The 144,179-nt window shown below is 43.0% G+C and overlaps 1 protein-coding gene across 1 annotated transcript; it reads left to right on the top strand.

The window, feature by feature from the left end:
- Positions 1–40,583: 40,583 nt before the first annotated feature.
- TMEM196 (transmembrane protein 196) lies at positions 40,584–98,072 on the top strand. Its single transcript, XM_066585228.1, has 4 exons — positions 40,584–40,754; positions 73,907–73,963; positions 78,986–79,228; positions 97,925–98,072. The coding sequence occupies exons 1-4, from the start codon at positions 40,584–40,586 to the stop codon at positions 97,982–97,984; spliced, it is 531 nt and encodes a 176-aa protein (XP_066441325.1). The 3' UTR covers positions 97,985–98,072.
- Positions 98,073–144,179: the final 46,107 nt, after the last annotated feature.

The raw sequence follows: 144,179 nt of genomic DNA, 5'->3' as shown, positions 1-144,179 counted from the left end.
TGAATCCACCCTTAACCCTTTCCAATCCACTGTCTGACATCCAAAGACATTATAATTTAAGGCTGTACAGCTCTGATGTTGGAAGACGTCCGTCGGGGTTCTCTTACTGTATATTGCAAGCCTCTAGGCTGTCAGAGCCTATCCAATGTGTCACCTCATGCAATACTGGCTTTAACCAGCATATAGCGCCATTGTATAACAGCAGAAAAAGAGTAAGCCCCCTAGGAAAACCAGGATACAAATTGGATTGGAAAGGGTTAAAGGAACACTCCAGGCAAAATTACAAAATTACAAATTTTGTGTTATGCCTAGTGCACGGCCTAAGGAGAAGGTGCATGACATTGGGATTCTCCTTTTGTAGTCCTCAGGCTCTCTAATAGATATGACAAAATGTGAAAGTTCTGATTGGGGTGTTACTTTAAGTTCCTACAGTTGTTGTATTTTGTATTTCAGTATTTTGCATGTGATTGAGCTGATCCATTGCTTTTCTGAGGTCAAGCATTACAGAATGTAAACCAACCACATGTTTGTGCTTTATATAAGCTCATGGAGCCTCTCTGATTTTTTAATATCCTAAGTAACTGGGAGGATTGACAGTTTTTATGTGATCCTGGCAGTTGCTCTGGATCTTTCCATAGGGCAACTTTATAAAGCTCTCACAGAACTTTCATTTGAAGCCCACAAATCGTCTATAAAATTTACAAGAAATATAAAATATTATTGATGCCTGCTGCATCATGCTGTCACTGCCCGAAAAAGGGCTTTAGGAACAGAAAGAGAAGTTGAGAGATCTGTGAGGAGTTCTGCAGAAGAGAATCCTGATGTTTGCCGAGTACGGTGGACAATCCTGGCCACCAGCCCTCACTTGTAGTGTTCCAGAACAAGCATCAAGATTGTGTCACAGGGAAGGAGTTGATCATTGATGTAGCAACTCTGAAGTCAGTGGAGATGACTGCAATAGAAACAGTGACTTAAGAGAAGGGGTGGCCTTGTCCAGGAAGATCAGAAACAGATCACAGTTAATGTGACTTCAGTAAATCAAGGGTATCTGGTGTAAGGAACAATTAGCAGAGGAAAGCATAAAGACTGATATGAAGGGTGCTGTTGAGCTGACCAGCCACATATTGCTAGAGACTTCAAATTCAAACTGTGTTAATATTAAAACGGCTGACTATTTACCATCTCTGTTATAGCTCAACTGTTTTAAAATAATAAAAAAGCGGCATTTGCTTGACCTCTTCCACTGAGAATCAGTGCTGTTGCCCCGCCATTCTCGTGATGTCACCTGATCCAAGGCCAGCTCTAGGTTTATGTGAGCCATTGGGCGATAGAGTCTCAGTGGGCCCACTTTTTTTTTACATCACTTACCACACAATTAAAACAATGTGTTAGCTTTATATACTGTACCTGGCTACTTGATATAACCAGGGCCGGTTTTAGGGGAAGGCAAACTGGACAATTACCCAGGGCACCCATTTCCAAGCTGGTTCCCAAGCAATCTGAGACACTGACTGGTTTTGTCAATGGGCTAGTGTACAGGCAGGTTGCGGCACCCTCCCTGAGCAGTGGTGTAGCAATAGGGGTTGCCATTGCTGGGCCCATAACCTAGGAGGGCTAAGGGTAACCCTCACCACCAATATGAACTTAAAAATGATAGACAGTATGCTGCCTTCTTTTGGTCACTGTGGAAGGCCCTAAACTGTCATCTGTTGAAAATCCCTCAGTGGTCTCACTGTGTAACGTTCCCAGGGCCACACTTTCTCTAAACCAACCGGGACTATAACAAAGAATTATTGGCAACCCATCATGTTCTATATAAGGTCTTACCATGTGAATCTACAACTTCCAGAATGACCTGAACAATGGTATGGATATGTCCAAAATTACAATGCTTGTCAACAGCACTCAGCACACCAAGATATGCAGAACGAATGGTGCATGCCTCAAAAGGGACTGGATCCCAAATCCCATGCAATCCAGGAAAAAGAAAATAGTGAAGGCAGCACTCCGCAGAGCGATTTATAGTAGGTATATAACCTTTATTGAGCCCATGGTCTTGAGCGTCAGCTTACATTTTAACTTTTAACCCAAACTGGGTCTTTTTCAAGCTTGAAAAAGACCCAGTTTGGGTTGAAACGTAAGCTGACGCTCAAGACTATGGGCTCAATAATGGTTTGGATGTGTATATTTGCGCTGGCCAATTTACTTCTATGACTTATTTCAGTGGGTAATATGCACAAAAATAGGACATGCTGTGTGCTTTTTCACGCAACCGATAATCTTGTGAAAAATATGCAGATGTGAATGAATGTGGATGAGCCCTAACTTTATACCATCCATTGGTTGTCTTAGTTTATGCCAAAATACTACACCAATATCTTGATGCAATTTGGTGCACAGTGCACATTTAAGTTGCACCCTTTCCTGCTAAGTCATGCCCATTCTTGCTTAGCTACACCCCCTTACCAAGAGAGGTGCAGTGGATTATTCCTTTTGGTGCATTTGCTTCACAAATACAGTAAGGCCCCCTTCACAAGAGCGAATGCGTATTTGCGGAATAAACTATCCTTTTTTGGCTAACGTATCGCCATACTTTACTGTACCTTTTGCATGTTGAAATGGCTAATTAGACTTAATGAGTTGCAGATGTTTTTTTCCCAGTGCAATTAAGCAGTGTTTCCCACATCTCCTTGCATATTGCATGCGCATTTGCGCACCCCCCACTGACTTCAATGGGGAGCTTTGGTGCACAAATACGCCGAAAAATAGAGTATGCTGTATTTTTTTCACATGACTGAAATTTGCGCACAAAATAGGGAAATGTGAAGGAACCCATTGAAATCAATGAGTTCTATCCTTTGCATATTGTGCACGAAAATACGCCCGTGTGAAAGGGCCCTAAGTCTAAAACTTGATGTGACTTGACATGAACTTTATGACAAGGTCCAGGCACAACCACATTTAGTAAATGCGCTAGCAGCTCCGAAACATGTCGTAGAATATTAATCACAAATGGAAATGTACGGCAGGAAAGACTCGATTTATCAAGTGCTTTTTTTCTACAGGTTCCTAAAAAAATGTGTTATAATATTTATTAGTCCGGCACGCAACGCTTCTAGAATGAAAACAACTAAACTCTTGTGCATATTATTAACTCGAATTCATAAATGAAGCCATGAAGGCGCTATGAGCTTTTATTCATGCATACATATGGAATCCATGAGAAAACTAATATATGGTTTAGGAAGGGTGTTGTTTACCCTTAAGAAGAGCACTTAGATGGTGAGTGAGGAGACTTATAAGGCCATCCATTCTCCTCTGGGAAATATGCAAATACAGAAGATGGAACATTACCTCTGCAGCGCCACCTAATGTAAGCTAGCTTTCCTATAAACCAGTGTCAGACTCTTTATACAAGCCTTATAACAATGACTGGGAATTGAAAACCAAGCCAGAACACCCTACACAGGCAGCTGTTTCGGGGTTTTGCCCCTCATCAGTGTGCAGTAGGTTTCTGACTAGGCTAGTGAGGCCTATGATGTGAGTCAGGAAGGATATTGTTCCTCCGTAAGGAGAGCACCTAGAAGGTGAGTGAGGAGACTTATAAGGTCATTTATGCTCCTCTGGAAACTTTGCAAATAAGGAAGATGGAACAATACCTCTACAGCGCAACCTATTGGAAGGCAGCATTCCTGCATTGACTTACAGAAATGCTGGCTTCCAATAGGTGGCGCTACAGAGGTATTGCTCCATCTTCCTTATTTAAAACAAATATATGGCGTGCACCAATGCAGCAAAAATATTTAATGCAATAGTAGAAATACTTCTAGGGGAGGATATAGAGGCTGATATAAGAATCATCCAGTAGAATATGGAGAGTCTTTGAGTCTTGTTATGTGAAAAATCACTGTAGGGCTATTAATTACAAAAATCAAAGTGCAATTATTAGTGGAGTTCTCAGTTGCTTGCTAAAACGGCGCTGCAGTTGAGCAGCTGACTCTGCTTCAGTAAGTTTAGAAGTAAGCGATTTGGACTTTGTGCAGCCCCAGGCTTCTTTCCTTCCATGAGAGATTTATATAGATCAGCCACGTAAGGATTTGACCGTTCTCTTGTTTAGAAGCAGATGGTAAATTTTGCACTCTAAGCAAATATATGTCCTTTGAACTGAATTGCCATTGATTGTTCCGGGCGGGCTCAAAATATAGTAACAGTACATGTCCCAATGGTCAGAGATGTAATCCAGATAAATGCAAACTACTAGGATATCTACAGTACCTTGTAAGACGTTTGCTCTTGTATGGCACTCTATCACAGGGCTATTTTGCCCTAGAAGCAATGCCACCCTTTTTTACCAGATTCCTAGGAAATGCTACTTTATGAAATCGGAGACATAAGGAGGTATAGTAGGTTCCCCCAGAAGTCTATGGGTGTTGTACTACACTTCCAATATAGTCTGTCAGATTACATAATATGTTACAAATTTAAGTATATGTGTAGCTAAATAATTCCTTGAATATAGTTAAACATCTGACAAAGGGATGGTGGAGGAGATCACTAGAAGGAAGGGGATCAGCGTCCTGATGAGTTGCGTTCCCCTTTGGTGCTAGGAAAGCTCAGCACTGACTATATAGTAGATAGTATATTGCTTGCACACAGCTCTCTGGGATTACTCAGCACCCGAATCCCCAGCAATCACACAGAATTTCTAAATGACAGGGACCACTTACGTAAATAGTTTTTTAATGTTTTTATGCTACTGTATGAGTGTTTTTTAAGGGTATTCTCATCTCAGACTTTCATGGCATTGTAATGGGGTCCTACCTACTCCTCATTCCAGTTTGGTAGTAAGAAGATATATTACTACTGTATTATTCTGTTGCCCAATAGAACTGAAGGTTTTATTGCAGCTTTACTGTTTATTTTGGATACTGTGTCTTTAAGGGACGCTGCGGCAGGCGGAAGTAGGAGAAAACTGGAGCCCTAAGACTCTGGAAGTTGGGGAGGGATATAAATCTCTGAGGAGGGAACTAGTATTATAGCAAAAAATTGGTGTGCAGATAGTGTGCTTAGGTGACGGCTCATGAGACCGGTCTCTTCAGACGCTATGCTTTGTTCCAGAGTGGAAAGCCACAGAACCTCTGCTGTGCCAGCTAAATTGGACAGGAGGGCACCAGAACTACACCGATGGGAGAATACTGAAATAACAGTCCTCTGCTATAAAAGCCTGACACTTGGTCCAATCACTTGCTTACTGACAAATGCTGTATGAGCACTGTGATGAAGCTGTAATAAAGTTGAGTTGTAAGCAGGAGAGGGTCATGTTAAGATGTGGTCGCAACCATTGCAGACTTCATTGTACCACCCCCACATTCTAAACCCCTTCTCCAGAGACTTTCACTCTGAGGACTCTATGATCTACCACCATCCGGAGGTAAGGCGATTCCTCTGTTCTCAGACCTCCTGTGTCCATCCTATCTCTGGTTTTTATTTTAGTATATCTACAGGGCATGCCATAAAGGTCAGATAGGTTGCAATTTTGGGATCCGCGTCTATCTTCTGTTCAGGCCCTCACCGCCACTAGCCTGGCTGTATGAGGTGGTCGCAAACGTTGAATGAGTTTTGCTATGCTGTTTCTGCAACTCCCATAGAAGTCAATGGAAGTTATGCAAATAGCTTGGCATAGCTCATCATGCTGCGCTATTTGCATAACTTCAATTGAATTCTTTGGGAGGGAGGCTGAAGAGAAGGATATTGCAATAGTTGAGATGGGATATGATGAGGGCATGCACTAATAATTTTGTTGACTGCCCTATAGTGTTTTTACATCCTGCAGCTGCGACCTCCCTCCATGCATCGCGGGTGTCAGCTGTTTATTACAGCTGACACCCACGGGCAACACCCCTGACAAGCCACGCCGCTGTTAACCCTTTAAATGCCGCTGCCAATTCTGACAGCAATGAGACTGCAGGGAGCCGTGTGGGTGTCATTGCAGCTGGGGGCCTTCTGGAAGACCCAGGGCTGTCTTGGCAGTATGCTTATCAAGCCATCTCCGTGGGGTGCCTTGATAGGCTGCCTATCATACTGCAGAAGCGATCAAAGAATTGCAAGTTGTGGTCCCTAGGAGGGCTAAAAAAAATGTAAAAAATAAGAACAATAAAGTTTTACTAATTAATATAAAAAAAGTAATAAAAGTTCAGACCCCCCCACCCGTTTGCCATATTTACAATAAAAGAATCTAACTAATAAAACAAAAATACATATTTGGTATCGCTGTGTCCATAAAAGTCCGATCTATCAATAAAATGCATTATTTACCCCGCACTGTGAGCATCATCCAAAAAAAATATGAAGTACACCACAATTTTTTTGCTCACCTTGTCTCCAAGAAAAATGTAATAAAAAGTGATCAAAAAGTCATATGCATTCAAAAATGGCATCAATGGAAACTACAGGACGTCTCGCAAACAAAAAGAGCCTCCTCACAACTATGTGAATTTAAAAGTAAAAAAGTTATTGTGCGCAGAAGATGGAGATAAAAAACAATTAAAAAAAATAAATATCTTAAAAAAATAAAATACAAGGAGTATAGTAAAAAAAAACCTATATGAGTTTGGTCTCGTAGTAATCGTACTGACCCATAGAATAAAGTTATCATGTCAGTTTTGTTGCAGTTTGTGTGCCGTAGAAACAAGATTCACTGAAAGATGGCGGAATGTCGTTATTTTTCCATTTCTCTCCATTTAGAATTTTTAAAAAGTTTTTCAGTACATTACATGGTACATTAAATAATACTACTGAAAAATACAACTTGTCCCGCAAAAAACAAGCCCTCATACAGCTAGATCAATGGATAAGTAGAGTTACAATTTTTTAAAAGTGGGAGGAAAAAACCAAAATAGAAAAAAACAGAAAAGCTTTGTCACTAAGGGGTTAAGGAAAGATCATATCAAAGATGTGCTTTTAAGTTGGAAGTAGAGTGGGCTTGCATGTGTGGTTTGAATGACAGGAAGGAGTCAAAAGTTACACCGAAACAGTGGACTTGTAGGACTGGTGGAAGCATGGCGGCATTGATTGTAAAAGGCAATCCTATTTGAAGCTGATTTTGGAGCCAATCACTTGCCGCTAAGATCTATTTCTTGTGAGCTGACTCACAAATAACTGATTAGACTTTATTATTCATATGTCTTGTGTGTACAACAACAAAGGTTTTGGTGAAATTAGAAGTAGACATGTAATGTACATGTTCTATAGAGATGAAGGGTGGACCCTCAAAATCGTCTTCCCTAGTGGGTCATACCGTAGGAATCCCAGTTCAACCTATGCAGTGATTAGGTTAGCTATAGATATACGATAGCACAGATCCAAGTGTTTGGCAGTCTAATTGGGGAAGGGGTATCGCCAAGTAATTGTTTGTATGCTTAAGGATTTTCACATAAGGATCCATGAGCGCAGTCACTTTTTTAATGTAAGTACTTATAACAATATTAAACGGGTTTTGTCAGGCTTGAAAAGTATCCCTTATCCACCGGATAGGGAATCACTTCCGGATCAGTGAGAGTACGACCTTTTCATTCATTTAAGTGTGAAGAATGAAAATAGCCGAGTTCAACACTTAGGCTGGGTTCACACAGGGTGGATTTGCAGCGGAAATTCCACATGCGGCCGCTAATCTCGGGATAAGCCATCCATGTGGACGAGATTTCTGAGAAATCTCATCCACACGGGAAGGCAAATCCGCGCCACAGCGGCTGCTTCTGCCGGCTCCTCTATGGGAGCGACGGCCGCAGCAGAAGAGCGAGTGGCCGGGCTGCTTCAAAGCCGCCACGGGTTTTGCAGCGGCGGTTCTCTAGGCAGAAAACTTGCGGTTTTTCGCTGCGGCCAAACCATGAGATTTCCGCCAAGAATCCACCCTGTGAGAACCCAGCCCTACTGTAGCTATCGCAAGCAGTCCACCTGAAATGAATAGAGCGGCGATGCATCTGCTTGACCTTCGGAACCCCTGTTCTCTGGACCAGTGGGGGTCCCAGTAGTTGAAGCCCCACTGATCTGAAAGCTATCTCCTATCCTGTGGATACTGGATTACTTTCAATCTTGGCCCAAACCCTTTAATTGAGATTCGTTACGTTAAAGAGAATGTATCGCTTTTTTGTTTTGTTAATTAGAACCAGAAGCTGAAAAGTCTTTCAGATGAATGGTATTATATCAGTGTCAACTTTCATTCGAATCCTGCCAGTGATGATTATAAGATGACCAGTGAAAAGTGAACTTTACAGAACGGGAAAAAATGAAAGTTTTAGACTATTGATAGATTCAGTGGCCAGTATGAAAACTCAAAAATGAGAAAAAAAATCACCAACATTAAAAGAAATATATGTTTAAAATAAAAACTAACTTCATTACTTCCAGAGGTAAGCCCATGAGTGTCAGATTCCTTTGTTCTTAGACCTCCTGTGTCCAGCTTATCTCCAGACTTTGTTTTATTGTATCCATAGGGTATGCCATAAAGTTCGTATACATGTGGGTTCCAACTTCTGTTCTGGCCCTCACCACCCCTAGCTTGGCTGTATGAGGGGGGTTGTATACATCAAATGAGTTTTGCTACATTGTTTCTGCAACTCCTGTAGAAGTCAATGGAACTCACCATGCCGTGCTATTTGCATAACTTCAATTGAAACCATTTAGCTCAGCTGTGCTTGGTTGTTTCTGTAATCCTGACCATCCAGCCACCTCATATAGAAATGGCTTGAAAAAGACTTAGATTAAGTCGAAACGTCGCCATTTTATGGAGCAATAAAACCTTTTTCTACAATTTCTACACCGTTGATGCTGCCGCCTCCTTGGACACCATTGCATTTATTTGGGGTTGGGTTCATGACCCCACAGGTGGCTTGGCATACACAGATTGGAACCTCTGCACTTAAGTGCATGTGTTAGGTGTGCTGCGGGACTTTCCTATTTCTACTACCTCATATAGAAAGGTACAATATGGGAACACCCCTTTAATGATATAGTCTTAAGTGAAAGTATGCAAACTTGAAAATTAGAAAATATATATATATATATTTAACATAAAAAAGTAACTTAATTTAGAGAATACATTAAGTCATTACCTGGCGATACATTCCCTATAACGCCCACCGTTTATAATGCACTATAATAAACCGATGACGTGTGATTATTCATATTTATCGGCATATTTGATTCCCCATGTAATATACTTTACCTGCATTTTGCTATTAATTGCAGCTTTCCATATTCATGGCACTCGGTGAGAGTACAGTATTTGTGCGAAACATTATTTCAGTGCAATTTCATAGCTTTTGTTTAATTGATAAAACAGGTGATTATTTTTTAACATTCGGTTAATGTATTTCATTTCTGCAATCCGTGGATTGTACTGAGCTATGTAAATGTGAGCGCACCGCTCTGCTTACTGAAACTCCATTATTACACCATCAGCACTTTTATTTTAGTCTTGCTCTTAAAACCGGATCATGTTTTGTCCTTCAGCGGCCGCCAGTAGTAATAAACACCGTGATTGCTAAACTGTAGACTGTAAGCCTGAGGAGTTCGGGGCACGTACCAAAATATAATATGAGAAAGATGGAGCGCAGCTCTGGAGCTCAGTCTAAATACATCCAAGACCTTTATAACAGAAAAGAGGTGAAATCACATATTTGCACTATGAACAAGGTAGATTTGCGCACATATTTGCAAACTTTACTGTACTTTTTATGCTCTCACGCCATGTTCACATGGGCGAGGGACACACCCCTGTTGTGATTTTAAAGGCTATTTAACCTAAAGAGGTCCAGATGTGTTCTTTTTCTCAGTAAATTGCGCAGCATATTGCGTATTTGCGCACCTCCCATAGACGTCTAAGGCGGCCTTTGGTGAGCAAATGTGCACAAAAGTAGAGCATGCTGCGGTTTTTTTCCACGCGTGCAAAAAAGGAAGTTCAGAACAAACCCATTCTATTCTCTGCAAGAACCCTAAGATCACAATGCTAAAAAATCCTGATGTGAACAAGAATTTCAAATAGCCTTAGGACTTTTTTAGAAGTCTGTATTTGTGTGAATTTTTGCGCACGTTCAAATATACGAGCGCAATGTGCATGAGCCCTTCTCTGAAATCAATTGACGGCTGCCGAGGCTTAGCGACAACTATTGCCACTGTCCCCGGCTCAGTAGCGCTGCTGATCTATCAGCATGCAGGGATTTAAAATTCCCGACTGCTGGTAGTTCTGATTGTGATTGGCTGAAGTGCTCAGCCAATCACAATCAGAGCTACTAGCAAGCAGGGATTTTAAATCCCCAGCTGCTGATAGCTCAGAACTACAGAGTCGGGGACAGTGCCAGAAGTCGCAGCTGAGCCCCGGCAGCTGAAGGAAGGTGAGTATGCTTTTTTAAAATTTTTTTACACTACTTTTATTGGATTTTCAGGGAAGAGCTTATGTTTAAAGTCCTTCCCTGAAATCCAATGACGGGTGCCGGCAGCAGAATCCTCTACTGCAGCTGTTATGTGTGACAGCTGCGGTAGGGAATAGAAGAATTCCTCTGCTGCATCTGTCACAGATGTGGCAGATGTAGCAGCAGGGAATTATTTTTATTAGCGGGGATGAAGGAAACATTTGCCGCATGCGGCAGATGTGTTCTGCACCGCGGCGGGGGAAATGGCAGCGGCGGAGGGTAAGTTTATTTTTTATTTATTTATTTTTTTTACACTAAATTTCTTGTTTTTCAGGGAAGGGTTTATATGTAAAGCCCTTCCAAGAAAAACAATGCAGGGGTGTCGGCAGACCTTTTTCTTCAATGGAGCCGCCAGCAGTAGTCGCGGCTCCATTGAAAACAATGCGTGCATTCCCTATGGTGCATGCATGTCCTATCTTTGCAGCTGTAAAGCACTGACATGTGAACACACCATAGGGAATGCATTGTGGCTTATAGATGCGTGTTTTTGTGTGTGTGTATGCACGCACAAAAACACGCTCGTGTGAAGCCACCCTTATAGTAAGCTTATGCACTGATCAGCCGTAACAATAAAACCAAGGACAAGTGAAGGCCAAACTGTGATATCTAGGCAATTGGGTCAAAGCAGCCAAAATGTCAGGTCTTGTGGGGCAGCTGTTAAACCGGCAAATGATGTAAATGGAGAGCAAAGACTAGCATGCCTGGTCTCATCCAACAATAGAGCTACTGTAGCATAAATAGCTGAAAAACTTAATGCTGCCTTAATAAAATGGTGCTAAAAGGGTATCAGGGCATAGAGAGCATCGTAGCTTGCTAAATAACTGACTATGTAGCTGTAGAGCGGTCAAGGCACCCATGCTTCTGTCCTTCAGTGAACATATTTACAATGGGCATGTGAGCGTTAGAACTGGAATGTGAAGCAATAAACAAAGGCGGCCTAGTCTGGTGAATCCCATTTTCTTTTACATCATGTAGGTGGCCATCTGTGTGTACATTGCTTATCTGAAGAAGTGAGTTTGCATTGGGGCCCGGAAGCTTCAAGTTACGCCTCTGCCTAAGCGGACAACATCTTTAACACTTCAGGCTTTGGGTTTTAGAACTTTAGTGAGCAGATGATTATTTATTTACTTGTATAAGGTAATGCTAAAAAATAGCAATTTATACAAAAAAGTTATGAAAAATGAAGCAATAATTGCCGCCTACCAATTTTTAGTTAAAAAAACTGAGTAAATAAAATTGTCAACGTAAGAAATTAACTTTGTATTGCGCTTAAGTTGAAGCTGTAATTACGTAGATGATATTTAAATTTTTCATGAATCTTGGCCCTTAATTTCCACTTCCAAAGTAAAATATTTATGACTAGAATATTCAGCAAAGAAACTGCATTATCTAGAGAATTGTTAAGAAGGCTACAATAGCTTTAAGAAGACATCTTAACATGAGAGCTGGTCTATTTATCTCTGCTTGGCTTGAGCAGAACAATAACGTGGGACTACAAAACCAACATATGTTCAGTATTGTAGACTGTACTAAAGCTTTTTGTTGTTTAATCCCATAATGAACCTGATTTTATTATCTCGTTATCGCTTATTAAAATCTGTTTAGCAGTCCTGTACATTATTACTAACTTCATGGAAAGTAATACACAATAATTTATGATACGATTAGCAAAAATGTATTTCAGGAGGATCTGTCAACTCCTCGAACAAATCTGTTTGAGTAAATGCTTGCATCCTAGAGGCGGCCAATAGTCAGAGTGATATGCAGGCACAAGTTATTGGAAAGGAAGCTGGGTTTGCACATAAACGACTTCAGGTGCAACAATTAACCTTTACTTTGGGCAACTAGCTTGGCAGTTAAAGTATTTACAGTGCAACAAATCTTTTGCTCATGTAACAGTCTCTCAAGAGAGGGTATACGCTTGGCAGTTGCAGTACACAAGTGGCAGCTAGTGGTGGTCACTCACCGTAACTAGTTGTAACAACACCTGACAGTTATCTTGACTGTTCTTGCTGTTGACCACTTTAGGTCACACTGGTTCTTCGCCCAAACAGCCCAGAACTCGGTTTGCACAAGCCACTTGACCTATTCCACCTTGCAAGTGTTTCTCTTTAACAGAACTCACCCCAGAATCTCAGCAAAGGGAAGTTAAATGGCCGGACTTGCTCTCCTCCAACCAGGCGATAACTAACCTCGACCAGGAGAGAACTTCCTTCCACTGTGAATGGATCCTCTCACTCAGAGCACTGTGGCTGGCAATTGTCCCTGGCTACATTTTCCACTACCAACATCAATCGTAAACTGTCGGGAAACGGATTCTATACATCCTTATTAGAGATGAGCGAGCATACTCGATAAGACAAACTACTCGAGCGAGTAGTGCCTTATTCGAGTACCTGCCCGCTCGTCTCTAAAGATTCGGCTGCCGGCGCGGGTGACAGGTGAGTTGCGGCGGTGAGCAGGGGGGGAGCGGGGGGGAGAGAGAGATCTCCCCTCCGTTCCTCCCCGCTCTTCCCTGCTGCTCCCCGGCCCCTGCTGGCACCTGAATCTTTAGAGACGAGCGGGCAGGTACTCGAATAAGGCACTACTCACTCGAGTAGTTTGCCTTATCGAGTATGCTTGCTTATCTCTAATCCTTATCTAAACTTTTTTCGCTCACAGTGATGCGAGGTCTTCATCCGGCACTGGCTTCAATGCTTTAACTGTATCAACTTCCCATAAGCAATATGGTACACCAAGAAGTTACTCTCCTCCACCACTAACTATATATTATTTCTGGGCTACAAAGGTTATCAGCTGCGTCGAAGAGGAAAACTATCTTCATATGTACATCACCTGCAGTACTGAGTCTACATTACCAAGAAGTAATAAATAAAACATGCCAATTGTGAATTTTCAGTATCTTATAAGTCAACATAAAAGATAGTTCTAGGATCCTTTTGCATGATATATAAGGCGGTATATTTGCATCTTTTTAGGTTTTTTTCTTGTTTGTGTGATTATCAAGAAATGGACAAGATAAGCAAAAAAGGGTTTTACTTTAATATTAGAATTATTAGAAAAAAACAAAAACAATGTTTAAAAATAAACAATGTTTAAAAAATCACAGGCAGCGATCGGCCATTTATTGAATTCATTGAATGGCCGAGCGCTGCCTGTGATTGGCTGAGTACTGTGACCAATCACAGGCAGCACTCAGGTGTCATTCAATGAATGGTTGAGCGCTGCCTTTGATTGGCTGAGCGCTCAGCCAATCAGATGGATCTCTTTAAGCAGGTGGGGATTTTAAATCCCCGCCTGCTGAAAGAACTTCATTACAGTGACAGGACCCAAGCAGCTAGACGCACCTGAGCCCCGACAGCGGCGGAGAGGTAAGTATAGATTTTTTAACATTTTTTAATACAAGTAGGTTTGATTTTCAGGAAAGGGCTTATATTTAAAGCCATTCCCCGAAAATCACAGCGGGAGTGCCAGCAGCAGCGGCCCTATTGAAATCAATCGTAGAGCTTTGCAATTCTCTGCCACAGGTGTCACAGCTGTGGCAGGGGATTCTTTAATCCCTGTGGGGAGTCCCCTTGTCACTGAACACTGTGACAGTGCTGTCACAGTGTTTAGTGACAAGGGGACTCCCCGCGGGGAATGTTGACACGCAGCACAGACCTATGCAGTGCACGCATGTCCAATCCTTTACTGGTGCACGCATTTGCACGCCTGTAAAACACGGACATGTGAACACACCATAGGGAACCAATGGTTCTAATAGACGCGTGGTTATGTGCACATGTATGTACGCACATAAACACACTCGTCTGAATGCACCCTAAAATGTAGGTATATGGATAATGGTGAATGTGTCTTTTTTGCCTAATGACGTAAGTTTTATATTTTATGATTTTGTTGCTATTTACAATTTTATTTCTTGATCAGCGCTGTCAATTAAAAATGTGTAAAATTGATTGTGGACTCTTTTTAAGATCTTTTACTGCTGAAACTTGTAGCAAATCCTTTGCTTTGAAAAGGTTAATGATGATGTTTACAAATAGCAGACACAATGCCTTATTACTACTCCGGTGAAAAAAACATATTGATGATGGAATTAGGGACCAGGAAGCATATTGTTAAATGCATACAGCATCTCATTGTCACCAGGTATTATGTCAGTGACTGCTCACTACAAAAGAGCTGTAATTGCTGTCTGTCATAGTTCTCAGCCGATGCTACGTAATGCAAACATTTGACAAAACAATGCCGGCTACTCCATTCTTTAAACACAGAAAACATGTAAAGCAATAATGTGTACACGAGGAATTATTTTAATTAAAAATGTATTAGGAGAATGATGAGTCAATCTATAGTGACAGTTTGGGATTTCATTCAAAATTGTTGATTTGCAAGACGCTAATGCAAATGTTGTGCTGAATAATGTTGCTCATCTTGATCTTGATGATAAAATAGTTCTAATTTTCGCAAAATCAAATTGAGTTAGTCCAAACCAATTTTTTGCAAAAATTGTGTGAAAATCAAACTTCCCATAATGCATTCTGCAGACATTAGTGAGCAGCCAATCAGCAGCCAGAGCATCTTGCTAATGTGACCAAACGTATCCTCTATCCTCCATATGGGCAGCAGTTTCATTGGATATCTGCATCACATGACCTAGCCATATATAACAGGAACAATATAACCAGCAGCCATTGTACTGTTGAGCCCTGGACAGCGAAGCTGCATCACATCTATATGCCTATATAACACGTTTCTACAGAGGATATATTGCTGCTGGTGTGAAAGCTTATATACCAGCAGAGAAGTTAAACAGGGTTCTATGGGAGGCAGCAGAGAAAGCACCATGAGCACCTCAGCCAATCACAGGCAGCTCTCACTGAATGAATGACAGGGAAGAGCTGCCTGTGATTGGCTGAGCGCCATTACCTGTCCGCCGCTGCCGTGATTTAAAATCCCCGCCTGTTGAAAGAGCTGCTTCTGATTGGCTGAGGCGCTCAGCCAATCACAGGCAGCTCTCGGCTGTCAGTCATTTAGCGAGAGCTGCCTGTGATTGGCTGGGGTGCTGCCTTCTTTTTATAGCAGTTTAACCCCTTATTGTCCACCCTATTGCCTTTTTAAATCCTGCTTTGCTGGGTTTTAATCCCCAGGGATGTAAAAACATGCTCCCTCTGGGGATTAAAACCCTGCAGGCTCTGGACATGACAGCTTCATGCTGTTGGTTACCGGAGGTAGTCGAAATGCTGGAGTTGCCATGGGGGGCCGAAGGAAGCCTCCCCCCCCAGTCACGCGATCGCATAAAGTCAACTGAAAGTAAAAAAAGTTAAAGTTTCAACTCCTCTTATGGATTGGATGCATAAGGGGAGCTGAGAATACTCACCCTCATCCTCCGGAATGTCCCACTACGTTCTGGTCCTGCAGGACCTGATGCTGGTGTCTGTGCATGCATGCCAGATGTCGTTACATCACGCACATGCGCAGAGGGCCAGGAGGCCCAGGAAATTTAAAAACTCCCTACTCCCTGTTCCCAGTCACATGATCACTGTTATCCAATGGATAACAGCGATCATATAAAAGTTTTAAAAAGTGTAAAAAAAAAAAAAGATTGTTTCATCTCCCCTCATGGATCATATCCATGAGGGTAGATGAAATTACCTAAGGCCCCCAGATTTATCTGCGGACCTCACCACAGCGTCTGCGCACGTGTCCATCATCAGGATGGTGGACGCGTGTGCAAAAGCCGCAGATTGCTGGGGTAATTAAAAATCTCCCGGCTCCTGGCTACTAAATGTAGCTGAGAGCCTGGAGATCTCACAGGGGGCTGCAGTATGCGTTTCTTGGTGCAATGGATATTGGCGATCAAGTAAAAGTAAAAAAAAGCTGAAGTTTTACTCTCAGTCATGGATCCGAACCATGGGGGGAGGTGAAATTACTTACCAAAGGCCTGCAGCGATGTCCCCCGACAGGATCCTTATCTGCGTACCTTTCCCCAGCTTCGGCGCATGTGCCCCTCGCCAAAATGGTGAACACAAGTGCACAAGCTGGGGAGGGCCTGGGAAATTTAAAACCTCCTTGCTCCTGGCTACTAAAGGTAGCCGAGAGCTTGAAGCAGTAAGCAAGGGCTGATCACATAAAAGTTAAGACAGTTAAAGTTTGATGCTCTGTTTGGTTTGGGCCCAGCTGTGCATCCAGACAGAATATTAGGGCCACAATGGGTATGTTTCTGAATACAGGACAAACAGGGGTATCCATTTTGGGGTGAAAGTCTTCATTCATATGTGTGTTGTACAAAAAAAACCCTATTTTTAAAATGACACAACTGCCAAAAAAACAAAAATCATAATTTTTCTTCTGCTTTGCTTTGATTCATTCAAAAACTGTGGGGTCAAAATACACAGTACCCCTCATAGATGTATTTGTTAAGGGGTCTAGTTTTCAAAATGGGTCATTTGTGGGGGGTTCTCTATCATTTTGGCAACTCAAAGGCTCTATAAGTGTGTGATGGGTCCTAAATCACCTTCAAGTAAAAGGCCTGTTTTGACAGCCTTCGGCATCTCCTTTTGGTTTGGGCCCCGTTGTGCATAGAGACAGAACATTGGGGCCACAATGGGTATGTTTCTGAACATAGGACAGAGGTATCTATTTTAGGGTGAAAATCCTCATTTTCATGTGCACTATAGAAAAAAATCCTGTCTTTAAAATGACATATTTGCAAAAATATGCAATTTTATTCTTTCCCCTCTAAATTGCATTAATTCGTAAAAAGAAACTGTGGGGTCAAAATACTCGTGACCCCCCTCAGTGAATATATTAAGATGTGTATTTTTTAAAATGGGGTCATTTGTGGGGGTATCTATCATTCTGACACCTATGAGCCTTTGCAATCTTAGCTTGGTGTAGAAAATGTTCCTCAAAATGTTAAAAACTAATGTTAAATTTGTATGTCTCCTAAATAGTTTTAAAAAACTAAGTTTTTCCAATGTGCATTCAGAATAAAGTAAACAGCAGGAAACATATATTTGATCAAAAAATTCTATATTATGTTTGCACATATTTGAGATATTGCAATTGAAAATGTGAAAAAGGCCAATTTTTTCAAACTTTTCCCAGTTTTAGCGCTTTTAATAAATATACGCAAATTCTATCAGTCTATTTTTACCACCTAAATGAAGTACAATATGTGGCGAAAAAACAATGTCAGAATCATTTCGATATGCAAAACCTTTACAGAGTTATTCCATGTTAAAGTGACACGTCAGATTTCCAAAATTTGGCCTGGTCATCAAGGCGCAAACAAGCTTGGTCACTAAGGGGTTAAACACTTTCTTTTTGTTGTTTATTGTCCCCTTTTCATCTTTATTCAGCCACATTGGTTTTCTGCTATTCCTAACCCTTTTATTCCTGTAAGGTATGAACCATTCACAGTAAGTATTTACAATATTTTTAAGCATTTCCCATTTATTTCCTGTACTCTTATATTTGAGGACATTGTCCCAGTCATTAAGGTTAAGGGCATCTCTAAGGGTGGTTTAACACCTGCATCAAGAGTTCCACTTTCCTGCTCCATTGTGGGAGCAAGAAAGAGTAATCACCATGGGCAAACAACTCCATCTTAGGATGGAAACGAACAGTGCCAAACGGACCACATTGACAAAAATGGGATCTGTTCGCTTTCTATTCAGCTGCCTGGCTTTAGTCAGGAAGAAAAAGCGCTGCTTGCAGTGATCAAAATAGTTGGTCTTCATGCCTGCAGGAACACATGCTTCAGGGCCTCAGGAACAATGACATGTTGTTGCCACAGGAGGAGGAAGAAGGGATACCAGTCTCATAACTGTCTGGCCAGTCCGCCATTATTCAACACCGGAGGGAAGGTGACTTTAGGCAAGAAAAGGGGACATCTTCTCCAACATTTTTCTCGATTTATTGAAAAAGTGTAGAGGAGGAAAAATAAGAGGAAGGGGTGGGGGATAAGATAGAACCACAGACAAAGGAGGGGGCTACACAATGTTCCTTCTATCCTTCACTAACCCCAGCTACTTGGATGGCAGGACCAGCTGGACGACACTCTTATATTTGATCCCGAAGAATGAGGGTCTTCCCCCTTAGGTTCTTTGATGCACATGAGTACTGTTACGCCATCACTGTCATGTCCATGCTACTCACAAGCACCACACTCAGCATGGACTCAGGGTGATAACCACCACTATAGTAGCTGAAAGACTATTGCACTGAAGAACAGTGCGCAACATAACTGAAGTGCGTATCCCAGCTGTAAGGCCAGCGTGACACCAGAGTACAACACTCTGCACGGCGACAGGGAACATACACACCGTAGAAAACAACCGCACACCACGATATGTGGGACGGTAGCACCACTCCAGGAGAGACGATGCCTGGCCCTAAACTAGTAGGGAGGTGACGGGTCCCTGCCTAAAGCAGGGCCATCGCCTCGATAAAGGCAGACCCATGGTCTTCTTTCTGGGCCCTGATATTCCCTATAGGAACCCCTGGAGAGATGAACCGACACCACAAAGTAACAATAATGATGGAAACTAAAATACAACTGATAGCAAGCAAACAGTAGGCACCGGCCTTTCCTCTAGAGAACTGAATGAGCAGCACTGAACCCCGGGAGGGGTGAGACTATATAGCCACACTGCACCTGAAAACTGGCAGAGTGAATAGAAAACCACACCTCCACCCTGCTCATAGGCATGACTAATCCAGCATGCATCCATGCAGCAAAGGCAGACAGCACCAGCAGACTCTGCACATGGTGCATTAACCCTTGACCTGCTTAACAAGACAACAGGTATTTGTCTGTGTTGAAACCACCATGCCATGACATTGTCGCAACCAATAAGCCACGATAATCGCATAGCCCACAACAAAGGATCAGATCATTACTGGGTGGCCATCCTCCTTGATCCTAACTACAAGGCCAAAATGACAAATCTGCTGGTGGTGATAGTACTGCTGCTGCTCTCCTTCTCCTGCCACCGCTATGTTTTTTCTGCCTACTTCTTTCCAAATGAAAAATTTGTCAGCATGGAAATATGGAGTTAGAGCTCTCATGTTTCCATGAGGAGCACTTTCTGCCCTCAAGGTTCTGTTGCTGCTGGCGGTTGTGGAATGCCGCTAGGAGACCCTATATGAGCCTTTTTTGTTTTCAGTGACACCCCTGTGCTACAATTGACCCCTACACCCCAGTACACTATTTTGATAAATTTTTTCGGAGGATCACAGTGTTCACCAGATGTGTGGCTGTATTCTCATGCAATTTGGAGGCTTTGGCCGCACGGTGGACTTTCTCATGTAAATTAGTGAACCTGATTTTTGTTCCCATTGATTTTAGTGGGAGTCGTAATCTATTTTCCCGATTTACAATGATTTTCATAAAGTTGGCCCGATGCCGACATTAACCAATTATTCTAGCCTATCAGGTGTTTTGATGGGGTTTCCGTGTTTCTGGGGTTGCAGGTAATTTTTCCTGTTCAGCTTGGACAGCTTTATTACCTTGCCTTGCTGTGGCCATCTCTAGTGTGCTATTTTGGACCTTTAGTTTGGGTTTGAACCCATGTGCTTGTCCTCGTCATTGCATCTACTTTTGCGATTACTCCTGCTTTTTGTCTGTTCTGTTTGTGTTTCTCACATTTCTCTTTCTCCCTCTGTTTTGCCTAGCCCCTATATCAGTCTTGTCTTCCCTGTCCTCTGTCTCTTATTGTCCAGTTTCAACGTAAGGGCATCTACGGAATCTAGTAAGGTTCCAGCCATTTTTCAGGGCTGCAGCAGGATCAGTCATGGGCATAGTAGGGTGAGTTTCCTCCTCCTTCGTTTTGTGTTCATTCCATCTGCTTTGTCTGATCGTCACCTTTCTCCTGTACCTCCTATGCTTCATTCCATCCTTTTGTTTGAGGGACTGTGAGTCGGTAGTTCTCCTAAGACATAATATTATCGGATATATATTTTTACACATGGGTGTTGGATAATTTGAGTTAATAAATTAATAATTCATATTTGGGAAAAGTATGTTTTTTTTTTTTTTACAAAGATTTCCCTTGTTTATATTACATATTGTTTAAAGATACAAAAGTATCCAATATTCCGAATATTAAACACTATCAGGTTCTGGAATGGGGTAAATACTGTTTAACATTATCGCGACAAAAATATACCTACAGTATATGTGCAAATGCTCCACAGAAATGATGAACATTCTTGAATCCAAAACGGCGCTTGTGATAACTGACTAGTGTATAAGGGAGAAAGGTGAGCAGAAATGCAAATAGGATGTCAACCTACATGATTCTTATTCTCCGATCGTTCCTAATTACTTCTGGAAACTGTGCCAAGTTCCTCACCATGCCAGGCTACATTTCATTTTTTTGAGCCATTTCACATAGGAAATGTCATAGTTTAATGAATAGGCCCCTTAGTATGCTACAGAAGGAAATGTTCAACTGGGATTTTGTTTGTTGTATAACCAGTTTACAACCCACTTCTACATTCCCTAACAGCTGTCAGATCAACTGATCTCCAGCTGGGAAACCACTTTTACAGCAGTTTTCTTCCTCTTACTTTCTGACAGCTTATTATGACTCAAGTGGAAATGCTATATATAAAGGAATCTGCTTATGGAAACATTGTTGGTTTCACAAAGTCTCTCGATTTCAACGCATCAATATAAAAGGAGCGTGGACACAAGGAATAGTGCAGCACAAGCTGGAACAGTCTTCTACCTTAAAAATTAATGTTCGTCCATTAAGCTGTTGTTACTTTGTTATGAATCAATAGACATAGCCATTAAATGCTGAGACAATGCTGGGTGAGACAGGTATTGTTTGTGCCTGGCTCTGACAGGTTTCAGTCGCCATCAGTCCAGCTTCTCTCTGGAAATCGATTTAAGTCCGTTTCTATTTTTCAGGGACGTTGCAAGACTTCTGTCTCCAGTTTACAGCTCAAGAATAGAACATCCATATCTAAACATAGAGAATTAGTTCTTTATCTCAACCCTACTGACCAACTGCATAGTCAGTTCAGATGTATTGATTGCTGGTGTTGGCTTAAGGCCCATTTAGACACAAAGATGATCGCTCAAAAGATGGCTTTTGAGTGATCATTTTGCTATAATCTACTAGTTGGTACTAATGTCTATTAGAACCAATTAGTAGCAAGTGAGCCCCCTGGATCTGAATTTATTCAGAGGACCATCCACTGTTCTCTGAGTAAATTCTATTTGTTCTGCTGGTGGGGCTGACAGCTGAGACGATGTAATCAGCTGTTATCAGCGGTCCTCTGTCAGAGCACAGCATGCGGTCCAGCTTATCAGCTGTTCTGCTGAAGGATGGATTTCAAGCCGAACTGAACATCGAACATCGTTCGGCAGAAAACTGATAAATGGGTACATTTACAAGCAAAGATTATTGCTCAAAAGATGGCTTTTAAGTGAATTCTGAGCAATAATAGTTGTGTCTAAATGGGGCTTTAGACAATGAGGAAATTATTACCAAAAAGCCTCAGCTTTAGGGTTCTTGGTGATTTGGTAATTGGATTTTGTCTACTTTATCCAGTTTACATACACCAATGTAAAGGTCATTTTACACGGAGTGATCATCAGGCCCAAGTGTTTCTATGAACGCTTGCTAGACTGACTATTGGGCCATGTAAAGGGACGAACGATGAGCCCACAAATGAGCAAATACTTGTCCATCAGATGATGTGTCGTTTAGGTGAACATAAAAATCCTGACTGGTTAGCTGCACATCTTCTTCGTGTAAATAGGGAGATGTGCAGCTAGTCAATGACAGCCGTATGGGGACGAATTATTGTCTTAACGACTGGAAGATCTCCAAGAAGTGGAAAGAAATGGGAAAGAATAAGTTGGAATAATTGACGGCATCAATCTGGGATATATATATATATGTATGTATATTGTGTTGTATAACTTTTATTACATTTCTTGGCATTCACCATTCAGTGAAACTAACATGACTTTCTTATCTGGATCAGTATAAGTACTGCAACACCAAGTTTATATAGATTTTTTTTTATACTTTACTACTTTTGCACAATAAAAACACACTTTTAAAGAAAAGCAATTGAGTCCGCATCCCAATATTGTAAGATAAACATTTTTATTTTTTCAGCAACGGATTTATATGAGATCTTGTTTTATGCAAGAAGAGTTGTAGTTATAATTCGTACCAGTTTGTATTACATGTGACTGTTGAATTGCTTTTTATTGCATTTTTTTGGGAGGCAAATAAAAGAAAAATAACAATTCTGGTGTTAGTTTTCAAAAATATTTTTATGGCATTCACCCCAAAGGGCTCATTCAGAGGAGTGATTTTTTTTTGTTCACCTATGTGCACAAAAAAAAATGCGCTGCACGGATGTACAAAATGCTTCTGATTGAAGCTCCGTGCCCATTGCTTTCAATGGGGCCGGCGCCAGTAGCGTCGACCCCATTGAAAACATATGAAAAAGATCGCGATCCCCTGCCACAGCTGTAACAGCTATGGCAGGGGATGCCTTCATCCCCGCGGGGACCCACATGGTGCATGTAAGGGGTTAAACTGCCAGGATCTGAGGTTTCTCTGCATCTGGTGGTTAGAGTAGTCAGCTAAACCACTGCCTTAAAAAGATGTATGTGCAAATTAAAAGCCCATTGGTGAGGTCAATAAAAAGGCATATTGGCCCTCATTAAGGCGTTAAAGGGCTATAGAGGAAGGATCCAACATATAAACTCTCACCTGAGGTGGTTATGCCCCTTAGAACTATTAATCGAGCCAGGAATATGCATATAAGGAGGATAGAACAATTCCTCTGCAGCAACACCTATTGGATAGCAGTATTTCTGCAAATCAATGTCCAACCCTTTATACAGGTCTTAACATTGATTGGGAATTGAAAACCAAGCCAGAATCCATACACAGAGAGTTGTTTCGGGGTGTTTGCCCGCCCCCCCCCCCCCCCCCTCATCAGTGTGCAGTAGGATTCTGGCTTGGCTACTGAGAGGCCTATGACGTGAGTCGGGAGGGATATTGTCTCTCCTTGCTAGAGGGAGGTGGTCATTTATCTTTCTCCTCATTCCCTCTCAGAACCCTGGTGTTTAGAGTCATGTATGTGTTGCTTGGTGTTGCTGCATGCATGAGGTTCTGGGTGGGATTACCTTGTCTGTTGGTGTAAACTGTGTCCTGCTCAACTTGTGTGCCATTTACAATCTATTGCAAGCCATGCCCTAGGTTCCAGTGTGGGTCTGTCCCTATTTAGACGATTGCTGCACTTGCAGGCAGGACTTCCTGGGGTTTAAATTGTCTTGTCAGAGTATGGACTCACAAGACAATGCGGGCCCTTGTCATGGGCTCGTGAGCTTAAGTATTTTGGGCAAAATATGAACTAATACCACATACTTATTAGTTATTCCATCTGTCGATGTGTTGTAAGTGTTTGATGATTGTCAGTTATGGTGGATGTCTGCTCATATGTCCCATTTACTCTTCAGTCTTCATCAGATGGTTTTTGGAGTCAGAGCTGGATCTTGGTCTCCTGTCTTTCCTTGCTCATCTTAAACTAACTTCTGTGGTTCTTGGTGTAAGTTGTATGCTTACTTAGTTCTTTACTTCTGTCCCAGATAGGGACAGTGAGTCACCAAGGAACATGGGCAGGTGCATTCTTATCAGGATAGAACATCCACTATAGGCAGGCATGGTCTCTCATTTTGAGTCAAATAGGGAAAGTTTCTCTCTCCATCTGTTATACTACACGTTTCCTGTGGTGGCTTATGTTCTTTGTTGCACTGTATGAACAAAGCCTAGGAACTGTTCGGGGGACCAGTTTCAGCACATCCTGATCAGACATAACATAATGACCTATTTGCATTTGTCCTGTGTGTGGTGTGTCTTACACTCAGGTAGAATGTGACAAACATATTTGGTATTGCTGCATCCATAAATTCCAAACTATCAAAGTAACACATTATCTGTCCCGCACGGTGATAGTCGTCAGAAAAAAAAATATATATACACAACACCAGAATTGCACTGTTTTGGCCATCCCATCTCCAAGAAAAAAATGGTACAAATAGAAACTACAGGATGTCCTGCAAAAAATAAGCCCTGGCACAACTATGTCGACAGAAAAAAAAAGTTATGGCTGTCAGAAGATGGCGGCAGAAAATAATTTTACCTTTTTCAAAGATATTAATTTTTTAAAAAAAAATAGTACAGCAGTAAAAATATATATAAATTTGGTATCAGCGCAATCATACTGACCCAGAGAATAAAGTTATCACGTAATTCTTGCCTCAGTATGCACACCGTAAAAACAAGACTCCACCAAAGATGGCGGAATTTCTGTGTCTTTCTCCATTTCACTCCACTCAAAATTTTTAAAAAGTTTTTCAGTACATTATATGGAACATTAAATAGTGCTATTGAAAAATACAACTCGTACCACAAAAAAACAAGCCCTCATACAGCTGCGTTGTTGGATAGATGAAAGAGTTATAATTTTTTGGGGAGGAAAAACAGAAAATGGAAAAAAAAAAGGCTAGTCCTTAAGGGGGTTAACTGTTTATCATGTTTTTGAACCAGTGAATGGTCATTGGTTGGTTTTCAGATTAACCTCACCCCTATTTGTGCTCAATTGGTGTAGCTGACAGAGTACTTTGTGCGTGAGAAGACCGCAGTGGGGTTTGAAACGCGTTGTACTGTATGCTCTATATATTGCTGGATGATTCAATAAATACATTTGATTATTTCTACGGGTATCAGAAGCCTCCTGCATATGTCTCCACCAAGCAGCTCCATTGTTGATGGTCTCTTTCTGACTCTGTTAAACCATTTTAACAATTAGTCATTCTCAAACAGCAGATAGTCTGCCTATGTACGCAGAGAGAAGAGCATTAACCAACATGCTCATTGTGGGTCCGTGGTCATTAGCATGGGCAAATTATCTGTCCGTGTAAAAACACCTTTAACCCTTTCCAACCCAATTTGTAACCTGGTTTTCCTAGGGGGCTTACTCTTTTTCTGCCGCTATACAACGGCGCAATATGCTGGCTAAAGCGAGTACTGCATGAGGTGACACGTTGGATAGACTCTGACAGCAGAGAGGCTGGCAATATACAGTAAGAGAACCCTGAAGGATGCCTTCCAGCATCGGAGCTGTACAGCCTTGAATCATAATGTCTTCAGGTGTCAGACAGTGGATTGGAAACGGTTAAGGTATTGTTCACACAACCATTGTGACTTCCATTTATAATAGAAGCCACAATGTTTTGCTGGATCCATAATTCAATGGACATAAGCAATGCCCAATGCACCTCACTGACTCATAATGAGGTCTGTCAGGTTCTGTCTTGGTTTTCTTCATTTTGCACACAGCACTATTCTTCTTTTCAAATCTGCTCCTGATGGTAGTGTGAACAGAGCTAAAATAATTGACTCTTTACCTACCCCACTTTCCCGAAAATAAGACCCACCCTGAAAATAAACCAATCATAGCCATTGTATTGGTTCAACCAGCGCTGCATTGATTGGCTGAGCAGCAATCGAAGAACCAATCACAGTCATCGTTTCCTAGAGGCGGGATTTATGAATCCCGTAACCAGGAAGTGATGTTTTATGAGTGGCCAAGGACTACAGAAAGCATGTCAGAGCTGTGGAAAGCAGAGGGAGGGATCTAGATTGAGCCTGCTAGGTAAATATAATAAGACCTTCCCAAAAAATAACACCTAGTGCCTGTTTTGGGACAAAAATTAATATAAGACAGCTTCCTATTTCTGGGAAAACACGGTAACAACCTGCTGATGAAGAATATGCAGTAAATTAAATTAAATAGATTAGAACATAATGTTCACATTAAATAAACCTCTCACAGGAAGCTGAAATTACCAACCTTGACATGATGTCCATTCCCTTGTGGGGTGGATAATTATGGGAATGTGGTTTAATGTTGTCCATAGCATCATTACTATTTAATGCTTTCTGCCTGAAGAGTAGTAATTATATTAACAATGCTGGAATGATTGTCTGCTGGGAATATTATAGCCTTTGTAACTCCTGTAGCCGGTCTGTTCTCCTCTGCTCCTTCTGCAAGAGTAGAAGAACCTATAAACTGCCAAATGTTCACATTCACAATGCTAATAAAAAGTTACATTATATTTGCTATATTTCAGTGGTAAAAATGACGTTTAACTTTAATTTAGAGTAATTTAAAAAAATAATTTTAAATCACACAATGAAGAATAGATTGAGGTTACTTGGGCCCATCAGATGGAACCATCCTAATGTCTATACACTTTCACTTTTAATTGCATCATAAACCTTGTTGCTATCGAAGATGCAGGGCATATAATCAATAAGGTCAAATAGGTTATTTGTCAATGGACTCATAAGAAATAGACCCTAGTTATAGATGACTGGCCCCAAAGCTATCTACAAGTATGCTTGACTTTTGGTGAACCTTTATGCTCCATTACTTGATTAGACCAAGGGCTCACTAGATGATCAATTAACATTCGTCAGCAAATCCACCTCCGGACTTAAGTTTTTGCAGACAATTTCTATTAAGGACCTATCAACAGGATCCCCAGTGATCAACTGATCATCCAGCCCACTGTCAGTGCAGCATGGCTGGACATAGTCATTGGGGTCAGAGACGGAAGCATCATAGAGGGCTTCACTCCCATTTACATCAATAGGAGCTGAATTCTCCTTTTACACTTTCGGCATTTACACCTCCCACATTGAGTTGGACATGGAAGTGTAATAGAAAGCAGCACTCCTATTGATTTCAATGGTAGTGAAGCCCTGAAGCTGTCTATGATCCTTTTGTTTCCAACACCGATGATGTCACTGACATTAGGGCAGACAATCAATCAGCTGATCGGTGGGGATCCCGAGAGGTGGGTCCCAACCGATTAAGTATTGAAGACCTATTTGAGGATTGGTCATCAATAGAATTTGCCCAGAAAGCCCCTTTAACACAGCATAGTCCCTTTCTTTCCATCTCCATCACTTAAAGGGTATTCTTATCTCAGCAAATTACCTCATTCTGCCTTTCCATGTCCTGATGGCTACCACATCCAGAGTGGAGGGGGTACTCAGGTTTACAGAAACAACCAAACACCCTGGGATAAATTGTTTCCCCAACTCTCATAGAAGTGATTGGGAGTTTTATAAGCAGTGTAGTATAGAGAGCTAGACTATTACTACATCCCACAAGTTAAGGAAACAATGTAGCTGACTGTTTTATGCTGTTTATGCAACTACAGTTCATGTCTATGGGAGTTATGGAAGCAATGTAGCTCACTATGCTATGGGGTTTATGGAACTACAGTTCATGTCTATGGGAGTTATGGAAACAATGTAGCTCACTATGCTATGGGGTTTATGGAACTACAGTTCATGTCTATGGGAGTTATGGAAACAATGTAGCTCAGAGAGCACATCTGTTTCCATTAATCCACCAACCTATTGCCCCCTGAATGCAGCAGCCAGCGGGATATGGTGAGGCAGGAGAGGTTCATTCTCTGAAACAAGAATAGCGCTTTAAGCAGAAGGACCCTCCCATTCAACACAAAAGCAAACTTAGATAATTAGGGAAAAAGTACTAAACCAGAAAACGTATATAAACAATAAGTGACATAACAATAAGTAATAAAGTTCCTCAGATAGTGGGGAAGATTCAATAATAATTGGACACTGTGCTCCTGTCTTTCCCCAATGTAGCAGGCACCGCCCACTTGTCTGTCACATTCTGTCATGATGAACAAAGTGGTTAAAGAGGTATTCTGGTAACATTAAGTTATCCCCTATCAATGGGATTGGGGATAACTAGTTGTTAGGCGGGGATCTAAATACTTGGCAATCTCCAGCGCTGCTGTCATTGAAATGCATGGAATAGCAATGTGCAAGTGCGATCTCTCCTGCATTGATTCGGGGACTGACGTTGGCGTGTGCGATATTGGGGCAGATTTCGCACTCGTTGAGTAAAATTAGCCTAAGGCTAACTTCACACAGGTGAGCGCGATATTGTGCCATGAATCCCACCCCCACATTGCCATCCATGTAAAATCCCCAAGGATGCGAGGCGTTTTGATGTGAAAACAGCCTTGCATCACTTTGGGGATGCAGGGATAGTCAGGCGCGGCGGGGGATCATGGAGTTTCTCCCATTGTTTTCAATGGGAGACCTCACATCGCGTGCACCTCGCATGTGGTACGAAGCTGACGTTGGTCCCATTGAAAACAATGGGCACTGCGATGATGGAACATGTCATGATTTGCTTCCAGCATATCTTCGCATAGCGGTGCAATGCAGGGAAAAATTGAACATGTGTATGACCCCATTCAAAACCCCATGGGGTTCATATTTTTGCGAGATTTGTGCGTCTTGCAACGCACAAATCTTGCTCGATTTTTGCACTCGTGTGAAGCCGGCACTAGAGTGTTAGTCTGAGTCAACCTGCAAAAACACGAGCGGTATTGTTACAGCTTTCTATGCGGTTTCTTGTATGCAGTGTTTGATGAGTTTCATCTGCACCTCAACCGCCTTGTGTGAATGCAGCCTTAACATATTGCATATACTGTATATTGCACCTTAACCCTTTCCAATCCACTGTCTGACGTCTGAAGAGATTCTGATTGAAGGCTGTACAGCTCCGATGTCGGAAGACATCCGGCAGGGTATTCTATCTGTATATTACTAGCCACTGTGTTGTTGTGGGCCTGTCCAGCATGTCCCATACTGCAGTACTGGCTTTAGCCAGCAGATGGTGGCATTGTAAAATGGCAGAAAGAGAAAGCCCCCTAGGAAACCCTGAATCCAAAATTGGATTGCAAAGGGTTAATATTTATCCACATTAATCTGGCCTTCACCTTGTAATAACGGATCAAATTAGAAGTTATTACACCTTGCAGTGATAGCTTTTATACCACTTGATGGCATTTAATCAAAATATAATCCTGATCTTTCACTTTCATTTCTTGTAGACTTTCATCAGCTCTTACTCATGGCAAAAGATATTGATGCGGATAGAAAAGAATGGAGCCGTTTTCTTTTCAATAAAGCTTTATTGGAAAAATGACATGAAAGGGATGTTTATTTCTAATTGAGAAATTGCGAATTTCCTACCACATTATATCACACATTACTTTTATAAGTATTTTGCCAGCGCCCCCCAGAAATCATCATGAATGTACCATTCCAAACACCTACAGGCACTTTTTCTTTTTAATTAGAATTTCTGTTCAAGGACATAAGACACTTCAAGAAAGGTTCCTAAGGTTTCCATCAAATCTGGAGTAAGAAATCATGTTATATGGAGCAGTGAACAAAGTATAGCACTACCAAGCCATTGTGCACCTACTAAGGTCACTGCTGAGGCTCTTACTGCCTGCCCCAATATTTCTTTCATTAATGGACATATAACAAAAAGTTTGAAGACTGACACAAATTCTGTTTTTCACAAACTTTTCTGCTTCAGTGTCTTCAGATCTTTTAGTCAGATGTTTCTATGGTATACTGAAGTTATAAACATTTGAAAAGTTTTTAAACTTTTGACAAATACATCAAGTTTAGGCAAAGGGCTCATTCACACGAGCGTACCGTATATACGCTGCGTATTACACATGGTCATCGATAGAAAAAAAAATAAAGAGTCTTGAAATACCCCTTTTGTCACTTGGTGAATATATATGGGAGATTTGTAATATGTAGCACAAGACCTTCTTATTGGCTGTTCCGTATTATGCTTCACATACAGTGAATCACAATTTGATTGGGATTCTATAAATGCACAGTATGCATAGACCCCAAATTGAAGTAGGCGAAAGAAGTGCTCACATGTAACCCTTTGCAATCCAATTTTGGATTCAGGGTTTCCCAGGGGGCTTTCTCTTTCTGGCATTATACAATGGCACCATCTGCTGGCTAGAGCCAGTACTGCGGTATGGGACATACTGGAGAGGCCCCCAACAACAGAGCGGCCAGTAATATACAGTAAGAATACCCTGCCGGACGTCTTCCGACATCAAAGCTGTACAGCCGTCAATCAGAATGTCTTCAAACATCAGTGGATTGGAAAGGTTAAATAACACATGGCAATAAAATAACTATATAGGACAATGAAATCGAGCTATGCATTAGACACACTTATATCACTTTACTCTAAGTTCATTCAAATCCTCCCACACTGCAATTTCTTCACATGAGAGATAATTGTAAAATGGATTTTCATCAGTTTTGGGGGCATTTTTGACACTATAAGGAAATAAAGTTTGATTATAAAAAATAGCTTAAGTCAGATTTTCACGCTTTTGACCTTTCAAGGTGAACTTTCGATGAGTAATCAATAGATCTGGGACCTCTAAGAAATGACAGATTCAGTATACAATAAGATTTAGCTGACCTATGAATCGGGGCACAATTTTTTTCACGCAGTAACAGCCATCGAATACCTTAAGTAGAGAACAAGAGACAAATCTTTGGGTTTTGATCAGATACTTCTGTCTCAGCAGTTTGAGCGTCTAGCCAAATTACAGCGAAATATTGACTGTGTGATCTGCTACTTGCACAGTCTATTCTGCTAAAGGATTTTCTGCATGAGCAATGATACATAACTCCAGTATGAACTAAAGATTTGTTTTGGAGTTCCGTTACTTGAGAAAATCCATATAAGAGCATTTTACACTAAAGATATAGCTATAGACATAACTAGAACTCAGCACAGGACCACAAGCATAGAAATCAGTGAATAGCCATTTATTTCAATGGACATCCTGGATTTACTGTAGCCCTGCCCCTGAACCCCATGTGATCAGTTACAACATGATAAAGCGTTGTGAAAACTGCCAAAAATGCTACCATTGTATCAAAATTAAAGGAGCTCTGCAGTGGGCTAAACATTTACCGGAAGGATAGTTTTCCTCCAGATGGAAGAAAACTTTGAGGCGCAGTACACGCATTAACCCAAACTCTACACTGACGAGGAGCAAACAGTCATGCTTCAAGGCTTCTAGGTACGAAGGATCAGATATTGACTTACAGAGTAGCCACCTATAGGAGGCATTGGAGAGACAGTTTTTTCCTAGCGCATGTCCCTCTCTCCAAGGAAAATCTGCAAATTCCAGTTAGGGGACGTAATTTCAAGTTTTCACTCATTTACTATATAAGTGAAAACTGATAGATCGGTGGGGGTCCAACCACTGGGATTCCCACAGGTCCTGAGAATGGGCGGAGGGGGTCTCATTAGTCCTATCCTCCTCACTTTCTGGTTTCTTCTCCCATGTCACTCAATGGAGGAAGGTTGTATAAGTGCTCTGCTGCTCAATTCAGTGCCAATTGGACTGCTAGAGATAGCGCTCGGCTACATCTGGCAGTCACATTGTCATTGAATGAAATGGCAGTGCGTTTGCACATCCTGCCCTCCATTGAGTGACATGGGAGAAGAAACCAGAAAGAGAGGAGGATGGGGGAAATAGGACTCCCCAGTCTTAGGATCGATGGGGGTCCTAGCAGTCGGACCCCCATCGATCTATCAATTTTCACCCATCCATTGTATGGGTGAAAACGTGGAAATTTCATTCACTAGCCAGAATACCGCTTTAAGGAAGAGCTGTCAAATCCTCTGATCAGTAGAGCAGACTGCACACCTTTACAGCCACGTCCCTGCTAACTCTATCACTGGTTCTCCTTTGATTTCTACAGCATCTGTTCACCTTCACCAGCTTCCGTTAGATACAGGGTCCAGTAGTAGTATTCTGTCAGGTGGGTGGTCTTTACCATTCAGTGTCAATAGATGATGTCAGGTCTGATTGACACTGAGCAGTAGAAACCACCCACATGACTAAATAGAAGTGTATCTATCAGGATCCAGTGCAAGTAGTGAATGGGAGATGTAGAAAAAAAAAAAGACAAATGAGGATAGTCAGTGGGAACGGAGCTATAAAGAGAGGCAGCCTACCCCGCTGATCACAGGATGTCATGGGTGCTTTTTAAAAGGATTGCCTGAGAGTTGAGAAAAAAGCAGCAAATGTACTAATATGAAAAAAAAAAGGCTACTTATCTCTTCAAGTAAGTATGGGTCCCCCATTTTTGCTTGAAGGGGTTATTCAGAGAAAGCTTTCTTCAAAATGAGTTCATCATGCTGTACCAACATAAAAGAAGTCATACTCACTTCTTCTGCTCCCCCACCACTCCCGTTCTATCATTGCTCAGTCCACCATTGGTCTTCACTGGCGGCTGCAGAGCAATGATGTCCCAACACAGGGACGGGTGACCACTGCAGCTAATTACTGGCTGAAGTGAGCCAGTGTTTGGCTCCAGTGATGATTGAGCCCTGATGTCCATTGATCACTGGCTTCCTGAACCTGGAAATTAGACCAGTGCAGGATTGAGCAGCAGCAGAATGGGAGCGGTGAGGGAGCAGGGTAGGTGAGCATGGCTTCTGTTACTTTGGTACAGCATGGTAAGCAACTGTTGAAAAAGAAAAATTGTCTCCAAATGACCCCTTTAAAAGCTGCCAGGGATGATTTGCCATACGTATGGTATCTAAGTGCTAAAGCCAGAGATTGGCTGCGTTGGTCACAGGCTGGTATGACATATAAGCACCGGCAGCCTGTGAACAAAGTTCGGTAAGGAACCTCTGGAGAATCTGTGCTGAATCAATGGGGGGTTGAAGAGATGAGTACCGGTTGTTTTTTCTGGTAGATTTACAGTTTTGTTTCCAAACTTTCAGACAACCCCGGTGAAGTAGAATCCGACTTGTTTGGTTGCAATTCTTATCACTAAAGGAGATGCGACTCATTATTAAATGTAAGGAGGATAATATGGGGGTTTAATGTTAATCCAAATGAATTCTATCTTTCACAGTTCAAATGTACGAAAATGTTTATTAACCCATTACTACAAGTACTTTATTGCATCTGTACTGATTTTAGGTGATGAGGCTATTGAGGCAGCCCCATTTTGCACATAGGCCAATGATCATGTCCTATTCTTGTGTTTTTATATATGAGAGTAGGTCATGCAGTGTATGGGACGTTGGATCATTGTGCAGTACATGGATGGTGACCAGCTGCAGTGTGAGGTTTTTTTGCACCCCTTTTGTATGGGGCAAATCACACATGGCCATATGGCTGCAGTCACAATTCTGTGCCAACACATACCAAGGGCAGAGTTATACGGCTGTGTTTGTGCAGGTATTTGCACACGCAACCCCTGTGCGCACTAAACACAGAGAATAGATCCCACTGATTTTATTAAGTTTGTTCTCATTAGTGCATTTTGTGTGCGTGCAGAAAAAGAAAAAAAATAGGACCTGCTCTATTTTCCTGCCTTTTGAGAGTCGAATGTGCAATAGAAGTCTATGGGAGGTGCGGAAATACACAAGAGTGAAGGGTGAAGCACTGCGCAAAATAAATAGCCATCAAATTCCATGGAAAGGGTGCGTTATGCGAGTATGACCTGGCCCTGTGTGCACGAAAATTACAGTAATATGCAACACACTAATTATGTTTCTCCTCAAACTTCGTTCATGTCAAATACGCTGCACTGTGGCGAGCGTATTTGCATATATGCTAGTGTGATGCCACCATAACACACAGTTGTACCATTCATATCTTTTATTGAGCACATTGAGTAAATACAGGAATAGTGCAGGAATAAAAAGTAAATGAACCCTTGAATTTAATAATCTGTTCACCTCCTTTTTCGGACTGTTTCTTTCTGCAAATCTATTTCAGTAAAATCATGTATTAATATGTCAACTTCACATGTTATGTAGATGGTGAAAAACTGCAAATTGTCCTTCCAGGGCCGTTTCCTTACAAAAAACTGCAGTAATATAAATATATATATTGCTTCTTTCATTGTTGTCAGTGTTCTTTACTCTTCAGTGTTCTAGAAAGTCACTTTCTCATGGCTGCCTCCAGTGATCCTCCTAAATGTAGAGTTTGTTCTCATGATTTAGGGGACATGGCTAAGCTTGTCCTTGGGTTTAGGATGACTTATTACAAAGGACATGTTATAACATTATGTAGGGGAACATCCATCTATAGGAGTTCAAGTCCAGTATCCAAGTCAAAGGTGATAAAGAGGGTGAGGATCGAGTTGGTTTAGTAAATAGTGTTATCTTCCCACTAAGCTAGCAGTAATGTCCAACATCATTTAGACAGAGACGTCTCGGAAACTAATGTTCTACAAGGCTTAGTACATTTATCCCCGAAGACCTTAGTGCGTGCAGGGACTTTCCAACAGATCTGTAAATCCCGCTGCCACGGTGCCCCTCGCAGCTGCCCAGCATGTAAACCATGGGCACAGTCCAGCAATGGCAATTTCAACATGAGGGCAGGTTCAGATGAGCGTGAATTTGTCCCATTTTACGACCGCAGGACGTACGAAATAAAACCATTGATTTCGATGGCTTTGTTTTCACTAGTGGGATTAATACTACTTACGGGAAAGGATACGACTTGCCCTTTCTTTTTCGCATGTAGTTTTCCTAGGGCAGGACTTATTTTCCCGCTTTTTTTTTCAAACTCATGAGCAATAGCATGGAGTTCGGATAGTAAAAAAAAGCACTGGTTCATGCGCTAATATACTCCGTAGCGGCGAGTGTATTAGCACATGCGTCCTTCTGTGTTAAGGCCTCATGTCCACGGGGAAAATCAGATCCGCTGCAGATTCTCCATGGAGAATCTGCAGCGGGTCCCTCCTGCCCCGCGGACATGAGCGCTGAAAATAGGAATTTAAAAGAATTTACCCATCCGTAGCGGGCGGGGAAAGTCTTCTCTTCCTCACGGCCGGATCTTCTTTTTCGGCCGGCGGATGAACTCGTCACGGCTGCGGCACATCCGCCGAGCCAAAGCAAGAAAGATGCGGCCGTGAGGAAGAGAAGACCTTCCCCGCCCGCTCCGGATGGGTAAATTCTTTTAAATTCCTATTTTAGGTCTCCCGCCGATCCGGACGGCTTCCATAGGCTTCAATAGAAGCCCGCGGGAGCCGTCCCCGTGGGAGACCCGCATGAAAATGGAGATCTCTCTCACTCTCCCTCCCGCTGACCCTCGCTACCCCCCTGAGCCTGCTTGGACGAGAATGCAGTTACTCAAGAAGAGCGATGCTCGCTCGAGTAGCTGCCTTATCCGAGCATGCTCGCTCATCTCTAGTGGTTGCGTCTCATGTGCAAAAAAAACATGCCCCGTGAGCACAAAAATATGCTAATACTCATGAAAAAAAAATTATGTCGTGCATGCAAAAATGCATACGCCCATGTAAAGCCACCCTTAGGGCAAAAAACCATGGGTGCATGTGCAACTACATAATTGCAGATGAATTGAGTTTTATTCTGGCCATTTAAAATCCGTAGTATTAACTATGTGCGAGAAGGATAGGGCAAGTCATCTCTTTTCTTGCCCGTACGATTAACAGGCGAGAATACCTCCCATCATAACATGGGGTGGCCACATATACAGTAAACATCTTCAGACAGAGTATCTCAACATAATGTATTTTCTTCAAAGCTCACACCTTTCATCTTGGGATATCTCAAATGCAGAGGAAAGGTAAAGAAGGACACATCCGTACTACCCTTTTTCGTAATAGTCAGGCTACGATCTTATGTTAAAGGGGTTTTCCCATTAACATAAATGCCTTTAATAAAACTGCAATGTACAAACTAAACAACTCTGTAATGTACACCTTATAAAAATAGTGCACCGTTCTTGAGCTATGAAATGACCTTCACCCCCATGCGTCAAAAGCAGGAAATAGAAATAGAATTAAGTTTTCGTCCCTCTGCAGTCCTGTTTAAAGGTCGAGATTGTGCATTGGAACTCTCCTTCCCCGGTCTAAACTGTGCACTGCTTCAGCTTGGCGCATGCTCAGATCTCAGCTCTGTGTGTTGCAATTTTGAGTGTTTCCTCATAAAACACTAGAAACGCATCCTCTTACTGCGCATACTTGGCCGTGTTATATAAAACAAAAAGCCGAGCAGGCACAGCAGAACTGTCTGCTGCACTGTGCACTTACTGCGCATGCTCATTGGGCTCCATTGAAATCAACAGAGCTCATAGAAGTGTATAGACCCGGCCAAGCATGTGCTTTAAGTGGAAACACTCAGAATTCCAAGTCACAACCCCTACCTCTCCATAAATAAATGTGATTCCCACATAAAATCCGGTCAAAAACCATTGTCAAGTTCCACATCAAATGTTGCATCATTTGGTGCAGATTTTCACACGGACCCACAGCACACTTCAATTGAACGGATGAATACTGCTGTGGAGTATTGGTGCAAATCTATACTAAGATTATCTATCTATCTATATTGTAGCAATGCAGGGGGAAACACACCAGGCCACGACCAAATGCTGAGCGTCTTGTCTTTATTCAGACTTGATGAACAAAACAAAAAGTACTGGCATTCTCCAGATAACATAAAATCCAAGGAAAGTCCTTTTAAATAAGCAGTTCAGCAACAGTAACACAAAAGTCTTTGTAAACTCCAATAGGGCAAAGTAAAGCAAACCTTCCCAGCAGCGTGGTGCAGTGTCTCCAGCTCAGCACTCCCTGTGAGCCTCTACTGCTCACACAGGACACACCTCCTTCACACTGCAACCTGCACCCTTTTATGCACCTCACCTGTCTGGGCCAGGTGGAACTGAGTACTGGAGTGAGAGACGGACCGGGTTTAACAGATGTTAGTAGTCTCTGCGATATGTACCGTCCGTCCCACACTTTACCTCTCACTCTACTACAATATATATATATATATATACATATATACATTCATTCATATATAGGTGTGTACTAGTTATTAGTTTTATTTATAGCATTTATTTATAGTATAGTATTGTTTCTGGTGGTGCAATGCGCCACCTATAATATCATGGATGACATCATCACATGTAACTCACTGAAGGACCTGTGATGACGGTTGGAGTTGGCCAAAATATTGAAGGACCTGTGATGAAGTCACCATCATCCAATCAGGGTCAGAGCTCAGAGCTCCGCTGATTCAGCTGCACGCTAAGATGAAATCGTGACTGGGATGAACGACCTGTTATGACGTCAGCTTCATGTGATCTGGGGTAGAGCATGTAACTCACTCACTCAGTCACTCATGGACAAGTGGTTGTTAATACTTTGATATGTATTAGGGTGTGTTCACACGTAGCTGATTTGGTGCAGATTTCTTCTATGGGAGGACCAGGGTGAAAAGTAAAAAAGTGCAAGGTGGAGAGGAAGGTGCACTGTGGAAGGGCTTTAAATATAAGCCCTTCCCTGAAATACAAGGCAAAGTAGTGTTAAAAATAATAAAAACCACAAAGTCACCTTCCTTCAGCTGAATGAATGGCAGGCGAGAGCTGCCTGTGATTGGCTGAGTGCCTCAGCCAATCACAAGCAGCACTTTCAGCAGGTGGGGATTGAAAGAACTGCATTGCAGAGTCGGGGACAGCACAGAGAAGACGCGGCTGAGCCCCGGCAGCTGAAGGAAGGTGAATATGTGTTTTTTTATTATTTTTAACACTACTTTGCCTTGTTTTTCAGGGAAGGGCTTATATTTAAAGCCCTTCCCTAAAAAGCAATTACGGGGTGCCAGCAGCTGGATCCCCTACCACAGCTATCATCTGTGACAGCTGCGGTAGGGAATTCTTTATTCCCCGCAGGGATGAAGAATTCCTTTACCACATCTATCACAGATGTGACAGGTGCAGCAGGGAATTCTTTATTCACACATGTGGCAGATGTGTTCTTCATCCCCGCGGGAGACACGGCAGCGGCGGACAGGTACGTATATTTTTTTTTTTTTCACACTAAAATGGTTGTTTTTAAAGCTCTTCCCTGAAAAGCAATTTAGGGGTGATGGCAGACCAATGCCATCAATGGAGCCGCCGGCAATGTGTGCATTACCTATGGTGCACGCATGTCCTATTTTTACAGGCACACGCCTGTAAAGCACGGACATGTGAACACACCACAGGGAATGCATTCGATGTAATAGACACGTGTATTTGTGCGTGCATATGCATGCAAAAAAACACGCTTGTGTGAAGCCACCCTAAGTGTGGTTGCACTACTAATTTAGCATTTTGTGTAATGGATAACCCCCTTAAAGCACACCCTGTACTTTCCTGATAGTCCAACTATCAGCATATTGAGGAATAATTATAGTTTAGGAAAATATAAAGTTTGGATAACTGAAGAACATAACAAAAAAATATACAAAAACGCATGTATTCAAAACAAACGGTAGTTGTACTATTACAAAAAGGGGTAGCATATAGAGGGAAAGAAGATTCATGTACATGATGTACAGAGGAATATTGTATATTAGATAATTGCATACATTGCATTTCCATACTCTATCAGAATTGTAAAACAGCAGGCGTGGACTGACTTTTCTTTGGGCAACTCCCAAGAGCTGCTTAAGGGAGTCTCCTGGTTTTTTAATATTTACCCCTTTTTGATGGATCAGGTCTTTGTTGCAGGGAAATCCCACATCATTTCCACAGGAGCAGTCTTGGTTCAGTGACAAATGACCTGGATGGAAACGGTGCCTTAAATAACCCAGGAAGAGCCAGAATAGGCTGGGGACAGAAAAATTGGATGCGTGCACTGGCTCTTTAAGAGGAAGGCTGAGTACATACATGCACCCTATAGGCAGAAGCAGCATGTCTGCTGCAGAGAAGATGCAGGGCAAGAGGCTTCTGGGAGCCGCAACCAGCCAAAGTAGAGTATGAAAGAAGCCATAATGTTACTATGAGATACACTTAGTTTTACCACATGCTGGATAGGGTTTTTTGGGTAAGTTTTCTTAAATTCCTAATAGTTGCCATGCAGACCTATCAAGAATAAAAACAGCAAATTAACCTATATCCTAGACCTAGAATGCAATCTACTAAGCAATTGGCAACAGTGGGAACAAAAAATTCCAGGCAGTTACGTAGATTATCATATCACTTCAACAATAGTAAACACTAAAATGTATCTCACTGCATTGTACCAGAAGCCTAGGCGAAATATGAGTAATATTAGGAAGTTGCTATTTGTGCTATTCCCTATCATACAGTGTTGTCTAATATATTTTTTATGACATTTCCAACCATTACTTTACTTAATACTCCATGCTATGGTGCCAGGCTATTCTGCACTATGATTCTGTAAACCTCCCTGTATTTCAGCTTTCTGTGCTGTGTCATCAACTACCGTCCATGTGCTCTTCTGATCAATATACTCAGGAAGCAAATCCATGCAGAATCCATCATATGTCTGCGTGTTCCCAGGAACATACATTATAGTCAGTTTGCTATCAGATCCCATCTACTAAGCTAGCACTTATACAGCCGCTCAGAAGCCGCACACTTTCTCTTTCCACAGCGAATGTCTATGATAAAGGCAGAGGTGATAAATCTCCTGCCCCCTGCTGCTGCTAAACAGAGGCTCTGCAATTCCAAGAGGAACAGCTCTTTAAATTGCCTGTGTCTCCTCATACTGCTGGAGACACCCACCTCTTTATGCTGCCTTAGGCAGTGCCTAATCTTACCTAATGGAATAGCCCTCCCTGCCTGCTACATAAAACCTCAGTCTGCAATAGTGACACGAGAGACAAACTGGGAATGACTCCAATGTAGGTTATATGTGATAGATGTAGTCCACAGGAGATTTAACGAAGGTAACTCTACAAGAGCTTCTAATGTGAAGGATAAGCTACTCAGGGAAGTGGATGTTTCAGCACTCTGGACAGCAGCTCAACGTGGAAGGAAAGCAATAGCATGAATTAGAAGGTTCAGCACTCTGGACAGCAACTATATCGGAAGGGAAAGCTGTAGAGTGAACTGGAGGCTTCGGCACTCTGAACAGTGGCTACTCATACAACGAAGACTCTAGCGCTGCTATGATGATTGCCCAATTACTTAGAATATCACACTGAAGTTTAAAGGAGTTTTTCTTTCGTTCTAACAAGGAGTGTGATTCATCATTTATCAATAATGCCTCGTAGGAAAAGTTTGCATAAGAACAGAAAAATCCAAGAAGAAGCTCCTCTGAAGGTCGATGGTTGATATTTGGCTTTCTTGCTTGATCTGAAAGGAATGATGACTGGAGAAGCATGTGCACCAGTAGCCAAATCATTGGAAGCCTCTTGGTGCTCTCTGTGTTGGAGATAGGACTAGGCTTATCCAGTGTGGCTGTGGGAGCCGTCACTTTTGCCAGAGTCAGGACTAGGACGGATCCACCACCACAGCTGGGAGACTCTTCTCCGGTATGGAGCGGGGCGTGTGTACGTTAGTCATTTCACTATCTTTTCACTATTATTAATGACAGTTTTGCTTCATATTTGTAATTAACTCTTACCACAGTGTAGTTTTTTTTATTGCCTATGAGTACAAAGACAAGCAATACTTGGATCAACATTATTTATGATGATTACTTTTATTACTAAATGCCATAATTAGTACCTTTTAATGAAACCTTTGCATCTTGTGTAGTAACTGTTGCTGTAAGAGTTAGGCATGTATTGTGGCATGCGAGTGCATTTACTGTTTATTGTATCATATAGTGTACAGAATGTCTGACTGTAGTAGCGCTGCTCGATAGATGCATTAAATATTCTATTATTCTTCCATTTTTGGGTCAGTTGATGCAGAGGGATTCCCATGTATATGATTGCCAACTATATATAGATATTCTAATAGATCCATAGATATTTTTAGTTCACCTATTTGCTATTTAAATGCAGTTTGTTTGAGAGTACTGAATGTCAGGAGTGGTTTGCTGGGTGAGATAAGACAAGTGAGGGAATGAATGAGGAGGCAATATGTTAGAGTTTATATGTAGCAAACCATCTGTTTATGAGTCTGGTTACATATGTCATACAACATTTTGGGACTGTTCTTTATTATAGAGTCAAGACATAAAGTAGAGAGCTTAATTAAGTATACTAACATAGATGAAGAGTTCTTGATTAGACTTGAGGTTCCATGTTGAGTCACATGATTATGAACTGCATAATTATAAGTAGGAGGACCCAAGGAAAAGATGCCATGAGTGCATGTATGAATGTGGGTTATACAGATTAATATTCAGTATTCCAAAAGCATTACTGAATATCTAGATTGGTGTTTCCCAACTCCAGTCCTCGAGGCACCCCAACAGGTCATGTAGTCTGGATTTCCTCAGTATTGCACAGCTGATATAATTATTGTTGGTGTCTCAGACATTGCCACAGGTGTTCCTACTATAGGATATCCTAAAAACATGACCTGTTGGGGTGCCTTGAGGACTAGAGTTGGGAAATATTGATCTAGGTAGATACTTTGTCTTAAAGTGAGTCATTTTATGCTTCAGTGGGTTTGAGTAAATGTGAACAATGAGATCTGTACTTTTTATAAAAGAGGTTGGAATGCATTGAAGCCCATTTAAGCAACAGGCTGTTTTGTACCTTAAGGACTAGAGATGAGTGAGTATACTCGCTAAGGCACATTACTCGAGTGAGTAGTGCCTTGGCCGAGTATCTCCCCACTCATCTCTAAAGACTCGGGGGCCGGTGGGGAGCAGCGGGGGAGAGCGGGGAGGAACGGAGGGGAGATCTCTCCCTCTCTACCCCCCACTCCCCACCGCAACTCACCTGTCACCCGCGCCGGCCCCCGAATCTTTAGAGACGAGCGGGGAGATACTCGGCTAAGGCACTACTCGCTCGAGCAATGTACCTTAGTGAGTATAGTCGCTCATCTCTATTAAGGACCAGACACTTTTTAGAGATTTTACCCATGTGGTGATTTAACTGCCCTATAATTTTTCCTTCAGCTGCCAAAATTATTTTTTCTGCGCTTTTTCCCCCCTGACATATATGACTATATTTTTAGTATCTTTTTCACTGACTTTTTTCCCGTTTTTAGTTTTATTGGGGGTAACAATTTTAAAAAATGATTTTTTTAAACATTTATAGTTATTTTCTTTTAATTAGCATATTTATGGTAAAATAAAGTATGGGAACGGGTTCCTCATTTTGTTTCGGACGCTTTGATATATAATATGTATGGTTTTGGATTACAGGGCACATACGGTGACAGTTTTGGTTGGTGTCGGCTTTGGGTTATTTTCTTTTTTATGCATATATTTTTATTTTATTCTGTAATTTTGTTTTAGTTATTTATGTAATTATTTTTTTTACCATTTATGTCCCTTATGACGTCATACTAGACCTCTGGGGGACATTCACATGTTTTTTGTATTTGACACTTTCCCGCTGTAGCTCTATGGGAGCCTCAGTTACAGAGAGAAACATCCCCTGTAGTGACAGTAGTCACTGGAAGAGCTGATCAGGGTCTGCTATGACCCTGTAGCTTTGTCTGAAAGTGCATGTCAGATCTTTCTTAGACATTGTTAACGAAACTTCTAGCGCAGGTGTGAACATAGCCTTAGTATCATGGGTAGGTACAAAAGCACATTCCAATAGTATGGCTATACAGAGAAGAAAACACGTATTCTCCTTTAGGTGTATTTGCTTTTGCAGTTTACGCATAGAATCCTCAGCACAACTATTATATTAGTTGGCCGGACAGTTTAGCGGGGGACCATCTATCTGTCCAAGAAATATAAAGAAAAAAAAAACAAAGCAGTGGACTTCACCGGCAATTAAAATACTTTATCGCACTCCTGGTACAGCAGAATAGGAAATCCAATGTGTTAGCCATACAGTTTACATCAAATGTAGAAAACAATCAAACTTTTCTTCAAGTCTAAAAACATGTGTACATCCCAGCCGTGTACTCTGAGACTTATATAGGGTCCTGTAGAGTTACAGACACTCCAAGTGCCGCCAGATAGTGTCTACACAAGGCACCAGATTGGTAGTATTCTCTCCTTGTAGCACAAAAATACTTGCATTTTGTGGCATCCAATGGAGCATACTACATCTTCTTCCCATATTCTGTAGGCCCCAATAAGAAAAAGTAGGCATATGGATGCACAGTATGGTCCCATAGATTAATATGGTAGTTGTATTATGACTCAGAGCCTGTATTGAGCCTAAATGTGAACAAAATACTGTACATCCGTTTCCTAGTAGTATACAAACTGTACAGAGAAAAACCCCAATTTATGTTAGGCCTGCAGCACACTAGCATATCTGGGGCTGTATGTTGTCAGTGTTAATCCATTGACAGCAGACAACCCCATTATAAACTATGTTATAAACATAGACGTTTTTAGCAATGGTTTGAATGAAGAAACTCATAACATGTCCTATTCCTGTCCAATTAAAGAAAAAAAAAATCGGACATGCCAATGTATGTTAGTGTGCAGAGTCCCTGTATATTAGGGCTTAAACAGATGGGCACATGTGCGAATATGCTCACTGCTACGGACCATGGGCTATTGCGCGAGTTTGAAAAAAAAAAAAAAAGCGGGAAGTCTTGCCCTATATTTTTCACATATGGAAAAACTGTGTGCAAGAAAGATAGGGAAAGTCCTGACTTTTCTCACGCATAGTATCAACGTGCAAGAATCCCGATAGTGAAAATGAAACCGTTGCAATCAATGTTTTCGTTTCGTCCCGTATTGCAGTTGTGATTTCACGGCCGCAAAATGGGACAAATACACGGCCATGTGTTTAAGCTCTTAGGCAGTACACAGACGGGTGTCTATGTGCTCTCTGATGCACCCGAATGTCTTTAACCCTTTCTAATCCACTGTCGTGACCTCTGAAGACATTATGATTTAAGGCTGTATAGCTCCGATGTTGGAGGACATCCATTGGGGTTCTCTTTCTGTATATTGCCAGCCTCTCTGCTGTCAAAGTCTATCCAACGTGTGACCTCATGCAGTACTGGCTTTAGCCAGCATATAGCGCCGTTGTATAACAGCAGAAAAAGAGTAAGCCCCCTGGGAAAACCAGGATAGAAATTGGATTGGAAAGGGTTAAATATGGAAGAGCAATGGTCGAGGTCTTTTTGCCACTGTGTGGCTCTTTAAAGAGACGGGATATCTGTAAAAGGAAACCTTCAACTAAATAAATTCAAGCATTTTTTCCCCTTTATGCTTAAGAAACGAAAGTTGCATTTGTTGTTAGTCAGTATGAACATTCATGGGGCGTCTTTTATTCCCAACTCTCCCCCTTGCTGTTATGTGACCTAATGTACTTCTCTTCTTATAATCTCTCTGACACAATATTGTGATATACAATACTGTTTTATATGGAAAACCTGTCTTTGTCCAGTGGTGAAGATTGACTTCAGTTACTTGATGATGGCGACATTGGTTCTATGCCAACAATGTACAGCCTAAAGGGAAAACCACAGTAAGGCACCTGTAATTGTGCTCATATAAACAGTAGAGTAGAGAGTATTCCCAGTAGAGCCGCAAAGTGGCTCATGCCAACTTCATACACAGAGGCATAGAATAAAGTTTCCCATCACAGAAAAAAAAACAAAAAAAGCTCTCTGCGCTCTTTGGAACAAACAACTTGGAAGTCACCATTAACGGTGGAAATTAGTCCATTTAATCCAAGACAAATAAAACATGCAGCGTGTTTCAACGCTCTCTGGCGTCTTTTTCAAGCATGGAGAAATGAAGAGTTATCACAAATATTAATACACAGATACATATACTCATGTTAGTGATCGCTACCGGAATTCTGGCTGGAGCGGCAGCGTCTCCTTCCGGTAGCAATCACTAACATGAGAATATGTATCTGTGTATTAATATTTGTGATAAGTCTTCATTTCTCCATGCTTGAAAAAGACGCCAGAGAGCGTTGAAACACGTTGCATGTTTTATTTGTCTTGGATTACATGATCTCCCCCCCTGATCTCTCCTGCTCGGCATTACATCTTCCCTGATCTCCCCTGCTCGGCAGTACATCTTCCCGGATCTCCCCTGCTCGGCAGTACATCTTCCCGGATCTCCCCCCCGATTGGCAGTACATCTTCCCGGATCTCCCCTGATCGGCAGTACATCTTGTCTGATCTCCCCTGATCGGTAGTACATCTTGTCTGATCTCACCTGATTGGCAGTATATCTTCCCTGACTTTCCCTGCTTAGCAGTATATCTTCCCTGATCTCCCCTAATCAGCACTACATCTTCCCTAATCTCCCCTGATCAGCAGTACATCCTCCCTGATTCCCCTGATTGGCAGTACATCTTGTCTGATCTCCCCTGATCGGCAGTACATCTTGTCTGATCTCCCCTGATCGGCAGTACATCTTGTCTGATCTCCCCTGATCGGCAGTACATCTTGTCTGATCTCCCCTGATTAGCAGTACATCTTCTCTGATCTTCCCTGATCGGCAGTACATCTTCCCTAATCTCCCCTGATCAGCAGTGCATCTTCTCTGATCTCCACTGATCGGCAGTACATTTTCCCTGATCTCCCCTCGGCAGTACATCTACCATGTGAACAGTTTGGGGTACAGTTGGCCCATAGATATAAACAATTGTTCTAGTTATCTCTTGTCCCTATAAGCCAATTCTCAGCGTATGTAAAAGAAAATGAAACAAGCACCGATCTACATGTTGATCGGCGATCATTACACAGGACCAAGAGATCAGCTTGTCAAAAAGGATCCCAAGAACAGTTATTTCTGGTAACAATGCATAACTTTGCAGTCATCAAACAGGGTCAAAATTGTGTAGACAATACAGTACCCAAAGAGGAAAATAAAAAAGTCCTAAAGTTTGACTCTACTTATTTAGATGGATTCCTCAAGCTGAAGCCTCACTGAGCTATAATGCCTAAGCGAAAAGAAAATGCTCCATCAGTATCATACAATTCTATACATACCGAAGTCCTCCATGACAGTAACTACCTCTTTAACGCCAACCTGGGATAGTAAAAAGTAAAATGCAATAGAAACTTATACATAGTCAGAAAAAGTGGTGTGGTAGATAAATGTAGAGGTAGAAATCCATTTAAGGTACAGAGGGGTCAAGGAAGTAGTGTATTCACTCAATGTAATAGCAAGCAAAGCAAGATATAAAGTATGTACAAGGTATACACTACTAGTGAAAGAATGGCAGAGGAACATGATAGGACTCATTGTTCGGTCTGCCCTGCTGCACAAATTCAGATCCAAAAACATGTTTAACATTGACACTAGACTAGACATACCCACAGGTATTTCATTTACCCCATTTACACCCGCTTTACATAACATAGCTTCCAGGACTCCAATGACTGTAAAAAAGTCTGAACACCCCTTGTAAAATAATTAGTTTTAGTATTACATATGAAAAGAAGTTATAACACAAAGTATGCTGTATGTGCTCTGGGCATCTGGGCAGTGCCACACAATCATGGGATGTAATCATGCCCATTCTGCCATGACTGACGTCCCGCTGAACGTGCGATGTCATCTCTAGCTCTGTCGAGCAGAACATTAATCAAAGCAGAATATATGTGATTGTATGTCTCTTCACTACACTGACTCCGCCCAGATGACTCCTGGCGAGCAATTTGCATGCTGTTTTATAACTTCATTTTGTACTTGCAGGTATGCTGCCTTCCAATAGGTGGAGCTACAGAGGTATTTTCCATCTCCCTTATTTGCATATGACCCAGAGGCCCATGAATGGCCTTATAAGTCTCCTGACTCACTCACTTTCTAGGTGTTCTCCCTAAGAAGAAAATATAGCATTCCTGATACATAATAGTAAAATGGACATTTTTGATAGGGGCATGTTTAAAAAGGTATTACCTAGCAAGGGGATGATTTAATCTTAACAAATCTAGGGACAGGTTCCCTTTAAGTATTAATTTAGGGTTAAATATATTATCTTGATATTTAAGAAAGGGTATATATATATATATTGTTGAAAGCATCATATCTCATACAGTAAATGATGGTATATTATACTATAATATAAAGAAAACTGCATGGAGACGCAGACATTGTTTTTACATGGAGAGATGCGCTATGATGACCTTTGTTTGTCCCTTGTGAATATTGTAGAAAAGATTTTAGAAGACTGAACTTTTTCTTTTATCCGGTGTACATTTTCAGCAGGAATCTAAACATTTCTGTAGATAATGATGTGTATTTGTACGATGACTTCATATAAGAGGAATATTTGCCTTTAGTTGTTCATGTGAATAGTGAAGAAAAGCTTTGAAAAGAATCTGGACGGTAAGATTAATGCGGCGCGGTTTTAAATAGAAGTGTGTCATTTAATGAGTAAAGTACTCACCTACAACCCGTCAAGGCATTGCCCCACCTCAGAGTGATTTACAATGTGGGATCATGATGGAGCAGTAACTTTACTGTTATGCTACCTCTTTGCCTTTCTTGTCTAACGCCTTTCATCTTTACCGATACTGTAAATTGTCCTATCCCTCATAAAGAATATAAAAACACAAGGTTAAAAATATTAGTAAAAATGTGATAACTCATCAAAAAACAAATGGAAAGAACAATTTCTATCTATCTATCTCATATCCATCTATCTATCTCATATCTATCTATCTCATATCTATCTATCTCATATCTATCTATCTATCTCATATCTATCTATCTATCTATCTCATATCTATCTATCTATCTATCTATCTATCTCATATCTATCTATCTATCTATCTATCTCGTATCTATCTATCTATCTATCTCATATCTATCTATCTATCTATCTATCTATCTATCTATCTCATATCTATCTATCTATCTACTCATATCTATCTATCTATCTCATATCTGTCTATCTATCTATCTCATATCTATCTATCTATCTCATATCTATCTATTTATCTATCTATCTAGCTATCTCATATCTATCTATCTATCTCATATCTATCTATCTATCTATCTCATATCTATCTATCTATCTATCTATCTATCTATCTATCTATCTATCTCATATCTACCGTGTTTCCCCGAAAATAAGGCACCCCCTGAAATTTGCAGAAGTCCGAAATATAAGGCACCCCCCGATAGTAAGGCATAGTAAAGTGTGCAGGCAAGTCAAGAGGCCTGTCCCCTGCTGCCATCCCGGTTCTCTCCTACCTCCAGATGTATAGGTAGATCTGCAGACAGTCTGCTGTTATCCTGTCCCTGCTGTGCTGTACAAGTGTGCTGTTGTGAGCTCCCCTTGCTGGCTGGAAAAGTCCATACTGTACGTTCTGTTCCTGCTGTACATGTCTGCTGTGATGAGCTCCCCCTGGTGGCCGGAAGCTGCAATACCATCCCTGCTTACAAGTGGTACAGGAACTTCTGTCTGCAGACAGGTACGTTACTTTACAGCCCTTTTTTTATGGCTCTGTGTGTGAGTCAGGCAACCTGTGTGTGATTCTTAAGGCTGGGTTCTCACAGAGCGTATTCCCAGTGGAAATCTCGAAGTTTGGCCACAGCGATAAACAGCGAGATTTCCGCCGGGAAAGCGCTGCTTCAAAACCCACGGCACGCAGCCGCTTGTTTTAAAGCGACCTGGCTGCACGCTTTTCCATTTCTGTGGCCGGTGAATCCGCACCCCAACACTGGCTTCTCCCAGCTTTGCCGTGACAGATTTGCAGTCCCATGTGGACTAGATTTCTGAGAAATTTCGTCCACAAAGCTGGCCAATTGAGGGATCAGCAGCCACAGATGGATTTGCCGCGGCGAAATAAGACACCCCCTGAAAATAAGACGTAGCGCATAATTGGGAGCAAAAATTAATATAAGACGCGTCTTATTTTCGGGGAAACAGGGTATCTATCTCATATCTATCTCAAATCTATCTATCTCATATCTATCTATCTATCTATCTCATATCTATCTATTTCATATCAATCTATCTATCTATCTCCTATCTATCTATCTATCTATCTCTCCATCTATCTATCTCATATCTATCTATTTCATATCAATCTATCTATCTATCTCCTATCTATCTATCTATCTCATATCTATCTATCTATCTCATATCTATCTATTTCATATCAATCTATCACATATCTATCTATCTCATATCTATCTATCTCATATCTTTCTGTCTATCTATCTATCTATCTATCTATCTATCTCATATCTATCTATCTATATATCTCATATCTATCTCATATCTATCTATTTCATATCAATCTATCTATCTATCTATCTCCTATCTATCTCATATCTATCTATCTATCTATCTATCTCATATCTATCTATCTCATATCTATCAATCTATCACATATCTATCTATCTCATATCTATCTATCTATCTTATATCTATCAATCTATCACATATCTTTCTATCTATCTATCTCATATCTATCTATCTATCTATCTCATATCTGTCAATCTATCTATCTATCTCATATCTATCTATTTGATATCAATCTATCTATCTATCTCATATCTATCTGTCTATCTATCTATCTATCTATCTCATATCTATCTATTTCATATCAATCTATCTATCTATTTCGTATCACTCTATCTATCTCATATCTATCTATCTATCTCATATCTATCTATCTATCTATCTATCTATCTATCTATCTCATATCTATCTATCTCATATCTATCTATTTCATATCAATCTATCTATCTATCTCCTATCTATCTATCTATCTATCTATCTATCTATCTCTCCATCTATCTATCTCATATCTATCTATTTCATATCAATCTATCTATCTATCTCCTATCTATCTATCTATCTCATATCTATCTATCTATCTCATATCTATCTATTTCATATCAATCTATCACATATCTATCTATCTCATATCTATCTATCTCATATCTTTCTGTCTATCTATCTATCTATCTATCTCATATCTATCTATCTATATATCTCATATCTATCTCATATCTATCTATTTCATATCAATCTATCTATCTATCTATCTCCTATCTATCTCATATCTATCTATCTATCTATCTATCTATCTATCTCATATCTATCTATCTCATATCTATCAATCTATCACATATCTATCTATCTCATATCTATCTATCTATCTTATATCTATCAATCTATCACATATCTTTCTATCTATCTATCTCATATCTATCTATCTATCTATCTCATATCTGTCAATCTATCTATCTATCTCATATCTATCTATTTGATATCAATCTATCTATCTATCTCATATCTTTCTATCTATCTATCTATCTCATATCTATCTGTCTATCTATCTATCTATCTATCTCATATCTATCTATTTCATATCAATCTATCTATCTATTTCGTATCACTCTATCTATCTCATATCTATCTATCTATCTCATATCTATCTATCTATCTATCTATCTATCTATCTATCTATCTATCTATCTATCTATCTATCTCATAGTTATCTGTCTCTCTCTAAAAAATAAGTGAACCTTTAAATTTACTAACCTGTAGATCCCTCTTTGGCAGCAATCACCACCACCAAATGTTATCTGTGCACGTAAGATTTGTAGAATGTTGAAAAAAACTTTTAGATCTGCAAATGTGTTTCAGTTCATCACTATTTCTGGGATGTCTTGTGTGCACTATTTCTATTAGGTCATGCTACAATAGAATTAAGTTCAGGACTCTGGTCTTACACTTTAGATAGCTGTCAGACAAACTGCCGTCAGTTGCAACACCAACAAAAGCTGTAAACAGATACTGTAAATGACCCCGTAAACAGTCTCTACCTTCCACAAGGGCCTCAACTCCCGTTGCAAGTGACTATAGCTGGTCGTTTGGCTGATTGTTATGCTTCCCATCACCATACACACAACCGCTTAGCTCTGTGCGTGTGTTCTCAATGGGGAGAGGGATTAAGAAACTACCAGACCTATTTGGTGGTTGCTAGTCTTTTCTCCAATATCTACCGTATACCCAAATACACATTAGATGTTTGACCTGTCCTGTTGAAATCACCAGGTTTGGTGGACATTCATCATGTGTATGGGCACTTTTGCTTGCTTCTCACCAGTTTAATTTCACCTTGGATCATTATCACTAATAGTCAGTACAATTGGAACCCTATAACTAATGTAAGGCTAATGCTAGACTGAGACTGTACTGCAAAATATCACTTCTTAATCGCCGTCTATGGAAAACCCTTTAAAATTGCTCTAGTTCAGTGAATCACGAGCGATTATCTTTTTGAATTGCTACTCGAACATATTTCTGAGCAACTTCGAATAGTGGTTACTCCTTTTTTCTGTATACAGTAATATAAAATGAAATATTAATCCTTAATAATTAGATTTTTTGGTATATTCTGGAAGATGAAGCCTCTCTGAGCTATATTGCCTAGGCCAAAAACAACCACTCCATCAGTATCAGACAATTCTATACATACTGCAGTCCTCCCTGACAGTAACTACCACTTTAATGCCCCCTCCCCCCCCCCGCTCCATGCTGTACATTCACATTACACTTACATTAATAGAGCTATGCCATTACCTATATGTTCTGGTTGTATTATACAGTCATTACCTTACTTTAAGGCTGGCTGCACACGACCGGGTTGGATTCTGGATGTGGGATCCCTCAGTGGAATCCGCCCCTGTGCCCAGCCAGTAACCCCACGTACCTGTCTTCTTTATCTGTTCTGCATATGGTCCTGACAGCTTGCCGTCGGACATGCGCAGCACAGAATTTCCTGTGCCGTTGCAAGGCGATGACGTGGAATCCGCAACCTTTCCACAACGTTAATTGCGGACAGACCGCGAGTCGGACTGCTTCCATTAACTTCAATGGAAGCTGTCCATGTGGACACTGCACTAAAATAGAGAATGCTGCAATTTTTCCTCTACAAGCATAAAATCACAATTGATTTCCGTTTCTGTGCAGGAAAAAGTGATTTTCCATAGCATGCTACGGACGGTATTTGCTGAAGATTCTGCAATGCAAACATGCTCCGGATTCTGCAATGCAAACATGTTCGTATGCAGGCGGCCTAACTCTTAGTTCAGCAGATTTAACCCCTTAGATGCCATGGACAGTAGCAGCTGTGGCCCCTAAGTGGTTAGACGGAGGTAGGGAACTAGCGGTGTGTTGAAGCCCATCACTTCCTGGTATACCACCACCTATTGTCCTAGACTAGTCCCCTTTGCAGTGACTCTCAACATCAGCTCTAAGTTTTGTAGGGTGCATTCACACTTCTGTTAGGGCTGTCAGTTATAATTCTGTCTGTCTGTTCCGTTGTTTTGGAGCGGAGATACAGAATTCAAATGGAAAGAAATGTTTTTGCTGATTACAATAAGTTATCAAAAAACAGAAAGCGAACGGAAAGTTTTCAGTTTACTTCTGTTTTGCTGGTTTCCATTTTTCAATGGTGCAAACAGCACAGTCTGCAGTGCTATGTGTTCAGTTAAAAAAGAAGGAACCTAATGGAATGGAAGAAGTCTGACAGCTTTCCATTTGATTTCCATTTCTTTTTTTTTTAACTCATCGTAATCAATGGGGAAAACCACAGAAATGTTTATCTCCATTTTCATTCCATTGCTCTGCTTCAAAAACGAAACCGAGACATAGAAGTATAACTGACAGCCCTAACAAAAGTGTACACAAGTACTGTATCTCTAAGGCTGCCTTCACACGAGGGTATTTGCGTGCATATTAGCTGTTCATGGGCAAATTTGCACGTGCAATATGCAGATTATATAACCCATTGATTTCAATGGGTTCATTCACATTTCCATATTTTGCGTGAACATTTCACTTTCCGTTTTTCTGCACATTTGCGCATCATAGGTCCCCATAGAAGTCAATGGGGAGGTGCGCAAATGCATGCTCAATACACAAGGAGATGCTTGAAACACTCCGTAATTCCGTTGGAAAGAGAACACATCTGGAATTAATCAGCCATTGTAATCGGTGCATCTTTGTTTGCTGCGTGCAAATGAGCATGCCTTGTGGGGGTAAAAAGTATAGTAAAATATGCCGATGCGTGCACAAAAAAAGCATCGGTAATTTAACTTTAATTAAATGTAATATAAAGTTATGTCTTTTAAATGCCATATAAAGCAAGCCACTAGTTGTTACTATTACTCTATGCTCTATATCCATGCATGAATAGCTCTTAAGGCTCTCGTCAGACAGTAGGTTTGAAGCACAAAGCATCTGGATCTATTTGGAGTCCTTACCACCTTCTACTATCAGATATGTGATTGATTTTGCTATCAGATATGTGATTGATTTTGCTGAGCCTAATGGGATTTTTTGGCATGAGGTTGAGAATGACAAAGGAACATATAAAAGTACAGTCTAGAGTACAAAAAGGCTGTAAGTCAAGATACTGGTTATTTGCTAGTTAGGGCTCAGAAGAGAAGGGAATTGTATCTCCACTGTTTAGAACTGAAGGCAGCAGTAGAAGATAAGGAGGAGACGGGTAAAGTACTGTAAGTTAATATAAGAAGAGGGTCAATACTGTGCAATTAGAAATAGCAATGGGAGCCATTAATGTAATGAGAAATATGTCAAGGACAATGGGTCTAGTTAGTCAAGCCAGCGCTCATCCAAGTCAACAGATTGTGATTGATTTGGTTGAGTGCTTTCCTTCATGGACACATTTCTTTGTGCGCTGATATAGTCGTTTTAACAGAAATATTCAAGGTGTACCGTCAATAATCCAATTAAAACGCCTTAGTATGTGCACATCCACATGTAAATTCAAAATTCTAATAGTGTTTCATTAAAAAATAAGACCCTGTCTTATATTAATTTTTGCCCCAAAAAAGAGGCACTAGGTCATATTTTCTGGGGATGTCTTATTATCCTTACCTAGTAGGCTCAGTCCATGTCCCTGAGCCGCAGCATTGATTGGCCAATTCATAAATTCCGACTCCACAACACGATGGCTGTGATTGGTTCTCGAGCACTGCTCAGCCAATGAATGCAGCACTGGATGAACCATTTACAGCCATCACATTGGTTCATCAAGCACTGCATTGATTGGCTAAGCAGTGCTCGAGAACCAATCAGTGCCATTGCTTTCTAGAGGTGGGATTTATAAATCCGATAACCAGGAAGTGATATTATGTGGGTGGCAAAAGATTGCAAGAAGTATGCTGGAGCTCTAGAGAGCAGCAGGAGGGACTCGGACTGAGCTTGCTGGGTAATGTATTGCTCTTTTTTTAATGTAATTGCAGCTAGGGCTTATTTTCAGGGTAGGGCTTATATTTCAATCCTCCCCCCAAAAAAATCAGGGTAGGGCTTTTTTCGGGGTAGGTCTTATTTTCGTGAAAACAGGGTATATAATTTTACAAATTGAGTGTTCTGTGCTTTAGCTGAAATCACTTGCAAGCTGTGCATGATGGTTAGATAGATAGATAGATAGATATGAGATAGAGAGATAGATACATATGAGATAGATAGATAGATAGATAGATAGATAGATAGATAGATAGATAGATAGATAGATAGATAGATAGATATGAGATAGATAGATAGATAGATAGATAGTACACAGTACCAAATGAGGGAGTTGGCTATACACAAATTAATTGCAAAACAGTATTTGCAGGCAGGTATTGCATGTGAATGTAGAGATTCCTTAAAGGGGTTGTCTCGAGGAAGCAGTGAATTTTTTTTTTGCCCAGTCCCCCTAATTAAGCATACATTACTAAGCCCCCCTGTAAATGACTTTTCTAGCTGGTTTGTACTTACAGTTCCAGCGTTTCAGCAACTTATAAAAATTTTCCCAAGATGGCCGCCGGCTCTTTTCCCATCGCTTGCTGTAGCCCGACGTGCGCGCTCCCGAGACACTACCAGCTGTGTCTCCCTGAGAACCAGATGCCCCGCAGCCGCCGACCGGACCCCTGGATTGAACGCGGCCGACCACGGCACACAGTCACCCACTGCTAGGCAGCAGGCAACCGGCGCAGCGGCAGCCCCCCCCCCCCGGCACAGCGGCAGCCCCCCCCCCCCGGCACAGCGACAGCCCCCCCCCCCCGGCACAGCGGCAGCCCCCCCCCGGCACAGCGACAGCCCCCCCCGGCACAGCGACAGCCCCCCCCGGCACAGCGACAGCCCCCCCCGGCACAGCGACAGCCCCCTCCCCGGCACAGCGACAGCCCCCCCCCCCCCCGGCACAGCGACAGCCCCCCCGGCCCATCACTTACCTGGGCGGCAGGACGGCGGGACAGCTGTGCGGCTCTGCACCTTCCTCTAAGAGAGGATGGTACAGAATGGCCGCTCCAGCGCGCTCCCGAGCAGTGACAGCTCGTCTGCGCATGCGCAGAAGAGCTGTAGCGGCGAGCACACTGAAGCGGCTCGTGCTGAGAGGAGAAGACCGGACCGCGCAAGAGCGTCTAAAAAAGCAAGCTGCCAGCGAATTTAGACGGAACCATGGAGACGAGGACGCTAGCAACGGAGCAGGTAAGTGAATAACTTCTGTATGGCTCATATTTAATGCACGATGTATATTACAAAGTGCATTAATATGGCCATACGGAAGTGTATACCCCCACTTGATTTCGCGAGACAACCCCTTTAAGTATAATGTTAAGCAAGTTTCAATCACAGTATTGGCAGTTACACAATTTAGATACAATCTTACAACATTGTAGAACAAATATAGTCTTTAGAACAACTGCTGTGAGTACAATACTTCGCTGTAGTGGTGATGGTGGCTTGAACTCTCTCGGTTCAATATCTGTAGGGATTGCAGCATCCTGATGCTACTGCAGTCTATTTATGGGTTAAAGTAGGTTTTCCAGACAAATGCTACTGAAGACTATTCTCGGGTCTATAGGTCATCAATAGTTGTTAAGCTGGAGTCTATCAGCCAGGATCCCGGCCAATCAGCTTGATCAGGGTGCCTTCCATCAGTGCCACAACACACAGTGTATGAAGCAGAAGCAGATAGGTCCAACCCCTGTATAGCGTCCGGTGCTCATAAGTGCAGTGTCAGCTCTCATTGATTTTAATGGAAACTGTGTCTGCAATTATGAGTGCTGGCCACTGCACATAGGGCAGAGCTCACTGCTTCCCCTCCATACCCCTTTATGTTGTGGTGTTGATAGCAGGTATCTAAACAGCTGATCATCCGGGGTCCTGGGAAGCAGACCCCAGCCGATCAATTATTTATAACCTATTTTGAGGATAGATCATCTATACTATTTGCCTGGAAACCCTTTTGGTCTCTAAGTAACTCTGCTCTTCACTTGCAGGGAGACTTCTTTCTCCACTTGTCTATTTACCAGTCCTCAACTTCAGGCCCTGTGGACTATTTTTTTAAAACTTCCACTGCCCCCAGCAGTTAGTCTGTCACAGCCGACGATCACTGTTGTGATCTATTTCTCATGCTTTGGCAAGGGTGTAACTCTATAGGATGCAGAAGTTGAGGTTGCACTCTGGACCTGGTGCCTGAGGTGGTACAAAAGTCCCTACTGCCCCATAGCAGACAATGATATAAATGTCATGTAATAGCTTGGGGGCCCTGCTACATATTTTCCATTCAGGCCCATCAGCTTCAGGTTGTGCCAATAGGTCTGAGCATTTCAAATGAGAAATAGGGGAAGGGACCAGTGCGACCATCAACCTGATAACAGCATTTTGTGCGTGTGTGTATGTGTGTGTATGTGCATGTGTACCCTGTTTCCTGAAAAAAGCCCTCCCTTGAAAATAAGCTTTACCCTGATTTTTCACAATTTTCGAGGAGGCTGGAAATATAAGCCCTATCTTGAAAATAAGCCCTAGCTGCAAAAAAAAAAAAGAGGAATACATTACATAGTAGGCTCAATACAGGTCCCTCCCGCTGCTCTCCGTCTTGCAGCCCTCGGACACCCACAGAAGATCACTTCCTGCTCACAGGATTCATAAATCCCACTTCCAGGAAGCCATAGCTCTGATTGGTTCTCGAACACTGCTCAGCCAATTAATGCAGCGCTTGATGAACCAAGGTGGTGGCTAGGAATGGTTTATTGAGTGCTGCATTGATTGGCTGAGCAGCAGTCAAAGAACTAATCACAGCTATCGCGTTGTGGAGGCAGGATTTATGAATTGGCCAATCAATGCCGCGGCTCAGCCAATTCATTAATCCCGCCTCCACAATGCGATGGCTGTGATTGGTTCTTGAACCATTGCTCAGCCAATCAAAGCAGTGCTCGATGAACCAATCACAGTCATTGCATTCATTCATTGAGCACTGCATTGATTGGCTGAGCAGCGCTTGAGAACCAATCAGAGCCATCGCTTTCTGGAGGCGGGATTTATGAATCCTGTAACCAGAAATTGATCTTCTGTGGGAGGCTGAGGACTACAAGAAGCGAGTTGGAGCTCTGGAGGGCAGCGAGAGGGACCTGGACTGAGCCTGCTAGGTAAGTATAAGACATATCCCGAAAATAAGACCTAGCGCCTCTTTCGTGGCAAACATTAATATAAGATAGGGTCTTATTTTTGGGGAAACATGGTATATATACATACACTGAAAGTATACTATCACTGAATTGAGGACTTTCACAAAATGGTCTTGTGACCACAGCTTGTGCTGTGCAGCACAACACAATAACATCAGGAAATATAATCGATTGCACTATAGGGAAATGGCCAAAGTGAAGTTCTTTCCTGCAATAAAATCATTATCAACCGATGTAGCCCACTTACAGTAAGTGGGGAGTCAAGCTGATGTTGTGCAACACAAACAATATTCTGTATTTCACATGTATTCACTATGTGGTATAGTAAAAGTAGTTATATTGCGATATATATTAAGTAATGTATGTTAGGCAAAAAAACAGACTTCAAAATCTAAGTATATTTATTATATATGCCTTGCAATTACCCGGACATATGTCTATCTTTGGACTCCCTATACACCACAGGTAACACTACATGACCAAAGTATCAGCTGTCGGCAAATAGTAACATAGTAACATAGTAACATAGTATGTAAGGCCGAATGAAGACATTGTCCATCTAGTCCAGCCTGTCTATCCTACTGTGTTGATCCAGAGGAAGGCAAAAAACCCCAAGGCCAGGGGTTGGAAATGGAAACTGACATCCAGAGGCTGAAAACCTGACCTGTGCAACTAACATAGGCATATAAGACATTGGAATAAAAAGCTTTGATATACTAAATGCGCTGTCTACTAGTGTCAACAGAACATGATCAGCACAGCTTTCCATCCTTTTACAGGTTTAGGGAAAGGGTGCATTCACATGGGAGAGTTTCTCATGATCGATTTTTCTCTCGGACTGTTGCTCCAAGATTGAAAAAACGCTGTATGTCCTATTTTTGGACAATTCTGTTTGTGAATCACCCATAATTCCTTACGGGTTAAAAAAAAAAAAAATCACTCACATGTAAATGTGTGTTTCATGTGAGTGCGAATTAAAAACATTTTTCCTACTAAGGCCTTAGTCGGACGGGCGTTTTTTTCGCGCGATTTGCGGATCGCATGACGGATGCGCATCCGCAAATCGCGTGACCGGTGCCCGAAAATCTGCTCCTAGCCGCGTTTCATTAGAAACGGGCCGGAGCTGTCCAGCACATTGCATTCAATGGAGCGGCAATACAGCCCGCTCCATTGAAAGCAATGCGCTGCGGGCGAGTGTGGGATGAATTGTCAGGAAGGGCTTAAATATATAAGCCCTTCCCTGCAATTCATCCAGAAAAGTGTTAAAATAAAGAATATATATATACTTACCTGCTCCCGGCAGCCGGAGTTCCGCGCGGCCGGCCTGCAGTGGGTGTGAAGGGGGTGTGAGTCAGACCTGCCCCCTGATTGGCTCAGCGCTGATCAAACGGCCCCGCTTGTCTTCTGCATACCCTGCTTGGAGCGCTCAACTAGATAACAGCTGAGCGCTCCGAGAGGAGAACAGCTGGATGCAGGAGACAAGCGCTCGTCTTCGGCATACCCCGCTCAGAGCGCAAAGTGATTGCTCAAAACTGCCGTTTGAGTGATCACCTTGCCCTGTAAATACACACAACGATTATTGCTCAAAAGTCGCTCAAAAGACATCTTTGAGCAATAATCATTGTGTCTAAACCAGGCATAGACTCTGAACAAATCAACTAAGATCACATAACCCAGGATGAATGGAATTGAGCTGGGATGAAAAACATTACACTGCTAGAAAATAGTTATTGCCTAAGCGTTAGATGTCCAAAAAAATAGCATTTCCTCGACTGCTTCTTTGAAAAAGAAGAAATGTACAGTTGAGACAGTAAGCATTGTAAAGAAATGATACCCTCCTTCTCTCTGTAGGTTTGGGGCTGCCATTCCAGCTAGTTATCAGCAGGCTGTTTCTGGGGATCCATTGGCTAAAGGTCTGAAGCTTTCCCTCTGAGGACTATAAACAGGCTTCTAATATTAGTGTCACATTGAATCTTGGGTACAAAGTTGCTAAGATGTAAAAAACAAATACAATGAATATAAGACATTTAAGTTTAACCTCTTCCTGCCACAGCCCTTTTTCATTTTCTCATTTTCATTTTTCCTCTCCACTTTTACTTTCCCCATGACATCTCTACATGAGGGCTTGTTTATTTGCAGGAAACAAATTGTGCTTCTCAACGGTCCCATTTAACATATCATATAATGTATTGGAAAACTGTAATAAATTTCTAATTGGGCTTAAATGGAAAATAACTATGTCACAACTTTAAAGGGGGCTATTAATTTTTATGGCATTTACGTTTCTGTTAAAATGATGACATCATGTTATCATTAATCTGTGGGTCATTATAATTATGGTGATACCAGATTGATATAGTTTTTTAATGTTATACTACTTTAAAAAATCATTTTTTTAAAATTGCTCTCTGCCAATATTTTTGACCTCTGTCAAGGTGGTGGAGGTGAGGGGCTCTCAGTTCTGGCTCCAAGTGCCCCACAGCACTCCACTGTCTGGAGCAGCCTATTAAAAGGACATTATCAGGTGAGAAAATCGACTAGTGATATACCTATCACACCGTACCGTAGGTGTCCTAAAGTGACCTTTTTTTTTGCATTGATGGGCTAGTGTGAAGGCTTTTGTGTTGCCGAGCGAGCTGCAGTTTCTATTGCTGGGGTACAAAAAACTTTTTGACTACTTTTTATTCTTTTTTTTTTCTTGGAGATGGTGGGACCATTGTGTATTATTTTTTCTGATCACATTCATCATGTGGAATTAATTATGCGAATAATAAATAATACGTTTAAAAACCTGGACTTTTATGAATGCCTTGATACCAATTTGTTATGTAACTGAGATTTCTTTTTGAACTTATAATATTTTTTTTTTATTTACCAATAATTCTAAAAAATGTGTAATCTTATCGTTACTTTCTTATTTTCTAGTTCCCATAGGGGACTTAAACTAGCAATCGTCTGATCACATGTATAATATCCTGTAAAACTTCAATATTGAAGTTTTACAGGATATTATAGGTGTAACCATTTTCCTTGTCAATAAAGGTATCTCTGCACACTTTTAGGCCACTTTCACACAAGCATATTGTCACACTAGCTGACATACCCGGCGTCACCGAAGTTATTTTGGTACAGGTGTTTACGGTTTGTTTGCACGGAAAATTTTATGGAGTCAAGGTTACTTTAGAAGAAACAAGGAATAAAATATGTATACATATAGAGGAGTGCTAGATTCTGCTCAGACTGCATGTACCGATGTCCCACTGTAGAATGTGCCACCCCTCCCACTCTCCTCACTTTTTACCCTTAAACGTAACGCCCATTTTTATTAAAATTTAACCCCAGACTGGAAGTTGCAGCCCCATTTTAGCCTTAAAGGCATGCTCCATCCCTGCAGTCCATGGCTGCTTCCTTATGTTCTTCACAGCCTTTCAGTATATACACATAGGTCGCTTAGATTTTCCTCACTATATACACACAGAGGTGAGGTAGATTCTGCTCAGCATATACACTTAGGGGTGAGGTAGATTCTCCTCAGTATATACACATAGAGGTGAGGTAGATTCTCCTTAGTATATACACATGGAGGAGAGGTAGATTCTTCTCAGTATATACACATAGAGGTGAGGTAGATTCTTCTCAGTATATGCACACAGAGGTCAGTTAGATTCTCCTTAGTATATACACATAAAGGAGCATTAGATTCTCCTCAGTATATACACATAGAGGAGCGTTAGATTCTCCTAAGTATATACACATACAGGTGAGGTAGATTCTGCTCAGTATATACAGATAGAGGTGAGGTAGATTCTGCTCAGTATATACACATAGAGGTGAGGTAGATTTTTTTCAGTATATTCACATAGAGGTGAGGTAGATTCTCTTCAGTATATACACATAGAGGTGAGGTAGATTCTCCTCAGTATATACACATAGAGATTAGGTAGATTCTGCTCAGCATATACACATAGAGGTGAGGTAGATTCTCCCTAGTATATACACATAGAGGTGAGGTAGATTCTCCTCAGTATATGCACATAGAGGAGTGTTAAATTCTCCTCAGTATATACACATAGAGCTTAGGTAGATTCTGCTCAGTATATACACATAGAGATTAGGTAGATTCTGCTCAGTATATACCCATAGAGGTGAGGTAGATTCTCTTCAGTATATACACATAGAGCTTAGGTAGATTCTCCTCAGTATATACACCTAGAGGTGAGGTAGATTCTCCTCAGTATATACACATAGAGATTAGGTAGATTCTGCTCAGCATATACACATAGAGGTGAGGTAGATTCTCCTCAGTATATGCACATAGAGGAGTGTTAAATTCTCCTCAGTATATACACATAGAGGTGAGGTAGATTCTCCTCAGTATATACACATAGAGATTAGGTAGATTCTCCTCAGTATATACACATAGAGGTGAGGTAGATTCTCCTCAGTATATGCACATAGAGGAGTGTTAAATTCTCCTCAGTATATACACATAGAGGTGAGGTAGATTCTCCTCAGTATATACACATAGAGGTGAGGTAGATTCTCCTCAGTATATGCACATAGAGGAGTGTTAAATTCTCCTCAGTATATACACATAGAGGTGAGGTAGATTCTCCTCAGTATATACACATAGAGATTAGGTAGATTCTGCTCAGCATATACACATAGAGGTGAGGTAGATTCTCCTCAGTATATACACACAGAGGTGAGGTAGATTCTCCCTAGTATATACACATAGAGGTAAGGTAGATTCTCCTCAGTATATGCACATAGAGGAGTGTTAAATTCTCCTCAGTATATACACAGAGAGGTGTGGTATGTTCTCCTCAGTATATACATATAGAGATTAGGTAGATTCTGCTCAGTATATACACATAGAGATTAGGAAGATTCTGCTCAGTATATACACATAGAACTTAGGTAAATTCTCTTCAGTATATACACATAGAGCTTAGGTAGATTCTCCTCAGTATATACACATAGAGGTGTGCTATATTCTCCTCAGTATATACACATAGAGATTAGGTAGATTCTGCTCAGTATATACACATAGAGATTAGGTAGATTCTGCTCAGTATATACCCATAGAGGGGAGGTAGATTCTCTTCAGTATATACACATAGAGCTTAGGTAGATTCTCCTCATTATATACACATACAGGTGAGGTAGATTCTGCTCAGTATATACAGATAGAGGTGAGGTAGATTCTGCTCAGTATATACACATAGAGGTGAGGTAGATTTTTTTCAGTATATTCACATAGAGGTGAGGTAGATTCTCTTCAGTATATACACATAGAGGTGAGGTAGATTCTCCTCAGTATATACACATAGAGATTAGGTAGATTCTGCTCAGCATATACACATAGAGGTGAGGTAGATTCTCCCTAGTATATACACATAGAGGTGAGGTAGATTCTCCTCAGTATATGCACATAGAGGAGTGTTAAATTCTCCTCAGTATATACACATAGAGCTTAGGTAGATTCTGCTCAGTATATACACATAGAGATTAGGTAGATTCTGCTCAGTATATACCCATAGAGGTGAGGTAGATTCTCTTCAGTATATACACATAGAGCTTAGGTAGATTCTCCTCAGTATATACACCTAGAGGTGAGGTAGATTCTCCTCAGTATATACACATAGAGATTAGGTAGATTCTGCTCAGCATATACACATAGAGGTGAGGTAGATTCTCCTCAGTATATGCACATAGAGGAGTGTTAAATTCTCCTCAGTATATACACATAGAGGTGAGGTAGATTCTCCTCAGTATATACACATAGAGGTGTGGTATGTTCTCTTCAGTATATACATATAGAGATTAGGTAGATTCTGCTCAGTATATACACATAGAGATTAGGAAGATTCTGCTCAGTATATACACATAGAACTTAGGTAAATTCTCTTCAGTATATACACATAGAGCTTAGGTAGATTCTCCTCAGTATATACACATAGAGGTGTGCTATATTCTCCTCAGTATATACACATAGAGATTAGGTAGATTCTGCTCAGTATATACACATAGAGATTAGGTAGATTCTGCTCAGTATATACCCATAGAGGGGAGGTAGATTCTCTTCAGTATATACACATAGAGCTTAGGTAGATTCTCCTCATTATATACACATAGAGGTGAGGTAAATTCTCCTCAGTATATACACATAGAGGTGAGGTAGATTCTGCTCAGTATATACACATAGAGGTGAGGTAGATTCTCCTCAGTATATACACATGGAGATTAGGTAGATTCTCTTCAGTATATACACAGAGCAGAGGTAGATTCTGCTCAGTATATACACATAGAGGTGAGGTAGATTCTCCTCAATATATACACATAGAGGTGAGGTAGATTTTGCTCAGTATATACACATAGAGATTAGGTAGATTCTGCTCAGTATATACACATAGAGGTGAGGTAGATTCTCTTCAGTATATACACAGAGGTGAGGTAGATTCTGCTCAGTATATACACCTAGAGGTGAGGTAGATTCTCCTCAGTATATACACCTAGAGGTGAGGTAGATTCTCCTCAATATATACACATAGAGGTGAGGTAGATTCTCCTCAGTATATACACATAGAGGTTAGGTAGATTCTGTTTAGCATATACACATAGAGGTGAGGTAGATTCTCCTCAGTATATACACATTGAGGCGAAGTAGATTCTCCTCAGTATATGCACACAGAGGTCAAGTTAAATTCTCCTTAGTATATACACATAGAGAAGCTTTATATTCTCCTTTGTATATATACATAGAGGAGCATTAGATTGTCCTCAGTATATACCAATAGAGGTGAGGTAGATTCTCCTCAGTATAAAAATCACTTCCCTAGGCTTTATGGTTTCTAAGAAGTATGTCATGTATTGCGGATTTTTATGCTTAGAATTGAATATTGAAGTTGCGAACCATTTACTTTTCCTATTAGGATGTAAAGAATGGTCATGGCAAATTTCAGGTTTGTACGACACCGGGAAGTTACATAAGATAAGGTTGCAATTACTTTTGCACTTAGTATTGAATAATCGACTTGTGACCTGTTTACTTTTCCTATTTAGGACCTAAAGAATGGTCGTGCCAAATTTCAAGTTTGTACGACACCGGGAAGTTAGAGCATTAGATTAGGTATTTTACATATGGGTGCACTTACAATTGCACTTGGCATTGAATAATCAAGTTGTGACCCCTTTACTTTTCCTATTTAGAACCTAAAGAATGCTACCGCCAACTTTCACGCTTGTACGACACCGGGAAGTTAGAGCATTAGATTAGGTATTTTACATATGGGTGCACTTACGATTGCACTTAGCATTGAATAATCAAGTTGTGACCCCTTTATGTTCCTATTTAGAACCTAAAGAATGCTACCGCCAACTTTCACGCTTGTACGTCACCGGGAAGTTAGAGAATTAGTCGCGTGTCAATCAGTTAGTGCGGGGTTTTGCCTTTATATATATAGATGCCCGTAATATGGATGTGTTGCAGGTGACATTGCAACTGTATGTCATTAGTATTTCATCCTTGCTTGTACTGAATTTCCCTCTTTATTTGCTGCCATTAGTTTTATTTTCTATTGGATAAATACAGATCTGTACTTGCCAAATAAAATTACTATCAATGGATGCAAATACAGAAGCAAAAAAGAACAAAAGTAGCGCATGCTGTGTTTTAAAAATCTGGCCATGTAAATAGATACATGAATTTATATTATTTATTATTACATTTTGCGGGATGAGTTGTATTTTTCAATGGCACTATATAATGTACCATATAATATACTAAAAACGTTTAACATTTTCTAAGTGGAGTGTAATGAAAAAAACAACACATTTCACCATGTTTTAGAGGATCTTGTTTGTACGGTGTACACATTGTGGCAAAAATGATATACCATACATACTCGAGTATCAGCAGACCCGAGTATAAGCCGAATCAATACATTTTACCACAAAAAAACTGGTAAAACTTATTGACTCGAGTATAAGCCTAGCTATACTCGAGTGTATACTGGGTAAAAAAAACAACCTCCATACTCACCTCCCAGCCGGCATCTGTGTCCCCGGCGGGGGGTGCGGAAAGCTGCTTCAATTTGTGTTCTCAGCGGTGGTGCGGCAAGCTGCTGGAATCCTCTCCGCTGCCATCCCCCACTGTCCTCTCTGCTTGGCTCTGTCATCCCCCACCATCAGGCTGTATTTGGCTGTGAATGATCGAGCGCTGGCTGTGATTGCACGGCGCTCAATCTAATCACAGATCTTACTTTCACAGCGCTGATGGCGGTGAATTTGAAAGCCGAGCAGGGAGATGACAGCGGGGAGAATTCTAAAGCAGCTTGCCACTGTCATTTCCCTGCTTAGCTTTCAAATCCCTGCCGTCAGCGCTGTGGAATTAAGTGCTGTGATTGGATCGAGCGCCGGCCAATCACAGCCAGCGCTCGATCATTCACAGCCAATAACAGCCTGACGGCGGGGAATGACAGAGCCGAGCAGAGAGGACAGCGGGGGATGACAGCAAAGAGGATTCCAGCAGCCTGACGCATCGCCGCCGGGAACACAGAAATTGAAGCAGCTTTCCGCACCGCCGCTAGAGACACAGACGCCGGCTTGGAGGTGAGTATGGAGGGTTTTTTTTTTTTTTTTTTTAAACCCTTCCCTGACTTGAGTATAAGCTGAGGTTTTTTTTTCAGTACTAAAAAATTTCTACAATTACTACGATACCAAATTTATATTTTATTATTTGCTGTACTACTTTTAAAAACACAAAATATCTTTGGAAGAAAATATAACTTTCTGCCGCCATTCTCTGACTGGCATAAGGCCCCCTGACCACGGGCGAGGCGGAATATTGCTAGCGATATTCCCCCAGGGAGCAGGGGAGAGAACTGTGAGTACTCTGCAGTGACCCTATCTGATAGATAGGCTCACTGCGGAAAATTGCAGCAAATCGCAGCATGCTGCAGTTTAAATCCTGCGAGCGGAGAATTGCTATGATTCTCCGCTCGTGGACGCCGGCGCTGCGCTTTCCATAGCAATGCTGTGGAAAGCTTCACACAGCGCGATCAGCAGGCGATTTATTGCCCGTGGGCATGCAGCCTAAGTTTTATAATTTTTTCGTCAACATGGTTGTGTGAGGGCTCATTTTTTGCAGGATGTCCTATGATTTCTATTGGTAACATTTTGGAGTACATAAGTCCTTTTTTTTATTGCTTTTGGTATTACATTTTTTCTTGTACAATTCTGGCATTGTTTTTTTTTCTGATGATGTTCATCGTGCGGGACAAATAATGTATTACTTTGAAAGATCAGGCTTTTATTGCTTTTTATTGTTTTGATTTTTTATTACAAATATGGAAAATGTGTTTACTTCCTTTTATTTTTTGCTAATATTAAAAGTTGTTTTTACCAATTTTTACATTTTTTTTCTAAATCCCAATAGGGGATTTGAACTTGTGATGGTTTGATTGCTCATGCAGTGTTATATAATACTATAATATTATATTATACCTTGACCTGACAGGCATTCTATCAAGCCAAGTCACAGGCATAGAAAGCCTGATAAGCAATCAGCCACAGCAGCACTGGGGCTTTAGAAGGCCGCAGACTGCCATGGCAATCAAAGGCACCCTACGATCGCATCGCAAAGTCCTGATTTTTCTGTTTGCTTGGTTAGATTTCCCGTGGCATTTGAAACAACGTCACATGTACACGCCATCCATACGCAATGTGGCTGACACATAAGAGCATAAGAGATATATAGGGATCCCCCCCCCCAAATATATATATATATAAAAGATTTGTAGCGGCTGCCTCTGTTCATGCGATATTCGGCTGTGAAGTGGGAGGCCGGAAATCGCAGCTCCCGTGTGAAAAAGCTTTATATACATACCCACTTTTTCTCCCTCAGTGATTTGCTAATTAGTCTTTATGAGTTCCAGATGTGTTCTTTTTCCAACCAAATTACAAAATGTTTCATGCATCTCTTTGCGTATGGCGCATGCATATGCACACCCCCTAGTGACTTCTATTGGGACCTTAGGTGCACAAATACGCAGAAAAATAGAGCATGCTTTTTAAAATTTTTTTTGCAAAACCATAATACGAGTGCGAAAAACGGAAATGTAAACAAACCCATTGAAATCAATATGTTCTGTCCTTTGAATATTGTGCGAGCAAATCCGTCTATGGGAAGCCGCCCTTAGGGTGCTCTCCTAAGTGCTGATTGGCAAATCGCGTGACCGGCGTCGAAAAATCAGAAGCAAGTCTCAGTCACACCCATTCATGAATTCATGAATGGGTGTGACTGAGATCAGCCTCTGATTGGCTCAGGCTGAGCCAATCAGGGGCAAGCCTGAGTCACATCCCCTTCACACCCACTGCAGGACGGCAGCGGGGATCTCAGGCTGCCGGGAGCAGGTGAGTACATCCTTTTTTTTTATTTTTTCACTTTTCAGGATGCATTGCAGGAAAGGGGTTATATATTTACCCCCTTCCCGACAATTAACCCCGCGCACGCCGGCAGCCCATTGCTTTCAATGGAGCGGCTGTATTGCCGCTCCATTGAATTCAATGGGCAAACATCGTTCTTCTCTGGCACAGCTGTTCCAGCTGTGGCAGAGAAGAATGATTTATCTTCTATATGTTCTCATTGGGGTCGGCGCTGCTGCCGCCGGCCCCATTGAGCGCATATAGAGAAGAGAACAGGAATCGCAGATCGCAGATAGGTGCGATCTGCGATTTCTGTTCTCTAATTTATTGGACGAGCGCATAAAAAGCGCTCATGTGTCCGATACCATTGCAAAGCAATGGTTTTAAAAAATCGCCGGACGCATGCGCATGCGCAAATCGCGGCAATAAACGCCCGTGTGACTGAGCCCTTATGCTGCACTAGCAATTACTGCTCAGCAAAATTGCATTGGTTTAGCAGCTAATTACCAAAAATTTTGCAATGCAGATTTTGACGGCAGGGATTCTACAGACAAACCAAGTGCTTTCAATGTGACTGTCTAGAAGCCATATGGCCAAAACATCCTGCTCAAGTAAAAGAATCCTAAGGCTGACTGTGTCACCTTGTGTAGGGACGCATCTATTGACAGGTGGAATGGTAGTGCCCAGTTGTCAATTTCCATATACATTTTCAGGAGGAAGAAGGGAGGAACAGGATTATTTTTGAGACATTGCTGCGGCATTGTTACTGTGCGGGGGATACAAGTATTTAGCAAAATCCATGCCAGGAGTGCTGAGAGGACCTCCGCCTGGTCAGGTTCCAAGCACTGATATATAGATAGATATCATTAGTAAGATTAGAGATACTCATCATTTTGATTCCTAAGACTTACACTCAGGCCTGTTACTCATTAAGACTGGAAGCATTGCACTCAATGAAAAAATGATCTTGAGTCCTGCCAATGGCTAAGAGGCTGTTTAACATCCTGATTCCTCACAAATTATTCGATATGGAAGAAATATGTCATTCATTTCTCCTTTACTGCCATTGAACAAATTTGTGTGGACAGTTCTCCTCATTCTCGGTGGGGACATATATTATAACTGTGCTGAAAGACATATATAAATGGCTAAATCATGACAGCCATAAAAGTGTCCATCCAAGCAGCTCATACTTTAAGTTCTGCCATTTTCCTCTGTATAGAGAAGTTGTACTTTAACATACCTTGTACACAGAGGTATATGTTGATGCTCCTGGGCCCCAATGCAAAATCTGTAAGGGCCCCCCCAAATATAATGCTTTATTCATAGTACTGGGCTCCCTGTATGAAGAAGAGAGGTCTTATGGGCCCCCTAAGACTCTGGGCCTGGGTGCAACCGCATCCCCTATAGTTACACCCCTGCTTGTACATGATTCTTAGATAAAGGGCGAGTCAAAAATAAAAGGGGTTGTGCCAACGTACATAACCCCTCCCAGAATGTTGGCACAGGGGAAACTGCTGATTGCTTCAGGTCCCGTCTTGGCACCTCTGACAATTAGCTAATTTTGCAGAAGGAAGGTGGGACCGGCCACACACTGCAGGGGAAATGTAGTATTACAGGGAGCTCACATGAATTGCTGTCCTGTAATATCAGGATAGCAGAAGGTCCACCAGAACGGGAGCTACTCTTACTAAGTGGCTCTTCTTTCTGGGTCAAAGAAGAGGGTCCCGAGAAGAGGAATCCACACTATGATGTTCATATCCCTTGACAGGTCACATAATCTGCGTTTCTGCTCTTGGAATCTCTAAATAATAAATGAACATTTAAAAAGAGTATTTTAAGTTTTCAGATAGAGTGGATAAGAATTTGTTGGACACATGTCTGGATAGTTAAAATGTTCCATGATCACTATGCGATGCTTTTTTGAGAGCTTGGCCATCTGATGTAGAAAGAATTCATCAATATCTTCTGCTTGTCCAGGCGGCCTATAGTAAATACCTACAATGGTGTCCTTTCTGTTATTCTCTCTTGTATTCTTACCCAAATAGTTTCTACAGAACTCCCAGCTCTGAAGCTTGAATCTCCGTGGAGATTAATGTTTTCCTAACATACAATACAACACCTCCTCCTCTTTTAAGTCTGATTCCTAGAAATTAGTTAAAGCCTTCAAGCCTTGTATTCCAATAATGTGTATCATCCCACCAAGTTTCCGTGATGCCTATGACATCATATTTCTCTTCCTGTGTTAAGAGCTCCAATTCCCCTTATCGGTTTCCCATGCTCTGTGAATTTGTGTAAAAACATTTTAGTTTGTGATCGGTGTCTCTTGCTCCTCTACTTTTCCTCCTGAATTTTTTGTCTTTGTTCTTTCTTTCCACTTGTAATATCAAGGTTCTCAATTGTATTCGTTATTTTTATATTTTTGCCTGGCTTTTCACTTTCCTTCCCATATTGCTCTAATTTAAAGCTCTCCTGATGAGTGTAGCAAGGCACCTGCCGAATATATGCTATATTGTCTTTATAAGGAACAACTCATCTCCAGCAAGGAGTCCATCATATAGATACTTCACTCCATGGTCTAGAAATCCAGATCTTTGCTGATTACACCATCAACCTAGCCAGTTGTTCACCTCTAGAATCCTGTTCCATCCCCTTATTCCATGATTGACCACTGGGAGAATGCATGAGATGACCACCTGTGCGCCCAGTTTCTTCACTTTCCTGCCAAGATCTTCAAAGTCTCTGCAGATCTTTTTTTGCAGTGTAATTTGCCTCTATATGTATTAGTAGGAATGGGTGGTGTTCTCTAGGGCTGAAGAATCTTGATAGCAACTTAGATTTGTGTGCCTGGAAGACAGTACACTTCTCGTGAGGTTATGTCAGGCTTGTAGACAGCTGCCTGTTTCAGGATGGGATCCCCTACAACCACCACTCTCCTTTTCTTCTTCACAACAAGACTTCTTTTTTCTCCATCCAAGAGGACTCTGTGTGCTTACTAGATTGTTCTTTGTGGGCAAAGTCATATGTTGATGTACTGCCTGGTACCGTTTCCTAAAGAGTATGGGTGTTGACTGACTCCTGCTTCTTTGGGTCATATGCTTCCATTCCTCTATTGAAAGAAAATAATTTTTAGTGTACCTGCAGAAGCATTCTAAAGAGTTACTTCTGCTCTGTCAAGTAAATTCTCGTCTTCCTTAATGACTTTCAATGTAGATATTCTCTTCTGAAGACTTTGCACCTTTTCCTCCAGTAGAGACACAAGCTGACATTTCTGGCAGGTGAAATTTCCTCTGGTAGGTCTGTAAACATATAGCATATGTTGCAGCTCACCATCCGGCTACTCTCCTTTTCCATGTTACACATAGTCAGTTGATGTCCACTTCCAAACTTCTAATAGTCAAGAATTCTTGTAATGGAATTTACGGCGTGTGGTTTGGCGATGTCCTCCAAGCAGCTAGACCTGGCTAAACCTAGGGATCACCCTGTACACAGTGACTCTTCACTCTTCCCAGTATGTACTGGGAATATGCTAAATATGACTGCCTGTCCACGGGCGACGATCTGCTTGCCCACGGATCACGCTATGAAAAGCTTTTCATAGGCTAACTATGGAAAGCGCAGCCCGATGTCCACGAGCACCTCCTAGTTCTTGAAATAAAAGATGTCTTTGAAGATGCTAACAGTTGACCAGGAGGTCCATAAAAGCACTCGATACAGGCCCTTTACCTCTGAGAACCGCACCATGCAAATATACGTACAATGAAGGTCCAAATGTAAGAACTTGTCCATACTTGCATGCTATAGCATGTTCTGAAATAATACACAAATAAAACAAAACACATGGAACAATTCCCCATTTTTCCTCTGTTGACAACCATTTACATTCCTTAAGAAAATATGGAAGGGGAATTTAAATAAATTTCAAATGTGTGACCAAGCTCTGTCATATTGTTGAAGGATACAAAACAGCACGTCTGCAGGCTAAAACTGAATTTTTCAGTTCTTGCCTGAAGATTGAATTTAAATACTGCTAAATCAGAACCCATCAGCGTTCAGAATGTGTTTTTGTAAAGAGTTACTAAAATAGAACTGGGATATTGTACCTTATGGAGAACAAAAGCTGGATATTTAATTGGAAGACTAATAGGAAACTGCAGCTATCAGGATTAGGTTTCTAACAGCTGGAAAGCCACAGGTTAGGATAGCCAAGAGTAATCTCGCCACTGGTTTTGATCTCAAAGCCAAGCCCTACAAAAGCAGATGGACATCATAGAAGGAGGATGTTTCCCATTCAGGACTCCCCACAATGACAGCAGCTCTCATTGTGGCGGACAAAAAATATCCACATCTGAATCTCCACCATATTATACTGTGAACACTAGACTGGCAACGTTTTTATCATCAGAGATATTAATAGCTAATTGCCCTTCATTCCTCCCAATTGCATCCATCAGGCAAACCATTAGCATGCCATTCTTCAAACTTAAAGGGCCACTCCAGTGATTTTTTTTTCATTATGTAACTAGCCTCCAGTATATATGTTGGCTAGTTATTACATTGGCTAGTCATTTCCTTCTATCTAAAACTTCCTGAAGTTATTCTCTTCGGATGGGTCATGTGATCTCATTCTGACCATCTGAAAATTACTTGACATTGTTCTCTCAAGAAGTCAATTTTTCAATCAGCATAGAGTGTTAAGGCAGCAGAAATACAGTCCTAAGCTTCTCACTCATGACCTAAAGGTTGCGGGTTCAATCCCCGCATGGCTCAGGTAGCCGACTCAAGGTTGACTCAGCGGGTTCAATCCCCGCATGGTTCAGGCAGCCGACTCAAGGTTGACTCAGCTTTCCATCCTTCCGAGGTTGGTAAAATGAGTACCCAGCTTGCTGTGGGGGTTGAGAGGGTAAAAGGTGACTGGGGAAGGCAATGGCAAACCACCCTGCAAAAATAGTCTGTAGAGAAGACGTCACAATGTGACGTCACCCTAGGAGTAAGTCATGACTTGGTGCTTGCACCAGGGGACTTTACCTTTACCTATTATATAGGCTATACCACACAAGCGCTTTATGGTGGGGAGGGGAAGAAACTACTGTCAGTTATTACTGATGATTAGAGGCCCCAGTTATAATAGAGATCACCTCTCATCTGCCTGACTATATAATTATGCTCTATAGCTTATTTAGTTGAATATAGTTATAATAACAGTTATAATAGAGGAGATCACATCTCATCTGCCTGACTATATAATTATGCTCTATAGCTTATTTTGTTGAATATAGAATAGAGAAGGCAATGGCAGTATCTTCCCAACAGGCAGAGATGTTACTGGCTCTAGCTGGTCATATGATGCTGTGCTGATGCATCATGGAAATTTTAGCAGAGCACAGGGAAAGTAAGCAGGGAGAAATCAGAGCAGAAATATGGTGTCTGATAAGTATTAGACAGGAGGCGGCACTGCATGGACGTTTTTGCAATAGGAGACGTCCAGAGTGTGACAGGCAATCAGGTGAGGGGGTGCAGGGATAAAAAAATGTGTTTTCGCTAAAAGGGCCTTTAAACCACATTCTTTTTTAACAGCCAAATACAATTAAGATATATGTTTTACATTGCCATCTGTTTTGTGAACCCATACCCCCAAACCCTGCAATGGAATTTAAGAGTAAAAGAGTGTAAAATAATATTATGTAAATAAAGAAAATGCATATTATGTCTGCAGGGTGTGAGATTACTCAGTTAATATATTGTTTCTCTCTATTGCAGTTTCTCATTTGTGGAGTTTGTGGAATCTTCTGCGCCAAAAAGAAATCAGGCCTCATAGTAAGTGTCTAATATGCAAGAAAGTTTGGATGTTTGATTTAATAATATAAAAAGGCTTAAAGGAACAGTACACCTAGAAATTAATGCTGAAAGTAAACTGCAGTGTAGGACTTATCTTCTAGTCAGTGGATAATGCAGTGCGAGTAGAATGAGAGGGGTTGTCAGTACTGTTGTATCTTGTCTCCACCGGAAGCTAGGGGTTTGACAGCCCGTATCAGTAGGGAATGTCCCTGTCAGGACCCTAGCTCCCGATTGGCTCATAAACGAGCGCTGTTGCTTGGGTTTTCCCCCTTCCCCAAGCAGCATGTGAGGTCCCGGGTGTTGTTCATGCACTCCTGGAGACCGGCGCTGCAGGAGCAGAGGAACACAGCAGCGCGGAGACTGAACACGCCGTAGCCGCAACACCACAAAGGGGCAGCAGATCAGTAAGTGTCAGGAGCTCCAGAAACTTACAGGAGGCTGTACGGATTGGCCTCTGCACTCCTGACCATGCTGTGAGTTTTTTTATGGCTCTGTCATCCTCCACCCTGCGGGCTCCTGTCACGCATCTAGCAGTTCTTACTTCTCCTGGCTCCGTCGCGTACACTGGCCCTGGCGTGCTCCTTAGTCTGCCTTCCGGGCTTCTCTATCACACACATGGCGCTGTTCTGTCTTGGCTCCCGGCTCCTCCGCTCACACTTTCCCCAGTGTGCTCCTTCATCTCCCCCTTTCTCCTCCTGTCGAAATGTCGGGTCAGCGCTGAGGCACCATCGCTGCAGATGGACCAGCTGCTGGGGACGGCAGGGAAGCTCTGGCCCAGGAAAGTTACGTCCCCTCGTCAGCCAATCAGGAGCTTTGGGGGTGTTAACAAGGAGTCAGTGTCACTCGGCAGGTCTCCACCCATTTTTTCTGGTGGCGACAAGATACAACAGTACCGGGGTTGTCTAAACTGAAGATACCCTTCAAGTCTCGATCACATGGGCAACACAGCATTGCCACGAGAAAATCGCAGCATTATTGCATCGGTGGAAAGTGTGATATCATTGCGGTTTCTCGCGGTTATACCGCGATTTTGTAGCACTACAAAGTCGCATGTGCTGCTACAAAGTCGCACGACCTTGTAGCACCACATGCGAGGATTTTTAGAGAGGGGCCTGAAATATAAGCCCTACCTTGAAAATAAGCCTTAGCTGCAGAATAAAATAAAAAAATAGGTATACATCCCCTTAGAAGCACTGTCTGGCTCCGCTGCATCTTCTAGCCAGGTCCCTGGCACTGTTCTTCATCATATTTTCTGGCCTGGGATTGAAAAATCCCCGCCTCCTGGAAGCGAGAATAGTGCCGGGGACCAGGGAGAAGATGCGGCCAGGCTGACAGCATTTCTAAGGTGATGTATACTTTAAAAAAAAAATTTTTCCTGCAGCTAGAGCGTAGGTTAGGGATTTGACAGTAGGATATCCTACTGTTGAAGTTGCATCGCACCGCACGAAAATCAGGTTTTCGTGTGATGCGATGCAACAGAGAGGAAGGCTCAATAGGGAAACATGGGCTACAAAACCTCACGAGTTGCGGGCAGATCACGGGACCCGCAATGTTTTTGTGTCGGGATGTTGCATGCTACAAAACATCACACGTGTGAATTAACCCATAGGAAAGCATAGGCTTCACATACATGTGATTTGTACCATTGTAGCAACATGACAAAATCGCGCGAGATTATCGCCCATGTGAACGAAGCCTTTATGTTATTGTCTTGTACAGTGCTGGCAGCTCAACTTTTATGGTCAGTGCCAACAACAGCTGCGCCAGCGAAACCAGCTGTGACACCCTGCAACAGCGGGGATCAGAAGACATCTGATCCTGATTGTTAACTCCTCTCGAGCCCTCTGACAAGATCAATTATAGAATCAACAAGGAGAGGGGATCTCTCTTTGTGTAGCACCCGCCAGCCCCAGTGATGGATTTATGGCACAAACCTACCCCTAACAAAGGCTCCCAGAATGTTCTGAAACAATTCCTCCTGCTGCATACCGTATACACAGGCTATAATGCACTGGAAAGCACAATTATTCCACGGCATTCTACAAAAATAATACATTTTAAAACTGAATAGAATAGAAATAATAGTAAATAGTAGAAAATAAATAAAGCTCAATTAAAAATAAAACAAGTTAGACAAATAAGGCCTCATGCACACAGCACGCACAGATTCTGCACACTGATTTCCGCAGCAGAAGACCTGCGAGTCAGAGCAGAAATGATTTTTAAATGCTACTCAGTGTTTACGGACGCAATCGTTTTTCCGCACAGATGTACGTAGATGCACAGCGGATTATCGGCACGGAAAAAAAATCGCAAGCCCAAAGTGACTGCCTTCCCCTTCCTCCCCACCTTCCTCCTTGGTCTCCAAGCAGCCAGAGAGGTATCTGCCTACAAATCCGTAATGCATCTGCAATTGAATTACGGATGTATTGTGGATCGCTTGCTTCCATAGAGATCAATGGAGCCCATCCGCACGGAATCTGCGATTTATTTTCCGCATGTGCAATCTGCTAATCAAATCCACATGTGTGCGTGGAACTGAGAAAGCTCCATACTTTCCTATGAGTGACTAGTACAGCGGATCTCCCATGCGGGTGCCAATTGCGGATTCTGCAAATCAAATTCGCCCGTGTGCTTGAGGCCTAAAGTATAAACTGAAGCGAGTGAGTATCGCCCTAACCGAGTACCTGCCTGCTTGCCTGCAAAGATTCGGCTACTGGCGGGGGAGGGGAGGAACGGGAGGGAGATCTCTCCCTCTCTCTCTTTCCCCCACTCCCTCCTGCTCAATCCTGCAACATAGCATTCACCCACACCGTCACCCGAATCTTTGCGGGCGAGCAGGCAGGTACTCGGTAAGGACGATACTCGCTCGAGTATCTGTCCTTACCGAGTACGCTCGCTCATCTCTAGACCTGTCATTTGTCCACTTTAGCAGGGCTAGATACATAGCCTTGTGGCCAGGGCCACATTAACTCTATCACTGCCTGTCTTTTCTTCATATTCAAATTTGAAACATTGTAATATCTCTAGTAAATGGGGCTATTCAACTGAATCACAAGCCTTGGCTGCGTCTAAAGATGCCAAAGCCCAATTTCCGGCCTATCTGTGATACCACTTAAACCCTTCTGATGTTGTTGGATGTTCATCTCCCGAGTATAAATCCAGATTGCTCCCATTGCTGACTGCAGACAAGCGGCGGGTGCTTAGCTCCGCCCCATCCCACCCACCCCAATTGCAAACAGCCGTAGGGAAGGAGAGAGGAGGTGAGCTGGCGAGGGGGAGGGAAGGAGAGGAAATGACATTGCGGCCTTGGCGTATATGCGCTGGGCCCATGCCATCTGATTAACCTTATTGTTATATGCAATTAATATTCATATATTGAAATCAACACACTTAGTCAAGTATCTCTAATAAAATCCCTGTTTCTGTGCTACTGGCCCTACTTGTCTTAAAGAGTAGAATTACTCCGGGTGCTCTGAACATGGTCAAATCCAATAAAGAACATTTCCTGTGTAATGAGACAAATCGCCAGTAAATGGATATTACAAAGTTATATTATACCTGTTACAAAATGTTTTCAGCCATTTCTTAGAGAAGAGCTGTCATTGCTCCTGACCAATCTATTTTAGTTAAAGCAGTTGTCTGATTACCAGACAAGAAACCCCTTATATTACCAACTGTGCCATAATAACAAAAGGATGAGTACTTATTCATCCTCTGCTGCTGCGATCCAGCGCAGTCCCCATGTGGTCCCGGTGTTTGTGGTGGCAGATGAAATCAGCGGAAGTCCCCTGCCAATCAGAGACTACAGCGTCACTGTTCTGAACTGCTGCCATCATGGTGCCCCCAGAAGCACTAATGCCAGGAGTATGGGTGGTGATGCTGCAGGGATCACATGACTTCAACAGAAGTCATCTGTCACAGGAAACACCAGGACCACTGCAGGACTGCAGCACTAGATTGTGGTGGCAGAGGAAGGGTAAGTATTGATCCTTGAGATATTTTAGCACAGTTGGTGGTATAGGGGGAATCTTGCCTGGTAACTGGTCAACCCCTTTAATGCTTATATTCTTCATGAAATATCAATCCTGGACCATCTGTTGTGCAGTTCCTCTGCAATTCCTCCTCGAAAATTATGAATAAATTGACAGTTGGGAATTACCAGTTGCAAATGTGTCTCTCTAAACTCAGCCACTGTCCAATCAGTGCTGAGTACTGTGTAGGCACGCAGCACATTGACAAAGTAACTTCAACACCCAGTTGTCAATTTATTTATAAAATTCAGGGGTGTAACTATAGGGGATGCAAAGGTAGCAGTTGCTACTGAGTCTGGAGCCTTAGGGGGCCTGAAGGCCCCTTTATCACACAGGAAGACACTAGTATTATAAATGGCACATGGTAGGTAGAGGGCCCTGTTACAGATTTTGCATAGGGGCTCAAGCGACACCTCTGAATGGCACAATGCAGAATTATGCTCTAAATTTGTTATTTCATGACGAATACAAATATTTACTAAAACAAACATATTAGGAGAGGTAACTGATGCTTTTAATTTTGAACTGTCATATTAAAGGGTTTTTTCGTGGAAATACAATTGATTTTAATGGCAGTTACAAAAAACAGCTACTACACAGGGTTCAAAGCGGTAGCTTCTGCACTGTACACAAATGTTTGTAGCGGTAATGACAGTGGGCACCTGATCAGATGATCGCCCGGGGTCATGAGCGAAAGGCCCCAGCCAATCCTATCCTAGGTCTTCAATAGTATTCCTCTGGGAAACCTCTTAAGCCCTTTAAAAGGGGCTTATCATTAGAACAATCTCAATATTACCCCATATTTTTATTTATGTGTGGATAGGTTTTTTAGCATTTACAGGCTACACTGTTATCAGATTGATTCCGTCTTCTCTCGGTTGGCTGTAATGTTATTGTTTTTGTTAAGCTATCCCATTTTTGTCTTGTAGAAGTTGACCAATTCCTGTGTTTTGCTTTTGCCACGCAGATGATCCTTTTCTCTGCCTGCTGCATATGCGGACTCATCGGAGGCATCCTCAACATTCAATTTCTCCGTGCCCTGACCAAAAGATCCTCATTGCACCTCGCTTCATTGTCACTTGCATGTATTGGTATCTGTGGCTGCACTATATCCACGTGGCTTACGTGTCGCCTAGCCAGTTATGAGCAAAGGAGGATGTTTCTAGAAAGAGAACACTCACTTCATCACTCTCATGAAATGACAGAGAAGGTAAATGAACAGGGTAAAGAATTTCTATTTCATTGCTTGAATTACTTATTATAAAATGTATTTCCACTTAAAGGAGTTGTGGCAACATTGAAGGTGTGACTTTCTGATTAGAGGGGGTTCAATCATTGAGTCCCCCCCCTAGCCTTGAGAATAGGGGTTCTGAAGGTTTCCGTATGAGTGGAGCAGTGATTGAGCATGAATGTTGCAATAAAGCTGAAAATTTTATTGGACCTGCACATCACCGCTCCATTCATTTCAACGGCTCTTCCAGAGATGGCCAGGTTTAATATGATGGCCCGCTCTGATATATCCAGTAGGTCCACTGAGATGAATGGAGCTCAATACTCAATACTGCTCAATTCATGCAGGAACTTTCCAGATCACCATTTTAAGGATCAGTAGGGGTCCTAGCTATCGGACCCCTAGAGATCATATAGTTATCCCTTATCCTGTAAATAGGAAATCACTTTCAATGTTGGCACAACCCTTAAAGATGTCTTTAAGAAAGGTCATTATAGATGATTTAGAAGTCTTACAGATGCTCATTAAATAGCCTGAGAATTGTTAAATGATCTATTTGAGTGCAAGGGGGCTGAGCTTGTGAAGACAGCCCCTCCACCACCGCTAAGAAAATGTCCTAACATCTCAGTAGCTAGGGAAGCTGAATGCCTAATGACAAGCAGTGGATTGCAGAGTGGCTGCATACACAGGCTATTAAATAAGCATGAGTTGTCTGAAACGTTAGGTACACTTTAAAGCATCGCATTATAACAATTGCAGTCAAAAAAGTATACAGTCTTTAACCACTTCCTGACTGCCTATAGACTGTAAATGTCCGGGTGGTCGATGCATGGTAATGAAGGGAACAAAAAGTTTAGAAAGTGGTCAATGACATAATGATAGCCAAACAGTATGGTATTGAGCACTTGAAGACCCAGAAGAGTATTTAATCTGTGGTGCTTCAGTAGTTTTCTATCCCCATCTATTAATGCTGCAGGGTCCAAATTCTAGTGATCAAGTTACAATTTTGAGTTTCATCAGGCTCAGTGTCAAAAACACATGAGGGAATTTATAAAGTCCGACATTTCCAATGCCCGGTTTAGTATAATTTTCCCCAACAAATGGTGCACATAATACATGAAGAGGCACACGCCTCTTTATTTTTTAGGTGCATCCTAGCACCTCCATGCGCCATCCCTGAAATATATCCCCAGTGTACATTTCTGGCAAAATTTACACTTGTTTATGGCATAAATTATACATAAATCCGTTGGTCCAGGGAGGCCATGCTCCTTTCCAAACCCCCCACCAATTTTTTTCAAAAGGCCGTTGAAAACAACCTAAAAGTTGCATATTTTTGCATAAATCCCCATTTGCGCAAACATTTGCGTCTTTTTTACTCCAGAAAGTGGTGTAGAAGCCTTTGTGCATTACCCCCACAGTCTTTGATGACCAAGTAGTCTAGTGTTCCACCCTGTAATCATATGCTGTACTGTACTCGGTAATTCAGTGGTTTAATACCATGCTAGATGACTGATTTGGAATTTCCCATTATTCCTGATGAGCCCGTGATTTGATAGATTCACTGATTCTGAAAAGTCTCAGCATCTTTGTTCGTCCCTCCACTAATGTGATCACAATTGGCTTACTGATTGCATTCACATCTCACTACAGTCATAGATCAGCACAAAAGTCCTAAGGGTAGAGTCCCATGCAGCGCTAGCTCCGGGGTGCCATGTGGCTCATGAGATGCAGCCATGATGTCACCAAAAGCTCCAGCTTGCTACTTGTTACTAAATGATAACTCTCTTTTCATTATTAATTGTGGTGTAATTTTCGGCAAAGCTTGCATCTGTAGCGAACAGGGAGTTACTACTTAAGTCATCAGTAAGCCACAGCGAGCTGGAGTATTTGTCCCCAGCGTGGCCACATCTCAGATGCCACTCAGCCATGGGGCAGACATGGAGCTAGCACTAAGTGGGAGTCTACCTTGATGGAGATAATATGTAGTTGCTTCATTAGCTGTGATTAGGCAGCGTACATGAATGCTACTATCATGTCTCCCAGGCCTCTTTCACACGAGTGTATGCGTTTTCACGCTGGCGGCATCACGGTCGAAAATCGCATGAATGAAGAAAATCTGCGATCAAGTCCTGAGCTTAATTAGCGTGTTCTCGTCCATTCACATAACTGGGTGCAACAAATTAGTGAAAAAATACGCTTCAGCCTGGAAATTCCCCGGTCAGCATAGATCCTCGGAATTACATCTAATGCCTAAATAGAGCCATCTGTAAGGTTTGTCCTGCGTTGGACACTGCTAAACTCCCTCCCTTTTTTGCAGCTCCCATAGCAGCCTATGGGAGCCACCAATTAAATCGGTCAAAAGATAGATCAAGACCTATCTTTTCCAGCAGCAAATAAATTTGGTCACCAATTTCGGTCACGTATGTCTTATTTTTCCAGTGCAACATTTTTATACGGCTAAAAATTGGTCAACTAAACGAATATATTGAAAATGAATGCTTCAGATGGTCGTGATTTTCGGCCGACGGATAAACGCGACTAAATAGCCACTTAAACACTCTCATGTGAATAAGGCCTCAGTCAGTAGATGAACTGCACCAAGTCAGTAAAACCAGAAGGCAGATTGATACAACTCACCCTGTTTGTTGGTTTCAGGACAAACAGATGAGATCACTGACCACTTGTGGGATTTCATGCCACAAACTGCACTCCTAAAGTAGGTTGGGGGTCCAACAACATGCGATTAAAAAACCCCAAACCTTTAATAATTCAGTTTAAAAACATATTTGCGTTGAGGAAGCTTAGAACTTACTCATAGCCTGAGAAAGAGCCAAATTGGCTCGAAACATGTAAGCTTTCTTGACAGCAATATGTCTTTAAACAGAATTAATAAAGGCTTTGGATTTTAATTGCATGTTCCTGGACCCTCAGTCTACTTTGTAAATGTACTAAGTCAGTGTAGACATTTGTGGCACACGTAAAGGGTGCAACATCCCTGATGCCAACAGCTAGTCTCTGGAGAAGATACACCTACATACAGGGAAACATTGGCAAACAGAGCAAGTAAATTATTTTAAATCTGAATTGAAAATTAAAGGCAGCATATAGTTTTAATTCAGTTATTCAGTTGTTCCTTAGATGTCATGAACATGTTGTTTATGGCTCCATACAATCGTTGTATGAAGCCATAATACAGTAACCATAAAAGTAATTTTGGTTCTGTATTTGTATTTTTGTGTATTATAAAAGGCACTTAATGCCACACACAAATTGCCCACATTGCGATAGTATAGATTTATGCTGCCATACAGGTGGACTTAAAACGACCCTCCTGTTTCAGGACAAAATTCTATCCCAGGTCCAGAGAGGTTTAAGGTATATTAGCTGCACTTGTCCAACCCACCAGTTCCAGTACTAGTTTTTGGCTATACAAAATACCTGCTGCAATTCTTTGTGCAGTGCTCTCTGATTGGCCAGTGCTGATCACATAAGCAGCACTGGCCAATCAGAGAGCAGGTAGCATGCATTAACTAACACTAGAAAACACTGAGAGGTCCGAAAGCTCGTTATAACATCATGTGTTTTTCTTAGCCATTAAAAGGTATCATATCTACAAGATTACTTGGTTTCTCTTGCTGGGAACAATCACATTTTAACTAACACTACCAATACACTATGGGTATTAGGGAGTCTGAAGATTGCGCCAGCCATCTTGGCCCAAGGAAAATGGGATCTGAAACCAGCAAATTGGATGAATGACAGTGAAGAACAGATGCAAGTCATATACCCCCTGACCCCTTTAGTCCCAGGTCAAAATTTTGTGAAGAACTGAGTGAATGTATTTTACCCTAGGGGCTCTTTCACATGGGCGCTGCGATTTTCGGCCACCGGAATTGCTGCCGAAAATTGCATAAACAAGAGGCAGAGAATTTACTGTATCTCCCATTTGCTCGCCCATTCAGTTGGCTGGGTGCGGCGTGTATACGTCACAGCCCAGAATACAATCAGCCAGGGGAAGAGAGTTCAGCTTTGCTAAACTCCCTCCCCTAGTGGTGCTAAACTTCCTCCCCTCCCTCCCCAGCCTATAAGAGCTGCCAGCCAGGAGAGGGGAGGGACTTTAGCAGGGCGAGCCGCTTCTAAACCCCCCTACCTTTCCTTTTCTAATGGTTCTCTTAGGCTCCCATAGGCCGTCATATTCCAGCAAAAGATAGGACAAGACCTGGCATAAAAGCAACCGCCCGTAATGCGCTATCTTTTCCGGACGCATGATTTTACGCACTGGAAAATCCAATCCTTTAGAGGGCTGCGACTGTAGGCCGGCGTTTTATCGCAGCATAATTACCGCTATAAAACATTTGTGTGAATAAAGCCTAAATAACAGTAAAAACTCAATTATAGATAAAACTGGCACAGCTAATTGTGATATATTGGGGTATATACTATCAATTGTGATAATGGGTTTCTGAAAAAAAAATATTTGTTTTACAGCAGAAATACTAATCTAGATGTCAACATCACAGGGGCAGCATTACCATTGCCAATAGCAATGATTTGTGCATTGCACTGTGCAGCATACCAATTAGCACCAACAGAAAAGAAATGGAAATTATATGACTAATATATTGCTTTGGTATATACAGTAGTTGGAATTTTCGTCTATCAGAAATGCAGTCATTTTTTTTGGCGCAGTAGAAATTAAATTATATGCTGCAAATAGTAATGTAAAAGGTACCTGGGGATGGGAACAAAAGATTACAGCTAAGGGAGACCATTTCATGTATTCAACTCCTAGCAAACAATTTCACAGGAGTAACACAAGCTTACGGTTTACTTTTATAGATGGAATTAGGTGGAGGGATTTTTCATACCTTTTAGACTTTAAAGGATGTGAAAAGTAATGAGTGAGTTTATCCTGTATAAAGGGGATCTCGATAATTGCTACTTCCCCGAATAGGAATGAAGTTATCATCAGGTACCCAGCCATGCAATTACAATTACCTTCATGAGGTCGGAGCTTAAACCATTATGGCTACTGGTTTCATTAAGTTTTAGTTAAACATTTCATTCTTACTAGAGCTCCACAAGGTCTGTAGATGGAGTTCTTACAGGATGTATCAGCTATACAAGGTGTCCACAGAAAAATAGAACCTGTTGTTGTTGTCAGCCATTTAGTCGTTCACGACCTTCTCCGACCCTAAAAGCGAGCTTCCTCCATGTTTTTTGGTTTTGCACTGCTCCTTTCAGTTGAGTGATATCCATGCCAGTATCAGCTGACAGTATCAGCCATCGTGCTCTTTGGAAGTCGAATCTGTTACGTGTGCTGCTGGGATCTGTAGTTCTAAGCTTCCTAGCAGCACAGACCTCACAGGGTTAATTGATTGAGCTGGCTGGGTGTGGTACTTCCTGCTAGCCAATCTCCTGAGTTTGTGCTCACATATAAACCCAGCACTTGGTCAGTCTTTGTCTGGTATTGGGGGTGAGAAATCATGAATCCTTGTCTGTTGCAAGCTTGCTGTGTGATCTGTGTCTTGCTGGTTCATGTCCGTTTGTTCATTTATATTCTGCCAGTTTTGTGTCAGCTTGCTGTGTGACCTGTGATCTGTTTTCTGTCCTGTTGCAGCTTGCTGTTTAAACTCTGTCCGGTTCTGCTGGACTCCTGGTTAGTGTAGGGACTAGCGGTATAACTAGGAGCCGTGAAGTGGCCTGCTAGCTTTCATGTTTTGTACAAAATGTCCACTAATACCTGGTATTTATATTCAGTTTATCATCTGTTACTAGTGTTTGCATTTTGGCTGCTGTATGGTGTGTATTCTGGCTCTGTGTGTCCTGTTGTTCTGTCCCTGTCATGTGGCATGTGAATGTGTCCTGTTCTGGTGCGTGGCTCCTAGGATCAGCTAGGGCCCAGATCCGAAGACCACTGGGCTGCCCTCATTGGGGCAATGTCCCCGCTTAGGTAGGGCCATGTCATCCTCCGGTAGCAGAGGGTCAGTTTTCCTGAAACCCGCGTGCGTACCCAGTCCTTTTTTGGTCACGATCATGTGGGCCCCGTACTTAATTTTGCCCACAGAATCGTAACAGGATCTTCTTTTGCCACTGATCTGTCCAAGCATTATAGATTTTTAAAAGACTCTGCTCGTATTACATGGCCGAAATACATGAGTCTGAGTCTGGTTATCTTGCCCCCCAGTGATATATCTTATACGATTCAGGACTTCTCTGGTTGCCTGCTATCCAGGGGCAAAATAGATCTCTCCAGCATTGGATAATGGTGTGGGGGGCATGTATGTTCCAGCGCTAACCAATGACGTAACTATAGGGGATGCAAGCGAATGCGGTTGCACCTGGGCCCAGGAGCCTTAGGGTGCCCATAAGGCCTTTCTTCTCCATATAGGGAGCCCAGTACTATGAATAAAGCATTATGGTTGGGGGCCCTGTTACAGGTTTTACATTTGGGTTCAGAAGCTTCAAGTTAACATAACCAAAGAGAATCAATTTAAGACAAATTAGCATAACATCCAAATAATTTCTGACTGTAAACGATAAAGACGAATGGAGGACTTCAAACAAAAGTGTGGGGTTTAAAGTTGATTTATATGAACGCATTTGTGCTGCGTATTACATGCGCAAAATCTATGCGCACCGTAAGCAGTGAATAGAACCCATTGATGTAAATGGGTTCGGTAACGTGTTCTTTTTGAGCACGCATTTCGGTCGTGAAAAAAAAAGTTACATGTCCTATTTCGGTGTGTATTAGCCTATATTAAGCTTAATTGGCCATTGAAATCAGAGGGAGTGCATGCTTGCATGATTCTTTGCAAGCGCATATATGCTGGGCATGCACGTAAAAAGTACAGTAAGATATGCACAGATACACGTAAAAAAACACAAAGCTCATCATACAAATACGCATAGCACAAAAACGCTTACACCTGTGTGAAGCCGGCCTTATTCTTTAATGGCGGCTGTCTAAGGCCTCATGTCCACGGGGAAAATCGGGCCCGCTACGGATTCTACATGTAGAATCTGCAGCGGGTCCCTCCTGCCCCGCGGACATGAGCGCTGAAAATACGAATAAATAAGAATTTACCTATCCGTAGCGGGCGGCGAAGCTCTGCTCTTCCTCACGGCCGGATCTTCTTTTTCGGCCGGCGGATGAATTCCTGACGCCGGCGGCACGTCGCCGGCACGTCGTCGACGTGCCGTGCGCATGCGCCGGGCACATCCGCCGAGCCGAAGCAAGGGAGATGCGGCCGTGAGGAAGAGAAGAGCTTCCCGGCCCGCTGCGGGTGAGTAAATGCTTTAAATTCCTATTTTAGGTCTCCCGCGGATCCGGACGGCTTCCATAGGCTTCAATAGAAGCCCGCGGGAGCCATCCCCGCGGGAGACCCGCACGAAAATGGAGCATGGTCCAGATTTTTTCATGCTCAATTTTTTTTAAAATCCATTTTATTGACGATCCGCGGGTATTTATCTACCCGCGGGTGGTCAATGCATCCCTATGGGGTGCGGATCCACGTGCAGGTAATCCGCTGCGGATCCTAAATCATATTTTGCCCGTGGACATGAGCCCTTAGATGGATACTCAACAACAGCTCATTATGTTGGCAAACTGAAGAGATGAATATGAGCAGTCTATCTAGAAATGTCATCTATTCCGTCTATTCCGCCACACTCAACCGTGTACAGTGCCGATCCCATTGAAAGCAATGGGATAGAATGCCGCGGACTTCTGCCACAGCTGTCACAGCTGTGGCAGAAGTCCGCGGCATTCTCCCTATGTTTTCAATGAGGCTAGCGCTGCTGCCGCTGGCCCCATTGAAACCACTAGCGACATGCTGGTTCTATACCGACGTCTTTCTTGCGCTGCGATGCGAGAGTTTTCTCGTGCTCTCACAGCGCAAGAAAGAAAAAATCGCCAGTGAGCGTCCTCCCTAACTCAGATTCAAGAGCAGCCAATAACCAAAATAGAAATGACTCCTAAAAGCTAAATGGCAGTGGTATATGTTTTGGCCTATTGACTCCCTGGCTTGTTTGAAGCCCCCTGTAACTGCTTAGACAATAAACAATAAGATGTGATGACGACAATGATGACAAATATATTAGAAGCTTATTTAGAATTCTAAGATTACTTGAAATCAGTCATCTCAGTGTTAAAACTGCTATCAACCACAAATTGACATTCCCTTTTCTCAAACTTCTCAGGTTGTAAGAGTGGAGAAAAGCCGTCCTGTAGTTATTGTTAATCGAGCAATGACTTCCTACCAGAGTATTTTTACTTGCACTTGAACGGGTTGTAACAGAATCGGAAGTAACTAGAGATGAGCGAGCACCAAAATGCTCAGGTGCTCGTTACTCGAGACGAACTTTTCGCGATGCTCGAGGGTTCGTTTCGAGTAACGAACCCCATTGAAGTCAATGGGCGACCCGAGCATTTTTGTATATCGCCGATGCTCGCTAAGGTTTTCATTTGTGAAAATCTGGGCAATTCAAGAAAGTGATGGGAACGACACAGCAACAGATAGGGCAGGCGAGGGGCTACATGTTGGGCTGCATCTCAAATTCCCAGGTCCCACTATTAAGCCACAATAGCGGCAAGAGTGCCCCCCCCTCCCAACAATTTTTACTTCTGAAAAACCCTCATTAGCAAGGCATACCTTAGCTAAGCACCACACTACCTCCAACAAAGCACAATCACTGCCTGCATGACACTCCGCTGCTACTTCTCCTGGGTTACATGCTGCCCAATCCCCCGCAGCACGACCCAGTGTCCACAGTGCACACCAAAGTGTCCCTGCGCAGCCTTCAGCTGCCCTTATGCCACACGCTGGCCTCATAGCCACACCACCCTCATGTCTATTTATAAGTGCGTCTGCCATGAGGAGGAACCGGACACACACACGGCAGAGGGTTGGCAGGGCCAGGCAGCGACCCTCTTTAAAAGGGGCGGGGCGATAGCCCACAATGCTGTACAGAAGCAATGAGAAATCCAATCCTGTGCCACCTCCATCAGGAGCTGCACACGTGGGCATAGCAATGGGGAACCTATGTGCCACACACTATTCATTCTGTCAAGGTGTCTGCATGCCCCAGTCAGACCGCGTTTTTTTATAAATAGTCACAGGCAGGTACAACTCCGCAATGGGAATTCCGTGTGCACCCACAGCATGGGTGGCTCCCTGGAACCCACCGGCTGTACATAAATGTATCCCATTGCAGTGCCCTGGACAGCAGAGCTAACGTCAGATTAAATGCAGGTGCGCTTCGGCCCACACTGCATGCCCCAGTCACACTGGGGTTTTTTATACGTAGACACAGGCAGGTACAACTCCCTATTGTGAAGTCCCTGTGGACCCACAGCATGGGTGGCTCCCTGGAACCCACCGGCGGTACATAAATAAATCCGATTGCAGTGCCCAGCACAGCTGAGGTAACGTCAGGTTTAATGCAGGTGGGCTTCGGCCCACACTGCATGCCCCAGTAAGACTGGGGTTCTTTAGAGGTGGACACATGCAGTTACAACTCCGTGTGGACCGACAGCATGGGTGGGTCCCAGGAAGCCACCGGCGGTACATAAATATATCCCATTGCAGTGCCCTGGACAGCAAAGCTAACGTCAGATTACATGCAGGTGGGCTTCGGCCCACACTGCATGCCCCAACCTGACCGGGGTTTTTAATTCATAGACACAGGCAGGTACAACTCCCTATTGTGAAGTCCGTGTGGACCCACAGCATGGGTGGCTCCCTGGAACCCACCGGCGGTACATAGATAAATCCCATTGCAGTGCCCAGCACAGCTGAGGTAGCGTCAGGTTTAATGCAGGTGGGCTTCGGCCCACACTGCATGCCCCAGTCAGACTGGGGTTCTTTTTAAGTAGACACATGCATTTACAACTCCGTGTGGACCGACAGCATAGGTGGGTCCCAGGAAGCCACCGGCGGTACATAAATATATCCCATTGCATTGCCCAGCACAGCTGAGGTTACGTCCGATGAAATGCAGGTGGGCTTCGGCCCACACTGCATGCCCCAGTCTGAATGGAGTTTTTAATACATAGACACTGGCAGGTACAAATCCCTAATGTGAAGTCCCTGTGGACCCACAGCATTGGTGGCTCCCTGGAACCCACCGGTGGTACATAAATGTATCCCATTGCAGTGCCCTGCTCAGCAGAGCTAACGTCACATACAATACAGGTGTGCTTCGGCCCACAGTGCATGCCCCAGTCAGACTGGTAATATGTACCTTAACAGTAACCGCGTTGGTGGGAATGTGGTGGCGACTGCTGACCTAGTAGCACGGTTTTATTTAGTTGGTTTTCGGAATGTGGCCAGGATTAAGTGGGCCGTGGTGGGGGGATGGTGGGGGCCTCCTTGTTGTGTCGGTAAAGGTGAAATTCTTGGACTGCCACCAGACGGACCAATGCAAAGGTATTTGCCAAGAATGTTTTCATTGTTGGAGGAGGAGGGGGATGTTTTGGAGGCACTACGTGTCCTCTCCACGTGTCTGTGGTTATATGCACCTTAACAGTAACCGTGTTGGTGGGAAATGGCCTCGCCACCATCATGTCTTTGGGGAGCCTCCGTTTCCACACCCCAGTGACATAGCATTAGCAGCGGTATAGGCAGAGCCCAGAATTAGTAACATTTCAGTGGTAGAATTAGGGACAGGCCCCAGTAACATATCACTAGCAGCATTATAGGGGGAGCACAGTATTAGTTCCATTTCAGTAGTAGTAGCAGTCCAGACAGGCCCCAGTAACAATTCCAAAGCAGCAGTATAGGGGGAGCACAGTCTTAGTTCCATTTCAGTAGTAGTAGCAGTCAAGACAGGCCACAATAACAATTCCGAAGCAGCAGTATAGGGGGAGCACAGTATTAGTTCCATTTCAGTAGTAGTAGCAGTCAAGACAGGCCCCAGTAACAATTCCGAATCAGCAGTATAGGGGGAGCACAGTATTAGTTCCATTTCAGTAGTAGTAGCAGTCAAGACAGGCCACAGTAACAATTCCGAAGCAGCAGTATAGGGGGAGCACAGTATTAGTTCCATTTCAGTAGTAGTAGCAGTCAAGACAGGCCACAGTAACATTCCCGTTGCAGCAGTTTAGGGAGATAACAGTCTCTTTCACATTTCAGTAGTTGCAGTATAGACAAGGCCCCAGTTACATTTATGTAGCAAAAGTGTAGGCCAACCCCACACACCTTGCTGTACCATGAGTGCAGGCGAAGCCCATATAAATTACTAGGATTACACTGTAGGCGAGGACCCAAAAAAATTGGTGTACCAACAGTACTAATGTACCTCAGAAAAATTGCCCATGCCCAACCAAGAGGGCAGGTGAAACCCATTAATCGCTTTGGTTAATGTGGCTTAATTTGTAACTAGGCCTGGAGGCGGCCCAGTTAAAATAAAAATTGGTTCAGATGCAAGTTTCAACGCTTTAATGAGAATTGAAACATATAAACATTGTTTAGAAAAGTCATATGACTGAGCCTTGTGGGCCTAAGAAAAATTGCCCGTTCGGCGTGATTACGTGAGCTTTCAGGAGGAGGAGCAGGAGGAGGAGGATGAATATAATACACAGATTGATGAAGCTAAAAGGTCCCCGTTTTTTATGGTGATAGAGAACGATGCTTCCATCCGCGGGTGCAGCCTACGTATTGTTTAGGTACCGCTGTTATCCGCTGGGGGAGAAGAGAAGTCTGGGGAAATCCAGGCTTTGTTCATCTTTATGAGTGTAAGCCTGTCGGCACTGTCAGTTGGCAGGCGGGTACGCTTATCCGTGATGATTCCCCCAGCCGCACTAAACACCCTCTCTGACAAGACGCTAGCCGCAGGACAAGCAAGCACCTCCAGGGCATACAGCGCGAGTTCAGGCCACGTGTCCAGCTTCGACACCCAGTAGTTGTAGGGAGCAGAGGCGTCACGGAGGATGGTTGTGCGATCGGCTACGTACTCCCTCACCATCCTTTTACAGTGCTCCTGCCGACTCAGCCTTGACTAGGGAGCGGTGACACAGTCTTGCTGGGGAGCCAGAAAGCTGGCAAAGGCCTTGGAGAGTGTTCCCCTGCCTGCGCTGTACATGCTGCCTGATCTCCGCGCCTCCCCTGCTACCTGGCCCTCGGAACTGCGCCTTCTGCCACTAGCGCTGTCGGATGGGAATTTTACCATCAGTTTGTCCGCCAGGGTCCTGTGGTATAGCATCACTCTCGAACCCCTTTCCTCTTCGGGTATGAGAGTGGAAAGGTTCTCCTTATACCGTGGGTCGAGCAGTGTGTACACCCAGTAATCCGTAGTGGCCAGAATGCGTGTAACGCGAGGGTCACGAGAAAGGCATCCTAACATGAAATCCGCCATGTGTGCCAGGGTACCTGTACGCAACACATGGCTGTCCTCACTAGGAAGATCACTTTCAGGATCCTCCTCCTCCTCAGGCCATACACGCTGAAAGGATGACAGGCAAGCAGCATGGGTACCCTCAGCAGTGGGCCAAGCTGTCTCTTCCCCCTACTCCTCATGCTCCTCCCCCTCCTCCTCCTCAACGCGCTGAGATATAGACATGAGGGTGCTCTGACTATCCAGCGACATACTGTCTTCCCCCGCCTCCGTTTCCGAGCGCAAAGCGTCTGCCTTTATGCTTTGCAGGGAACTTCTCAAGAGGCATAGCAGAGGAATGGGGACGCTAATGATTGCAGCATCGCCGCTCACCATCTGGGTAGACTCCTCAAAGTTTCCAAGGACCTGGCAGATGTCTGCCAACCAGGCCAACTCTTCTGTAAATAATTGAGGAGGCTGACTCCCACTACGCCCCCCATGTTGGAGTTGGTATTCCACTATAGCTCTACGCTGCTCATAGAGCCTGGCCAACATGTGGAGCGTAGAGTTCTACCGTGTGGGCACGTCGCACAGCAGTCGGTGCACTGGCAGATTAAACCGATGTTGCAGGGTCCGCAGGGTGGCAGCGTCTGTTTTGGACTTGCGGAAATGTGTGCTGAGCCGGCGCACCTTTCCGAGCAGGTCTGACAAGCGTGGGTAGCTCTTCACGAACCGCTGAACCACCAAATTAAAGACGTGGGCCAGGCATGGCACGTGCGTGAGGCTGCCGAGCTGCAGAGTCGCCACCAGGTTACGGCCGTTGTCACACACGACCATGCCCGGTTGGAGGCTCAGCGGCGAAAGCCAGCGGTCGGTCTGCTCTGTCAGACCCTGCAGCAGTTCGTGGGCCATGTGCCTCTTCTCTCCTAAGCTGAGTAGTTTCAGCACGGCCTACTGGCGCTTGCCCACCGCTGTGCTGCCACCCCGCGCGACACCGACTGGTGGCGACGTGCTGCTGCTGACGCATCTTGATTGCGAGACAGAGGTTGCGTAGGAGGAGGGTAGTTTAGTGGAGGAAGCATACACGGCCGCAGATACCTGCACCGAGCTGGGGCCCGCAATTCTGGGGGTGGGTAGGACGTGAGCGGTCCCAGGCTCTGACTCAGTCCCAGCCTCCACTAAATTTACCCAATGTGCCGTCAGGGAGATATAGTGGCCCTGCCCGCCTGTGCTTGTCCACGTGTCCGTTGTTAAGTGGACCTTGGCAGTAACCGCGTTGATGAGGGCGCGTACAATGTTGTGGGAGACGTGGTCGTGCAGGGCTGGGACAGCACATCGGGAAAAGTAGTGGCGACTTGGAACTGAGTAGAGCGGGGCCACCACCGCCACCATGTTTTTGAAAGCCTCCGTTTCCACAAGCCTATACGGCAGCATCTCCAGGCTGATAAATTTGGCTATGTGCACGTTTAACGCTTGAGCGTGCGGGTGCGTGGCGCTCAAACAGTTGTTGCGCTAGCGACGCTGGACGCTGCGCTGAGAGACATTGCTGGATGGGGCCGAAGACAGCGGAGGTGAGCATGTGGGTGCAGGCCGGGAGACGGCCGTGCCTGTGTCCTGAGAGGGGGGTTGGATCTCAGTGGCAGGATAGGGCACAGGGGGAGAGGCAGTGGTGCAAACCGGAGGCGGTGAATGGCCTTCGTCCCGCCTTGTGGGGTGCTTGGCCATCATATGCCTGCGCATGCTGGTGGTGGTGAGGCTGGTGGTGGTGGCTCCCCGGCTGATCTTGGCACGACAAACCTTGCACACCACAGTTCGTTGGTCGTCTGCACTCTCAGTGAAAAACTGCCACACCTTTGAGCACCTCGGCCTCTGCAGGGTGGCATGGCACAAGGGAGCGCTTTGGGAAACAGTTGGTGGATTATTCGGTCTGGCCCTGCCTCTACCCCTGGCCACCCCACTGCCTCTTCCAACCTGTGCTGCGGCTACAATTGCCTCCCCCTCTGAAGACCGGTCCTTAGTTGGCTTATCACACCAGGTAGGGTCAGTCACCTCATCGTCCAGCGGCTCTTCCTCCGAATCCTCTGTGCGCTCCTCCCTGGGACTTACTGCCCTTACTACTACCTCACTGATAGACAACTGTGTCTCATCGTCATCGTCCTCCTCACCCACTGAAAGCTCTTGAGACAGTTGCCGAAAGTCCCCAGCCTCATCCCCCGGACCCCGGGAACTTTCCAAAGGTTGGGCATCGGTCAAGATAAACTCCTCTGGTGGGAGAGGAACGACTGCTGCCCAATCTGGGCAGGGGCCCGAGAAAAGTTCCTGGGAGTCTGCCTGCTCCTCAGAATGTGTCATTTTCATGGAATGAGGAGGCTGGGAGGAAGGAGGAGCAGCAGCCAGAGGATTCAGAGTTGCAGCAGTGGACGGCGCAGAACTCTGGGTGGTCGATAGATTGTTGGATGCACTTTCTGCCATCCACGACAGGACCTGCTCACATTGCTCATTTTCTAATAAAGGTCTACCGCGTGGACCCATTAATTGTGAGATGAATCTGGGGACCCCTGAAACTTGCCTCTCTCCTAATCCCGCAGCAGTCGGCTGCGATACACCTGGATCAGGAGCTCGGCCTGTGCCCACACCCTGACTTGGGCCTCCGCGTCCTCGCCCGCGTCCACGTCCTCTAGGCCTACCCCTACCCCTCAGCATGGTGTATTACGAGTAGAGCACAAACAGAACGCTGTAATTAAATGTGCCGCTTATTGGCCAGTGGTTGGAGGCTGACTTCGCTTACGGACCGCACAGCAGAGCCAGGAAACAATTTTGTGCACGCCTGTAGTGAGACGTAGGTGCGTAGGACTGAGCTAGTGGAATTCACAGCGCAGAAGCAGTCAAGTGGCCAAAGGGCAGTGGTAGGCCTTAAGTATTTTGCTTCAATTTGTTTAAATGGTGAGCTGAAACACCAGACAGATACTGTATGCAGCGTATATTATGTATACTGTTTCCCTCTGGCGCTATGACGGCGGTGATGTAACGGGCACAGCAGAGCCAGGAAACTATTTTGCGCAAGCCTGCTGTAACGCTTAGCTGCATATTAATTAGGACTACTACCCCCAGCAGACACGCAGTACACTGAAGACGGTCACAGGCAGCCCAAATATAGTATTTTCCCCAATTTTTTTGAAAAAGCCCACTACCTATATAGACAGTATATCTCTTTCACCTTTCCCACTGTCCCTGCTTCACCAGTACTGCCCCAATACTCTGTACAATGACTGCAGACTGAGGACGCAATGCTCTGCACGCCCGATATACAAAAAAAAAAAATTGTGCAACACTGCTCACAGCAGCCTCAACAGTACTGCACACGGTCAGATGTGGCCCTAAGATGGACCGTTGGGGTTCTTGAAGCCTAAAATCAATCCTAACACTCTCCCTATAGCAGCTCCGGCACCAGCAGCACTTTCCCTGATCTCTGCCAGAATGCATCTGTGGTGAGCCGCGGGCAGGGCAGATTTTAACACTCGGGTGTCACCTGATCTCCCCAGCCACTCACTGCACAGGGGTGGTAGAGGGCTGGAACATCACAGGAGGAAGTTGTAATGCCTTCCATGTCTTTCTATTGGCCAGAAAAGTGCGCAAATGTCTCAGAGATGAAAGTGAAAGTAACTCGAACATCGCGTGGTACTCGTCTCGAGTAACGAGCATCTCGAACACCCGAATACTCGAACGAGCATCAAGCTCGGACGAGTACGCTCGCTCATCTCTAGAAGTAACTTGTTGATCGGTGGGATATCTCACAGCTGAGACCCCACTACAATGCTGAGAAGTGGATGTCCCATTCCCCCCATCCTCCTCCCTACAGACTTACTGCACCCCCTGCAGTGAGGGGGAGATAGAGTGGATTGCTGGTCATGCAAATGGGCTGGCGCTCCATTTCTTTTCCCCGCTCTCAAGATTGGTGGGGGTCTCAGTGGGGAAACCTCCACTAATCAACAAGTTATCCCCTATGTCATGGATAAAAGATAACTTGCAATTGTAGGACAACCCGTTTAAGACTTGGATTTCTGTTTTGCGGTTTGGTCTCAAATGCCCAAAACAGTATTGAGATGGAACCCTGGGATGAAGCCGTAGGCTTTAATGTGTGAAATGGAGGCCACTTTGATGGTCGTTTGGTTTTTATCCTCCTAATGTACCTGAAATGATAGGTAAATCTTATGTAACAGTGGTAGGATGGAAACCTACAGTGTATACAGAAATGCAGAGTGAAGGTTCTCTAACTGGTAATTTAGTAATATTAATCTATGTTCATTTTGGGTTAAGAAGTCCAACTAAGGGACTTTCCACATAAATGGAAATAGCGCACAGGATACACCGCAAGTCACAGTCAAGGCTTCTTCACATGGGCGTATTTGGGCAAGCACAATTTGCACACAATATGCAGAGAATAGAACCCAATTATATCAATGTGTTCATATACATTTCCCGTTTTTTGTGCACGCCAAAAAAGAGGATATGCTTTTTTTTTCCTGCGCATTTGTGCAGCAAAGGTCCCCATAGAAGTCTATGGGAGGTGTGCAAATGTGCGCTCCATGAACGTGCAAATGCGCAATATGCTTTGTAAAGCCACAGGGAAAAGAACACATCTGGGCCTCCTTAGGTTAAGTAGCCTTTTAAATCAGAGTGGAAGGGAGGGTGTTGCATGCACATATGAACAGGCCCTGCGTGCGTAAAAAAGTACAGTACAATGCCAAAATACATGCACAAATCAACCTCGTGCATAGCACAAATACGCTGCACTGAAGCGTGCGCATTTGCACATAAACCCGTGTGAAGGAGCCCTTAGATGCAGAATTGAAAATGGCTTAAACTTGCCCGCGAGTCTGCTTCAAAATCTGCAGTTAGATCTGCAGAATTCTACAGTTTCACATCTTGTTGTGCATCCTGGAGAATAATTCCACCATTGTACGAAACTATATATATATATATATATATATATATATATATATATATATATATACGTACTCAGCAGCTCCTGATCTAGAACCTGCTGCACACAGATCTAGTTGCATGTACGACATGACAGATTGCCTTTAATGAATCACTTGTAGAGACCAATGCTACGACAAATATTAGAGTCACATTTTTTATCTGTACAAACTATGAGCTGCCACAAAATTGCAGCAACAATTGCAGCATCCGAGGAGTGAGTCTTGGCCTAGGAGATGGCGGGAATTAGAGTAGGGCCTTTTCACTATGGCACTACCATCGCCCACACGGAGGGTTACCGAAGACATGTCCCGGCTATTAAGATGGGGTTGGTTGTTTCAATAGTTGTCACGTGTGACGCCACCGTTCCTTTCTCCGCGGTGAAACTGAAGGTGTAATAAAGTTCACACACATGGGTAGTAGTGAAACACACAATTGCTGGGAACGGTCGGCAACTACAACTTTACTTGAATAAACAAGGATAGGTATAGGATACAACAGCTTGACAGAGTTTAAACATAACACACCAGTGCAGGAAGAATTAGTGGTGAGGACAGAGAGGCAGACACAGGATGACACTGGGTCCACAGTCCAAGTTATCTGTGTAGCACCGGTCCTAGAAAATATTGCTTAGCAAGGCAGGAGCTCTCTACCGGTCGCTCACCCACTTCAGACGACTGGAACTCTGCATGGCGGACTCCACACTTCAATTATACTTTGGGGTAGGGGTCCTAGGAAAAACTTCTAGGCCACCTCTCTGCGTCATCCATTTTCACCACATGTAGGTTGAAGGTACCTGCATGCAGGCAACACTCCAACAGAACAGCACTCAACTCCAAGAAGACAAATAGCAAAAAGCTCCAATCATGCACCTTGAAAACACACACACACACACACACACACACACATATATATATATATATATATATATATAACACAAGGTCACATGACTTTCAAAAGATACATTCCCAGACAGTAACCCACTCAGTGCTGCAGCTAGGCAATACACTTCACATTCATGCAACATAAAACGTACTGACAATACACATAAGCACGAAACTACATAGATCATCCAGAACCTTCCAGAAACTTCCATACATGAACTTCTGTACACCACACAAGAAGTATTGAATACTTATACAAGTAGCATACTTCAGTTTTTCAGCATACTGGATCACAATAAAAAATACCAGGTGGAATAATCTATGCAAGTATCATTTTGAATCCAAATCTGTTGATTTTTTTAGGGAGTTGAACACTTTTGCAAGGTACTCTATAAATATATCAGATTTTTTTTTTCTACTTTGGTCCAAAAAAAGTTTTTTTCTTATGTCTGTTTTTGCATCAATAATATTTTTCTCTTTCTTTTAACAGGAAACCATTGAAAACATTAGCAACGGAGGCGCACAGCTTGTTTTTAATGGACGTGTTTAGCTCCGTTTTGACGAGATGGTTTGGTACTCGGCATATGATAAGACAATGTCCTTTTTACTAGTCCTTTTGTCATTTGGTTGCTGCAACTTCCAGGACAACGCCTTCAAATTTTTCCAAATGATTTTTATGACATTATCTTTAGTGACAATATTTAATATTATGCACAAAACTCCATTCCACAAGTATGTTACATAGAGGAGTCCGGGCCGTCTATAAATATGTACAGAGAGATTATCTGTAGACATTTCCCACTGTTTCAGCAAGTGCATACACAAAAAGCAAGCCATTTAAGCATTGCAAAGCAAAGTTTCCTGCCACTCTGAATTTAAGAATTTGCATCAGATTAAGCACAGTTTGACATGTCTCCTCGGATACCCTTCAAATATAATGTTTTTAGTAATTATCCCAGTTATAGAGAAATATTGTAAGTCAGTTCAACTTGCATAGACTTTTTATCACTAAAATGGAATGGAGACATTTAATGCTACTTAAAGCTTGGGTTTAGAAATGGTGGTCTAAATACACATGTAGGAGTTTATTGTTAGGGTCCCATGTTAGCAATTCTATATTATCTAGAATGGACATTCTAATTAATAATCCCTATCTGTATCAAAGAAATACAAAACCCTCCAGAGAGCTGAGTAAAAAATCCATGAGCATTAAGACTGTCCATAAATGTCACGATACCCTGCAGAGAGCAATGAGATAACGACGAAACTCTACAAGTGTCCTGAAATAGTGGCTTCAACTTGGGGGTACTTGTTATAAGGTAATGAAAGAAATTCAAAGATTTACTCCACCAATTTCCTTTCAACTAGAAATATGTTTCTTCGACCCAAGCATTAAAGACTTCACGATCTTGAAACATTGAGTATTCGCAATGGTTTGGCTGTTGTCCACTTGTGTTTGTACAGGTAATCTTAAACCGGTGATGGATATTAGCCAACACGTTCCAAATACTCCCTCAACGTCTTCATGCTTATTTCAATGGGGAAAGGGGAATAAAACTCAGCAAGACATTTGAAGAACTTCTTAAGTATTATATTGTTGCCCAGTGCCTCTAAAATCAGCCAATGTAGGGCAATTGTGTATGGCCAACTCTAAAGGGGTTTTCTAGGACTGAACTCAAGATAGGGCATCAATTCTTGATCAGCAGGTGTCCGCCACCTGGGATCACCAAAAATCAGCTGATCACTAGGCCACGAGGAGCTGATATGTATGTAAGGGAATAGCTCCTGATGGTATTGCAGTATGTATGCAACTATGCATCTCCAGCTATACTTTGGCCTGTAGACTGGCACAGTGTTTAGGTGATCAATTGTTCGGTGTAGATCCTAGTTGGTCGTCCACTGCCAATCAACTATTAAGACCTATTCTGAGGATAACTCATCAATAATTTAGTCTTGGAAAACTTTTTAAACAACAACTTGTATGTTCCTGGAATAAGTTTTCCTGTTGCTCTTTTATGTTCAAATACTCAGATAATAATGGGATGGAGAAAGTGACAAACTGTATCGGCCACAACTACAGACATTCTAGAGGTTATCACCCATCTTTCCCAAATCTTTGAATGGCAAAACTGTAGTGATATGGAGATAGGATGTACATCAATGCATGACTTGGCAGATTTACCATTCAGAGCACTAATAAAGATGGGTGACAACAACTGTATGACTTGTTGTTCAACTGTATCTATGATATCGATGCTTTCTCTATATGTTTTGTCAAAGTAACAGACCCAGCGCCCAGCATTACAACCATTATCGCCCAGCTTTCCTAAACCCTTGAATAGTAAATCTGCAGGGGTATATAGTATCAATACTTGACTAGACATATTTACCATTCAGAAGTAGATGACAACCTCTACAGGAGTTTTGGTAGCCATTTTGGTTGTCATACAACTTTCATAGAAAGATATAACTGAGAAGCAGGTGAATGCACTTATAACAATTTTATAGAAGAACAGAACTCAAGGACTTGTATCTGCTGGTGATTTTTATTATTTTGGGTAGAAATAGTCTCCTTTTTTAGTTTCCCATGAAATAACAATGCAGAAGCTTCTTTTTAGATCTCTGAATTGTGTTACTTCTCTGTTTAGTCCTCCTGGAAATGTATGAATGATTTGAGAACTAGATGGCACTATTCCCATTGTTAATAGGTTGCGTGCCTTCACAGTCTAATCCTTTCCAACCAGTTGTGACAGTGTCAGAGTGTGTTATGCTTTACTCTGTTCATCTGTATCAGGGGATGTGGACCCGCTGTGCCACATACTGGTTTGACTTTGGGAGAAATCCAGAGGTGAAACTTGAGGAACCCTGGTCTTCACCCTTTAATCCCACCAGTCAGGATCTGGGCTTCGCTGCAGGGTTCCCAGGCCCTTACAGCAGAAGTGGTCCCAGTTATCTGACAGCGGACTCTATTATAGACCAAAGTGTGGTATCTGAGTGTGTGAACAGAGATATAATCAGATCAACCGGAATGAGGCAGGCAGCTTAAATCTAAAACGAGGGACAGCCTAGAGATCAAGGCCCTTTAACGTAGGTTCAGCATGGTGCAAAGAAGCCAGGAGTCCAGGCAGGCAGCAGACAGGATGGTCAATACAACAAACCATCAGAATTGGGAAATAGTCATTGAAAAAGTCAGAGCAAGAAACCTAGGAAGTTGACACCAATGAATAACACCTTCAGCTGGACGAAAAGCTTAGGCACCTTCCTTAGGGTGCGGTCACATGAGCGTAGGCGTATTTACGTTCGCACGTGCGCAGCGTTTAATCGCCGGAAAGAACGTTTTTCGGCGATCATGACCAGAGCTAGAAAGCGTATTATCGTTTGTTCCTACTTTGCAAACTATCTCTTCGGCCATCGAATATGCGTTGGCGCATATTTCGGTCGCATATGTTCCGTTTTTTTTTCGGGTTGTCGTTTTTACGCGCCGTAAAATCGCCCGTGTGAACGAATACATTGGAAACTAATGCCTCAGATGGTCACATTTATACGATTGGGCGCAAAAACGCGCCGTTTATGCGCTCGTGTGAACGCACCCTTAAGTGGAAGGTGCTTGCTGTAACCAAAGGTGCTCCATGATTGGCAGGAGACACAATAGGATGCATGCTGTCTAGAGATGAGCGAGCACCAAAATGCTCGAGTGCTCGTTACTCGAGTCGAACTTTCAGTGATGCTCGAGAGTTCGTTTCGAGTAACGAATCCCATTGAAGTCAATGGGCGACTCGAGCATTTTTGTATATGACTGGTGCTCGCTAAGGTTTTCATTTGTGAAAATCTTAGCAAATCACCAAAGTCATGTAAAAAACACAGAAATGGATAGGGCAGGCGAGGAGCAACATGTTGGGCTGTATTTCGGGCTCCGAGGTCTCACTATTAAGCCACAATAGTGGCAAGAGTGAGACCCCTCCCCCCCGCACTGTCAGCATAAAGATCGTTCTCCTCTGCCACAGCTGTAACAGCTGTGGCAGAGAAGAACGATGTTAGCCCATTGAATTCAATGGAGCCGGCAATACAGCCCGCTCCATTGAAAGCAATGGGCTGCCGGCGAGCGCGGGATGAATTTTCGGGAAGGGCTTAAAAATATAAGCCCTTACCTGAAAATCATCCTAAAATGTGTAAAAATAAAAAAAAAATGTATACTCACCTTTCCGCTGCAGCCGGAGTTCAGCCGCGTCTGGCCGGCAGTTCTCCTGAACTGCTTTCTGTAGTATTCAGCAGGTGGGGATTTAAAATCCCCGCCTGCTGAATGAGCTGCCTCTGACTGGTCACAGCTGAACTCCGTCTGCCGGGACAAGGTGAGTATATTTTTTTTTTTACTTTTTACACATTTCTGGATGAATTTCAGGGAAGGGCTTATATTTTTAAGCCCTTGGCGAAAATTCATCCCGCGCTCGCTGGCAGCCCATTGCTTTCAATGGAGCCGGCTGTATTGCCGGCTCCATTGAATTCAATGGTCAGTGCTCGTTTAATCGAGACGAGTACCGCGTGGTGCTCGTCTCGAGTAACGAGCATCTCGAGCACCCTAATACTTGAACGAGCATCAAGCTTGGACGAGTATGCTCGCTCATCTCTAATGCTGCCCCTTTAAGACCATTTCAGTTTGCAGAGAGGTACAGAGAAGAGGTCAGATCCAGATGTCTGCCAAGGACATCGGGAGAGTGCGCATCACCGTCGCCAGTAGAGGGTGGTGATGCAATATGGTGGCCGTCGCTGCGAATTGTCTCACAAGGAAAATGGTAACACCCAGCTGTTAAAGGGGTGGTCTCGCGAAACAAAGTGGGGTTATACACTTCCGTATGGCCATATTAATGCACTTTGTAATATACATCATGCATTAAATATGAGCCATACAGAAGTTATTCCACTTACCTGCTCCGTTGCTAGCGTCCTCGTCTCCATGGTTCCGTCTAAATTCGCCGGCAGCTTGCTTTTTTAGACGCGCTTGCGCAGTCCGGTCTTCTCCATTCAGCACGAGCCGCTTCAGTGTGCTCCCCGCTACAGCTCTTCTGCGCATGCGCAGACGAGCTGTCACTGCTCGGGAGCGCGCTGGAGCGGCCATTCTGTACCTTCCTCTGTTAGAGGAAGGTGCAGAAACTGGAGCTGCCCAGCGGAGAAGCCCAGCCCAGCCCAGCAGCCCTGAGAAGCGTCCCAGGTAAGTGATGGGTCGGGGGGGGGCTGCCGCTGCGCCGGGCTGCGCCGGGGGAACTAGCGCTGGGCCGGGGGGCTGTCGCTGCGCCGGGGGGGGCTGTCGCTGCGCCGGGGGGGGCTGTCGCTGCGCCGGGGGGGCTGCCGCTGTGATGGGGGAACTAGCGCTAGGCCGGGGGGGCTGTGATGGGGGGGGCTGCGCCGGTTACCTTCTGCCTGGCGGTGGGTGACTGGTCGGCGGCTGCGGGGCGTCCGGTCGGCGGCTGCGGGGCGTCCGGTCGGCGGCTGCTTGGCGTCCGGTCGGCGGCTGCTTGGCGTCCGGTTGCCATGGAGACACAGCTGGCAGCGTCTCGGGAGCGCGCACGTCGGGCTGCAGCGAGCGACGGGGAAAGAGCCGGCGGCCATCTTGGGGAAACTTTTATAAGTTGCTGAAACGCTGGAACTGTAAGTAGAAACCAGCTAGGAAAGTAATTTACAGGGGTAATTAGTAATGTATGTTTAATTAGGGGGACTGGGCAAAAAAAAAAATCACTGCTTCCTCGAGACATCTCCTTTAATGTATTCTTACGTTCCCAGGAGGAACAACAGATGAGCAGCAAAGAGTTTCTAAAGAATATGATCCAGTATTGTTATTTTATGAAAAATGTGAGTTTTTGACTTAAGCGTCAGGAGAGCTAATAGGCCCTCTGTGGAAAAGTCATATCACATTAAGTAAAGATGCGACCAATAATTCTACTTGTATCACTGCATTTTAGTAATTCTATATTAGACTACGACAGGAACACTTAGGACTAACAGACTTTCTAAAAGTGTAATTCATTCATCTTGAAAGCTACAACCAACATCTTGGATGCTCCTCATATTTTAATCAATGTTTCGAAAAGAACTTTGCCTTAGTTCCTAAGTTATCTTCATGTGGCAGAGTTGTTGCCGACATTTCTGTTCCTTTTCTATACATCTCACTGGAGTTGGTAAACATCCATGCATTTCTTGCAGAAAACCCTTACAGATGTGTGGAAAAGTCACGAGCATTTCTGCACCAAATCTGCCAGATGTGAACTTACCCTTATGTGACAACTGCGTCTAACCAAAAACAAAGCTTTATATCGCTCCTCTACCACATGTTTTTGTATATGAGGATAGAGCTGCATATTCTTGTTGTGCTGAGATACTTCAGGCTTGTTCCATGCAGCTACGTTGGCATTATAGGTGTGTGTGTATGTATAATATAAAGTTTTTGTAAAAACTGAAGGAAATGGTAAATTAGTTGTAAAATAGTTTTTAATCCTATCCATTTTCAGTACTAAAATAAGGTTCTTAAACGTTTTTAACAGATGACCACCATAAGGCCTTATTCACACGGGCTATAAAATCGCACGACTTTGTAGCGCTCTAAAAACGCATGTATGTGTAGCCAATGATCGCGCAATTTTGTCACGTTGCTAGAATGCAACAAATCGCATGTGTGTGAAGCCCATGCTTTCCTATGGGTTAATTCACACGTGCGACGTTTTGTAGCATGCGACATCCCGACACAAAAACCTTGCGGGTCCCGCGAAATGCACGCGACTCGTGAGGTTTTGTAGCCCATGTTTCCTTATGGAGCCTTCCTCTCTGTTGCATCGCACAAAAATGCGATTTTCATGCGGTGCGATGCAAATTTGACGGTAGGAAATCCCACTGTCAAAGCTATAACCTAAGCCCTAGTGGCAGGAAAGAATAAAAAAATATATATACGTCACCTTAGAAGTGCTGCCATCTCCAGCACTATTCTCTTTCATCTCTTCTGGCGGGGGATTGAAAATTCCAGGCCTCCTGGAAGCGCTGCCTCTGATTGGCTGACACTTAGCCAATCACAGCCAGCGCCCGATGAACCAATCACAGCTATTCATCAAGCACTGGCTCTGATTGGCTAAGTGTCAGCCAATCACAGCCAGTGTCTCCAGGAGGCGGGGTTTTTCAATCCCCGTCCAGAAGAGATGAAAAACGATGCCAGGGACTGGAAAGAAGATGCAGCGGAGCCCGTTAGCGCTTCTAAGGTTATGTATACTTTTTTTTTTTTTTCGGGGTAGGGCTTATATTTCAAGCCTCCACCCGAACATCTTCGCATGTGGTGCTACAAAGTCGCGCAACTTTGTAGCACCACATGCAGCTTTGTAGCGCAACAAAATCTCTGTATCACCGTGAGAAACCGCAGCGATATTGCACGGACCAGCGATGCGATATCGCTGCGATTTTCTCGTGGCGATGCTGTGTCGCCCGTGTGAACGAGGCCTTATGTCCATGCAGTAAATCTTATCCATGCACTGAAGCCTTACAGAAACATTTCTCATCTAATGAATCCCATATATGAATTTATTCCAATATGTCGTAAGAAATAAAGCAAAGGTTATGTCTTTCATTCTAAAGACAAATATAGCAAGAGGGATATTGACCGTGTAAAGATGACAAATATTGTAAATAACTTGAATTTGTGAATGAATTATTGTATATTTTATAAGGTATACTATTACAGCTATGGATCAGATAGATTTTGTGATCTGTAAGTTGATTCATTTTGCTATGGAAGCAATACTTCAAGATGAATGCCTTTTATGTACGAAATAAACAAATGAAGGCTAAAATGATGTACAGTGTATCCTTCTATTCCTCATACAGTGGGAGGGACTTGCTCAACTAAGTCAATAATTGTACCCATAGAAATGTACTGTGGCTTAGAAGAAGAATTACAATCTTCATGAAAAGGGGTCTAAATCAGCGAGAATCTTGAAGGCTGCCCTTTGACTCCACACATTCAACCACGGACAGGTCAAGTGGTATGGACACACACAGAACTCTTCTACACTGCTGTATTTGTGGTCGGAGTTTATATACTCATTGACAAAAAAAAATAATGGCCCAAGAAGAAGTTGTTGGAATCAAATGAAACTTTACAGTCGGTATAAGAAGTTTACACATCCCTGTTAAAATTCTGAGGTTTAGTCAGGTTAACAAATCCGACAAAGGTGAATCATTTCAGATGTATTTCCACCTTCAGTGTGGCTCGTTATCTCTACAAGTCCATTGAAAAGCAAACGGAAATCATTTAGGGTTAAAAAATAACAAAACTAAAATAACGTGGTTGCATAAATCTGAACACTCTTGTATTTGTGGTTGTGGTTATGTTCAGAATTAGCCAATCACATTCGGTCCTCCTTCACACGGGCGACAAAGTCACGCGATTTTGTCATCTTGCTACAATCGCATGTATGTGAAGCCCAGGCTTTTCTATGGGTTCCTTCACACATGTGATGTTTTGTAGCATGAGACATTCCAACACAAAAACCTTGCGGGTCCCGCAATATGTTTCCCTATGGAGCCTTCCTCTCTGTTGCATCGAATCACACGAAAACACTATTTTCGTGTGGTGTGATGCAACTTTGACAGTGGGAAATCCTACTGTCAAAACCCTAATTTAAGCCCTAGCTGCAGGAAAGGATAAAAAAAAACAGTATACATCACCTTAGAAGCGCAGTCAGCCCGGCCGTATCTTCTCCCCGGCACTATTCTCCATCTCTTCTGGCCGGGGATTGAAAAATCCCTGCCTCCAGGAAGCGCTGCCTCTGCTTGCCTGATGCTTAGCCAATCACAGCCAGCACTCAGTGAACCAATCACAGCCATTCACCAAGCGCTGGCTCTAATTGGCTAAGTGTCAGCCAATCACAGCCAGCACTTCCAGGAGGCAGGGGTTTTTCAATTCCTGACCAGAAGAGATGGAGAAGACCAGTGCCAGGCACCCAGAAGAATCGACAGCGGAGCCCTGGACAACGCTTTTAGGTGAAGTACACTTTTTTCCGCAGATAGGGTGTATTTTCAGGTTAGGGCTTATATTTCAAGACCCCCACCACCCCGAAAATCTTTGCATGTGGAGCTACAAAATCGTGGTATTGCCGCGAGAAGATGCAGCAATATCATATGGACCAGCGCTGTGATATTGCTGCGATTTTTTTGCGGCGATGCCGTGTTGCCCGTGTGAAGGAGGCTGTAAACTAATGTTAAATAGTAGTTAGTACTCCCCTGCCATTATTTACAATTATTCTTTTTTACCCAATTTAGAATCCAGCTGCTCTAGTCAAATTTTACTGACATTGTGTTAGCTGCATACTTCAGAAAAAGCCGTGACACAAAAGTATGCAGTAGGGTTGATGCTCCTGGTGGTGTCTTTAACATGGGGAATGATTTTTAGCTTTATTGGATAAATGGTCAAAATAATGGAAACTGCAGTTCAGTGTTTCCAAATGTAAAATAATACACTTGTAGAAAAGAAATCCTCAGACTGAGCATTATATCAGATCTTCTGTGTTATCCAGGACTTCAGAAGAGAAGAAGGACTAATTTAGGGATTTTGATTTCTAACAGCCTCAAAATGAGTCCACGCATAACAGAAAGGGAAATATAAAACCATAAAAACAAGCAATCACTGTAAACGGCCATATACTTACTGACACAGCAGGGCAAACATGTTCACCACCTCAGCATGCAGGTAGCAAACTGCCAAATGAGGGAGCCAATTTCACCTGTGGAGGACACCGATGAGACAGCCACTCACACAACCTCCTATATAAAGGGGGGTTGAATGAGTCCACAGTGCAGTCAGACAGCAAAGCAAATAGGATATTTGGTTGCATCGGGTTATGTTGGGGCTTTGAATTAACGAGGAGACCTGCATTTTGTTTCCGTGTGGTTTTACTTAAAAATGAATTGTGATCACAATGCGAGACAATACAGAGTAGAGGTATAACCACTTGAAAGATGGAGATTGTGATCCCGCTGTATAGAGCTCTGGTGAGACCACATCTCGATTGCTGTGATCAGTTCTGGAGACCTCATCAAAATTCTCCTGTCCTGGCTGACCCTGACCACACAGGCAAAGAGGATCTCATTATTAAGCCTTTTGGGACCCACAAATTGACTCCATAGACCCCTGGCTTAACACTACTCAGAGACAATCAAAGGATTTATAAGACTGTGGTGCTGCTGAGACTCACACACTGAATTCTCCGGTGTATCTTAGAAGACCTAAGTTGAAAGTGAAAACAGGGTCAAAGCACACAAGCTTTAATGAGAAAGTCTTCATTTTTGAAAAAGGGGTCTCGAGCACCCCGAAACGCGTTGCCTACCATTGTCTATTGCATTTTTGTTTGGTGATAAAAAACTTGGAACGAAGACCAGCTTAACCTGCCTGTGACTACCTTCTGCAGACCCGGACCTTGGGGGGAGTTGGAACTTTCCCAAACTCCTCCAGTGAAGTAAGTCCTCTCTATTATTACCCTCTCTGATATCAGGTGAGCACAAGGCCTTTTATTCAGGTACACTGTGTGGCCCTTCATATATTATTCCATTCATTTAAAGGGGTTGTCCCGCGAAACAAAGTGGGGGTATACACTTCTGTATGGCCATATTAATGCACTTTGTAATATACATCGTGCATTAATTATGAGCCAAACAGAAGTTATTCACTTACCTGCTCCGTTGCTAGCGTCCTCGTCTCCATGGTGCCGTCTAATTTTCAGCGTCTAATCGCCGGATTAGACGCGCTTGCGCAGTCTGGTCTTCTTCTTTTCTGAATGGGGCCGCTCGTGCCGGAGAGCGGCTCCTTGTAGCTCTGCCCCGTCACGTGCCGATTCCAGCCAATCAGGAGGCTGGAATCGGCAATGGACCGCACAGAAGACCTGCGGTCCACCGAGGGAGAAGATCCCGGCGGCCATCTTCACCAGGTAAGTAAGAAGTCACCGGAGCGCGGGAATTCAGGTAAGCACTATCCGGTTTTCTTTTTTAACCCCTGCATCGGGTTTGTCTCGCGCCGAACGGGGGGGCTATTGAAAAAAAAAAAACCGTTTCGGCGCGGGACAACCCCTTTAAGGTGTTGTACATACCATCAACATCCATATTTATATTACTTACACATAAATACACAAATATTGAGCTATGCATTTATTAATTCATTCATTCATTCATTTAATTGGTATTACAATATTAAATATAGAGTAAAACAATCTGAGTCATACCATGACATGACTAGCCAGATACTTCTATTTATTTTATACACCGTTTGAGCTCATTTCAAGAAGAATCCAGACATTATTCTGAATTATTAACTTGATATTTTGAGAAATAATGTTTTACGGATAATTTGCATATTGATATGATGTTCATTTTTTAATACATCTGATTATACAGTCACAAATTGTGAGTTTCGGAATGTATATTTCCCTTTTACTCCCTTTGTTTCTATGTAAGGATTAACGTTATGCCAAGATTACTTTTATTTTCTAGTTTCCATTGTCATTATTGTTACTATTATTACCTCACCTTCTACAATATTTTTATGTCAATAACCCATGTGAATTTCTATACTTGTTCACATATTTTTTTTTTTATTCATTTAGATCCTATTATTGAATTTAATTTCAATTTTCTCCTTTTTTTCCCCTTTAATTTACTAATTTCTGAACCATGCATCTTGTCTAAAGATGAGCGAGCACGCTTAGATAAAGCAGTTACTCGAGTGAGTATCGCTCTTCTCAAGTAACTGCTTACTGGTCCGAGCAGGCTCGGGGGGGGGGGGGGGGGGGCGGCGGGGTGAGCGGGGAGCGGCGGGGGGAGAGAAATCTCTCTTACTCTCCCGCCCACTACTCCCGGCTCCCCCCCCCCACCCCCCCGAGCCTGCTCGGACCAGTAAGCAGTTACTCGAGAAGAGCGATGCTCGCTTGAGTAACTGCTTCATCCGAGCGTGCTCGCTCATCGCCAATCACGTCCTATCAATCATTGCTTATGTCCTCTTCTATTCTATTTTGCCTGTTTTGTATAAGGTAACCCCAGTGAGTACTGAGGAAGAGGTTCTCATACCTCGAAACGCATATAAAAGCTGATTTTAATAATAAACTGAGATCTTTGGGGGAAAATAACTAATCTCAAGAATTTATACCACATCTAAGGGTAGCGCCACATCCACCCCTCCATAAGATAGTTTTTCTTTTTCCTTAACCATAATAGACGATGGAAAGACATGGTGGTGGCACTTACAGCACAATAAGAAGCAACTCTGAAAGTTTGGAGGTGACCGCCTAACCCTCCAATCTAATTCATCATCAGGACTCGGGATACTCAGGGATCTACAGTGTATACACAATGTCAGATGGTTGGCTGCACAGTACATGACCTCAGGACTGTTCTGTCAACTACACACGTAGGGTATTTAGAGATGGCTGCAGATTTTATATTCTTCTTTATTATATATATTGACTGGATCAGTGAATGACTAGCAGTGCAATCTGTGGAGGTAACGGTAAAACAAATAGATTTTTTTTAGTAATGTATCCAAAATCTAAGCATCAACTTCAAGGATTAGGGGCTATCATATGCTGAGCCATGAAGAGTTAGAAGGTATCATATGCTGATCCATCTGGTGCCGGGCAAATAAAATTAAACAATATCTGTCACCCCGTGTGATGTGATAATCCATGTGTGGTGTCAAATCCACCAGAATAACAATATCTACTGCCTTAGCTAAGCCATTTCAAGCATCAGATACAATATCTACAGCCAAGTTTATACTATGCTTTCCTAAGTTTGATAGTAAGTTAAAGAATTCCGTCGTGTACCTCCGTCTATGTCCATGATATCAATAGCCTACAGTATATTTGATTCTCAGCTTGGCACTGATTTAAGCAAAAGGGATTTTAGCATTCAGACGTTGTCATATATTCTGAAACATGTAATATCTGATATCTATGTTGTGCTAGAACAAATGAGGCCCATTGTAAGTGTTCCAGCAGATATAGAAGGAATATTGAAGGAATGCTGCCATCCAATAGGTGGCGCTGCAGAGGTATTGTTACATCTTTCTTATTTGCATTAATTACCCAGAGGAGCATGCATGGCCGTATAAATCTCCTCACTCACTTCTCAGGTGTCTACTGAAACACCCCTTCTGGGTGCTCTTCCTAGGTAGAGACAATACCCCCTTCCTGCCCCCTCCAGTCCCCGACCCACTCACCCCCTAGGTATTTCCACACACTTTTTGGGTGCTCTCCTTAAGGAGTGACAACACCCCTCTTGACCCATCGAATATAGTAATGTGAAACCGGGATAGGACAGGTTCTCTTGCCATTCCAAGGAACAGATGGCTTGATCCGCTCTAGTTCTAGTCCCCCTCACCCCACCTGGGCATAATCCAGTTTCAGCCTAAAGTGTATTTATGTAGAGATGCACAAAACTCTGTTCTTTTGAATGGAGTCATACACATGAGCGATGCTGCGAGGAAAAAAATCGTTGCATGTTCTATTTTTTGGCGTTCCTCGGAATGCATTGCCCATTGATTTCAATGGGACCTTAAAGGAGATGTCTCGAGGAAGCAGTTAAATTTTTTTTTCGCCCAGTCCCCCCCATTAAGTACACATTACTAAGCCCCCCTGTAAATGACATTTCTAGCTGGTTCGTACTTACCGTTCCAGCGTTTCAGCAACTTATAAAGTTTTCTCAAGATGGCCGCCGGCTCTTTCCCCGTCGCTCGCTGCAGCCCGACGTGCGCGCTCCCGAGACGCCGCCAGCTGTGTCTCCATGGCAACCGGACGCATCGCAGCCGCCGACCAGACGCCCCGCAGCCGCCGACCAGACGCCCACCGCCAGGCAGCAGGTAAGGCGCTAGCCCCCGGCTCCCCAGCGCTAGACCCTCAGCCCAGGTGAAGGCCCCGGAGCCCAGCGCTAGTTCCCCCGGCCTAGCGGCAGCCCCCCCCCGGCCTAGCGGCAGCCCCCCCGGCGCAGCGCTAGTTCCCCCGGCGCAGCGCTAGTTCCCCCCCGACCCATCACTTACCTGGGACGCTTCTCGGGGCTGCTGGGCTGGGCTGGGCTTCTCCGCTGGGCAGCTCCAGTTTCTGCACCTTCCTCTAACAGAGGAAGGTGCAGAATGGCCGCTGCAGCGCGCTCCCGAGCAGTGACAGCTCGTCTGCGCATGCGCAGAAGAGCTGTAGCGGGGAGCACACTGAAGCGGCTCGTGCAGAATAGAGAAGACCGGACTGCGCAAGCGCGTCTAAAAAAGCAAGCTGCCAGCGAATTTAGACGGAACCATGGAGACGAGGACGCTAGCAACGGAGCAGGTAAGTGGAATAACTTCTGTATGGCTCATATTTAATGCACAATGTACATTACAAAGTGCATTAATATGGCCATACGGAAGTGTATAATCCCACTTGGTTTCGCGAGACCACCCCTTTAAATACATCGCATGGCTCTTGCATGGGAATGGTCGGTAATATCCGTTTACTTAACTCCAATAAAATAACAGCTGGTCAGCACAAATTACACTTCTTGAAGGTGGTGCAACAGGTAGGCTTTCTTCCGGGGTGATCTAGACAATCCACAGTCTCAGTCATCTGTGTGATCCCACTCCCGGTGACACTTTTCCTCTCATACTCTCTACCGGTCAACACTCACGCTTCAGGTGCTTTCCTTCTCTTTCTCTCTCTCTCTGTGTTTTAGTGATGACACCGGCACATCCTGGGTGGAGTAGGCCCAGGCCAAGCTGAAGGATATCTCTCAGATTCTTCTATTCTTCCCCGCACAGACCGATGAATGTCTGTGGGGTTTACTCACTCGCAGACTTAGACTCTCCCAGCCTCTCTAGACTGACCAGACTCTTTAGACTGACTCGCATAGCATCCTTACCAACATATATATATATATATATATATATATATAAAAACATAGTCACATGACATTCAACATGATACATTTCTCAAACATAACCAAGACATTAACCCATTCAGTGCTGTAAAGGTGCAATACACATCTTAAATGCACACGACATAGAAGACACTGACAAAACAATTGCACGAGACAAACATATAATGTTATGGAGGGGCCCCACTAACTTCGGGCCACTACAATATCATCTCACCATTTTTGCATAACAAATCTCTAGGCATTTAGCAAAACAATTTTCCCAATAGACATTAGTATTCTGCATCATCTCTGTTCCAACTAAATTCTGGCATGTACTGTACTTACCTGACTACACTAGATTAATTTTTTCATCCCCATTACAACCCTCCTAAATAATGCACCCAGTCCCTACTGCATTTCCATCTTGAAGGCTAGGTCTACAAGGTGACTTTGGTTGCAACACAAGTTGTGCTGTATACTGGTACCAGAGTTGGACAATTCATCAAATTAATTCAATTAATCATCGCTTTCCTGGGCCACAATTCTAACTGTCGTCATAAACGTGGGCTAATATTAGGCTTAGGGGAAGTGGGGTGTGCAGAACATTGGGGAGCGGGGCTGTGATGATTGAGTGTAGGACAGTATATAGAGGCTTTGATGAGGGGGATATGACAGTTTATGGAGGCTGTGATGGGGTATGTGCATACTGCATAAGGGCTGAGATGACTGGGGGGGGGGGGGGGGGTGTATAGTAAGTGGTGTTTTAAACCCCATCCTTCATGTGTGTAGCCTATAACTAAAGTTCATACCCCATGCTTTTTAAAATAAGGGTATCACATCCACAGCAATGCCTTGCTAAGTACTCATTATCAGAGTTGTTCTGTTCAATTCTGATATATTAAGGAATTGCTGTGTACGCGATTCCCTTATATAAAAAGATTACTTCTAGCTTATTTGGCAATTTAAAAAAATGGCATTAAAATTAAAAATCGAGGAGAGATTGAAAAAAAAAAAGAAATTTCAGTTTTTGGACAAATTGACCAGTCCTAACTGGTGCAATATCTTGGTAGAAGGAGGAAAAGTAAAACGCTCTGCATGCTGCAAGCACTGTAATGACAGCTCAAAGCAGTGAGTATGGTCTCTGAGCAAGTATGCAATTATGCACGTAAAATACGTGCTTTTGAACGAACTCGTTGAAATCAATGGGGTGTATAGCGCACGCAAAAATTTCATTTGCACATACACCCATGTGAAGTCCTAAGTGTGATTTAAATTCCATTGTTTAGTAATATCCATTCAGTGAAGTGTGCTTTCCTCCTGCAGCTCCATGTATAATATATAACTGTTCCGCTGCTTGCAGGCAATGTGCATTTTTGTCTTTAACAGCAGGAGTTTCTTTTGTCTTTACTGACATCTAGTGGCCAACACAGAGTACTGCAGATTTTGATAAAAAATGCATTCAACTCTTTCTCTACATATCCTGTATACAGAGTACCAAAGCATCCTGTGACAGGCTCTGACACAATAATAGGCTCCAAAGGGCCAGCAAATCACTGTGTAGTTGGGTTTATTTTTTATCTCATTTATTTGTGGTAACAACAAATATCAAGATGCTATTAAAAGTGGCTGAAGTGCACATAAGCTGTATAGATGGACGATAAACTATTAGAATTGTTTGGCTCCAGGAACCTGGGTTCAGCTTGGACGGTATATAAAGGCACACTGGATATTACTTGCGCTTTGGATCTGTCAGCTCTCCGGATATGTCTCTTTTAGAGAAGTATTCGTTGTATTCCTCATGAAACAGCAATGATGGCTCATGTTTTCTAGAGTTCTGTATTGTACTGTTCCTAGTTATATGGTATACAACGCTCAAAATAAACATGTGTCCATCCAGTCCAGCCTATTATCCTGCACTGTTGATCCAGAGGAAGACAAAGAAAAAAAAACCCAATGAGGTAGAAGCCGTTCTGGCCCCTCTCAAACTCTTCTATCAATGTCACCATCACCCTGTCCTCAGGCAGAGAGTTCCATAGTCTCACTGCTCAAGGCCTCATTCATACAAGAGTATTTGTACTCCATATTATGCGCATATTTTTTACATACTTAATACAGAGGACTAAAACCTCATTGATTTGCATTGGGGTAATCAAACATGCGTGACTTGTAAAGAGGAAGAACAATGTTCTCATCATGCGCCCCTAGACCTCTTTTGATGCACCACATGACCCTATTTGTCTTGGCAGCAGCTTCCTGACACTGGTTGCTCCAGTTAAGCTTAAAGTTAATTAAAATCCCCAAATCCTTTCCCTTGTCAGTGTTACCCAGTGGTTTCCTATTTAGTGTGTAATAGTGACATGTATTTCCCTGCATGACCAAACATTTATAAAAAAAAATAAAATAAAAAATCGTATTATTTGTATAGCGCCAACTTATTCCGCAGCGCTTCCAGGTAATTTATTTATTTCACTTCAATCTAATTCTATCCGTTTAGTCATGTCCGACTCTTGCATACTCTGTAGACCAGTTCTCTCCATGCTTCTCTATTCTCTATAGCTGCTTTCAGTTGCCTGATGTCCATTCCCGTGTCCTTCTTGATGGCATCCAGCCAATATGCCTGTTACGATCGTGTGGGCAAACTAAGCACGGGGCCCACACGATCACAACCAAATGGGACGGGGTACGAACGCTGGTTTCAAGCAAACTGACCCTATGCTACACGGGAGATTCACCTGGCCCTACCTAAGCGGGGACATTGCCCCAATAAGGGCAGCCCAGCGGTCTTCGGATCTGGGCCCTTGCTGATCCTAGGAGCCACGCACCAGAACAGGACGCATTCACATGCCACATGACAGGGACAGAACAACAGGATACACAGAGCCAGAATACACAGCATACAGCAGCCAAAATGCAACCACTAGTAACAGGTGATAAGCTGAATATAAATACAAGGTATTAGTTGACATTTTGTACAAAACGTAAAAGCTAGCAGGCCACTTCATGGCTTCTGGTTATACTGCTAGTCCCTACACTAACCAGGAGTCCAGCGGCACCGGACACAGTTCACACAGAACGCTGCAACAGGACACAGATAGCAGGTCACATAGCAAGCTAACACAAAACTGACAGAATATAAACGAACAAACGGACATGAACCAGCAAAACACAGATCACACAGCAAGCTTGCAACAGACAAGGATTTATGACTGCTCACCCTGAACACCAGACAGAGACTGACCAGGAGCTGGGTTTATACGTGAGCACAGACCCAGGAGATTGGCTAGCAGAAAGTACCACACCCAGCCAGCTCAATCAGTTAACTCTATGAGGGCTGTGCTGCTAGGAAGCTTAGAACTACAGATCCCAGCAGCACACGTAACAATGCCTTTTGCCTTCCCCATTTCCTTTTACCACTGACCATTCCAAGTAGCACCTCTTTTTCCAGAGAATTCACTCTCATCACATGTCCAAAGTAAGTCAGCTTCTGTCTCGTGATCTTGCCTTCCAGGGTCACCTCTGGATTGATACGGTCCAGGACAGTTTTGTTGGTGACCCTAGCTGTCCGGGGTCAGCTGTAATAGACGTTTTCTCCAATACCAGCATCATAAATTAATTACAGCTAGATAAGCCAGGGTTTCCACAAAACTTAGATGTACATCTGTGTGCCAAGAATAATGTTGCAGAGTGCAGACACAATACCAATCGGTCTTCGGATACATAACTGAATAGGATAGGGGCAGCCCTTCTAGTACAATGCTCTATTAAATGCATCCAGAATTAGTTAATTAAATAAACTGAAGAATGATTAAAGGGGATTTGTCATGTCCTCATATCAGCGGAGCTGACTGCATAGCTTTGCAGCCACTGCCCCACTGACTCTAGCAATGTCTATTTTTTCCTTCAAGTCCCTCCCATTCCCCTATATGTGCTCTTCTTGGTTTTGGTGTGAATGTGTCAGGTAGGCGGTTCCTGTCAACCAAGTCTGAGAAGTGGGGACCGCCCACCTGACACAATCACAGCTCTGGGAACTGCAACTAAGGAACTGAGCTGTGGTGTAGGGGGGCAAGATGGAAGCCCTTTCTAATAAAGAAGAACTCCCAAGACCGGCTATGTTTTGCCAAAACCAACATCAAGTCTGTCAAAAGTATGTGGGAGAACGTGTTATGGTCTGATGAGACCAAGGTTGGACTTTTTGGTCATAATTCCAAAAGGTATGTTTGGCGCAAAGCCAACACTGCGCATCACCAAAAGAGCATCATACCCACAGTGAAGATGATGGAGGCAGTATTATGCTTGGGGGCTGTTTTTCTGCTGCTGGTACTGCAGCTTTAGTCAAGGTGGAGGAAATTATGAACAGCTACAAATATCAGACCCTTTCGGCGCAAAACCTTCAGGCCTCTTCTAAAAAACTGAAGATGAAGATCACCTTTCAACATGACAATGACCCAGAGCAGATCAAATCAACAAAATAATGGTTCCACCAGAAGACAAAAGTCTTGGAATGGTCCAGCCAGAGCTCAGACTTGAATCCCACTGAAGATCTGTGGGTCGACTTGAGATGCTGTTGCAATCTGACAGATTTTGGAACAGTGGCCAAAGTCAAGATGCGCCATGCTGTTGACACCTACCCAAAAAGACTGAATGCTGTCATAATGTCAAAGGTACATCAAAAAAATATTATTTATGCAACCACATTATTTTAGTTTTGTTTTTTTTCCACCTCAAAAGATTTCAGTTGGTTTTTCCAATTATATAGATAATTATATGTTACGTTAAAGGTGGAAATAAATCTGAAATGATTCATCTTTGTCAGATTCTTCAAGATTAGAGATGAGTGAGCATACTCGCTAAGGACAATTACTCGATCGAGCATTGTCCTTAGCGAGTATCTCCCCGCTCGGAAGAAAAGGTTCGGCTGCCGGCGCGGGTGAGAGGTGAGTTGCGGCAGTCAGCAGTGGGGAGCGGGGGAGAGAGAGGGAGAGAGAGATCACACCTCCGTTACTCCCCACTGTCCCCCGCAGCTCCCCGCCCACCGCCGGCAGCCGAACCTTTTCTTCCAAGCGGGCAGGTACTCGCTAAGGGCAATGCTCGATCGAGTAATTGCCCTTAGCGAGTATGCCCGCTCATCTCTATTCAACATGGCAAAAACCTGGCATTTTAACAGGGGTGTGTAGACTTTTTCATCCACTTTAGAATTAGTTCTGCGTTAATCATCAAGAACTTGGATCTCTGATACTTTTTCTGTAATAATAATTCCCTCAGACTGACTTCAGCAAAGGGGACTAAGTAGGTAATGTCAATACAGACTTTCCCACTTGACAGACTGTAGGTACTTGCAGCTGTGTTACAGGGAATGTACATCAGCAGTTGTACTGTGTATTTGTAGTGCACACAAGAAGCCTTTGTGGTTTTCAAAGCTCATTTCCAACATCCCTTGAAGATATTTTCCTGCTGGTAAGAATAATATTTGTCAAAAACCACAAAAGATCCTTGTTCTCATCAGGAAACCATAGTTATGACAAGTCTGTTTTTCTCCGATTTTTGCAAGAAAAGTTCATTTGTTTGTGAGAAGTGATAATATATTACTTAATGTGCTACCAGCAGTTCAAAAGACTCTCGTACTGTTTTATTGTATCAGTGACAAAAAGCTTTGTGCTTGTGTTATTTCATAAAATAGTGCCTTGAAAATATCATCTCAATTGCTTGAAGCTGCAAATGATATAATGGTGGCGATATCTGATAGGTTTCTAAGTATATCCTGAGCTGCGCACTATACAGTATGCTTAGAGGGAAAGATTCTGGGCTTTATGGGTAAGGGTGCATTGACACGGGCGAGAGCGAGTTGCACCCAACATTCTGGGGAGGGAGTCGCATAGCACAGCACACAGATTCCCCATCCATGGCTGTGCGATGTATAGGAAACTGCAGTGGCCCGAAACACCTATTTCTGGCCCCTCCATAATTGTCATACATGTCATATCTTCAAAGTGGATGCAATGTACAAAGTGTCTTGTCTGCTGTTATGTGCATTTCACAGCTGCAGCATGCAAGAGGTTAATGTCTGAAAGTGGCTGGGATACGTCTGGGAAAGTATCAATATCTGTCTAGTCACATGATGTCTGTACCCAATAAATATGAGAGATTGGGGTGTGGTAGGGAGTCTTACATCATCTTCTATGGTTTAGTGTGGAGTGAAGTGCCGGCCACATGGGTGTACCTTCAACCCTTATGTTGTGAAGTGATGGAAGAGGAAGAAAGGTATCCTGAGGCCTTCCATGCCAGGAGCCACCTCTGAAGAGAGAAAGGAGTGAGAAGTCCGCCATGCAGAGTTGTCTTCAAATACTGAGTGTCTGTGGAGTGTTGCTACCCCCATCATCCTCTGGAGTGTTCCCCTTCTAGGAGCGGTACCTTTCGGATAACCTGGCCTGTAGGACCGGCATCATCCTGTGTCTCCTCCCTGAACTCACATTCTCTGTCTTGCCTGCACTGGTGTATAAAACTGTACTTGCAAAACTACAGTAAAGTTCCCCAGTCAAGCTTAACCGTGTGTGTGGACTTTCTTTATTCAACTGCCGGGTACAAGCTACAGTGAGAAGGAACAGTGGCGTCACACGTGACAATCTCAAGTCTACCACACTTATACAGGTAACCACTGTCCCAGTGTCCCCTGGAAGAGGCCTATTGGTACTTGGGCCGAGGTTCTGTGCTCCCCTTCGGGGGGGGGGGGGAGTCTAGTAGAGCCACCACGACAAGTGCCAACTCTACCCCACCAAGTCCTCAGTGTGGGCCTCATGTCTAGGTGGGCGTTGGGATGTTGCAGACTGCATATCTGCATGTTCTATTCTTGTGCAATACTCCCATGAAAATAGAACAAGCTGCGATTTTTGTGTCCCGCAGCTTTATTGCGAGAGAAAAGTATGATTATTCTCAGTAAGAGAAACCAAGTAATCTTGTACATATGGTACCTTTTAATGGCTATCAAAAATACATGATGTTATAGCATGGTTTCAAACCTCTCAGGGTCCTTCCTCAGGCATAATGGAACAAATCTAAAGATGCATTTAATACATACACATGATCACATGGGAGGGCACACACATGGTGTACTTAATTTGCACCAGATAAATACCAGGGACATGTTAAGAGGGCACAATTATGTTGGGATTAATATCACTTAGATAAATACCAGGGAGGGATGAGCATAACAGTAAATAGTCCAGTGACAAGGAATGTGAAAGTTTATAGTCTCTAAATTGATGTTAGGGGGTCAACACCAGGGCAACGTGTAACCTCTGATCTGGGTTTCTAACACGTTGGCCTGGTGTTGACCCCCTAACATCAATTTAGTGACTATAAACTTTCCCATTCCTTGTCACTGGACTATTTACTGTTATGCTCATCCCTCCCTCGTATTTATCTAAGTGATATTATGGTGTTTGGAGGAATAAAGAAGCCTTTCATTTAACTGCATCATTGCTTGCTGTCACGGTCTTTCTTGTATAGATTGCAGATAATGGGTTGTATTTTCATGCCAGTTTTATGAGTCTTACAATGCACAAAACTCGCATGACTTTCTTGGTGTGAATGTATCCTGTACATTATCAGCGCAGAATTCTAAAGGTTCCCTTACACATTACAGTTTGGTCATCCAAACCTGTCAATTATGGTGGGGTTGGGCGACTTTCTAATGTGTATGGCGGCCACTCAACTTTCCCCCAATATTTTTTATGTTAAATTTCAACAATCTGATCCTTTTGTTCCCATGGAGATAAAGAGATAAAAAGATAGGTTATAAATGTCTGATCAGTGGGGGGGAGGTCTCACTACACTGATCCCGAGAACAGGGGTCCTGTGTCCCCCTTTTCTCTTCACTGCAATCCCTGCAGCAGCATGAAGATTGAATAGAGTGGCGGCCAAGCATGTGCAGTGCTGCTTTATTAATTTAAATTGGGATGACGGAAATAGCCGGGTACAAGCCCTCAGCTGTTTCTAAGTCCCATTGAAGATGTATGGAGCGGCCTATGGGTTTAAATGAGACTTACTGTTCAATTTTCACAGTGTCTGATATATGAATCGAAAAATCACATGTTAATCAGATCTTAAGGATGTTCCACCACTCCCGAAAAAGAGGGTTCTCAACCCCCTCATCTGTTCTTTTGTGAGATGTAAACAAGATATATGGTTTTCTTATTGGCCTTGTTAAGTGCAGGATAGTATTAAACAAAGAGTGTGGTTTTACAATAAATTCCCATAACCTTAATAACTAGGGGGACATTCAGCTCCAGAGACCTCAGAACGTCAGTGCAGCAAGTTGCTACAATGTGCGGTTAAGAAACCAGCCGTGTGGTCAACCTGTATGAGGTTTGGCTGACTAACCATCTCATTCACTGTAAATACGTACAAATTATTGGCAGCTTCAAAGTCATCGATTTGGCAAGCTTGTTTTAAAGACAAGGTCATGTGAAAAATTCCTTTACTGTGTGTAGTGCAAAGCATCTAACATTTAAATCACAACCATACAGTATATACACTGTGTTTCCCCCAAAATAAGACGTACCCTGAAAATAAGCCCTACCCAGGTTTTTGGCCATTTCCAGAGAATCTTGAAATATAAGCCCTACCCTAAAAATAAGCCCTAGCTAGACTACATTAAAAAAATAAACAATTAATACATTACCTAGTCGGCACGGTCCGGGTCCCTCCCGCTGGTCTCAGATATTCCTTAGCTCCGCTGCGCGTCCCGCACTCAATGGCCGCCAACAGAACATCACTTCCTGGTCACGGGGATCATAAATCCCGCCTCCAGGTATCGATGGTTCTGAACCAGACGGTTATGATTGGCTGAGAGACAGATGTTCTGACGGTGGCTGAGGAGTGGAGGATGCATTGCGGAGCTACAGGATATCAGAGGCCAGCGGGAGGGACCCGGATGGTGCCTGCTATATAGGTAAAATCAAACACATTCCCCAAAAATAAGTCCTAGTGTCTCTTTTGTGGCAAAAATTTATATAAGACAGTGTCTTATTTTTGGAGATACACGGAGAAAGAATAATGGGTGCTATGACAAGTGTTTCCATGGTAAGTTCCAACAGCAGGATACTTGTCCTAGTCAAGCCTCAAAGAGGTTGTTGATAGTACCTACATAGTAGGACCCATAATATCAGCAGCAGAGTACTGCCAATAATGCCAACTTCTGAGTATTTGCAATACGAGTCTCATAGCATTCCCCAGAGGGGCCAGACTTGCAGTAATACTCATAGTTCCAGCCTCTTCTAGTGTTCATAGTAGCAGGCTTATAGTAGTCTAAGTAGTGGCAGTGATTGTGTGATGCCTCCTGTTCATTGACGTGCCAGTTATCGCTACTTGGAACAAACCGAGAGGGAGAGAATTCTTGAACTGAGAGACCTTGGTTTATCACTATGAATGTAGGCTGAGATGTCAGCACTGTTCAATATTACGTTTTCCAGTAGCTGGGTGAGTAATGACAAACTCAAAAGACATCAAGAGGTGTATAGAGGTGAACTTCTGCATGGATGGACCATCAGATTAGAAGAATAGCGCATAGTGATCCATTATGTACTGTAAGTAAAATTGGACATCACTTTCCAAGCCTAGGGTGTTTTACAGTATTTACATAAACGATCAGAAGGCGCTTGGAAGACATTGGCCTACAAGCCTGATGACCAGCGACAGATGTTTCACGGACCTCACACCACCACTCTCAAAGGCTATCATTATGCAGAGCAAGATGGCAATTGAGGTTGGAATGGAGGTCTATTTTCCACAGCAATGAGTTCCACTGTTGTCTCGGGTGCAGTGATAGCCGGAAATTGGTCTAGAGACCATGTGGGCAATGCCATGAAGAGGCCTTCATGAGGGAATGTCACACCTGGCCTACTCCTTACGATTGTGGGGTGGCATAATGTACTATAACCTGACCCCTCTAGTCTACAGTCCAGATACAATAACAGCTCAGAGTTAGATCGATTGGTCGTGGTATCAGTGGTGCGACCGTTTTTCAACACGACAACATGAGGTCACGTGTTGTTAATTAGTATATTTTGTCCTATGAAAGTCTTAGAGATGTTAAGTGCTGCATTAATTCATACACCTGCCTTAAAGAGAAACCCGAAAAGTATATTACTGCACAAGTTTTTTTTAATGATATGTCTCCTTCTCAAGGCAATATAACTTTATCCCCATCTATTATCCTTGCAATGTGAGCTGTGTGAGAATTTGTAAATTGGTTGGATGTATTTATAGCACCCATGGAACCTTATTAGTACTCACCATACTGCTGGAGGCCCAAGAATTTAGATCCCGTTATTCCCAAGCACAAGCCAGTGTCAGTCCGGTCAAGTGAACTGTACGCTGCTACTGATTAGACCTTTATGACATGTAACTAACTTATCATAAGACTATTCTCAGAGAAGTTCTGTAAAAGGGTTTCAAATTTTTATTTTATATGTGACTTTAATTATTTTCTTTCATTTTCTATGTGACTATCCATATGAACATAAAATCATAAAAACTGTTACATACTGGTGCAGCATCCAAAGAGCGGACCCTCAGCCTAGGAGACAGCTGGGTAGAGTTTGGACCTTGTCACGGGGCTCTACCATCTCCCACCCTAAGGGTAGCATGGGGACCCATCCAAGGAACAGAGGGCAGGCTTTTAAATCGGTAACCCAACAGTGGTTTACCTTCAGTCCTTGTCACGTGTGACGCCACCGTTCCGTCAGCTGCAGTGAATCGCGAAGATATCAATAAAGAGTCCACACACAGAGTTAATGTTTTAAGGCTGAACTGGGAATGGTCGGTAAAGCCCGTTTACTTGAAAAAAAACTTGATAAGCCCGACAACTTTTTACATCCACCATCAGGACACTAGTGCAGGAGGATTAGTGGTGTGACAGGGAGGCCTACAGGCCAAGTTATCTGCGGGGTTCTGTTCCCAGCCACTCTTCTCTCTCTCCAACTATCTACCGGTACACACTCACACTCAAAGATAGGCACTCAGTGCTGCACGGTGGGCTCTCGCATACTTGCAGTTCTCCAAGTCTTCAGCATAGAGGCTTGGGTAGATTGGGCCCAGGACACCCACGTAGCAATCGCTCTGCTTCTTCCATCTTTCCTACACACAGACTGAAGGTGTCTGTGTGTAGGCAGGCTCCTCTCTCAAACTACAACTAACATTGCAATCTTCTCTCATGCATTTTGCAGACACATATATAAAACAAGGTCACATGACATACAACAAGATACATTTTCCAGCCATAAGCCAGACAGTAACCCATTCAGTGCTGCAGCTATACAATACACACTGACAATACATAAGCACAAGACATACATAGATCATTCAGAAATATCTAGAAACTTCTGTACTCTAACTTCTGTACACTACACTGGCAATGGCCAGTGGAGCAGTCATAATAAGTTGGTGCTTTCTGTCTACCACAGGACACTTATCAGCTTTGCTGTATGACCGGGACAGTTATTAACAACTCTGTTGTACTGCTGGGGAACTAGGTAAGATGTCACGGTGTACCACCACTGTCCACTTCGCTCACCTGCTGCTGAGGCCGCAGTCGAGCGTTACTGCTACCCACGCACTGCACACTGTGCTCTCTCTTCTGCCGACTTTGTAGTGTCTGCCTATAGAGGTTGCGTGCACTCTCGCCCCCTCTTCTAAAGGACCAGTGTGCATTCCTAAACCTGCCCCCTTCTAATCCTGATACAGCACCTGCTATGCTTGGCATCCGCACCCTGCTTCATGCAGTGCTCTTTCTTCTGGTATTTTGTGCTGGATCTGCGATGGCACCTCCGACCGGAGGTTCCAACGAAGATGTGAAACCACTCTAAGTAGTTGATTAACTCTTGTAAAGCTAGGGGTATATACCGTATGATCACTAATTATAATCTACAAAATGAGATGAATAGTAAATTATTTTGTGATTTAAGAATGCACAAAATTATATTTTCTCATGTGTTCCTTGCACTGTACATGCTATAGGGTCTACATAAAGCTGGGGCGCACCAGAGGATGATCTGGAGACATATATAGTCATTCTAAGACTGTCTTCTACTCTAATAATGTCAAACATCAAACTTAAAGGTCTATAATTCAACACATCTGTTTTTTTGCAGATTCGAGAGAGCTGTGCCAGAGGATATGGAGTCCTGGGAGGTTTTAAGAAAATATTGTAACTCTGACAGAGCTAACCTCAATCAACAATTCAGAGCACTGTTTAGTATTTGGTATAGTGAAAAAAGGGATTTTACCATGCACCCTGAATGATAGTCGTCATATGTATTGATAATATGAAGAAACTTCCACTGGAGAATTGTAAGGGATTCAGTATAGATTTCTCTAAACTTCCTTGCTAACTTCAGAACATACGCCTGGCGGTCTGCCGGCCTGCAGCTTTGGCTGGAAATATCTGTATTGTACAGCCAATGAACTAGCACATGGCCTGCAGATAAACAGGAAGGCAATACAAATTCAAAAGAATGAGATTTCACAAGCAAGAATCATATTCCAAAGTCATACATCCACGCTTTTTCTTCTTCTGATAATATGAAACGAAAACAGTAGGAATATGGCATGGTGCAGACACTTGACCAGTGCCATATGTTCTGCTGCTTTCAGCTCCCTTTTTGGCACGTGTCAAGATGTTCTGGAGACTGATAAAAACAAGATGCTGGTAAATTCCAAAATGCAAATAGACAATTGATAAATCTTAGTTGTCAATTTCCATTGTTTTTTGGGGGAGAAAAGTGACAGATGAGGTTTAACACTGATAAATACAAGCTTATGCCCATGGGCAAAGGAAATACATGTCACCATTACACACTAAATGGGAAACCACTGGGTAACACTGACATGGGAAAGGACTTGGGGGTTTTAGTTAACTGTAAGCTTAACTGGAGCAGCCAGTGTCAGGCAGCTGCTGTCAAGGCAAAAAGGGTCATGTGGTGCATCAAAAGAGGTCTAGGGACACATGATGAGAACATTGTTCTTCCTCTATATAAGTCACTGGTCAGGCCACACATGGGATATCGTATATGGTTTTTGGCAGCGGTACTCAAGAAGGACATATCAGAGCTTGAGCTGGTTCAAAGATGGACAACCAAAGTAATTAATGGTATGGGCAGACTACAATACCCAGAGAGGTTATCAAAATTCGGATTATTTTGTTTAAAAAAAAATGGCTGAGGGGCAACCTAATAACTCTGTATAAATATATCAGGGACAATACAGAGATCCATCCTATCATCTGTTTATACCCAGGACTGTGACTGTAACAAGGGGGCATCCTCTACATCTAGAGGAAAGAAGGTTTCTACACTAACATAGAAGGGGGTTCTTTACTGTAAGAGCAGAGAGACTGTAGAACTCTCTGTCTGAGGACGTGATGAGGGCAAATGCGATGAAAGAGTTTAAGAGGGACCTGGACGCCTTTCTTGAGTGTAACAATATTATATGTTATAGTCACTAATTACTTAAGAAAAGTTGTTGATCCAGAGATTATTCTGATTGCCAGGAAGGAATTTTTTCCCCTTAAATGAAAAAAAAAATTGGCTTCTACCTCATTGGGGTTTTTTGCTTTCCTCTGGATCAGCATTAGGGGGGGTTATAGGCTGAACTAGATGGATATATATCTTTTTTCTGCCTTACATATTATGTCACCATGTTATGCCCATAATTACATTGATCCCACCATGTAATTAAGACTGACAGTCCTCCAAACGATGCCCGGCACCCATCCCTGCACAAACTAGCTCCCGTGCAACTGCATGGGAGTGAGTATCGTTAGCTCACAGCAGGGAGGCTGCAGGAGATTTCTTTCCCCTTTCGCTCCCCCGCCCCTCTCCATTGACATAACATAGTGGCCGTTCAGTACTGCAGACTGCTATTTATACTGAGCGATCAGCTCATCGTCCATCATTTATGCTGCATAAATGATAGACGATGAGCAGATTGCTCAGTATAAATAGCAGCCTTCAGTACTGAACGGCCGATATGTTATGTCAATGGAGAGGGGCGGGGGAGCGAGAGGAGAGAAATCTCCTGCACTGCCCCGCTGTGAACCAGCGATATTAGCTCTTGTGCAGTTGCACGGGAGCTAGTATGTGCAGGGACGGGTGTTGGCATTGTTTGCTCGACACTCTTCCCGTCTAAATGGGCCTAAAGCAATTCAGATTGTAAATAAACCCCTCTGATAGCATGGAAGAACATGATATCACTTGTGTTACAAGTTAAGCTAAAAAAAATACATCTGAACATGAGCCAAATCTGTTCTCGGTTCATGCCAAATCTGTTCTCGGTTCATGCTGCCTGTAGTTGGGTCAGCATGAACCTGGTGACAGGTGTCCTTTAACCCCTTCAGTGGCAGGTTTATTATTACCATGTCATGCCTCACAAGGCAGGTTTTTTAAATGAGTCAACAATGCAATTTATTCTTGCAAGTATTTATCAAGATATGCAACAATCACATTGCAACATTTTTCTGTAGTGAAAGAATACATTATAACAATTTTAATTGCATGGTCAGTGCAGCAAGCCCCGGAGATTTTCCGGGCGTGCCACTAAAGGGATTAAGTGAACAATAAAGTTAATGGACTGTGCCTTCAAGCATTTTTAACCAATCAACCCAGTACTGATTAGAAATACACCAAAATTATTTATTCTACTGTTATGTCCGTGCAGAGCGCGTGGACAACAACCTACACAAACACAACCTAAATAAGTGCTGAGGGAAAAAAGGGGAGTTGGGATAAGAAACTGAAAGAATTTGCACTTGAAAAGGCACCAACAACATGCATAAACCGAATGTGCATACAAACAACCACCAAGACAAAACATGCCAGAATACATACCAAATGTACTGCAATTCAAGCAGAGGGAAATATGAATAGGTGCGTACAAGTAATGGTTTGTATTTTGGTCAGGATATGTAAGTTTAGAAGCCAACATCAAGGGTCCTCATTGTCTTGTGGGTCCCGACTCTAACAAGACAACTAAAGCCACAAAAAAGGAGTCCTGCCTACAAGTGGGGAGATTGTCCCAATAGGGACGACCCCACACTGGAACCTAGGGCCCTGGCTCGCCCTAGATGGTGACAGGCAGGAACACAAGAGAAGGGAAATACAACATAAACACTGAAACAGGACAGTTCAAGACCTACAGACAGGGGCGTAACTTTAGAGGATGCAGGGGATGCGGCTGCACCCGGGCCCAGGAGCCCTAGGGGGCCCATAAGGCCTCTCTTCTCCATATAGTAAGCCTAATAGTACGAATAAAGCATTACAGTTAGGGGTCTGTTACAGGTTTTGCATTGGGGCCCAGGAGCTTGAAGTTACGCCTCTGCCTACAGACATACACAGAACACAACCCTGTTCACACCAAGTGACTGCAACATAAAGGAAACACCACACAGAACAAGACCTTGTTCACACCTAATGTAGTCCACACCGTCATACATACGCTAAAAAGACATTGTTCACAGCTGACATTTGCACCTCACAGACAGAAGGAAAACCCACTCAGAACCTCATATATGCATAAATAAAACAGGAGCTAGTTGAAATGTCCTCACACTGAGAAAGGGACAAGAGCCTCAGACACCACGTAAAAGGAACATGTTGTCAGATATCACCCACGTGACAACATACAGGACATCAGATGTCTGGAGGCTGCATCTGATAAAAGATAAGGTAGAAGAGGCCTGCTGAACATGCAAACAGGGAGATAAGGGAAACAACGAGCATGCATGACACCAAGTACTGAGTGGGAAAGGGATAATGGATAAATCGCCAGTACCCTCTAGTAAGAGCAGCTGGTATTTATGTGCACAAGACCGGTGGTGATTGGCTGGCTGGAGAACTCCACACCAACTGCCAGCCAAATCATCCTCAGCCACAGCAGTGTGCTCCTGGAATTCCAAAGAACTACAGGACCCAGGACACAACTACTTAAAGGGGTTGTCTCGCGAAAGCAAGTGGGGTTAAGTACTTCTGTATGGCCATATTAATGCACTTTGTAATATACATCGTGCATTAAATATGAGCCATACAGAAGTTATTCACTTACCTTCCCTGCGCTGGTGTCCCCATCTCCATGGCTGCGTCTAATTTCAGCGTCTATTCTCCCGATTAGACGCGCTTGCGCAGAAGGGTCCTCTCCCATCTCTTCGGTCCGGCACGAGCGGCATTCTGGCTCCGCCCCCTTCTACGCATCATCGCGTAGCTCCGCCCCCGTCACGTGTGCCGATTCCAGCCAATCAGGAGGACTGTCAGAGCGCGTGTATGCACGTATCATGCAGCGCTCTTGAATCAATTGTACTTCAAAAAAAAGAAACACTGGGGCGTCTAGACTTTATTGGGGCAGCTGGGTAGACACTTCTAGTTGTATCAGTATATAAGTGTCCTTAGAACCAGAGCCATCAGTCGCGCCGAAAGATTGAAGTATAAAACAGGGACAGTGTAGACATCTTGCTTTAAATACCCCCGTAGAATACTTAGGGGCTCCTGTATCATCAAACAGGAGGCTCAGGGGCAGCTATTAAACGTAGGGGAGTCACACTGTGAAGATCACATCACCAGGCAGTCATGTATGATAGAGACTAAGTTGAGACAGATGCCTCTAACTACCATCCCGACTTGAGAAACGTAACAAACGCCGGGTCTCTATCATCATTCCAGCTAATAATCCCACGTGAGCCCAATACTGCATTTTTGCAATTATTAAGGGTAACAATCCCTGCATGTAACAAAAGAACTCTGGATCCTGATGAATTAGTCTACCCCTAATGGGGGACTAAGGAAACGCGTTGATCCTGTATAACTGATCCAGCATTGATCCTGTGATCCTGTTTAATTGACCCAGCATTGATCTTGTATATCTTTGACCCAGCAGGGTAGGGTCAAGAAAAGTTAGATCGATAAATGATTAGTGGTCCCCACTAAATTAAAGTGTGAGGATCCAGTCATTTAGCTGTGGTTTGAGCGATAGTCAAAGGGCATTTACCCAGGATATCACGACTTTACCTCACAAGACGTGAGATAAGTCCTGCAGTATATATAGCAGCAAATAAAATTAATGTGATTGAATGAATCCAATTAGCCCTAGAAGATTTATCCTAGTTTAGTCCCTATTACTTTGACCAGTAGATTGCTACCGCATTATAGACAAACTACATTCCATAACCTTGAATAAAAAATATATGGTGAGGAATTCAAGCGAATTTATATCTACAGATCTACAGAAAAATAGGGAGATCAAGGATATGTGTCACGTCTAAGTGTGTTTGTGTTATTATGGAATAGAGCTATACGTATTTATTTTATCTTTAAGTATGCTAAATAAAAGCTAAGTTTTAAAATAAAAAATTCTCGTATAAAATTTACTAGGTCCCTGACAGTGAATTCCTCATACTCTTGGTTTATTCCCCTGTACTGGCTCCACCTTGTTGCTAATTAGGCTCATTATAAAAGCCTGACCCTGCACTGCACCAGAGCATGATTATTGTTCTCCACAGCCTTGATCTAGCTCCTTTCCTCCTTATCCGCTACAAGTGACTTGAAGACTTCCTGATAATGACTTCTGACTTTCCTCCTAACAATGCTACCTGCATCCTCTATTTGTACTGTGACCTGAGACTACCTCGTAACTAGTCTTGGCTTTTCTCTTGACAACACAACCCACCTTCTCCATCTGTACTGCGACCTGAGACTTCCTGATAACGACTTCAGGCTATCCTGACTATTCTCTAGTGACCTGCACAGCTACTACACCCGGGGCTCCTATCCAGTGCCGGAAGATGCTACAGACCCGACGATGTGTTACTGATGGGTTTCAAAAGCAGCCAAAAGCCTTCAAGGCCTGCATCTTTGTATACCTAATAAAATGCTGTACTCCAAAAGTTATAGCTTTTGGGATGCCGAGATGAAAAAGCTCAAAGAAAAATTCTGAACCCTTATGGGGTTAACCAGATAACCATAATTACTTTTTAGGGGGCCTAGCGGGCACATATCTCTGGTTACCTAACTGTTGATGTAATGAATATTGAATTATCCTTTAGCCACTTCCCTAATTCACACAGCTACTGAACTGTAAAACTCAACAACTAGTGTAAACTAAGGAATTACTAAGTGCTAATATTGTTCTTTTTGTTAAATCAAACAAAAACAATGTTAAAGCATAGATAACTTTTCAGAATAAGCTGCTTTGAGTGTACATGGAGAAAGCACTTTTTTGGCCATTGTATGACTTGTATCCAGTATTTACCAGTTTTTTTTCCCTCTGCGGGATGGACATCTGATTCTCAGTCTTCTCAGGACTGATGGGGAAGCCTAACTGCTGTGCTATGTTCTATAAACTGTACACAGCGAACTGCAGATCCTCAGATCTAAATGTCTATAACACGCAGGCATACAATCATGTTGTAGTACAGTGTATAGAAAGAGTGAGAAGTAGAGATGTGATTTCTGTAGTTAAAGGAGATGTCCCGCGCCGAAACGGGTTTTTTTTTTTTTTTAACCCCCCCCCCCCCGTTCGGCGCGAGACAACCCCGATGCAGGGGTTAAAAAAACCACCCGCACAGCGCTTACCTGAATCCCGGCGGTCCGGCGTCTTCATACTCACCTGCTGAAGATGGCCGCCGGGATCCTCTGTCTTCATGGACCGCAGGGCTTCTGTGCGGTCCATTGCCGATTCCAGCCTCCTGATTGGCTGGAATCGGCACGTGACGGGGCGGAGCTACACGGAGCTACACGGAGCCCCATAGAGAAGAGGAGAAGACCCGGACTGCGCAAGCGCGGCTAATTTGGCCATCGGAGGGCGAAAATTAGTCGGCACCATGGAGACGAGGACGCCAGCAACGGAGCAGGTAAGTATAAAACTTTTTATAACTTCTGTATGGCTCATAATTAATGCACAATGTACATTACAAAGTGCATTATTATGGCCATACAGAAGTGTATAGACCCACTTGCTGCCTCGGGACATCTCCTTTAAAACATAGTACACAATGAGTCACTATTAGCTTGCAGACAGCATCTGTGTGAATCTCTCATTCCCTCTTCCCCTCTCTTATAGATTTCAATGAGCATGATGACTTATCCCCCTCCTCCAACCCTGTTCTCCATATCTCCTGTCAATCAACTGACAGCAATCAGTCGATAGCAAGCTAGGAGGAAGGGAGACAGCACTTTAGTGTGATTTCTCAGAAAAAGACTTCATTTTAGGCACAGGTTCTTTGAAGAGTTAGTATCCATTTTAACTAAACATGCAGGGGAGAGCAGTCACATTTTTACTCAAAAAATGTGATTATTCCCAGCAAGAGAAACCAAGTAATCTTGTAGATATGCTACCTTTTATTGGCTAACAAAAATACATGATGTTAATGCGAGCTTTCGAACCAACGCAGGGTTCTGCTTCAGGTTTAAATGAAATAGATCCGAAGAAGCATGCATATTTATACACACATACACATGACAAGGCACAGACATGGATGTGAACAATTTACACTTAAAAGAATACTACCACAGAAATACAAACATATTTAAATAGTCACTGATAAGGGAGTGAAGATTTTATGGTCCCTGAATTAGTCTTGGGGGGTCATCAGGCCAGCAGTGTTACCTGTGCTATAGATTTCTCATACTTCCCAGTCACGCATGAATCCTCATGAAGAATTTAGCATTCTATTGAAGGTGTCAAAAGTTGTTAAAAGGTATCATATCTACATGATTACGTGGTTTCTCTTGCTGGGAACAATCACACTTTGTTCTACTGGCTAACACTGTAACAAACTTTTTTTTTGTTTTTATTTATGAGTTATCAAATCTGTCAATGACAAACAATGTTTTTATGGTTCAGTGGGGATGGTTTCACATCTCTGTTAGAACCTCCGACGGAGGTTCCAACACAGATCCGGCTCAAAATAGCTCTAAAAGCCGGGCAGCTGAGCAGAAACTGAAGGAACATACTATAGTCAATGGGATGGGGACTGTTCGGTGCTGTTCGGTTCGATCCTGGGATGGAACAATTCAACTGCGGGCATTCCCCTTTCCTGCTCCTCAAAGGAGCAGGAAAGCAGAACACCGGGCACAAGTGTGAAACTAACCTTATAGCTCCGATTGGTTTGCTTGTTAACAAGGGGCAATTATCATAATAAAGACTTTTTCTTTAGTATATATTAGCATAAAGGCTGAGTTACATAAACAACAATATGGAAAAGAAAAAGTGCAAATAAAAATCCTATATTCAGTCCAGGTAAAAGAAACAATTGTGTGGCTAAGATTCCATGGCAAAACCCATGCAGAAGGCCTTTGGAAGTACAAGTTTAGACAGCGGTATATTTTTTTGTTTTATCAATTGTTTTCTAGTTCCCCATGGTCACATAATTAGAGCTTTAAACATTAGTTTATAGTTTGACCTTAACAGTCCATGCCAATTACGAGCCGAATGCACTTACAACATATTTCTGGTTTCTAAAGGTTCCTCTGGAAGAATAATACAAAATGCAGCATCATTTTGATCATTTCCTCGTATGGGTCATCATTTTTTTCAATCCAGCTGGGTTTTACTCATTGTACTCTTATAATCCTTTGTATAAATCATTAAGACGAGCACATATGCATAATGGAGGCATACTGAGTCAGATATTACTGCCGCATCCTTAACCCTCAACGGTCCATTTTCAATTTTCAGGTGAGTTCATATCCTCAATGACTTCATGTCTGTTTAGCAAGACGTATAATAGCTTATAATAGCTTTAGTAGAATAGCCTAGGCTGAGTCAGTGCTCTGCTTGTACTGTATGATAATGCTTTCCTATCCAATTTACTTAGCTTTACAATCACTTGTGCGCACAGCTTGTATCTTCTAAGTTATGCAGAAGAAGCAGAGGATCTGTCAACAGCCGCTTCAGCTATGATAGGTTTACCAGCATGTAACTAGACCACCATCATCGGTGTGTCACGTGTTTGATTCTCCAAACTCGATATAATTATACTTATATAATTTGCATTCCCATGACATATCGGCAGCGGCAATTTCCATAACATAAACAAAGGTGACTATTATTATGAAGAAGAAACACATACAAACTCCATGCAGATGTTGTCTTTGGTCAGATTTGAACCTGGACCCCAGTGCCGACTACTGAGCCCCCGTGCTTCTTCTTCCCCTCTTGCTGTGCTGGGGTACTAGGTTCAAATCTGACCAAAGGCAACATCTGCATGTAGTTTGTATAATCTCTGTCACGGTCTGTGAACTGCGACGGGGTTATGGTGCAGTGGCCTTATTGTGTAGACAGACGGGTGCTTTGTTCCAGTTAGTCCATCAATTTAAGGTTTATGTTCCTGGGGTTTGTCTTTGCTTTAGATGTCCTTTTGTCTATATTCCATTAGTGTTCCCCCTGTTTCTGAATTTCCATGTTGGTGTTACCCTAATGTTTGTGGCGTCCTGTCTGTCCAATGACATCACAATGGCCATTATTTAAGTCAGCTCCCGGATCTGGGAATTGCTGATTATTGTCTCAGCTCTAGTAGAGTGAGACTGTGCGCGGGACATGGGGACGCCTTTTTCGAGGGGATAACCTCGCTTTAAGGCAGGTTTCTTGCTTCTGAGAAGTCAGGGTGAGGTTATCCCTTCCTTTCTTTTTTTATCCACTTCTGCACTGCGAGTCGTGGTTTGCTCCCTGTGAGAACATGGCCTCCTGTCCGTCCTGGATGTGGTGCGCTTTGTATTCAGGGTAAATGCGACAATTTCCCCGTGTTCGTGTGGGTTTCGTCTTCATAAAAGTCAAATTTATTTATATAGCACATACATTTAGTGAGATGCAGAATAATTAGAAGCAGAGGAACTTTTATGGGCCTTAGACAGTGTTATACACCTGTTTTAGGGGTACTGGTGAAGTTCCAGTTGTGTTCAAACTAATTCAGACCAAACCAAACTTTTTCCTTCACTTGAGAGGTTGGCCCGGTTTGTCTGGTTCTGGTATTTGTTTACTAGTTCTAGATACCTTGCTATCATCCATATACTTTCCCTTGTTTGTTGAGTCTTGAAAGTTAATCAGAATATACGGGGACTTGTTCCCTGACTTGGCCGAGTTCATCTCCAATTTAGGTCATCATTGTGCTTATTAGCTGCGCCAGACATGTTATACATTGATCTAGATTCCTACAATTGTCTACCAGTTATACTCATTCACAAGTGTAAATCAGTGCTTTACTCCAAATTGTGGGCCTTAAGGGCACTGATAAGCCTGGTCAAATAAACCATGAGTCATAGACTGAATACAGAATGCCACGGGCAGTGGTCTCCATTGTGCTGATGGGTGTGTTTGGGAATGGTGGGGGATATTTAGCACAGCCACAATCCCACTTTATTATTAGATTACTCGCATTCATGAAGGCAGTGGGTGGGGTAACAGGAATATTTTATAGTAAAGGGTCAAATACGAATCCACCATATAGCATACAAGCTTCTGTTCTTCATCTTTGCTGAACAATTCAAGAGAAATTGAAAAACGAGTTGTAGTTTCGAAAAATTGATATATAATTGCACATGTGTAAGGGCGGCTTCACAAGGGTGTATTTGTGCGCATAAAATTTACCCAAGCAATACGCAGATAATAGAACGCATTGATATCAAAGGGTTTGTACATATCTCCCGAATTCACGCGACCGCAAAAAATAGAACATGCTCTATTTTTCTGCGCAGTTCCACACCAAAGGTCTCCAGAGTAGTTCATGGGCGGTGTGCAAATGGGCGCGCAATACGCAAAGAGATGCGCGGAACACAGCGTAATTCCATGGAAAAAAGAACACATCTCTAACTCGTTAGGCTAAATAGCCATGTAAAGCGGGGTGTGTTCATCTACCACAGGCAAACAATCGTGCCCTGTGAGCGCAAAAAGTACAGTAAAATACACATGCAAAAAAGACTAGTTCATAGGGCAAATACGTTGCCCTTAGGCATCTGCAAAAAGGGCATACACCCATGTGAAGGAGCCCTAATGGTTGCGTGTAAAAGGGCCTTTAATCACAGATAGATGGTCATCAAGGCTTTGTACTTCATTCTGGTGGTAAGTGTGTGGCATCGCCAGTGCTGACAGATGGCACGACGGCGCTGGTGACTTCCTAGAACAGATGCGTTTTCCTGTAACACCCCGCACGTTCTTGTTTGGTTTCTCGCCCTTCAGAGTATTCTTCGGTCTGTGGGATGAGTACAATAAGACAAAGGCCCCGTTATAATGAGCTCATTGAGCGTGCAGGTCAGCGATTACTGGACTTATTACCTCCTTTCTCTTCTGTACATTTCCTGGACTGACTTTACTTCCACATGAATTATCTCCTTTATTCCTACTAAATGATGTCAGGGGAATTTCAACAAGTGGGTTTGACTCATAATCCCGCAATGACAGCAATTTGCAAATGTGAAAGTAAAATACAGCATTCAAGGCCATCCATGAGCAGATGTAGCAGAGCCGAAGCTGACATCTAACTCTTTGGAGGTTGTGATAATGGAGTGGGCTGAAGAACAGTTTTATGAGATGCCAAAACAGTCTTCTTGCAGCGTCTGTGCACTCTGCAAGATCCCTTTTGTTATAAGGCCCATTGACAATTAGTTAATATAACAGTCTATTACTGCTGGGACCTCCAGCAAACAGCTGTCATCTGCGGGGTAACCTAGCAGTAAGGGCTCGTTCACACAAGCGTATTTATGTAGACTATTACGCAGACAAATTTTGCACCAATAATACACAGAAAATAGAACAAATTGACGTCGATGGGTTCGTACACCTTTACGTATTTTGTACACGCATTTTGCGCTCACAAAAAAAAAAACAACTCTACTTTTTTGCATGTTTGCATCCCTGGAGTTCCCATAGAAGTCTACGGGTGTGTGCGCACATGCACATACAATATGCATGGAGAAGCGCAATTCAACTTGAAAAAAACATATCTGGAACTCGAGAGGCTAAATAGACATTTAAATTAGGGTGCGTTTGTCTGCCCAGAGCAAATGAACATGACCTGCGGGCACAAAAAGTGTGTTAAAATAAGCTGACACACGTGCAAGAAAACAGCGTTCATAAGCTTTATTCTATGGGTCAGTGCGATTACTACAAGACCCAACTTATATTGTTTTTTTTGCTGTACTACTTGTATTTTTTTTTTAAGATATTTCATTTTTTAAAATTATTTTCTGTCTTTATCTCCAGCGCACAATAACTTTTTTATTTTTCCGGAAGGCCCCAGGCTGCAATTACATCTGCACGGCTCCCTGCGATCTAATCGCAGGGGGGGGGGGGGGGGGACGGGGCCCCCAAACATTGTTTGGGGGATTTAAATGCCACTATCAGAATTGACAGCAGCATTTAAAGGGTTAACAGCCCTGATCAACTTGTCGATATATAGAGGAAGGGTCGCAGCACGATCTCCCTCCATACAAGTACTACAGCTGCAGGATGTAGAAACAGTATAGGACCGTCACTAAGGGGTTAGTAGCCTACATATTCTATTCAGCAAAAAAAACAATAATTAAACAGATGATATATGGCCATACACCTCCTTTGGCATTCATTTGGTTTGTTACCTAAGTATATAGTATTTTTAATCCTCCTCCTCACAAGTCTGCAACAATTTTGCCACATTTGAACATAGCTTTAATATCAATTCCAACTTTCACTTTCCAAATGACCTCTGAAGAATATAAATCTGGCAAATAGTACACTTTTTTCTTGCTAAATCATTTTAAGGTCATATGTACAAGTCAGAGTGTTGTGTAGGAGGGTATAGAGAGAAACAGGGAGTCCCTGAATACTATGTGCCACCATGGAATGTTCACAGTATCAGGAAGTTGTTATCCTACCAAACGTATTCAGACCCCCTATCAATAGAAGGGATCGTGTCTTATTAGCATCTTACGTGTCCTAAAACATGCTACATAAGATGTAGACCCTTGGAGGGATCAGCCATAGCTTGTGAAGAGAAGTGCACGCTATTGGATATACGGGTTATGCCGCTGCACAGAAGCTGTCCATCATGAAGTGCAATTCATTGGCCCATCTGCAATGGTGCAAGCAGTGTCATCATTGGGCACTTGAGCAATGAAAGAACGTTCTATGGAGTGACAAATTACACTGTTCCTCTTCAAATCAGATGGACGTACCTGGGTGTGGAGGATGCCTTCGGGAATGCCTTTTGACTGAGTGTCTTGTATCAGCAGTTACATATAGCGGAGGTTCTATTATGCTCCGGTGATGTTTTATGTGCCATAGTCTTGGTTCATTGGTTGTAGTGGCAAAAACCATGGAGGTGTACCTTGACATTCTAGACAACAATGTGCTGCCAATAAGGTGGCAATACTCTGGGAATGGTAAGCAATACTTCCAACAAGACAACAAACCTTGTCACACATCCAGCACTGTTTTATGTTGGTTTGAGGGTATGGGTGATTCATGACTGAACCGGCTGCACAGAGTCTCAACTGGAACCCTATTATATGTCCTTGGGATGAACTGGAACATAGGGTCAAGGAATGATATGGATATGAACAGCATCCACTTTTTTTTAAAATTTTCCTCAGGTGTCCAATTACTTTTATGTATATTTATAGTGACAGGATGATAGGAGTTGTAGTGAATGGGAGGTATATTTCTCCTTGACTCCTATCATTCTGTGAAGCAGCAGGAAGAAAGCACAACTGCAAGCTAGTTAATTAGAAGCTCCAGTAGGTGGATGTAAAAGGCAAGGAGGGATACAGTTCTGGTCTCTCTCTGCCTGAAGATTCATACATGCAAAGGGAGTTGTCTTGTTGGCGTACTACCACTTCACCACGCTCAACCGTGTAAAAGCTTGTATAACCGATGACAGCTGTCATTTTGAACATTTTCAGTATAATAAAGTTTACTTTTTTGTTCCAAGTCCTGCATTTCTCTTTAGGCTTTACAATCAGAAATTATTTGTTTCTTATTCTAATTTGTCTTAAATTGATTCCCTTTGGTTATTTTAGCCTTGGAACAAGAATGCCTCACATCAGTGGTGTAACTATAGGGAATGCAGGGGATGCGGTTGCACCCAGGCCCAGGAGCCTTAGGGGAACCATAAGGCCTTTCTTCTCCATATAGGGAGCCCAGTACTATGAATAAAGCAGTATAGTTGGGGGCCCCGTTACTGATTTTGGATTGGGGCCCAGAAGCTTCAAGTTACATCTCTGCCTCACACACATACCCTTGTGCAATGCTGGAAAGACCTTTTGCCCCTTGATAGGTATTTTTGGGAACACCTTGTATATATACATATCTTGATCTATTGCTTGCACAAGAGAAGATGATGACTGTTAAAAACGTGACTTTTAATTATTATGAAATCGGAGCCCTTTGTGCCCTTCAATTGATGTTTAGTAGTAGAGTCAATGGGAAATACCATTTCTTCCTGTTTCTTATTAGTTGGATTTAGACAGACATTTTTACATGTTTGGCAGACAACATTTAGAAGCTTTAATTTCACAGCTTGCCAACAGCTTGGAGAAGCTGGAAATCTTCTGTTTATAACACCGCTAGTCCGTTTTGTAAAATGAAAAGTTATTCTGATACTGGTGATAATTTATGACCCCTAAAAATGAAAAATAAAGCTAAAAACAAGCACATGGGGCTCAATAGTTAAACATAAAATGAGTAGAGATGAGCGAACCTACTCGGCCATGCCCCTTTTTTGCCCGAGCGCCGCGATTTTCGAGTACTTCCGTACTCGGGTGAAAAGATTCGGGGGGCACCGTGGGTAAGTGGGGGGTTGCAGGGGGGAGTGGGGGGGAGAAGGAGAGAGAGAGGGCTCCCCCCTGTTCCCCGCTGCTACCCCCCGCTCTGCCACGCCTCCCCCCGCCCCCCGGCGCCCCCTGAATCTCTTCACCCGAGTACAGAAGTACTCGAAAATCGTGGTGCTCAATCGAATAATTACTCGAAACGAGTATATTCGCTCATCTCTAAAAATGAGGCGCTGTTCTACCAGAAACAAAAACAGCAGAAAGTGAGGTCAGGATGAAAAAAATGGTGGTTATTGCGGTTTCCACTCTGCCTCAAGCATATTTTTTGCTCTCCTTGATGAACTAGGTTTTTACATTCTTCTTTCCCCTGCCCTATCAATAACTGCATCAGTGGAGATGAGCCCTCTTAGCTGCTACACCCACTGCACCTACTAGGCCTGCTCCCCTCATAGTTATGCCCAAGCTAAACACTGTTTTATTGAGCAGAACAGGACTACATTCTAATACAGCACATACAATATAAGAAGATACCGTATTAGAAATATTGTGATGCATTTATCTTATAGAGATAGGGAGTCAAAGTGGAAAATTCCAGTGATGGCCAGAATGACTCATATGTAGCTCCTTCACGTAATCCTGGGGGTTATGCCGGCACCCATCAGGCCTGGGCAGGTATCATGGCCCATTGCACCTGGAGAGCTCTCTTCAATTCCAAGGGTGGAATTAAAAGCATAGGTCACAGGGGGCAGAGAAGGGAGTTTGATTGCCCAATTACTGTTAATGACATGCCTTACCCTCATGTCACAGTGCAAAGCTGGTCTACAGTCTGTGTATCTTCAGTTGTACTCTCCTGTCTCCTTCTCCTCTCTGGAGCTTCACAGCTAAACCGACTGTGCACCACGACCTGTGAGAAGTCATGTCATTAACAGTAAATGGCCAGTCAGAAAAGCGGCTTATTAGGGGTCTTGTTACTGTGCTAAGAGCCATAAAGGGGGATGAATACTGTTCCAGGGGCCACAATGGGGGCTGTAAATTGAAATTATCCCTTTACTGAGGGCCACAAAAAGGGCTTATTACTGAGCTAGGGCTGCAAAAAATGGGCTTACTACTGCACTGAGGGCTGCAAAGGAAGCATTATTTTGTGGTGGGCACAGTACAGGCTAATTGCTGTGTGAGGGGCACCAGGGGAATCAGAGCTAGTGGCAGGGTGGGAAGATAGTGTACAAAGACGAATCATGGCTGGGAGAAGTTTTCATAGCGGTCTGGGCTTGCATAGAAAACAAAATGTTTTATTTCAGAGAGCACAGCATATCATACTTCATTTCTGGGGGCACAGTGTGTATTATAATTAATTTCCAGGGACTCGGTGTGTATTATAATTTATTTCTGGGGGCACAGTGAGTAGCAGTATTTTCAGGTGACACCGTGTGTGTGATGCTATTATGTTCAGAGGAGCCAAAAATAAATGGACGGAAAACTCTACAGAAGGAAGAATTGAGTGGGGGATGTCACGAAAGTCTGGATTATACAGAAAAGAAGGGTAACAACTCTGATCAGAGGACATCACCTGAGAGTCACTTGTGTGCTGCCATTGACTACATCGTATCAGTATTGCATTCACAGGTAAGGTTCACAGCATTCCACTTGTGAAGCTACAACTCTCAGCCTGTCATTACCATTGTTCAGGTCATACAAGGAGCAGTAGTTTCACATGGTAAAAACCTCTTTAGCACAGGGTGAGTTGTCAACAATTCTTTAGTATGTCACATATACCACAGCATTATTTCAATGGTACCCAGGTATATTAAGTTAACATGTTATTTTAACCACTAGGTAAATTATGTTAAAAAAAACAAAAGTGGAATACACTGTTGCAGTTTTACTGCTGCATGTTCCATGTCAGCCTACACAGAGGTCCACAGAGACTCTTACCCAAGGACCCACATAAACCTGGAGCCTTGCACAATCCTTTTTAGGATTTATGCCAGTGATGCCAAACTGGTGGCCCTGAGGTTGCTTGTGGCCAGAGTTGTGTTCCTACATATGTTTTTTTTTGCTAAAAACAGGGTATTGTATCTTTTTAGGGAAAGCACCTAGGAGGTGTAAGAAGACTTATAAGGCCATTCATGTTTCTCTGGAAAATATGCAAATGAGAAGCTGAAACAATGTCTCTACAGCACCACCTATTGGAAAGCAGAATTTCTGCAATTCAGTGTCAAGCCTTTGAACAAGCCTTGTAACAATGACTGCGAATTATGAGGCAAAGCCAGAATATTCCACAGAAGAAAAAGACAAGCGTGTACAGACAACTGTTTCGGGGTGATTGCCCCTCATTAGTATGCAGTAGGTTTCCGGCTTGGTAAGTGAGAGGCCTATACGTGGGTATCATTACTACTTAGGGAGAGCACCAAGAAGGTGTGTGAGGAGACTCATGAGGCTGTCCTTGCTCCTATGGGAAATATGCAAATGGAAGATGAACAATTAGCACTATTACATGAATGTTAATGACGCTTGTATAATAGAGCTGATTGTTGGGCTGCAGTAGCACTTGCCGGTTCAGCCTGGCAATTGTTGGGGAAATGGGAGCGCTAGCAGTAGCCATAAGCAGTCCTGTGATAGCAGCCTTAGGCCTCCCTCACACAGGGCGTTTTGTACAGCGTTTAGCGCTGCATTTTCAGCGCCGCGCTAAATACTGTACAACGCCCCCATTCACTTTAATGGGGCTGCTCACACAGGGCTGAAAACGCAGCGTCTTCCAACGCTGCGCTTTGACAGCGTTGCATGTTCTATTTTTGGGCATTTTCAGCCCTGTCTATTGCCGTAGGCCAGGTTTGAGAACCCCGCCTCCAGCAATAGAGTGCTGTGATTGGTTGTCGATGCTGGCTCAATGCCCAACCAATCACAGGACTCTATTGCTGGAGGCAGGGTTCTCAAACCTGGCCTACGGCAATAGACTTGTGAGTGCAGGGGAAGCCCGGATCAGCGGCAGAGACCAGCGGCCGTGACACGGACTCCAGCGGCTAGGTGAGTATTGCTTTTTTTTTTTTCAGCATCCTTGGCTGCGTTTTCAGCTGTGCTGAAAACGCAGCCAAAATGCTGGCATAAAGTATGCCAGCGCTGCTGAAACCAGGCGGAATCTGCAGTAAACGCAGCGTTGAAAAATGCTGCGTTTCTGCAAATGCCCTGTGTGAGGGAGGCCTTAGGGCTCATTCCCATGGGTGTCCGAAGCACGCAGAAGCTAGCTGTGCAAACAAAATTGCAGCTAGCGCTTCAGAAAATCGTATGAATAGGCGATTTGCGTGATAAAGCTGCAGATACGTGTTATCACCTATTCACACGGCCTAGAGCGACCGTAAAGATGTGCTGCTGGGGAGAGAGATGAAGGGCTTCTCTTCATCCCCGCAGGGACACAGTACTTCTGGGTCTAGCGGCGCGGCAGAACTCATCCCCCCTCCCTTTTTTCCCAGCTCCCATAGGACTCTATGGAAACTCCTACACTTTGCAAACCAAAGATAGTCAAGAACTATATTTTCGCACAGCAGGGAACTTCAGTTGTGGGATTTCAGTTGCTAAGGACCTGTCTTTTTAGATGCTTTTTTTTTTCTTCGCGCCTAAAATTCCTTTGTCTGAACGTTTCTATAGGAAACCATTGATTCTAATAGTCACCTTTTTTTTTTGCGCTTGTAAGTTAGCTACACAAACCCTCTCTTGTGGATGAGCCCTCACCCTGCTGGTTTTCTAAGGGAGCATTAAGACAGAACAATTATCATTTAAAAAATCACTTTCAACGCTAATCGTTCAGTGTAAACGCAGCCAACAATCGAACGATCAACCGTAATTTGTTCACTTATTGTTCATTTCATGCAAGCATGAATGTCATTCGCTGGTCATTCGGTTTAAATACCGATTGCTCAGTCAGTCTCATTCTTTACAGTGAAAGTTAACAACTGAACGATTTAATGAGCGAACAATTCATCTGCCTGTATAAACAGACCGCAAGAGCGAAGGCGTAAACTCTGACATTGTTCGCTCGTGCGAATGATAAATCGCTGTCTAAAAGCACTCTAGGGGCTCCTTTAGACAAGCATATGCGCAATGACGCTTCAGTGCAACATATTTGTGCCATAAATGGGGTACATCTGCAAGTGTCAGCGCATTGTAATGCACTTTTTGCACACTCAGGGCAGGGTTTTTGAGCATGGGACACTACTATGCCCCAATTTAAAAGGCTATTTAGCCTTACGAGGTCCAGATGTGTTCTTTTCCTCATGATTTTGCGCTGCATTGTGTGCAACCCCCCCCCCCCCCCCCCCCCACACACACACACACACCACAGACTCCTATGGGGCCCTTTGGTGCGCAAACGTGCAGAAAGATAGAGTAGGTTCTATTTTTTTTGCACCCACGAGAAATGCGCAAAAAAAAAAGGAAATGGGAATAAACCCACTGATATCAAATGGGTTCTATTTTTTGCGTATTGTGACCACAATTTTTTGCGTGCATGAAAACGCGTGCAAATACACCCATGTGAAAGACCCATTAAGTCTGTGCTTGCTCAGTGTATAATTTTTGCTCTGAGTTTTAGGGCGGTTTCAGACGGCCGTATGTGCAAATATGCTTGCCACTACGGAGTTTGGTTTTTTTTTCCTATCGGGCTTTTCAAACTCCATGCATAGCGCAGGATTTTGAAAAAAACAGCCAGAAGATAGGCCCTGCCCTATTTTTCCCGCCGACACACAGTTACCACTATGTGCGGGAAAGATAGGGCAAGTCCTATTTTTTTTCGCCCATATTATTAATGGGCGAGAATCCCGATAGTGAAAATGAAACCATTGAAATCAATGGTGTCATTATGTTCCATTATGGGGGTGTGATTATCATGGCCGCATAACGGAACAAAAACAGCCCCATGTGTTTAAGCCCTACCATGACTCAAGCAACCTTGTCCTGCCCTATTTTGCCTTGTTTTTGCTGTTTATTGTCCTTTTTCTGTTATCTATTAAAGCCTACCATCTACAGTATCGCTGACTCCAGTCTGCCCTTACTGCTGGTATCACATGAAGGGAC

Source organism: Eleutherodactylus coqui, chromosome 12 (genome assembly GCF_035609145.1).
Source record: "Eleutherodactylus coqui strain aEleCoq1 chromosome 12, aEleCoq1.hap1, whole genome shotgun sequence".
Lineage (NCBI taxonomy): Eukaryota > Metazoa > Chordata > Amphibia > Anura > Eleutherodactylidae > Eleutherodactylus > Eleutherodactylus coqui.
Note: the sequence above shows the minus strand (reverse complement) of the source record. Positions and strands in the feature narration are given on the sequence as shown.

What these genes read in the sequence shown, in the direction of transcription:
- TMEM196 (XM_066585228.1), top strand. Translation starts at nt 40,584, where the DNA reads ATGTGCACCAGTAGCCAAATCATTGGAAGCCTCTTGGTGCTCTCTGTG. An exon ending in AAAAGAAATCAGGCCTCATA is followed by an intron (nt 73,964 to 78,985) that starts GTAAGTGTCTAA and finishes TTTGCCACGCAG; the next exon opens with ATGATCCTTTTCTCTGCCTG. An exon ending in CTCATGAAATGACAGAGAAG is followed by an intron (nt 79,229 to 97,924) that starts GTAAATGAACAG and finishes TTCTTTTAACAG; the next exon opens with GAAACCATTGAAAACATTAG.